The following is a 129679-nucleotide window of genomic DNA, read 5'->3' on the forward strand; positions in this document are numbered from 1 at the left end:
CTATGCACATAACTCATTCACAATACCAAGTGTTAGACCTCCCTCCATGAAGCACATGCACTGGCAGATAATCCAGCTCAGTTTACCTCTGCGTACCTGGCAGCACGCTACTGTGCAATGACCAAATATCAGAAGAGTTTGAGGTTAATTAGGATCAGATTAATCCATGCTGACTGCCTGTCTCTGTGTAAATAGGGCACTAGAGGTTAGAAAGTATTAAGTACCTTAAATGTCTACTTGCATAATGTAAAAAGCTATTGGAGATGCAGACTATGTGGTTAGAAGTGTTGGTGTAAAATCTTTTTAAAGTTAATCTTATCATTACAAAGCAAAAAAATCAATTTTAAAATTCCCAAGTAGAAACTTGTAATAATTATTTGAGTATGAATAACCATGCTTTGACACCATCCAGTGTATTGGGGCATCTGCAAAGAATGTTCTTAGTAAAGATTCGGAAATTACCCTGGGCTTGTTAAACTATATATCAATGTCTAAATTATTCTATCATTATTGCAATGAATACCTTACTGAGAAGCTTCATCTTGGCTATTCTTGTCCTAATTTTTCATTATTATGGTTCCTATTTACCATACAAATAAAACAATGTAATAATCAGATAGCTTAGTATATACAATCCGTCTCTGGTACTGCCTGTGGAATGGGATTGTAATTTCTATATACATACCTTTGTTTAAAAACTAAGATGTAGGTCACTATATAACCAAGCTCATAAAAAGCTGCAATGATTGTTTCTTGTTTGCATATTTTCTTTTAGAGAATAGTTTTATACATACGTATGTGCAAATTCTATAACAAGTCCCTAATGATAAAAGGTATATTTTACTTATGTGTTGCTATGTAATTCTTTAGTGGATAGCAAGTTAAGGATTGTACAGAACTTGTGTTTTCCTTTTGATTTAAAATGTAATAATTTTAAAATTTGAAGAGATTTTGCAATTGATTAAACAAGCTAAATAGTAATATAAAACTTTGAAAAACTATATAGAATTTTAGATATAAGAAAACTCTGAGTTAAACTCTGATTCTCATGGAAAACTTTGAACATTTAGAAACATCTCTGCCAATACCATTATATTGTACATCTTTTCTTCTTTTTTTTATTCCTAATACAATTATATAATTATTAGGGACATTTATATAATAACAGGATATTAGTTCCTTAGGAGTTTGTCTCCTCTTGAGGCTTATTCCGCATTTAAAGTTGTAAGCTTCTTTTTGTGACATCACTTTGGTCACTGTGGCAATGACTGTGATGTCACCAACAAAGGATTATGACTTCAAGTGGGGTCTAAGCTTCAGGAACAGATCAGCTCCTAAAGAATAAAGACCCTGCTTTGACGTAAACTGACCTAGTAATAAAAGAAGAAAGAAGAGCCTTGCCCACCCTCTCCCCTAAACTGCACAAAATATGACACCAGCAGGATTGTTATTAAATAGACCATTATTCAAAGCTTTTCCATGAGGTGTCAGCTGATCCTTAAAGGCCCTTTTTCTGTTCCCACTGAAAACAATGAACGTTTTGCCATTGACTTCACTGGCAGCAGGATTGGGTCATAAGCAGTGACTAAGAGTGGAGATGCAAAGTTTGAATCTGGATCCAAACTTGTCCCCAAGGGCTGTGTGGCTCAAAAGTTTGGGCTTTAGGACGATGGGTGCTGTATAGGAACCTGCATAGAGAAGAGATGAGAAAGTGCTGAAAATGGCTGCCATTTGGTGACTTTATGACTCAGGTCTGAATTGTCCTGGAGTTTAAGGGTGTTTGGGCCCCTTTCTATTCAATTATACAACTTTGTTAAGTTTTTGTAGAGATTTTTTTTTCCTACAAAGGTTTGCTCATACCATAATATATTCATTTTTCATCTCTGTCCAGCCCAATCTTACATTACAAGCAAGGCTTATGGGTCAATACTACAGTATTCAATAGTACAGCACAGTGCCCTCGCGGCCAGATTGTAGCTTTTCAACTACAGCCCACACTGGAGGGGATACAGAAGAATGACAAGCAAGCAACTGCTGTGCAGTGCTTACTCTGCTATTCTTTCTACACACGCCACTCCACCACACACTACACTGCGCATCTGTTCAACTCTGATTCTACTGTACAGTTTCTGAAACTGTCGTTTCCAATACCAATCATCCTGTATAAATGTGTTACTTCCAAACATGTCAGAAAATTGGCGCCATCCACTTTTCTGTTTTATTCTCTAGGCTGGATTGATGTATGGCGACGGATGCTGTTTCCATCGCATTTCCCCCCTTCATTCACTCTGGAAGTTCATATCTCAGTTTCCTCTACTATACGGCACTCATCTTCTTAGCCAAATCCTCCTTCTACAAGGCTATATACATAAAGTGTGGGGTCAAGCATAGCAAAAAATAATCCTGGTGCTATTACGGTTTTATTTATTTATTGCTTTAAATTAACAAACTACACACTAATATCCATCCACCCATATGTTTGATTAGAAATGAGACATATAGGTGAAAATATGGAGTAAATATTAGAGGTGGGCGTATGAGTTCAGATAAAATAAGAATGGACCTGGATCTTCTGTCAGAACACAACCCAAATATTTTTTAAGATTAAAAAAATATTTTAAAACAGTTAAATACTCTGTGGTTCTTGGTTTGAATAGGAACTGGAAGTATCATCAAAAAAAATTAGGAAGGCTATTCCAGTGCTAATCAGATGCATTAGTCACATGGGGCAGTCTGCTGACCTGAGATTCCATCCCAAGTTTAGTGTGGTATACTGAAGAAGTGCTGATATGGTCATTTAGATAAACACTCAGACTTCAGAAGGATTCTCTGAGCTAAAATGGATGTCTGAAGGTTTTGAGATTCACCTGTCAGCAATAAAGAGTATCTAAACTACTCGGTCCATATGTTCTTCTGGGAGAACAATGTGCTGCCACAGATAGACCCCAATTTTGTGGTTCCTGTTTATTGGTTTCAGACACTATTGTCCTCCATACCCATTACACATCACAGTGACTCTCTTCCCATGGATGTATTTCACATGTGCAGACGAACACCGAAATGGTTGATCTGCAAAGAGGAAAATGGCACTTGACAAACTAGGAAGTTGACATTACATCTGAGATGCAGCCACCTCTGAACTGAGGAGACACTGGGAATGTTTCAGTAATGAGACGGGACATTTTTATCATGGGCAGAACTTTACTCTGATAAAGGGGCCCATTGTATCTTCAGAGTCCATAGAGACCAGACAAGCCTTCAGTTTTCAAGATCTCTGTAACACACTACATGGAAGAAAAATATCCAAGAAGTCTTCTCTGAGACCCTTCCTATCCCACAAGCAAAGGAAGACAGGAGTCAGAAGATTCTGGAAGTGAATTGCTGGCTAGGTAAGCGGTGCAGGGTGCAGGGCTTTGGTTTTGTGGAACTTTGGTCCACCTTCTATGGGGAGAGGGGACTGTATAGTATGCATAGCCTGCACTTCAGTAGAAGGGGACAGACTGGCTAGAGAAGTCAGGGGGGGGTTAAACTAGTAGCAAAAAGGGAGGTTAAAAAGAGGAAAGATATGACCTAACAGATAAAGAGAAATTTATCCCAAATCTAAATTATACTGGTAGCTTAGGTACAAGTGATCATGACTTGATCACGTTTATCATGTACAAGCAGAATAAAGTCAGACCAGTAATATAAATAGTTGGTGCTTTAATAGGGTCAATTTCACAAAACTGAAAACAATTTATGAACCAAATCAGCTGTGAGGAAGAATTTATTCAGCAAAATATGAATGATAATTGGGAATCGCTTAAGAACACCTTACTAGATGCCCCAAAAGACACAATCCCACAACTGAGGAAGAAAGCTGTGCTGGTTAAAAAAAACAATATGCTTTAGAGGGGACATGAAGGCAGCTGTAAAAAAAATTAAAAAATAATATATAACAAATGGAAGAAAGGGGAAGTTGATAGTAATGAATGTAAATCAGAAGTTAGGAATTGTAGAAAATTGATAAGAGAAGCCAAGGTACACAAGGAGACCTCTAAGGTCAGCAGAGATAAAGACAATAACAAGGAGTTTTAAAAATATATTAGGAACAAAAAGAATCCCGACAAGGTATTGGTGCATTGTTAGATGGAAAAAGGCAGAAGTATTCAATAAATATTTCTGTTCTTCTTTTTGGCGAGGGGGGGGGGAGAACAGATGCAGTAGTCTCATCATATGGTGATGATAACACTGTTTCTATTCCACTTCTATCTCTGAGGATGTTACACAGAAACTACTAAAGTTAGACATTTTTAAATCAACAAGTCCAGATAACTTGCATCCAGGAGTTTTAAAAGAGCTAGCTGAGGAGCTCACTATATTGTTAATGTTGATTGAATAAGTCTTGGAGCACTGGGGAAGTTCCAGAAGACTAGAAGAAAGCTAATGTTGTGCCAATTTTTAAAAAAGGTAAATGGGATGACCCAGATAATTATAGACCTGTCAGCCTGAGATCAATCCTGGGCAAGATAATGGAGCAGCTGATATAGGGCTCGATTAATTAAGAGCTAAAGAAGGCTAATGTAATTTAATGCAAATCAACATGAATTTATGGAAAATAGATCTTGTTAAACTAACTTGGGTTTTTTTTATGAGGTTACCAGTTTGGTTGATAAAGGTAATAGCATATATGTAATATACTTAGACTTCTATAAGGCGAATGACTTGGTACTGCACAACGTTTTGATTAAAAAACTAGAATGATATAAAATTAACATGGCACACATCAACTTGATTAAAAATACGTTAACTGATAGGTCTCAAAATGTGACTGTAAACAGGGAATCATCATTAAGGGGGTCTGTTTCCAGTGGGGTCCCTCAGGGATCGGTTCTTCGCTCTATGCTATTGACATCTTTATCAATGATCTGGAACAAAACAAATTATTACTGGCAAAGTTTGCAGATGACACAAAAATGGGGGAGGGGAATGGTAAATAATGAAGAGGACAGGTCACTGATTCAGAGCGATCTAGATCACTTGGTAAACAGGGCACAAGCAAACAATATGCATTTTAATACAGCTAAATGTAAGTGCATACATTTGGAAACAAAGAATGTCGACCATACTGACAGGATAGGGGACTCTATCATGGGAAGCAGTGACTCTGAAAAAGATTTGGGTGTGTGTTTGGATAATCAGCTGAATGTGAGTATCAAAAGAGCTAATGCAACCCTGGTATTGAAATTTAGAATCATAGAATATCAGGGTTGGAAGGGACCTCAGGAGGTCATCTAGTCCAACCCCCTGCTCAAAGCAGGACCAATCCCCAATACCCTCTTTAATTGAAGTACTATTGATTTACAGGTATCTAGTTAAATGAAAATAACGGTAAAGGGCTAACTATGCCTTTAAGGAACAGTACCAGGTTGGAGAGCAGTGCAAACCTTGTCTGCCCAAGATGGGGCACTAGGGGGTGTTCTGTCTCAGAGATGCAGAATGTTCCTGCAGTGCCCTAGGTGCACAGGGGACGTACTCCCGCTATGACGTCTGTTTAGGTGGTGCAGCCTACTCCTTTGAGTGCGCCAGTCCCACTTCCCAGACAAGTGAACAGGAGGTTATGGTCATGACTCCCCCACGTTCCCAGCCATCCTCCACCCTATGCTCCCAGAGGAATAGGAATGGAGCAGTTTCTGAGCTCCCTGTGTGCAGGAACTAAAATTCTACTTCATACTTACCTAGCTGTGCAAAGGCCAGACGTCCCTGCTCCTCCATCTGTACACCCACAGAAGGGCCAAGCAGAATCTGGCCCAAAGTGCTACAACCCTGATGTAATGTGATCGTGTGTGCCAGCAGTTCAGTTTTCTAGGCATGGAATACTTTCCTAAGCTCCCTGAATGGAAAAGTCCTACAGAATTTAATAATAATGGATCAACTTTGCAGAGTTTGAGTTGTTTTTGTTTGAAACCATTATATATAATTTAATGGGGGAGTGTGTCCCTGTTACAGAATTATGTAGATTGGTTAAAAACAACCCTATAGACGCTATTCATGTTGTATTACATGTGATTGGTTTTTACAGTAGTTTGTCCACAAGCCTATTACATTTTATAGGACTTTTCCATAAGACTTATCATTTGAAGAATCAGATTTTGCTCTCACATTCTTTCCCAAAAAGGGGGGAATAGAGGGGGAGATGGCAGTAGAAACTTTTTGGATACTGTGAGCATAAATATGAGTAGACACCCCCACACACACCAATACTATGGAATCACCCAGTTCCTGTGTTTTCTGGTGCCATAATCTCCTTTGCTGCTTTAGAGGTTTCACAGGATATTTTAACATACGTATTGGGGGTGTGTTTCCTGAGGAATGTTCCCTGGAACACAGCAGAGGAGGAATATTTGGGCAGGGAAGGGGGAAAGAAAGCTATCTTTGGCTAAGTTTAACTCCTCTAGAGAGAGAGAGAGAGAGAGAGAGAGAGAGAGAGGCAGAAGGCCAATGCCTGTTCTTGGTTGTGACAGTTTAACTCCATGGTTTACAGACTCATCCTAGAACAGAGGGAGATGACAGTGGAGAGAAGCTCTGATAAAGGAGAGGGAACCATAGAAAGCTCTGAAGAGAAAAACATAATTGAGAGCTGTTGGTTTCAGCTTTTTCTCTCTCAAGCCTTCCCTAGGCCAAATTCTGCTCTCACTTCCATTAATGTAAATCAGGTATTAACTCTGAATTTCATCTGAAGTCAATGGTAGTACTTTGGATTTACACTGATATAAATGAGAACAGAATCTGGCCCGGAGAAGGCGTGGAAGAGGAAAATGTTGAGACCAACAGCTCTGAATTAGGCTTTTCTCCTCTGAGCTCGCTCCGTGCCTTTCCAGGCTTACCTCAGCTGCCAGTCCATTCGGTCTCTGTATTCTCTCTGCTCTTGGACAACTCTCCTCCCTTACTTTGTGACACTACCAGGAAGGGTACCAATTAATGCCAGTTGTGATAGGTTTTGTGGTGTGTCTCTATCCACAATGGTGTCTTTACAGGACATTGAATTGTCATCTGCTGGCAACACAATGGAGAAAAACTGATGACCTGATGGTGAAAGACTCTGCAGTGTATTACCAGTCCCTTGAGCCTTCCATCGGCAGTTTTTGTCTGACTCTTCCCTCAGATTTCTTCTCTGGCTGGTGGTGGTGATGGTGGAGAGAGTGGTGCCACAAGGTGCTGCCTTTTACCTTCCCTGGCCCTGTGTCACAGTGATCTTACCCCTCCAATGAAGAGAGATGGACTTAGCTCCCACCAAAGCCTTTCAGTGCTGCTCCATCAGGTGGCCAGATTTGTTCCCTGGAGAATGTTGTAACTCATGGCATTCTCTCACCTCCAGGGGCTCAGCACAGAACCACAGAAACCAGACACAGATAGCCCCTATTAGATCATCCAGTCCAGCCCCATGACAATGCAGGATTGTTCCAGCCTACTTCCCATGTTTTGTCCAAGCTACTCCTAAGAGTTCCAGATGTTGGGGCATTCCTTGGGAGACTATTCCACAGTCTAATGCATCTCAGCATTAGGAAGTATTTCCTGATAGTCAGGCTTATTTTTTTCCTTTCTACAGATCAGTGCAATACCCCTTCCTTATATCCCACTGTCCTACACTAAATAATTCCTCCCTCCTTGGTACCTTCTCCATAATTGAACAATAATAATTGCCAACTAATTTCCATAATACCTTGGGGTGCACATCCAAATTAACCGATGTATATGTGTTCTTATTGCCCTAGTATTTCCCTATCTGCTCCTTAGCGATAGTTATTTATAGGTTCTATCCTAATTGTCCAAATATCTTTACTGTATTTTTTTTGTATTTTTGGGTTGTCCCTCATTTCATCCCTCTCCTCAATCACTAATGAATGTACTTCTCCCCCCCGCCCATTAGATTTATAAAAGCTCATCTTATTTCCCATAATTACTGTGACTGGCTTAATTTTCTTGATGCCACTATCTTTCCCTGCAAGTCAGAGTCCTCCAGTTTGGTTGCTTCCCCGCTTTTTCAATACTAATATAGGGTTTTAGAAAATCACAGATGTCTCAGCACCACATGTGATGCCACATCAGCCAGTATGATTTTTTTCTTCTATTCTTCTTTTCCAGAGAACTTGTAGTCTGTTGTACCTTAATCATAATGGCCCTGATTCTCCACTGCCACACGCCTTCCATAGCTATTTAGCCCTGTGCAACGTGGGTGTAAAACACTACCAAATCAGAATAGTAGCATTTGGCACCAATTTTGCAAAGGTGTAAATGAATATACAAGGTGCAAAGCAATCCAGAATCAGGCCCAGTGTCTTTTACCATTCCCCAACTGGTGGATTTTAATACCTTCTTTGATTGCACCTTACTCATTGCTTCCACAATGCCCACAGCCCAAGCTGAGCCTTAGGTAAAGTCCTGGGCTTTACCCTTTCAGGGTATGTCTACACTGGAATAAAGGTCAGCTGACTCAGGCTCATGGGGCTCAGGCTGCAGGGCTAAAAATTGCTGTGTAGACGTTTGGGCTCGGGCCAGCCACGAGTGTTTAATTGCTGTGTAGACTTACCCTAAGATTGATCCTCCACAATATAGTATTGCAAAGCCACAGTCCACCAGGTGGGGCCAGATAAATTTTCCTGTGATTCCCATCCAGGTGTATGTATTCTAATAATAGTAGCATCAACGTATTAGGTGGGTTCAGGCTCGAGAAAGTTTACATCAGAATTTGGCGGTATATCACTTATCTGCTGTGTATAGGCAGTTTGTGTTAGTCAATTCTGAATATTTAATGGGGGAATTTATGCCACTAGAGCAGGTGATGGTAAATATTATATTGTGCTTGTCAATGCTTAGTGATAGATTAGCTATGAAAGAAATGGGCACAAAAAGGTTAATATTTTATAAGTGAAATAAAATATCTCTAGCATTTCCTACCCCTTTCCCTAAGCCTTGATGTGCAAAGAGTCTGTTAGGACCGGGCATAGATGCACTGGGATGCACTGGAGAGCCTTTAACCTCGCAGAGTACATCTACGTGGGGATAAAGACCCACAGCACAGCCCTTGCTGGCCCAGGTCAGCGGACTCGGGCTCACAAGACTTGGGCTGAGGGCCTAAACATTAACGTGCAGATGCTTGGGCTCGGATCCCAAGCTCTGGTGCCCTCCATCCTCTCAGGGTCCCAGAGCACAGGCTCCAGCCTGAGCCCAAATGTCTACACAGCAATTTTTCAGCCCCGGAGCCCAAGCCCTGTGAGCCCAACTCAGCTGTCCCGGGCCAGCCACGGGCTTTTTATTCCCGTGTAGACATACACCCAGTAACCAATCCAAATCGAGATGTACAGTAGTCAGAGGTCCAAGAATTAAGGCCTTCATTCAGCAAAGCATTTAAGCAGGTGCTTAACTTTAAGCATGGGAATAATATCATTGAAATCAATAGGACAACTCATGTGTTTAGAATTAGGCATGTTCTTAATGCTTAGCAAAACTGGAGCTTAAATGACCATAAATACTCATATTCTTGCTCTTCTTTACTATCCCGCCATGAAACTGAGCATTTCAAACTGTCAAGCCAGCACCTTCCCCTAGCACTAAATTCACCTTCATTTTAAAAACAACAAAAAGAGTGGAGTAGCATAATGACAGGTGAAGAGAGATGCAGGCTATGTCTACACTTGAAATGCTACAGTTGCAGTTCTCCTTCACTGTAGGTAATCCACATAGACAGAAGAATTCTTCCATCCACCTAGTGATGTCTACAGCAGGGCTTAGGTCAATTTAACTACATCTCTGAGGGGTGTGGATTTTTCATACTCCTGAGAAATGTATCAATGCCAATGTAATTTTTCAGTGTAGACCACCCTTTAGTCTGATTTCCAGTTTGGGCACTAGTTCAAGTTACCCTTCAATCCTTACATGATAAGAAGAATACAATTACAGATTAATGTAATAATATGCATCTCGGCATTTCTGATATCTCCCAATATAAATTTTCAATAGGGTTGCCAGGCTTCCTACCTGGCTCTGCGTGGCTCCCCAGAAGCAGTGACATCTCCCTGCTGCTCCTAGGCAGAGGAACAGCCACGGGGGCTCAGTGCGCTGCCCCCGCCCTGAGCACTGGCTCTGCAACTCCCATTGGCTGGGAACTACAGACAATGGGAGCTGTGGGGGTGGTTCCTGCAGGCCGAGGCAGCGTGCAGAGCCGCTGGCTGCGTCTCCGCCTAGGAGCAGCAGGGACATGTCGCCTCTTACGGTGAGCCGCCTGAGGTGAGCGCCGCCTGGATCTGGCACCCTGCATCCCCTCCCACGCCCTAACCCCCTGCCCTGAGCCCCCTCCTGCACCCAAACTCCCTCCCAGAGCCTGTGCCCCGCAACCCTCCCGCACCCCAACCCCCTCCCGCACTCAAACTCCCTCCCTCCATTGGTAAGTATAACTCTTAGTTAATCGGAATTTTTCACTAACTGGCACCCCCCATTTCCCCCAACATGCCAGATAAAGCTTTTCCTGTACCTTTTTGTTCCTTGCCTTGGATTTGCTGATCAGTGACATGCCTCTTTGCCTGGCTCTACCTAGAGTCTGTAGCCTACAGGAATTTGGACAGAGTGGTACAGACATCGCCGATAGAGACTGCGATCACTGACTATTCCTTTAAATGCAGTCTCATGACTTAGACCTTACTCCACCACATATTAAAGAAGGGGACAGAAGTACATACAGAGCTCCAGCTCAGCCGCACAGGACACAGCAAGGCAATTAAATACAGCTAACTGTGAGTAAACATAAGGAGTTAGAGGTGGTCTCTAGAGCAAAGGGCACAGAAAGAGATTTGTGTAAAATCCTAAACTGAAGCCGGAGTAACTTTTTAAAAAATACACATTTGTATCAAATATTCAGAATCTAAAATGGTGTGTAGAAAACGACTGTCTCATTTCAGCAATTTGGAGGGTCGATTTATTTATTGCTTTTTAGGAAACGTTCTAAGTAGTTTTAATCTCATACTACCTCAGACCTGATTAAAAAGATGATTTCCCCCCCCCATAAAAATCCAAAGCGGTGACTTTGTCAGCGATCATAGAGGTCTTTTGCAAACACAACCCCGTTTGCAGGGGAGGTATTCTATCCTGGTATTTGGGAGGGATGCCTTGGCTGCAGCCTTTTGCACGCTAAGGTCAAAATTCTCAAGCCTGGTACTCAGTACCACCGCTCCCAATGGAAGTCCACGGCTGCTATGGATGTCCAGCACCTTTGAAAATTGATCACTTTTATTTAGGTACCTAACGATGGATGTAGCAGCCGATGGATAGAGCCTGTAAGCACTCAAGGGTCAAAATTGTAGCTTAATAAATATTAAGGAATCAAAATCAGAATTGAACAGGTAGTTAATACGCTGGAAAGCTGCTTTTTACACCACGGAGTATGAATCATTTTTTTGTGGGTGCATATCTGGGTCACGTGTATTGTAATGGTCAACCATCAAATGAGAGTTGCTATACTGGCTGTGGTCTTGAAGACTGTACATTGTTAGCTGGTGAAAGCACATCAGTGTCCAAAGATATTTTCCTTATGCATGACATCAATTGGACTGTGCCTTGGTAGTTTTTTTACCAGTATTTGTTTCCATGGTAAGTCTCAGCTTAATGAGCATGTAAAGCAATAGTTCACACGTCATCCCTCCCTATCATTTTCTGACTGTTCGTATTGTTAATTACAGGTGTAATTATCCGGGGGAGATATTCCATAGTGTGCCTTCATGTTGCCCCTTGTCTTCACTGTGCTCGTTCTGTACTCTTGCTTCTTAACCAGTGGAAGCTGTGACCTCTATGATGAGCTAAAGGAGTTGAAAACTGAATTTGACATCAATCTCTACCAGCGATTAGCAGAACCAGAGAACAGAACTAACTTGATAGTTGCACCAGCAAGTGTGTCCATTTCTTTGGGGCTATTGCAGTTTGGAGCTCAAGGAAACACCTTTATGCAGCTGGAAAATGCTCTTGGATACAACATCCACGGTAATTTGCTCTTTGACAAATTATTTTTTAGCAATAACTGCTTTGCATTATATCATAAATTCACACTACAGCTTCCTTGACTAATGAGAAAGCAATTGCACAATCAAGCTAAACTTCTTTCTAATTAACAAGATCTGTAAGAGTTCATACTGCATTGTTTTTTTCCATATTTGACTGAATTGTAGGAACTGTTCAACCAGCTGATATGTATGTATTCTTCCTACTTCTTTCTGAGCAGTGCTCACTCTTTCTACTGCATTTTAAAACAACTACATTAAAAAAATGAAGATCTGGAAGGAACATGTAACTCCAGCTAAACTAATGTTGGATTCTCAGGATTTTCTTTCCATTTTAACCAAAGATTAATCCTACCATCTGACAATATATCCATAGCTATTTTTCATGATCTGCACACTGGTTATAGAAAACAGGTGACTGTCTCATCTTCAAAATTTGTAGCTTATACATACTGTGCCAGCTTTAGAGCGATCAGTATTCTTAAGCATGACATTTATTTTCATCACATGAAGGCAAAAGTTAAAATGTATAGAGATTGCTATGTTGTGTTCTGTAACCTTACTTAGTCATTATTGCCTTTCTGTAAAGTATTGGTATTCAAAAATAACCATTCCAGCTCAATCCAGCTATTATATACAGAAAAAAACCTATATGTGCTATATATTTTCTCTGCCTCTCACACACAGTATCTACAGCACAAATACCCTATCAAACAAAGGTATTACTTGCAATGATGCCATTTTGCTACAATTCAATCAAGTCGTTTTTAACCAATACTCATTTATGTAAGAATTGTACCTTGCTGTTTGCCATACATCTTGCCTCTTAGGGACTTAATTATTGAGAGAGCTTTAGAAAATGGACTAGATAATGAAATTAAGGCAATAGTCCCATCCATATAAAAAGTGACAAATAGCACTAAAGAGGTTTTCCACTGATTGGTGAAACCTATTACTTATTTCAATGCTTTTCTTCCTTCCTTCCTTCCGTGCTGTGGATAAAGTTAACAAAACGGCATATCCCTGAGGAAAGGCTGGCATTAGTTTTAGTTGTATACATCACAAACCACATAGGTTTCTGACTTCAGGTAAACTTACTTGTGTTTAATGTGAAAATAAATCAGAATGGCAACTATGACCAATCTGCAGCAACAATGAACTTCCAGAAAGAAAGAAAGAAAGAAAGAAAGAAAGAAAGAAAGAAAACCTGTTTCCCCAAATGGCATGTTTGGCTAAATGCAGCAGAAATAGATCAAATAAACGTTTTCCTTGAGATGAGTAAAACCAACTCACTGACATACATAGCAGATAGAAAACTGCATTCCTCTATTATACTTTGGTGCGAACATTTTTGTAGCTCTGCCTTTAACTATAATGAGGGATGTGGTACAAAAATGCACCAATCTGGCAAAAACTACCTCGATAGCCATCAGTATCCATTGAAAGTTCAATCACTCTTTAGGGAGAATCAGCTTTCCCTGGCTTTAATAACCTCTTTTAATGTTCTGCAGCTTTTCTAATATCTGTTCTAGCACAGGCTGTTTGAGCAAAATAATGTCTAAAGATTTGTCTGTCTGAATAATAAATATCAAATAAAATATTTGAAAGCAGTTTTGAACTAGCCTCCAAGTAAAAATTCAGAACTTTGGTTAGCTAAGATTGTTGTTGTTACTAAGGTTACAAGCTGAGGATACTGCATCTCATATAACATCTGCTTCTTATTTTACCATCTTTGAGTTCTTACATCCACATCGGAGCTTGCCAAACACTAATATACTAATGCAAAACACATGAGAAAGGCACTTTACACCTAAAAAATATCTGATTCTTCTTGACATCAGTTCAAGGAGTTCAATATTTTCCCCTTAAAGAGTAACAGAGCTAAGTTTTAACACTAAGCTGTATTAGTCTTCATGCAGGTTATTAAAGGGACACCATTAGGTTAAAAATCATTTAGTGGATTCTCGGGTGGTGTAAACTGGCCAATTTGGAATTTGGCCCCATATACTTAAAATGTCCTCACTGAGAGGCAGAAGGATCCTGTTCATAGGACATAGGTTTGGCAATCAGGAGAATTAGGTTCTATTCCTGATTCTGCTATTAACAAGTGGCAAGTCACTTCAGCTGTCTATGCCTGTGTTTCTCCTCCCACCCTTTGTCATGTCCAATTAGACTGAAGCTCTTTGAGACAGGGATTGCTTATTATGTGTTTGTAGTTGTGCCTAACACAATGGGGCCCTTATTTCCATTGGGTCTCTAGGCACTGCTATACCACAATGAAATAAAATAATAATAATAAACCCCACCTCTGCTTATTAAAATGGGAAGAATATTTTGAAAAATCTACTTTGCTTTTCCCCATTTATGCTGTTTGTTTCCTGTTTGGATTTCTCCCCCTTTGAAAAGTGGTAAAGAAGCTAGTAATGTTCATTTTTGTTTGTAGTTAATTCAAGCCAATCACTGTCCCAGGTTCTCCTGCACTAGCCAAGTGCTGCTGTGTTTAAGTTGCAAACACTTCAGGGGGATGTTAATCCATTTACAAAATAAAAACCTGTTTCAATTAGAATTTGTTAACAGAGAATTTCATTGACACATTTCTAGTGGTTTTAGATTCTGTAATAATAAATTTAAGCAAAATCTCTGTATAAAGTCAAATTGGACATGCCAGTGGCCTGCTAAGTGTATTTTAGGTTTATGCAAGTTGATTTTGTGTGTTAAGCTCAAGGGGGAGCTTGTCTCCCAGGATCTCTCCTTTTCTTTATATGGGGTAGGCTGGGTATCACCACTTCTGCAGCATCCTTCTCCTCTACCCGACTCCACAGAGGACACTCCACAGGGTCTTGGGCTGTTGTATAGGGCAGGAGAAGGTTGGGCACATCATCGCCCGCCCTTAACTCCATGGAGAAATCAGTGCAGCTCAAGGCTCCCCTCCCTGTTGCAGTGGACACCCTCCCACTTTCAGAAGGGATTCTGGAAACAGCTGCTGGCAGAGGAAGTGTTGGCACCATGTCTCCATTTGAGGGGAGAGCAGGAGGTCCCGGAGCCAATGTAGAGGCAAAGGGCTTCTTTAAGGACAGTGCTGTGCTTCCAGCACAGTCCCAAAATCTGAGATTCAAGGGCATCAATCATGTGTGTGCGTCCTCTCAACAGAATGATTTAGGGAAAATTCCAGAAGGGGAAGCTCCAGAGTTTTCCCTCCCCCAACATTCCTCTTACAGATAAAATGAAGCTTAGTGGATTGTATTTTAATGCTTCTAATAACACCCTTGTTCTTATAGATTTTAGATGAATTTAGATGCAAAGTAGTATTGTATTTTAAGACTTCAAAAACTTTATGGTGACCAAACCAAAACCAAGAATGTATAAAAGAAGGGTTACTTATTGAAAACTGTTGTTCTTCGAGAGTTGCCTCTATGCCTTCATATTTATCTAGTGCCTCTAGTGTCGAGCTCCAGAACTGTACAATAAAGCCATGTCCACAGGTGGTGCAGTAGCACTCTCCTATTAGAATGACATCATAGGCTCCATCTTTGAAAGGAAGTGCACCTCCCCGACAACCTTAGTTCCTTCTCCCTAGCCTGGGGAGTCCTGAAATATGAAGAATGCTGAGACAAATGGGAGAGTGGGTTGGTAGTGTGACTGCACAGAGGCAACTCTTAAAGAACAGCAGTTACTAACTTTCTTCTTTGAGAGCCTTTGTGAATTCCCACGAATGGGAGCTTAGCAAGTGGTGCCACCATCAGAGAACAGCGGGCAAGGAGTTCTAGGAAAAAGCAGACTGCAACACTGCCTTACCACACAAGCATTGCCGCGCGATACCAAGTCCAACGACTAGGGCTTAGTGAAAGTGTGTCAGAACTACATGTAGCTGCTTTGTAAATCTCTACAATAGGAACCTAGCTCAGAAAAGCTACAGAGGCAACTGTGGCCCTAGTCAAGTGTACTGGTTTTCTGGTGAAGAAGTAACAACGTCCAATACGTCTCTTAATCAAGTGGGAAAGAGCTTGTTACTAATAGGCTCCCCCTTATACCTCTCCCCAAAGGCAACAAATAATCTGTTTGATCTTCCAGGGGGCTTAGTCCCACCCCGGTAATAATAGAGATAGATGCAAAAAGAGACGTGTGCTGTTAGATGTTAAAAGATGTTTATACTTAAGTATAAACAGGACTCCCCTGGCTGAGCATGACATTTTGATTAAAAGCCTACAACAATATAAAATGAACATGGCACATATTAAATGGATTAAAACCTGGCTAACTGCTAGGTCTCAAAATGTAAATGTAAACAGGGAATCATCACTGAGCAGATGTGTTACCATTGGGGGCCCCACAGAGATTGGTTCTTGGCCCTACACTATTTGATATTTTTATCAATGATGTGGAAGAAAACAAAGTTTGAATTGATAAAGTTTGCAATGACACAAAAATTGTGGGAGGACAGATCACTGGTACAGAGCAATCTGGCTTTGCTTGTGTCCATCTTACCAAGCAAACAATGTAAGTTTTAATATGGCTAAATGTAAATGCATCTATCTAGGAACAAAGACTGTGAGTTGTGCTTACCAGGTGGGGGACTCCATCCTGGAAAGCAGTGACTATAAATACATCAGAGGAATAAATACCATGGGGAGAGAGGAGTTATTTAAGTTATGCAGCAATGTTGACACAAGAATAAATGGATATAACAAGTTTAGGATTGAAATTAGACAATGATTTCAAAATACCAGAGGAGTGAAGTTCTGCAACAGCCTTCCAAGGGGAGCAGTGGGGACAAAAAACCTAACTAGCTTCAAGACTGAGCTTGATACGTTTATGGAGAGGATGGTACGATGAGACTGCCCACAATGGCATGTAATCTGTGACTGCTATTAGCAAATATCTCCAGTGGCTGGCGATGGGACACTAGATGCGGAGGGCTCCGAGCTACTTCAAAGAATTCTTTCCCAGGTGTCTGGCTGGTGGGTCTTGTCCACATGCTCAGGGTCTGATTGTCATATTTGAGGTCCAGTAGGAATTTTCCCCCAGGTCAGAATGGGAGAGACCCAGTGAAGTTTTTGCCTTCCTCTGCCGCATGGGGCACAGGTCACTTGCAAGTTTAAACTAGAGTAAATGGTGGATTCTCTGTAACTTGAAATCTTTAAATCATGATTTGAGGACTTCAGTAACTCAGCCACAGGTTATGGGTCTATCACAGGAGTGGGTAGGTGAGGTTCTGTGGCCTGCAATGTGCAGGAGGTCAGATTAGATAACCATGGTCCCTTCTGGCCTTAAAGTCTATGAGACTGAAAAAGAATTGTGGGTTGTGCTGGATAAACCACTGAACATGAGCTCCCAGTGCAAAGCTGTGGCCAAAAGGGCTGATGGAGGAACGAACAATAAAAAGAGAGTTCTGTTTAGGTCTCTGGCAGCAGAGAAGGAACTGAGATGGATGGGGGATGCCCTATCTTATATAGATGGAGCCAAAGATGTCATGTTAGCACAAGCACTACTGTATTTCCCCACCTCTCCTCCCACAAGTGGCTACAGCTGTGTTATACAGTTTGGCAGCTCAACTCTCACAGCAGAAGACATAAATGGGGATATACAGCGGCCCCCAAAGAAGAAGAGTATTTTTTTAAAACAAGAGCAAATAGAATGTGATGTAAGGTCAACTACTTAGTGCAGCCACAATATAGCAATTTCCAAGGTAATGTCTATCATACAGCTGTAAGTAGTAACACTACAGAGCTTGGGTTAAATACACAGAGAGGCTTTTTTTCCCTCCGAATTTAATCAGTGTTTTGAATTCTCTTCAACTTCCTATGAAAAAGATGGGCAGTTACCTGAACAGCCAGGGCACCTGCACGTACACCTAGATTAGATCTGTAGTTACAGTGATTCTCGCTCACATGCACAGAGTGAAAATAATAGCCAAATTTAACATTAGGAAGAAATTTTTCCACCAGGGCATATTGGAAGGTACCTCTTAGGCTTTCTTCACTTTCCTCTGGAGCAGCGAGCAGGGTTCATCCCTTAGAATTAAGTGATCATGGCCACACAGTCATTTTCCTGTGATTGCAGTGAGGGAGGAGCTAACATTGGTGGACCTTTGTTCTTTCTATTAATGTCATCTGTGTTTTGCTACAGAAAGCTCTCGGTATGTACAACGTACTGCAGAGTATCCCTAGGCAATAGTCTCCGCCTCACTAATAGTTTCACATACTTGAATTTTGAATTACTTTACATTGTTGTAGCATCCAGAGGGCCCAATCAGCATTGACACCCTATTATGTTAACAGCTGTTGCAATCACATAGGAAGAAATGGTCCATTGCTATTTGTTAAGTGCTGACAATTTTCTCGGCAATGAATGATCATTAACACTTTATTTTTGCTATTTTAAGTTCAACATGAGAATTACAGCATGGAATTTTTCTCCGGTCTGGCAGATCCAAAAGTGCAGGACTTCTTACATACCGGGTACGAAGAAGTGACCAACTCTAGCCAAGGCCCTGTGGTTCAGCTGGCATGTGCCCTATTTGTGCAAGCTGGAGTTCACCTGTCTCCTGACTTCATTGAACATACTGCACTCTGGGCAAACAGCAGCCTGCAAAAAATCAACTTCAGTGAGCCTAACAGCACTGCTGCACAGATAAATGAATGGGTTACCGGTAACACTGAAGGTAAAATAACTAATAGAGATGATTATGTAGGACCCAACTGTACTAATAAAAACTGTACAGATACCAGCAGTTAGCACTCTACATACCAAATGTAGTAATGTTTAGTCTATGCTTTCTACAGAAAGGCATAGTTTAGCAGTCTTGAACACAAGACTGGGAACCAGGAATGTCTGTGCTCTAATCACAACTCTGATATTGCCTCACCGCATAACCTTGGGCAAGACTGCAGTAAGTCTAGGTACCTAAGTAAAGGATTATGGGATCAAGCCCTTAACCAGTCTGCCTTAGTCCCTTGCTTTGTAAAATGGGGCTAATATCATCAACCTCGCAGGGATGTTCTAAGAATAATTAGCTAGAGCCAAATTCTCCCAGCTATCACTGAGTGTAGTATTCACCACAATGAATACTTCCAGTAAACTCAGTAGTAGGTGTTTTGTAGTATTGACCCATTAGTTTGTACAGTGAAAATAGAAGATGAAATTAGCTAACTTTATTCCTTTACATGACCAGGAAGTTTAATGAAACGAAATCCAATCTTAATGAAAAATTGACTGTAAGCCATTAGAATCACTGGGCCAAATTAATCACTGGTTCATGCCACTGATTTTGCACAAGTTATACTAGGAATGGATTTAGCTATCAACTTGATTAGCAGATAACTAATGTGATTTTAAACATGCATGTTGAAGTTGATACTAGTTGCTCTTGAAAAGTCTCCTCTATCTTCCTCAACAGAACTATAATAGGACTTTATGATAGAAATTGATTGCTCAAGGAAACATTGTTGACAATGTCAGCTCGCACTTTGATAAAATTTTCCTATATTTTTTGACACTGCCAATGGCTTTCATAGTAGGGAGGTGAATAAAATGGCATGATCAGTTAGAAAACTTCACACTAGAGCCCTTATTTCATGGCAACGAGGACACAACCATGCCTTAGGCCTCTTTTCTATCATTGACACTACCAGAGTCTCTGGGCATAATTTCACGTTCAACTTATTGCACATAGATTTAGCCACACTTTTTTCATTACTGCTAGACGCAGTTATGCAGTCATTTAAGACTAAAAATTTACCCTTCTTAGAGATTTTAAGGTCAGAAGGGACCATCATGACCATCTAGTCTGACCTCCTGCACATTGCAGGCCACACAACCTCACCCACCCACTTCTGTAATAGATCCCTAACCTCTGGCTGAATTACTGAAGTCCTCAAATCTTGACTTAAAGATTTCAAGTTACAGAGACTCCAACATTTATTCTAGTTCAAACCAGCAAGTGACCCAGGCCCCAAGCTGCAGACAGAGGTGAAAAACCTCCTAAGTCTCTGCCAAGAAAAAGTAAGGGATACACTAATTTTCTGAGCTCAAATATGAACAAAAGTATGAAACGGATGTCAGCCTGACCCTATTTGTTGCAGGTAGAATGCTCTCCTCTGTGACTTGGCCACTTGTGTAGCACATCAGGACAAAAGGATTCAGAAGAGTTTGAAAAAAATAATCTGATAATTTGGTCCTATGTATAATGTCACTTAAAAAATGAGAGAGAGAGATATGCAGGATTAGTGTGTGTGTGTGTGTGTGTGTGTGTGTGTGTGTGTGTGTGTGTGTGTGTGTGTGTATATATATATAAAATTCTTCTCCTTTTCTTATGCAGGTGGAGAAGCAGACTGCATACATCTGGATACAGTTGGTTCACCACTTACTCAGATGGCTGTGGTGAGCACCATGTACTTCAAAAGCATGTGGCAAAAGAAATTCTCTTTCGCAGATACTCAGTCCTTGCCTTTTACCACTGCGGAGGGCGTCACCCTGAAAGTGCCCACAATGTACCACACGGCTGAAGTCAATTATGGTAACTACTTTTCATGCCATGTCTGACAGATGAAACAATATTGTAAACTACATACATTTTTAATTTATTTACTTCCAGCACTGCCTGCAATGTGCTAGGTGCTGCACAAACATGGAGGAAAGCGCTTTGGAAAAACACCAAAATATAATAGCTCAGAAATAGACCTTTTCTCTGACATATAAAACCTGTGAGTGTATTATGCTTCTATCCAAACTTCTCCTGAGATAGATACTGTAGTTTAATGATGATTGAAGACGAAAGTAGGAGCCAGTAATGCCCTACAGTATCATAGGCTTGAACATGAGATCTTGTTTTAGGTCTCAAACCTGCCCTCGCTGAAGTAAATGGCAAAACTCCGCTGACTTCAGTGGGAGCAGGATTGGACTCTCATTGAGAGATGGAATGTTGAGCAGAACACTGGGATTTTTCCCTGCTCAATCTGAAAAGTGTGGGATCTCTTCGCCTGGAGAGCCATTTGAGGATGACAGAAAGGACAGTTGATATTTTAACATCTCCTGGACAGAAAAGTGTTATTAACAGTGCAGCACCCTCTCTCGTGCATATTGCAAAGGCTACACTGGGTCGGAATCTAAATCCTACTGCTGTACTGGAACCCATGATTTTCAGAACTAATGAGCACTACCAACTAAACCTTACTGACATTTTGTAATGATATGCAGCCAATTACTTATATAAACATTATGGTTACACCCCAGTATTTGTGAGACTGCAAATAGAACGAATAAACAGGAGTACTTGTGGCACCTTAGAGACTAACAAATTAGGTGCCACAAGTACTCCTGTTCTTTTTGCGGATACAGACTAACACGGCTGCTACTCTGAAATCTGTCAAAATAGAACGAATGATCATTGAGTCAAAAAAAACCAAACACCTCTACTCTTAAAGCACCAGCTGCTATATTTAATGCCTTCTCTGTGCTGACCACTGCAGGAGTTGTTCTTGGACATACCATTATTCCATTGGAACACTGGCTCCTTAAAGGAGGTTTAGCAGGGCTGTGATATTGTACTGCAAAAAGTTTTATATGCATGTATGTGACACAGTCAGCAACTAGTTAATATTAATGACACCTACATTAATAGATGCTGTACCCTGTTCCCTAAGCAATTATTCATTTGAAGGTCCATTAAGTTGTATCCTTTTTTGTGGTTATAGGTTTAAAGATTTTTGTCTGAATTTGACAGGTTTTAAAAGCTTTGTAGTTCAATAAAGCTGTGTGCTTCTTGAAAGCAGCTTAACCTGTGCTATTGATTTGGGTGTATGGATGAGCGCATTGAGAAGTACTTTGCCCAATGAGTCAAACAGGAGCTGCTTTTTCTTTTCTAGTGTAGTTCTGCTGAAAGGTGCTACATTGAAAGAGCTGGAGAATGAAGTCATCTATTTATTCAAAAACCGCTGTCATAAGACCAGTCACATTGTAAACTCACGCACTCTCACCAAAGTTCCTCAGCCCTGACCCAAAGGGAGTATCATTAGGGTGAGAAGACAGCTCAATCACCATGCTCCACTGGACTGGCTACCGAGAGAGCTATTTGTATTAGCAAATGTGCGATGTGGTCACTTGTCTGCTCGGAAGTGGATTGAGACCATTAACTCAGTTCACGTGAGCCAGTGATCTTCATTTATTAACAACCTGGTCTGTATTCAAGCCACTGACTTAGTGGTGAAAGGCTCTGTATCCTCGTACTAGTTCCTCGAGCCACCTAGTTCCTCAGAACTGCTTTTTCCCCTTGAGTGATGCCAAGGATTATGTTTTCAAACCCGCAGGTCAGTTCCACACCGCATCGCTGGAGCGGTTCGGTGTAGCCGAGTTGCCTTATCTGGGGGAGACAGTCAGCATGTTTGTGGTGCTTCCCAGTGATAGGAGGACATCTCTGTCCCAGATTGAGTCACACCTCTCAGCTAAAATCATTACTGTTTGGGCCAACAGCTTAAAGAGAATGAAGATGGATATTTTTCTACCTAGGTAAGTGACACTCTCCTTCTCAAGGGCCTGGCCATCCTCTAACCGTATCTTTTATTGTCAGAGTTGTGTTGTGTACATTATTATAGGCATAACCAATGATATAAAGGACATCTGTCCATTTAGTAGGACACTTTCAACTCCAGTCTCCTGATCACATGATCAGCACAGCAAAGCACCCTTTAGCCAGGAGAGGTGGGCTCGGGAATGCCAAATACTATACGTATCTTATAGACCAGGTATTCTCAAACTTCATTGCACCTCGACCCCCTTCTGACAACAAAAATTACTACATGACCCCAGGAGGGGGGACCAAAGCCTGAGTCCTGCCACCCTGGGGTTTATTTGGGGTACAATAACGCTTTAAAAATATACAAAGGGAAGAAAATTATTTGTGCCCATTCTTGCTTTTTTGCTTCATAAAGAAAACTTTAAGAAAAATTGTCTAAATATTTAAAAGTATTTTACTATGTGTTTTTAATATTAGAAATATTAAATGGCGCTCCAGCAACTATCACCAATCACTGCATTTCTTCTATGTACAGGGCAAGTTCACACTCTCAATCACTCCAGCCCTTCACTATTGCCAGAATTTGCACGTGACCCCAACAGTATTTTTCAAACAAATAGAACGTTAGGATGTGCCATCTGGGTGCAAAAGAGGGAGGGCATTTCCTGGATGTACTTAGCACATCAATCAGCACAGAAAAGCTTTATTACATACCTCCAGAAATACATTCCCCATGCTAATGAAACACCAAAAAATGTTTTGTGCATTAATGTTCTTTTTCCAAGCTAATGTTTTGCAGATGCATTCCTACCTACAACCAAATGTATTACAATTTTTAAAAAAAGAAAGCACAAATGGGGGCAAATGCAAAGTTCATGTATATATTTAAATGAAATCTACTGTGTTAATTTTAGATTCAGAATTCAAAGTCACTTTGACTTAAAAATGGTTTTACCTGCCTTGGGAATTACAGACATGTTTGATCCAACTGAGGCTGATTTTAAAGGTATTTCAGGTAAGATTATTCCCTATATAGGAAATGATCACTCCGTGTATAGATTTATTGTAGATGTTTATATGATATTTGTTTGACTGATTCAAGAGAACTGATCCTTCTGTATTAATTAATTAATTACTTCTGACTCCATGAACATTAAAAACAATCCAGATTCCATTGAGCTACTGTAGAATTGAAATTTATTTCAAACTACTGCATTTTAGGTTAAGCAAAATCTGGTGGTGGGGAAAATTTTTTTTAGAGATTAAAGCCAGTGAGACAGAACATTGCTGGAATGTGTTTGCTTAGGTGCCGGCTGAAGTCTACAAGGATCGCTGCAGATCAAGCACTTATTACTGGTTCTAAATAGCCATGCCACAGTCAAGTGACATTGGTGTAACAACAACAGGCCTCTCTATTCTGCGTCCTGATGTCACTCACGCAAACAACCTTTACGCATGCCTGTAATCTCGCTTTGTTTCTGTCCTGCAAGCCAACAATCAACATAATACCCAGCCCACAATATCCCAAGACCACATGTTGTTAAGATAGAAACTAACTACCATGTCTCAAAAAACCTGATCTTATTCTACTCACTGGAAAGTTTTATCCTGATTGAATATTAAAAGACTCCATAACTGTCCATGTGCTTTGACTGACATATATCACTTCCAGCAAGGTAAACAATTCCAATTTGGGCACTTGCATTCAAAGACTCTTAAATGGAGATTTTATGGTGAGACTCTCAGCCTTCTAATATGATTCTGGTCAGTGTGTGATTGTCATGAAATGGAGGCATAGCCACAAGAACATCTTCTGATACAGTGGAAACTGCTTTAGAGGAAGTTCCTGGTTGAAGTTTGCTTCCATGGGACAAAGCTCATGGCACAGATTTTGTTTTTTACCTCCTATTAAATTTGAGCATGTGTTCATTATAATGTGATCATTAATTGCATAGAATGCCTTGTTAATTAGAAATGAGGTGTTAATATGCTGACTAAAGTTCACTGACGGTTCACATTATAAATATGTATAAGAGCTATTTAGTTAGGATGAGTGCTTAAGGAGGATGAACTACAATGGACCAAGGCATACTGGGGACCTTCTATTGTACTGTTTATAACTTACTCCCATTGTGCTTTTTGATTAAGAAAAATGTGAGTGGCACTTTTTCTCAAATTTTCCCTGTTATATTATTTAAGGGTGTCTTTATTTTCCCTGTCTCCTCCCGCCCGGTATAATTCTGAGTTGACCCGCAGGATTAGGCACAAAGGAGAAAAGCAGTGCAATTGACTTTTACCCACAATAATAAATATGGAATGGGGAAGCTACTGTTCTGATAGAAACAGAACTATCCTCAGCACTCTAAGTGTCACTTTTCTCAGAGCTCTATTTTGTTTTACCAGTGATTCTTCCTGCTCAACATGTTTTTGTGGGAGTTTCTTTGGATTGCTTAGTTGACCCAGCATTAGTTCATTGTTCCCAACACACTCGGTAGTTGCCATTCATACCAAGAAATCTTACGGACTACTAGAATTAGTGAAAGATTAAACCACTGGTTGGTCACTTACCAATAGAATTCAGCATTTAATTCAGTGTTATTAATCACGTTTATTACAGTAGTGCCTAAGGACTGACCAAGAATGGGGCCCTGTTGTGCCAGATGCTGTATAAACACTGAGTAGCAGTATCCATGCCCTGAAGACCTTACAGTCTAACTGGACAAGATAGACACAGTGTGGGGGAGTGGGTAGAATACACAAGCAGAGTGAACAATGTGATTGTAGCAAAGGGCACTTAGTTCCACCGTTTTGTGGTGGGGAGGGGGAAGAGGGTTAGTTAGGAAAGGAGAAGCTAAGTGGAAAGAAAAGTGAAGGGGACAGGTCAGGAGAGAAGGGAGTAAGAGGGGCAGGTATGACGTGAGGGATGGGTAGGAGGAGGGTTAGAGCAAACAGCCAATGAGCACTGGGCAGAGAAAGTCCAGTCAAACCTGTAGAAAGTTTGGTCAATGTCTGAAGGTCCCTGCAGTGGCTGTTCCTGCTCCTGCCAGCTGGAATCTCTGGATGGTTCCTCTCTGAAGTTTTACCCAAGTGTTGTCTACATGGTGGGTACATGATGATGAAAGAACAGGAAGGAAGCAAACAAAGACTGTATGCTATCTTATCCCTTAAACCTTGTCCCATGCTTATAAGCTGCGTTGCAGTGCAGTTCCTCTCTAGGAAGACAGTGGGCCTGATTCCCATTGCCTTACACATATGCAAAATGATTATTCAGAGAATAGCAGCCAGATTCAGATCTGTTATATCAGTATAACTCTGTAAAAACTCTGTTCATTACACATCTCTGGAGTTACTCCAGATTTACACACTGACATAACAGATCAGGATTTAGCCCAATAACTTTTTAAAACAAAATTCTTAAAATAGATGACCAGACAATAGTGGGTTGGTTGCATCTTTCAACTAATTCTAGTGTCAAAAGGTTCTTGGCGTGAATGATACAAGAAAGGTTAAGTGACTTGTTCAAGGTCAGACAGCAAACCATTGGCAGACAGGGGGACAGAAATCAGTCTCCTATTCTTACTAGCCTTCGGATGTTGTTCTCCATAAAGTAGGCAGATAACTTTTAGACTAGGTTCTCCTCCGTAGTTGTTCATGGCTGCTACTAAAGTGAAAAAAAAAAATTCTTTAGCAATCATGACAATGACATTTCCCTGCAGATGTTCTCTTAATTGTTGTAGAGCTGTGACATTTTTTGGCTTTATTTGGTTTTAAATCAATTTTGATGTGCTCATTTATACATGGTAAAATAGCTTGATGTAGATGATACCACAACACTTAATTGCAGCACAGCCCTAACCAGACCTAGAATTTTATGTGGAACCCTATGGTCATGTGGTACTTGACCTATATTTAAGTTATATAGTTATTTAATCTTTTTATAGCTATTGCACTTTCAGGTTGACAACCACAAATGTTTAGAACTGTCCAATCAGTGAGTTGTCTGTGGAGATACAGGCTTTATCAGCTGTTAAGCGTTTGTAATACTGGTGAGGCTGCTGAAAAACACTATATGGATCAGTTCACCTTTAATAACATTCACAGATTGTAAACCCAGAAGGGACCATTAGATTATCTAGTCTAATCTTCTGTATATCACAGGCCATATAAATTCACTTCATTACTCTGGCACTGAGCCAATAACTTGTCTGAGTATGAAGAATATGTTTCAAACCGTAACAAATACAGTAGAACCTCAGAGTTCTGAACACCAGAGTTACAAACTGAGCAGTCAACCACACACATTATTTGGAAACGGAAGTACACAATCAGGCAGCAGCAAAGACAAAATAATAATAATAATAATAATAATAATAATTAAAAAAGCATGTACAGTACAGTACTGTGTTAAACGTAAACTACTACAAAAATAAAGGGAAAGCAGCATTTTTCTTCTGCATAGTAAAGTTTCAAAGCCGTATTAAGTCAATGTTCAGCTGTAAACTTTTGAAAGAACGTTTCTTTACCATCATATCAGAGTGATGAACAACCTCCTTTCCCAAAGCATTTGTAACTCTGAGGTTCTACTGTAGATAATTTATATTGGTAGTAGTGTTCTATAGAAGAACTTCAAACCATATCTCAAAAAGCTGGGAAAACATTATTATTGCTGTTTCACATATGGGGAAAATGGGGGCATGAAGAAAGTCAAGTGACTTGTCTAAGGTCACACAGCAAGCCAGTGATAGGCAGGGGAACAGAACCCAGATGTTATGCTTCTGTGTCCTGTTCTTGCTAACCACTATCCCACTGCCTCCCAAACGACAAGTGGTTACTTTACTTAGTATTTATATTAGCAAAATATTATTAATTGATTAATTCCTAACCCCCCTTTGTAAGATAAGTCATACTATCCCCATTGTACAGATGGGGAGACAGAGGCACAGGCCCACAAAGTGACTTGCCCAATGCTACACGGTGTCAGAGTCAGGATTAGAAGTCACACTTTTCCAATGCCCAAGCCCATGCTCATTCCTCCAGACCACCTCCCTACAACACATTTACACTGTAAACAGACAAGCAGAGTAAATCAAATCTCACCAAGCAGACAAGTTTCTCTCCCCACCATCTTTTTGAAGAAAATGTATTTTAACATCATGGAGGAAAGAGATCGGTGGAAGACATCTGTGACAAAAGGAAAGGTTAGAATCATAGAATATCAGGGTTGGAAGGGACCTCAGGAGGTCATCTAGTCCAACCCCCTGCTCAAAGCAGGACCAATCCCCAGACAGATTTTTGCCCCAAATCCCTAAATGGCCCCCTCAAGGATTGAACTCACAACCCCGGGTGACCCAGGCTAGATTGTAGTCAGCAGGTTATTACTTTACATTATTGCAGCAAAGTACCTGGAAAACTAACCAGTCCATAAAAACTGGACTAATTTTACAAAGTAATTGAACTTTTTTTTTTTTAGTTAATGCCATTTTGTAAATAGTTTACAATAATTAAAATTAAATGAGAGAAAAGGTTAAAGGAGAGATTGCAGTGTTTACAACCAGCATTTGTTTTTGGTAGAAATAAGTGCCATTTGTTGGAAATATTCTGATGTGTGCTGCTGTTTGTCTAGCAGTGTTAGAAACAATACCTGCAATTAGTAACTCCACAAACTGATCGCATTGTGAACAGTGCTGGTAAAAGTGTATTAAGAATTCTAACTGCAGTCATTCTGTAAATTCTGAATGTCCTAAGAAGTCACCAATGAACTACACAGGTTAAAGGGTTTTGACAGCAGTGGAGATGTGTTTATTTTGATCATTATTGATCATTATTCCGAAATTGTCTTTGAAAATTCTATTTACAGACATTTTTGGTTAAGATAAAATGCATTATCTGTTCTCTTTAATATCCAATACATCCTATCAGAGCTAGGCAAGAGGAATTAACTAACTGGTCTAAATTCATCTCTGAATTTAATAATTCAAACAAAAACTGTCCTACCTACCCTGGATTAAATGTCTGGTATCTACAGGATTTTAGGAGTTCCGATACTATGAGAATGAGAAGCAGTATAAGAGAAAAGCTAAGATAGAAGTGGCTCAATTTTTTTTCAACTGGGTTGTGTTGATTTTACAATGACAAACAAATAACTATTAATACTTACTTTTGGTTGGTTTGTTAGAGCAAGGCGGGCTTTACATTTCAGAAGCTATTCATAAAGCAAAGATTGAAGTGACAGAAGAAGGTACGAAAGCATCAGGAGCTACAGGTAAATCAGACATACAAACTTCAGTAATGTTTTGCATCTGAGCCATATCATAGCAGCAACAAATATTATAATTAAAGGCCCTGATTTAACAAGGAATTTACACGTGCTTAAATCCATCCCTATTCAGCCAGGCACACAAGAATGTGCTTTATTGAAGCCCCATTAACTCCAAAGTTAAACATACCTCTATGTGCTTTGATGAAGAAAAGAAATGTTTAAGAAACCATTTCCATTCTACCTCCTATTTTCAGTTGCTCATAACTTTCTTAAAACATTTTCCTTTTCAAGTTTAGTCTCAGAACATGGGATAGTCCGAGAAAAACCCAAACACCTATTTTTCAGATTAGCAAGCGTTGAACTACCAGGACCCCAAAACATCTTTTTTTTATTCAAACCTTCTATTATGCTCAAGTAACTTTATTGAAAGGCAATTGACAGGCGTCATTTGCTGTGGGGCAAGGAGCATCGTTACTGCCTCCTCCACCCCTATTTTTAATAGGTCAATATATTCCATTATGTCTTCTATTCCCCTCCTTCCCCCCAACTTTGCAGGATATAATATAATCATGTATAATGTTCTATGTGCTGACACAACATTGTCACTCTCTCCCAATTTTTCTGAGATGATGCCCCTGGCAACTGACCTTTCACGCTTGGCTTACAGAGCCAGTGTTTTGAGGAAAGCACTACAATAATGTTAAAGTTAAGGACGCGAAGTAAGTGATTCTAAGTTGATCTAAGATACGTCTACTTCAGCTATGCTATTCTCGTAGCTGAAGTTGCATATCTTAGATCGATCCCCCACCCCCCCCCCCAGTGTAGACCAGGCCCCTGTATCTAGTGCTAAGCATTGCTCAACCACACTTAAGGATCTGGCTCAATATGTCTGTGGTAGCATTATTTTGATGCTAGTGTCCATATGCACACTATATAATTAACTTTGCTGTGGAGACAAAGGTTGAGTTCCTTGACTTAAATTCTCATCCTTATTGGTAAACTAACATACCTGTAATGTTTCCAATAAAATCCCCTACAGAAGATAGAAGTCATCCTATAATGTTTACATATCAAAGACTAAATATAACTGCAATCAGCAGACATATCACCCGGTCCTAGTCCCACTGAAGTCAATGACAGAAGTTCCATTAATTTCAGCAGGAGCAGGCCCACTAAAAAGAACTGCTTTTCAGAAATAGAGGTGGTGTTCAGGAAGGGCTGGAAGAGTAAGAAGGTAATCTGTCATAGAATCATAGAAATATAGGGCTGGAGGGACCTCAAGAAGTCATCAAATTCACCCCCCTGCACTGTGGCACAATCAATTATACTTACACCATCCCTTGACAGGCATTTGTCCAGCTGGTTTTTAAAACCTCCAATGATGGCGAGTCCATAACCTTCTTTGGAAGCGTATTCCAGAGTTTAACTGCCCTTAAAGTTAGAGTATTTCCTAATATCTAACCTAAATCTCCTTGACTGCTGATTAAGTCCATTACTTTTTATCCTACCTTCAGTGAATATGGATAACTGTTCATTGTTCTCTTAACAGCCCTTAACATACTTGAAGATTTATCAGGTTCACCCTCAGTCTTCTTTTCTCAAGACTACAGGTGCCCCCCCCCCTTTTTAAACTTTTCTTCATAAGTCACATTTTCTAAACCTTTCACCATTTTTGCTGCTCTTCTCTACACTCTGCCATTTGTCCACATATATCCTCATGTGGTGTGTAGAATGGGACGCAGTACTCCAGCTGAGGCCTCACCAGTGCCAATTACTTCTTGTGTCTTACTTACAACACTAGTTAATACACACCAGAATATTAGTCTTTTCTGCAGCTGCATCACATGGCTGACTCTCATCCAATTTGTCATGAATTATAACCCTCAGATCTTTTTCAGCAGTACTATCACCTACCCAATTATTCCCCATGTTGTAGTTGTGCATTTGATTTTTCAAATGTGGAGGCAGCAGAGAGCAAACAGGCCAGTACCAGAATATTTGTAAACTTAGCACTGCACATATTCAGGGTAATGCCATCTGCTTTCCTCTACTCTACTGTCCCAAATGTGGTCAGCTTGATAGAAAAGAACAATGGCAAAAACACTATCACACTGTCTTCTACCTGGTTAACTTTCTCTTTAGCCACCAAGGTGTTCTCTTCTCTTACTCCTGTACTCCATTGCTAGAGCAGTCATGGCTGGTTTTAACATGTTTATAGCTATATGCAATTGTACAAGATCTGGTTACTTAAAACCGTGGAACATCTAGTCATACATTTTATTGCAAAGAAAAATTTGGAAATAATTAGATTGTGGGAGAAAGAAGGAAATCATTCTAATCAAACTAGATTTGTAAACTATTTTTAATATATATCTTGGATTAAAATTATTTTTGGCAAATGGTTTTATCCTAAAAAGCCTACAAATGTGTTAATTTTTAGTCAGTGTATTAGTTACACTACCTAGCTACCTAGAAACGCATTTGGGCAATTATTAGGGCTGTCAAGCGATTAAAAAAATTGATTGCGATTAATCAGGCTGTTAAACAATAATAGAATACCATTTATTTAAATATTTTTGGATGTTTTCTATATTTTCAAATATATTTCAATTACAACACAGAATACAAAGTTTACAGTGCTCACTTTATATTTTTATTACAAATATTTGCACTGTAAAAAAAACAAAAGAAATAGTATTTTTCAACTCCTCCATTACTGTAGTCCAATCTCTTTATCATGAAAGTTGAACGAACGAATGTAGAATTATGTAAAAAAAACTGCATTCAAAAATAAAATATAAAACTTTAGAGCAGGGGTGGGCAAACTTTTTGGCCCGAGGGTCACATCTGGGTATGGAAGTTGTATGGCAAACCATGAATGCTCACAAAATTGGGGGTTGGGGTGCGGGAGGGGAAGAGAACTCTGGCTGGGGATGCAGGCTCTGGGGTGGGGCCAGAAATGAGGAGTTCAGGGTGCAGAAGGGGGCTCTGGGGTGGGACAGGGGGTTGAGATGGGGGGGTGCAGGCTCCAGCTGGGGGTGCAGGAGGGTGCTCTGGGCTGGGACCAAGGGGTTAGGAGGGCGGGAGGGGGATCAGAGCTGGAGCAGGGGATTGGGGGGAAGAAGGGGTTCAGAGGTGCAGGCTCCGGGTGGCGCTTACCTCAAGCAGCTCCAGGAAGCAGCGGCATGTCCCCCCCCCCTCTGGCTCCTAAACAGAGGCTCGGCCAGGCAGCTCTGCACGCTGCCCCGCCCACATGTGCCACCCCTGCAACTCCCATTGGCTGTAGTTCCCAGCCAATGGGAGTTGTGGGGCAGTGCTTGGGGCAGGGGCATGCCCCTGCTTCCAGGAGCCATGCAGAGTCATGGCATGTGTGGAGCAGGCAAGCCCCCAACCCTGCTCCCTGGCTGGAGTGCCGGAGCAGGGCAAGCCTCCAACCCTGCTCGCCAGCGGGAGCTCGAGGGCCGGATTAAAATGTCTGAAGGGCCGGATACAGCCCCCGGGCCATTGTTTGCCCACCCCTGCTTTAGAGCCTACAAGTCCACTCAGTCCTATTTCTTGGTCAGCCAATCACTCAGACAAAGTTGGTTACAATTTGCAGGAGATAATGCTGCCTGCTTCTTGTTTACAATGTCACTTGAAAGTGAGAACAAGCATTCGCATGGCACTATTGTAGCCAGCGTTGCAAGATATTTACGTGCTAGATGCGCTAAAAATTCCTATGTCCCTTCATGCTTCAACACCATTCCAGAGGACATGCGTCCATGATGATGATGGGTTCTGCTCAATAATGATCCAAAGCAGAGCGGACCAACGCATGTTCGTTTTCATCATCTCAGTCAGATGCCACCAGCAGAAGGTTGATTTTTTTCTTTTTTGGTGTTTTGGGTTCTGTAGTTTCCGCATCTGAATGTTGCTCTTTTAAGACTTCTGAAAACATTCCCCACACCTCGTCCCTCTCAGATTCTGGACGGCACTTCAGATTCTTAAACCTTGGGTCGAGTGCTATAGCTATTTTTAGAAATCTCACATTAGTACCTTCTTTGCGTTTTGTCAAATCTGCAGTGAAAGTGTTCTGGGTCATTATCCGAGACTGCTATAACATGAAATATATGTCAGAATGTGGGTAAAACAGAACAGGAGATATACAATTCTCCCCCAAGTTCAGTCACAAATTTAATTAATGCATTATTTTTTTTAAACAAGCATCAGAATGGTGGCTGAAGCATGAAGGGGCATATGAATATTTAGAGTATCTGGAACGTAAATACCTTGCAATGCCCACTACCAAAGTGCCATGCAGACGCCTGTTCTCACTTTCAGGTGACGTAAAAAGAAGCAGGCAGCAGCATCTCCCATAAATGTAAACAAATTTGTTTTTCTTAGCAATTGGTTGAACAAGAAGTAGGACCTGAGTGGAGTTGTAGGCTCTAAAGTTTTACATTGTTCTGTTTTTGAGTGCAGTTATGTAACAAAGTTACACTTTCATGATACAGATATTGCACTATAGTACTTGTATGAGGTGAATTGAAAAATACTGTTTCATTTTTACAGGGAAAATATTTGTAATAAAAATACTATAAAGTGAGTACTGTATACTGTATTCTGTGTTGTAATAGAAATCAATATATTTGAAAGTGTAGAAAAACATCCAAAATATTTAATAAATTTCAATTGGCATTCTATTGTTTAACAGTGCGATTAATCACAATTAATTTTTTTGAGTTAATCACGTGAGTTAACTGCAATTGACAGCCCTAGCAATATTTAAACAGGGTTTTTATTTTTATAACTTTAAAAATGTAAGTTAAATAGATAGTAAGAAAATAACTGCAGAGAGGAAGCAGTCTTATAGTTCAGACACTGCACTGGGATTCAGGAGATTAGGGTTCAATTCAGGAGTCTGCCATAAGCTTCCGGTGTGATCTCAGGCTGATCACTTCATCTCTCTGTGCCTGTTTTTCCAATCTGCAAAAGGGGGATAATTTGTGTCATTTGTCAACTTACTGTAAACTCTGTCTCTATGCATAGATGGTTATGAACAGGGCAAGTGGTGCAGTCGTGTCTTGACCAGGCATTAGTACTATCAATGAAAAAAATATCAGTGGTGAGTCTTAAAACTCAAAGGCAAGCAAGCGTAATTACTCAGTGAGCAGACAGCACTGCATTACCTATGTAATTCATCCTTGCAAATTTACTTGCTCGTTCACTTGGGGAGATTTTTTTCTGCTGGGTTAAACAAACATTACATTTATTTTTATCACAGTAAGGGCAGATGAATAATTTGGTGGTTAGGGTAGTAAAAATCTGAGTGTTTTAGGAGGGTGCTCTGTCGAAGCGAAGGCAAAACTGAAACTGACACGTGAATGTTTTCTCTCTCTTGCATTGCAGCTATGGTGCTATTAAAAAGATCTCGAACTCCTATTTTCAAAGCAGACAGACCTTTTATCTTTTTCCTAAGGCATGCCAATACAGGTACGCATAATTCATTTATTCAGTAGAGGAGTCACTCACCTAATAGTAAAAAAATCTTACTAGTGTTTCCCATAAATAAATAAGGAGCTATTCTCTAAAATGACTTCAATTTCCATAAAACTCCTTAAAAAATATAATCTGTAGAATAAATTTTCAACTACAAACAGTGGAAGCAGAAAAACTGACAATCATGGGAATTCAGTTAGACTTTTCTTTGGCATAAATTTAGTGCCCAAAGGCACTCTGATGGCCCTGGGGACTAACATCCATTTATCTGAAGAATGGAAAGGTAAAGCACATGCAGGGGCAATGCAAGTTTCTCCTCCCCTGTCCTGCCCCTATGCCTCAAATCTAAGCATCTCCTTATTTGGAGAGGCATGGAGCCTAATCTGTCCTGTCACGGCTTGGTCTCTTGCCGAGACAAGCAAGAAAGTTGCTACTTGTAAGTATTAAAAGTGGCTTTACTAAGCAAATTGAACAAAAAAATTAAAACTTACTATACTCAACTATGCACTTAATAGGATGAAAATTAGACTGTAAAATAAAAATTTAGAGAAATCAAGTGGAGCAAGAAAGAAAACACCAAACAGCATTCTAATCAGAATAGCATCAGAAACATTCATAGCATAGCAAATCACATTTTTTTCCTTCTATTTATCATCAAAAAAGTGTAAAAATATACAATTGCTTTTGGTAGAAGTCGGTCTTTGGGGAGGGGAAAAGAATAAATAAAGCTACTATTAAAAATACTGATGTTTAATGTTTGGCTTATTTGAGGGGCAGCAAGCTCCAAACTCCTACCACCTGCAAGTTAACAATAGGTCTCACTACAGAACAAAAGCCCAGGAACTCTCCCCCCAATACTTATATTCTGCAATGTGCTAGGCACTTTCCAAATACTGTGGAAAACATAGCCTCTGTCCCAAGTATGATACAATTAAGAGCATCACTTTTCTCTCTGAAATTCAACTTCAGAACGTCTCTGTCTAGAGAAAAAAGACAAGCTGATAAACTGAAATGGGATGATATCTTAAGTGATTTAAAGCATAGGTTAATTACTGAATCTAATGAGGCAGTAAGCCAATGGGCCAAATTCATCTCTGCTGTAACTCTAGTACATATACAGAGGAATGAATTTGACCCATTACTACTTGGTCAAGTTCAAAGCCATTTTCATTTTGGCCAACATTTAGGCCAAAGGCTAGGAAGATAAGATAAGGAAGCTCCTTGTTCAGCTGCCAACCCTTTAATAAGCAACTGAATCTAATGTGCAAAATTAACAAGTTAACCTGGCCCTTAACTGATTTCACAGACTTTTAAAAATGCAACAGTTACTGCAATTGGACCCACAAAACCAGTATTTGCATGTATGTGACCGTCTGACAGTTAACCTACCAGTTGCATGTACAAATTAGGTACACAATTACATGTATTTACTTTTTGAAAGTTAGGCCATAATTGATTGTGTGTGCAATTTTAATGAAGTGTTTATTTTAATTCACAGGCTCAGTGCTTTTTATAGGAAGAGTTACAAATCCCTCAGAATAAGTGTGTCCAATGCACCCTCCCCTTATTCCTTCTGCAGCCATCTTTCCTTCAATGAAATTGAGGCACACTGCATATTTATTAAAAACTGGATACTTAAAATTATTTTGCAAAAAAATCCACAAGGAAGAGCGGATAAATGTTAACCAAATAACTTTGTAAATAAAATGTATTACTTTTGCATTTTGTGTAGAGTGCTTTTATTTTGTAGCTGTATAAAAGCATCTTTTACTGTTTTTAAAAAATGGTTGGCATCACAAGGTAACAGGAAACTGGCTAAAACCAACAGAATGTATTACAGTTATTTGTGTTCTTTGCTCACAAGACTGAGTCAGCTGAGAGGAGGCAATACCAACCCACCACAAAGCTTTACATTATCTGCTATTTTTCAAGTGGTGGTTTATTTTCTGCTCCTGAAACTGAAGTTTTAAACAAAAAATTAAAAACTGAATTAGGTTCCAGAATCAGTTACATTACCAAGCTGAAGTGGTGAGGTAAACAAGCAGCCTGAAGTGCAGCCATAAGAAATAATCCAGCTGAGAGACAGTCTGTTAAGGAATTGGCACCAGGACAGCAGAGTACAAGCCCACTGGGGACTCTGACTATGGACTTGGGTTGCTAATCTGAGCCACCATGTCTACACTGCTGTTGTCACCCGGTCTAACTAAATTAAAGCTAACAGCACAGGTAGGCATACCCGTGCTACACTCACACCTTCACTTGCAGTAAACATAGCCTGAGTGTGTCTACTCACCTAAACAAGTGTATCAGTACCACCACATACACTACTTCCAATGCAGACTTTACATTAAAAAAAAAAAAATCTTTTACTTTACAGTGCAGGGCCTGGGAAGGGAGAGAGGGTTAGGCACACAAGCAGCCTCGTTAAGGAGCAAGGGATGAGGTTGGCGTAATTGGAAAGATTGTTAAATCTCAAAGAAAACTTAAATAATCCCACATTTTGCCATTTTTCTGGTGTGCATACCGTACATAAGATCTGTGATGCTGTTCAGTAAAAATAAGACTTAGAATACATGATGCTATGCCAACTTATCACCATAACAATGCAGTCAAATAGCAGCTTTCTTAGTTTCTTTTCGTAATTTATATCTTATTCTGAGAACCAAAGAATCAGCATTTCCAATGAGGCTTAAAATTGTAGTTGGTTTCTCAAAACTGACAATAAAACTGCGTAGATCTAAAAAGGGGAGGAGAGAAATGAGCCACTTCAATGAAAACCGTACTCATTCCTAACCACCAAAGATTAAAATAGAGGGTATTTTTTATTGATGGAATAACAAAAGTGCTTTTCTTAAATATTTTTCAAAATACATTTGTACAACTTACAATAATATATCCAAAATAACTGTATATACAAAACATTACCTTGTTTAATGTATGTGCTTTTTTTGAAAATTACAAAGCAACTTTTTTTTTTCTTTTTTTTTTTTTGGCAAAGTTCAACCTTAACAGAGATGATAGTTTTGAAGGTTGGGTTAAGAAAATAGAACCTGAGGGAAAGTGACATTTAAGTCAATGACAAGCAAGAAATTCTCTATTTTTAGTTTGTTAAATAAAAATGCTTTTAGTGATATTTTTCACATTACAAAAATAACAGAAATGAAGAAAAAGATTACGTATACTTTTTCCATCATACTAGAGAGCAGCTTTTAGTCTTTCAGATAGGGGACTTGAGCCAAGAGTGCATGTCAAAAATGAATGCAGGTAATACAGCCGTGCCCTACTGTGGCTTTTCTATGTGTAAAACATCTCTTAGCTGCTGTTGATATGGTTGACTTGGTTAGATCTGCGATGGATTTCTTCCAGAAAACCCTCAAGCTGTTCTATCAGCATTCGTTTTTTAAACCTGAACGGAAAAGGAAGTATAAAAATAATGCTGTTAATATTAAACTGACAGTTTAAAGAAATGGAGTTTTTAAAACCAGACTTAACTCTCAAAACTTTTCACTATCCACTGCATACATCAGAGGTTCACTGTATATGCACTGTTGTCTGTGGAAGTTCTGGCAAGCTAGTGTCATAGCACAATTATTTATTCTGATCCTCTTTTCTGGAGGATTGATAATTCCCATTGGCTACTGCCAGCTCCAGGGCAGCAGAGTTAAGGTTGTGCTGGCATGCACATTAATTCTATATTCCCTGGTTTCAGAAGTTACAGTTTTGCTGAACTCTGTTTTCTAGAAGGGCACAAGATACTCTTGAGATAATGCTCAGACTCCCTACCACTGCTCCAACATTCCCTCCATCATACCCATTGTTCTGATCTCAGCTCCTCACGTCCTACTGCTTTGAAACCCATCCCCCTATTGCCCTTTCCCCTCCTCCCCAACACAGCAACTTCACCCTTCTCCATGCCCCTGGCCCTAGGGAAGTGGGAAGGTAGTGTGTCTGAGAAGTGCCCATATCAGCTGTAAGCAGGGAGAGAGAGAGAGAGGAAAGAAACAAGCCCTGTGGATCTGGGCCTAGTGTGTGGGGAATGGGCTCTACACATCCATCTGCAGCATAGGAAGCTCAGAGAGATGTGAAGTGGCCCATTCATCTCAATGAGATGTTCTCAGCTGAATGAGAACACGCCATGGAGAAAGCTCTGTGGCATATAAACTGTTCTATTCACCTCAATAGGTATTTCCTTCCCCCCTTCTCAGTGACAGTGCTGTGAGTTTGTGATATGCACCAAGCATACCTATTCTCAACTCCTCGCCTTGGTCTCAGCAGTATGTGCTTGGTGCATGTTCCAAGCATGCCTATTCTCAAGCTTCCCATCCAGAGGGGCAGCCACACCATGCACTACCCACCCGCCAATTCTGACACCGACACCAACACACACACACACACGGAGGGAAAGGAATTTAGACCCCTCAGAGAGTCAAGGCTCCCATGTTCCTGGGTTTGACATGAGGGGCAGGGAGAGAAGCTCAGATCCCCTCAGAGGGGCAGCCCGACTCTTCAGCAAAGAAGAGTTCTTCCAACACTGTTGAAACACTTCAGCAACTGATTCTTAGCAGTAAGACAATAACTTAATATAACAATCAATTTAAGACAATTATATGTTTAAGTCTCACTTTAGAGAAAATTTTCAGTTTGTATTCTGGTCACTTTCCAGACCACCAGGGTAAGTTAAATGAAGAGAGAAGCTGCTAACAGAAAGAAATCTCATTTTGTTGCACAGCTTCTCCGGATGAAATTGAAACCACAGGGAAACCACTGGATGAGGCTTTAAAGGAATATTCCTACCAGAACCCATGTTGGGGTGGGTGATCTCCAGTAAATTTATTAGCATGCATGTAGATTATTTTGTTTTAATGTTTTCTCTATAGTGCTTTTATTTTAAGAATAAAATATGCTTGCTTAGAACTGTGAGATAGCTTAACTGTGGACAGTTACACTATTAGTGTCTGAAGAGAAAGCAAGCAGGTCTGTTTAGAAAGTCTGTGTTGCTGGGAATAATAGTGAAGGCAGGGAACTGTTCAGACTGAAGATACCCGTCGAAAGGGAGAGAGATGTTTCTACACCAGAAAGGCAATGGGTAGGGAGCCGTAAGCCTGAGCATGGGTGCCCTTGCTGAACCACTAAGGGGCATCAGGTGCAGTTGCCCTGACCTGTGACTTTTCAGCTTGGAAAAGAGACAACTAGGGGGGAGATGATAGAGGTCTATAAAATCATAACTGGTGTAGAGAAAGTAAACAAGAAAGTGTTATTTACTCCTTCTCATAACACAAGAACTAGGGGTCACCACATGAAATTAATAGGCAGCAGGTTTAAAACAAAAGGAAGCATTTCTTCACACAATGCACAACCTATAGCACGCTTTGCCAGAGGATGTTGTTCAGTCCAAGACTATCATGGTTCAAAAAAAGAACAAGATAAGTTAATGGAGGACAGGTCCATCAACAGCTATTAGCCTGGATGGGCAGGTGTGACACAGGGTCAGAAAGCGTTAAGTAACTTGCAGGCTAAATGACCCTAATTCAACCTTCAAAGATATATTAGAGATGTATATAAATGGTAATTAGGGTTATTCCTTATAAATAGCTAATATAGCTTTGTTAGATACACTAGAGCTTTGAAATGTAAACATGCATAGTTAAAGAATGAGAGGTAATACTAATTGTATATGTTTACTTATATCTTGTTAGATGTTAGACAGGAACCATCTGTTTACATGGTTGTTCCTGTATCTGTTAATTCAAAGATCAAAAGGGAATACACCTCTACCCCAATATAACACGACCCGATATAACACGAATTCAGATAGAACGCGGTAAAGCAGCGCTCTGGGGGGGCGGGGCTGTGCGCTCCGACGGATCAGCGCATCAGCGTGTCTGGCTCCGACATGCTGCTCTGAGCGGTGTGCTAAGGGTGCCGTGCCGGGGCCGAGGGATTGGATAAGGGGCAGAGGGTCTCAAGGGGTGGTCAGGGGGACAGGGAGCGGGGGGAGCCACAGCCCGAGGAGGGGAGCTGCAGTGCAGGGGAATGTCACACGGGCTCCAGCTGGTGCCGAGAAGTTGGGGAAGACTGGTTCATGCGGGGAAGTTGCGGATCCAGGGCAGGGAGAGGTGCCCATCCTAGATGGCGCCGTGCAGGTGCCCCTGTCCCGGCGCTGGAGGACTCGGCACACAGTGGGCCCAGATGGCAGCAGCGGCCGGCGGGCTCTACGGGTCCATAGCATGCCGCACTACCTGCCCGCAGTCAGGGGTTCCATGCGCCCCGGCGAGCAGCTGGCTGCGGCGTCCTCACCGGAGATGGGCTGCGCGGGGCTCTGCGGAGGAGGAGAGATGGGCTGAGCGCGGGCACGCATGGCAGGAGCCGCCCGCCGATGGCTCACCCTCCCCCGGCACCGCGTGGGCACGAGGCGGGGACCAGGCGCACGCAGGCACCTCAAGCGAGGCTGCCTGCCATGCTCCCCCTCGTGGGCTCAGCCGTCGCGCTGGGCTGGGCGCGCTCCACGGACAGGGCAGCAGCCACCGGGCCAGTTCCCCCTGTCCCACCCCCGCAGAGCTCACCCAAGCTGACGTGGTCGAGCAGGTGTGAGTGCTTCCATGTGCCAGCTCCCCGGGTCCTAGCGGCCATCCCGCTGCGGCCCATGGCTCAGCATGGGAGTCCTGGGGGTGATTAGGGAAGGGGAAGAGGGGGAGGGGGTTCTGTGGAGTCAGTCAGGGGGCAGGAAGTAGGTGGGGGTTGGATAGGGGGCGAGTCTATTTGCTGACTATTAATAACAGAGATGCTCGAGGCCAAAGCAAGTTCAATATAATGCGCTTTCACCTATAACGCGGTAAGATTTTTTGGCTCCCGAGGACTGCGTTATATTGGGGTAGAGGTGTATTAACATTTAGATGAAACATGGGTGTGATAATGTCATTGTCTATATTTCACTTTGAAATGTGTAGTGAATTTTCTATGAACTGCTTAATGAATAATTACCCTGTGATTCCTGATTCCCGGTGATGCTTAGGAAAGAGAAGATTACTTCAAAAGTCTACTGTTCACCCAAGGACTGCATGCTGACAACAGGTTGCAAAAAATCTCTATAAAAACTCTTGGAACCTGATCCTTTCATCTCCAATGTGCTTGTGCTTATGCTTTGTCAGGAGAAGCTTGAGCCACAAGACTGAGGTCTCTGATTTCATTTTGGATCACCCTGGTATTGAACATTGGACTGAACCTATGGACTAATTCTGAAAACTCTGCAACTCTACAGCTCATCTCTATTATGAGACTGACCTAAGAACTATATTCATATCTGTACGTATAATGATCTTTTAACCAGTACTCAACCCTCTCTTTTTAAATAAATTTTAGTTTAGTTAATAAGAATTGGCTGTAAGCATATATTTGGGTAAGATCTGAAATATTAATTAAGTTGGTGGGTAATAACGAGGAGTCCTTGTGGCACCTTAGAGACTAACACATTTATTTGGGCATAAGCTTTCGTGGGCTAGAACCCACTTCATCAGTTCTAGCCCACGAAAGCTTATGCCCAAATAAATGTGTTAGTCTCTAAGGTGCCACAAGGACGACTCGTTTTTGCTGATACAGACTAACATGGCTACCACTCTGAAACTTGATGGATAATGTGTCCGATCCTTTGGGAGTGGTAGAACTTTTTCATATGAACAAGGTTTTTAATAATCCTCATCATATTTGACGTGGCTGTCTGGGAGGAAGCCCTAAGGCTGGGTTGCTTTAAGGGAATTGTGTTATTGGCTTCTGGGTAACCAGTAAGGCATTATAGAAGCTGTTTTATTACTAGCTTGGTGGATTTAAGTATTAGAATAACCACCAGTTTCGGGAATTGTTTGCCCCAGTCTTTGCAATTTGCCCTAATTGAGGGATCTCAGTGTGGCTCCCCTGGGACCCCGATGACATACAGGGTTAAAAAAAGAACTAGATAAGTTCATGGAGGACAGGTCCATCAATAGCTATTAGCCAGGATGGGCAGGGATGCAGAACCATACTCTGAAGTGTCCCTAACCTCTGTTGCCAGAAGCTGGGAATGGATGACAGGGCACGGGATCACTTGATGGTTACCTGTTTTGTTCATTCCCTCTGAAGCACCTGGCACTAGCTACTGTCAGAAGACAGGATACTGGGCTGGATGGACCTTTGGTCTGACCCAGTATGGCCATTCTTATGTTCTTATAATCACTAATGGGAAGTAGCGAGCAGTGAATCACAAAGCAGAAAGGAAAGGATAAGCAGAGTTTTAAATATTACATTAGAATAATAGCAAGGAATGGAAATTCCCACCCTCCATATAAAGGAAGTATCCAGTAGCACCTCCCTCCCAAAGGATGTCTCTTCAAAGGTATGGAAATTTACTTTGCAAATCTTCCTCAGATGAGGCTCAAAACACTTTTTTCTTCCAAATATACCTCAGGACTTCTGTGAATAGTTTTCCAGATGCCTAGCATGCCAACTGGTGCAGGATTTCAATACCTTGCCTGCAGCAACTTTGAGGCCCTAAGGCTTTAGCATTTTGAATACAATGAGATGAACAGGGTACAAGTGGTTTGTGTACTCCATATTCTTGAGACGCATCTTTAGAGCCCTTGGAATACCCATTTATGCCACAACCCTCCAAAGGAGGTCTAAGAGTTAGAACAAAACAATGGGAGAACTATAGGCTTGTCTTCACTATGGGGAAATCGACACTGCTGTAATCAATGCAGCAGGGATCGATTTAGCAGGTCTAGCGAAGACCCGCTGAATCAATGGCAGAGCGCTCTCTGGTCAACCCCAGTACTCCAGCTCTCTGAGAAAAGTAAGGGAAGTCAACCGGAGAGTCTCCTGTCGACCCAGCGCAGTGACGACACCTGGGTAAGTCGACCTAAGCTACGTTGACTCCAGCTACATTATTCACGTAGCTGGAGTAGCGTAACTTAGGTTGACAATCAGTATGTCCCAGGAACTGCGGAAAGAGGAACTCCCCTTAAACAGAAAGGTGTCTGGAGCTATAAGAATAACCTTTTCCTCATGTCAACCATGATGGAGTTCTTGTATAGAAGAGAGGCCAGAGCCCCGTTGTGCTGGGCCCTGTGCAAACAAAGCAGCAGTCCCTGCCCTCCAGTGCTTTGTTCCCTCTTGCACCAGAAATCTAAGTTTGACCAGATCAATGAATGAAATTTTCCTGTGTTCTGTCTAGATACCAAAATGTATTAAGAAGCTAATGGAGAATCCATACTACACTACATTTCTCTTCCAATAGCCAGGTAGTTAAATGTAGCTGTTCCTAGTCCAGACAAAGGAGTCCATGATTCAAGAGGAGGTCTAGTCCTTACTACATGTGCAGTTCCTTGGTACCTTGCAAGTCTAAAGTACCTTCTGGGCTAGCAGAGGAAGAGGATTTCAATTCTCCCCTTTCCTGTGGCCTTTATGTTAACTGTCTTGAAAGGCAACATTCTTCTCTGTCCAGGACATTATTTCCACTGGCCTGGAGAAGTTTGTCCTTTGATTACTTCCTGGTTTTGAAAGCGATATAAACATTCATACCTCAATCATGAGCCAACCTCCAATGGGAAGCAACAGACTTCTCCAGTAACCACAATAAATTGCCTGCTACATGGTTTTCTTGTACCTTCTTCTGAAGTGGCACTGGCCGCTGTCATACAGGACATTGGTCCAGTCCTGTATGGCCACATTTAGGGCAGGGGTTGGTTCAAACACACCACTCAGAGCTATAAAAGGGAGCTAAAAAGGATGTATACTCTAAAATTTTGGAAAATGTATCTTTCAAGTATGCTCCCTACCTGATAGGCTTGCTTCCACAGTGAGTGTTCAAGGGTCTAGAGTGAAAATTGGGTTGACTTTCAGCATGTTTGTACTTACTTGCCCACAAAGGGACATTCAGATGTGGTCTGAGAATGACATTTAATTTCGCATTGTATCAGATGTGCAGTTCCTTGTCCTCTAAAGGAAATTCTGCAGGCACATTTTGGATAACCTATTAAGGGGCTGAAGCCAATGCGTGGCACCAGAAACCCTAGCCTTTGGAGATAACTAGCTATGGATGACCACTGCCAGGAAGTGACTGATATAATAATCTACAACCTGTGCCTTCCTGTGACTTCTAACAGTCATTTCTTAAGACTCTGGATGCAGAGGGTGGATCAGAAGGAAGGGTCTTGGTACAGGAATTGTGAATTCTCGTACACACATGCTCTTTGTCATGCTGAGGATTTTGTTAGTTTGGAGATATTCTATCAATCTATCCTTGGGAAAAAACGGTTACCTACCTTTTCGTAACTGTTGTTCTTCGAGATGTGTTGTTCACGTCCATTCCACATTAGGTGTGCGCGCGCGTCGGAAACTTTTCCCTTAGCTGTACCCGTCGGGGCCCCCACCTGAGTGGCGCCACTGCGCCGTGCATATATACCCCCGCTGGCCCGACCCCCTCCAGTTCCTTCTTGCCGGCGACTCCGACAGAGGGGTAGGAGGGCGGATGGTGGAATGGACATGAACACCACATCTCGAACAACAACAGTTACAAAAAGGTAGGTAACCGTTTTTTCTTCTTCGAGTGCTTGTTCACGTCCATTCCACATTAGGTGAATCACAAGCTTACCTTAGGAGGAGGGTAGGAGTCACGGAACAATTGATTGGAGGACCGCCCAGCCAACCGCCGTGTCCTCTCGGGCCTGCTGGTTGACCGCGTAGTGGGTCGTAAAAGTATGCACCGACGACCAGGGGGCTGCTCTGCAGATCTCCTGGATCGGGACCTGTGCCAGGAAAGCCGCTGAAGCTGCTTGCGCCCTGGTCGAGTGGGCTGTGACCTTCAGGGCCAGAACACCTGCGAGGTCATAACACGCCTGAATGCAGTCTGTAATCCAGGAGGAGATTTGCTGCGCCAACGCCGGGTGGCCTCTCATCCTTTCCGCCACGGCCACGAACAGCTGCGTGGATTTACGAAAGGGCTTGGTGCGCTCTAAGTAGAACGCCAACGCTCGACGGACATCCAGGGTGTGCAGGCTGCGGTGACTCAGGTCCGCATGGGGCTTGGGAAAGAACACCGGCAGACAAATGTCCTGGCCCAGATGGAATTGTGAGACAACCTTTGGGAGGAACTTGGGGTGTGGACGGCGCTGCACCTTGTCTTTATGAAACACCGTATATGGTGGCTCCGAGGTGAGTGCCCTCAGCTCAGATACCCTTCTGGCCGAGGTGATGGCCACCAGGAATGCCACCTTCCAGGAAAGGTGGAGGAGGGAGCAGGAAGCAAGGGGCTCGAACGGGGGCCCCATGAGTTTAGAAAGGACTAAGTTGAGATTCCATGCAGGGACTGGGGGGCGTGAGTAAGGGAACACCCCCTCCAGCCCCTTAAAGAACTGCCCCACCATTGGGTGGGAAAACACCGAGCCCCCTGAAAACCCCAGGTGGAAGGCGGAGATGGCCGCCAGATGCACCCTGATCGAGGACGGGGCCAGCCCCTGCTGCTTGAGGTGCAGTAGGTACTCTAGAATGGTAGGCACTGGAGCCTGGTGTGGCTGAACCTGTTGAGGCCCACACCAGCACGAGAACCTCTTCCACTTGGCCAGGTAAGTCGTCCTGATAGAGGGCTTCCTACTACCAAGTAGAACCTGCTGCACAGGGAGGGAGCACTGGCTCTCCAAAGCGTTCAGCCACAGAGCTTCCACGCCATTAGATGCAGTGATTGAAGGTCGGGGTGGAGGAGCCGCCCTTCGTCCTGCATGAGGTGGTCCCGGAGTAGGGGCAGGATTACCGGGGCTTCCACTGACAGCTCCAGGAGCGTGGTGAACCAGTGCTGGCGGGGCCAGGCCAGGGCGATAAGGATGACCGCCGCCCCGTCCCTGCGCACCTTGAGCAGGACCTTGTGCACCAGAGGAAGCGGGGAGGGAAGGCATATTTCAATTCCCCTCCCCACGGGATCATGAAAGCATCTGTTACTGAGCCCGGGCTGCGGCCCTGGAACGAGCAGAACTGTGGGCACTGGGTGTTGCCCCGGTGGCAAACAGGTCTACCCGGGGAAACCCCCACTTGCGGAAGAGCGAATACACATCTGCTCTGAGCATCCACTTGTGCATGCGGTATGACCTGCTGAGGTGGTCCGCCAGTTCGTTCCGCACCCCCAGGAGATGCAACGCCTCGAGATGAATGGTGTGGGCTATGCAAAAGTCCCAGAGGAGGAGAGCCTCGTGGCAGAGCGGCGAGGAACGGGCTCCGCCCTGCTTGTTTATGTAAAACATGGCGGTCGTATTGTCCGTCAGAACTGTCACACTATGACCACTCAAAGTGGTATGAAAGGTCTGGCAGGCTAAACGAACCGCCCTGAGCTCCCTCACATTGATATGGAGCGACTGCTCTGCTCCCGACCACAAGCCCTGAGTCTTGAGGTCCCCTAGGTGAGCACCCCATCCGAGGTCTGATGCATCCATCACAAGCGTCAGGTCCAGCTGTTGTGCAGCAAAGGGGATGCCTTCGCAAACCACAGTCTGGGACAGCCACCACCGCAGGGGTCTAATACGTCCCTCAGGGCAGTCACTACCAAGTCCAGGGGGTCCCTGCCTGGGCAGTATACACGGGCGAGCCAAGCCTGCAGCGTTCTGAGTTTCAGTCTGGCATGCTTGACCACATGCGTGCATGCTGCCATATGGCCCAGCAGCCTCAGGCAGCATCTGGCCGTTGTAGTGGGAAACTGGCACAGGGAGTTCACTGCTTGCTGGATGGCCAGGAATCGTGATACTGGGAAGCTCGCCTTTGCCTGTACCGCATCTAGGACCGCCCCTATGAATTCCACTCTCTGTGTTGGAATGAGGGTGGACTTAGGGATGTTGACCAGGAACCCCAGCGTGCGGAATAGTCTCAGGGCCACTTGCACGTGGCACCGAACCTCCTCTTCGGACTGGCCTGCCAGGAGCCAGTTGTCGAGGTACGGGTAAACTCGGACCCTCTGCCTCCGTAGGAAGGCCGCCACTACCGCCATGCATTTTGTGAACACCCGTAGGGCCGCAGCTAGGCCAAACGGGAGAACCGTGAACTGGTAATGTTCTTGGTTCACAGTGAAGCGCAGGAATTGGCGATGCGCCGGGTGGATGGCGATATGGAAGTACTCGTCCTTCATGTCGAGGGCAGTTTACCAGTCCCCCGGATCCAGGGAAGGGATGATGGTGCCCAGAGAGGCCATGTGGAACCAGGCTTTGACCAGGAATTTGTTGAGCCCACACAGGTCCAGAATGGGTTGAAGGCCTCCTTTGGCCTTGGGAATGAGGAAGTAGCGGGAATAGAACCCTTTCCCTCTTAGGTCCTTCGGTACCAACTCTACTGCCCCCGCCTCTAGGAGCGTGCGAACCTCCTCTTCCAGGAGGTGCTCGTGAGAAGGGTCCCTGAAGAGGGACGGGAAAGAGGGGTGGGGGGTAGGCAGGGAGGAGAACTGCAGCATGTAACCGCCTTGGACTGTGCGTAACACCCAACGGTCCGACGTAATGCTGGACCACGCACGGGAGAAACGGAACAGGCGATTCAGGAAACAAGGGGATGGATCCGGTGATTGGTCTGGTACGCTGTCCTCGAGTGCACCTTCAAAAGCCTGGTTTAGGGCCGGGCTGAGACTTATGCTGGCCTTGGCTCTGGCCCGGCCTACTGGAGCTATTATTACTACTACCCCACCTCCTGTTATCCCCATTTTGCCTGCGGTAGGGCTCCTGCCTAGGACGAGGTTGGTAGTGACGCTGAGGAGGCGGCTGTGGCTTGAAGGGCTTTCTTTGGGTCGCCGGGGTGTGCATACCCATCGACTTGAGTGTGGCCCTCGAGTCCTTCAGACTATGCAGCTTTGCGTCCGTCTGGTCCAAAACGAGCCCGGACCCCTCGAAGGGGAGGTCCTGGAGAGAGTTCTGGACCTCAGGTGGCAGACCTGAGTCCCGTAGCCACGCCGAGCGTTGCATGACCATGCCAGACGCGATTGTCCTGGCTGCCGCATCCGCCGCATCCAAGGACACCTGGAAAGAGGTCTTTGCTACGGCCTTGCCTTCGTCCACCAGGGCCGTAAACTCCTGTTGGGAACCCTGCGGGAAGTTATCCTTAAACTTCCCCACTGCCATTCAGAGTTGAAGTTATGTCTGTTGAGGATGGCCTGTTGGTTAGCAATCCTCAACTGGAGGCCCCCTGAGGAATACACCTTCCTGCCAAAAGGTCCAGGCGCTTCGCTTCCTTGGCCTTAAGGGCCAGGGCCTGCTGCCCATGGCGCTCTCTCTTGTTTACCACCAAGACTATCAGGGAACATGGGCTTGGGTGGCAAAACAAGAAGTTGTACCCCTTTGACGGGGCGAAGTACTTGCGTTCCACACCTTTGGCGCTGGAGGCCGGGGTCTGCCATATAGTCTTACAGTACCACTGTATGGTCTTAATGAGCAGAAGCACTATTCTGGATGGATCCTCTGGGCTCAGGATGTCCACCATGGGGTCCTCCTGCTCAACTGTCTCCTCGGCCTGTAACCCCAAGTTATGAGCAACCTTACGCAGCAGCTCTTGGTGGGCTCTGTGTTCTATTGGCGGTGGTCCTAATACCGCTGTGCCTGCCACCGCTTCATCTGGGGATGACGAGGAGGTCAGCAGCTGCTCCGCTTCGTCCTGCTGGTCCCCTTGGTCCCCCTCCCCCGAAGGAGGGGCTTCCAGCTCGGGCCTGGACAGCTGACCCTGGGATGCCACCAGACTCGGTGCCAGTTTCTCCGGTCTTTCGCTCGGCGACGGTGCAGGTGGTCTGGACGCCGTAGCTTCCTGCACGGAGGAGTGTCGGTGCAGGCACCGAGACCGGTGCACCGAGTAGCTGGCTCTGGAAGGAGCCCCTTGCCGCTGGTGGTAGGCCCAAGGGGTCCAGAAGAGCCAGTGTCCCAGCAGTCCCCACTGGGGTTGCCACCCAGCCTGGTATTCTCTGCTGTCCGGTGCGGGTAACTGTATCGGCCCAAGTCGCGGCCAGACTCCGGCGACGCCGAGCGCGAAGGCCACGGGGGTGCTGTCGACCTGTGCTGGCGGGAGGCAGACGAGCAGCTTCTTGCCGATCGGGACCAGGACCAGTGTCGGTGCTCCCGAGACCTGGACCGGTGACTTCTAGAAGCCTTCGGCAATGGTCAGCTTGCCTTCTCCTGGCGCCGGTCTCTGGAGGGTGCCGGAGAGCATCGGGTCCCTTGCGCTAACCCTGTGCGCTGACTCGTCTCCGGTAACGAGGCTTCCTTCTGTGTCAGGGGTAACAGAGTCCACAGACTCGACGCTCGACCGGGACCAATGCTGGGAGGGTGTCCTCGAACGGTACACCATTGCCAGCTTTCCCCTCGACGGCACTGCGGGCCCGGGTGCCGGAGGCTTCTCCCTGAGCGGGTGGGGGCTCACCACCGACAACCCGATGAGATCCTTCGCCGCCTCAAAGGTGTCAGGCATGGAGGGCTGATCTATTACTCCCTTGAGCCTGTCGTCTTCACTGAGTTCACTTAGGGTTGGACTCAGTGGGACTTGTGGCACCAGTGCCATCGGTGCCGGCACAATGTCCATCCCGCTCTTTCCGGTGCCCGGGCCCTTAGATGGCACCGGTTTCCTTTGTGGGGAATGTTCACACTCTTCTTTTGGTTTGGCCTTGGGCCACACCGGGAAGGATGAGCGGTGCCGTGGCCGACGGCTTGCGGTGCTTATCCGGCACCGGGTCTCGACGACTCCGGGCCACTCCGCAACGAGGAGGCTGGAGCCGGCGTCGGGCGCTCCGGGCCCAATGGCTGCAGCGCTGCCTTCATCAACAACTGCTTCAAGCCAAAGTCTCTCTCTTTCTTTGTTCTAGGCTTAAACGCCTTGCAATTCTTACACCTCTCTGTTTGGTGTGCTTCCGCCAGGCAACGTAGACAGGCGTCGTGGGGATCACTAACCGGCATGGGCTTGCGGCACGTGGCACAAGCCTTAAACCGCTGGGCCTGCGACATGCCCCGCTGCCCGGGGTGGGTGCTGGAAGCCTCCAAGCACCTAATCTATTAAGTGTCCACAACAATTGAATGCTAACGAACTGATAGCAGCTAAGTACTCTAAAGCTAAGGGATTGCTTCTCATACGAGAGCAAGAGTTTGTTCCAACGTCGCCACGGACGGTAAGAAGGAACTGGAGGGGGTCGGGCCAGCTGGGGGTATATATGCATGGCGCAGTGGCGCCGCTCAGCGGGGACCCGCCGGGTACCACTAAGGGAAAAGTTTCCGACTTTCGTGCACACAGCGCACGCACCTAATGTGGAATGGACATGAAAAAGCATTCGAAGAACTTCTCCTTCAGAATTTTTGCTCTGCTGGGGAAATAGTCCTTTCCTGGACAGTGTTTGTGTTGATAGCAACAAACATATTGCTATGCTGGCTTTGAAGTGAGGGTTGAGGCTTCTCTGCATTCCCAGCAACTAATTCCTCTTTTTCTCCAAACAGCTGCTCACCTGCAAGTATCTGTTTAGGATGACTGATTGCTATTCACATGTGTCACAGCTTCCTTGTAACTACCACATTAGAAACCAGTGCGCTTCTCACAACATCACATCGGGGTTTGACCAAGACAAAACCAGAGATGTTTCACTCCAGGCAAAAATAATACCCCTAGATGATGTAGCATTTGCATGCCACCTAGTAGGCTTCCCTTACTAAAATATCTGAACATTTTTTGGTCTGAATGGATATAGCTGAGAGTTTGAAATTATTGTTCAGTGTCTTTTGGAAGAAAGTCCCCTTCTGAAGGCATGACTGTAACTGGTAGAGCTACTTCTGCACCAAGCTTTGGAAATTTCTTTTTACACAGTTTAGTTTAACATTTGGATTTAATCAGAAGTCCTCATTCAGATTTTAAGATGTCCCAAAAGAGGCTTCCATGGGAAACTGTGCATCTAATAATGCATGAAATGGAATATATTTTATTAATGAGTTCCTTGCAAGCAACTGGCATCCTGTCCTGCAAAGTCCTGCAGGCTTTTTGTTTTTTGGTGCGGGTGGTGTTTGATGGCACATGTGTAGTATTTGCTCATGTTGTTTACAGAGGGAGGTAGCATGCTATTCATCCTGGCCTGAGGATCACTCCGAGGAAGGGTATTGGTACAAATACCTTAATTTAATTGTGGAAGTAACTTGTTAGAGGTCCCTAGAAGCCTGAAAGGTTGCCTGCTTGCTTCTCCACTCTGGCTAGTACCCAAGGAGCAACCTAATAAATTTGGGGCTTTGTTCAGTAAATCAGGAGTTGTTTTGAACACTGGAGGAGATTTCTCATTTACAGCTTCATGGAGAGTGGAATCCTCATATGGCTCTGGTCTGGTCAGTCAGCCTGAAATGTCCCTTACACTTTAATGTGGAGCCAGCCTGTGAAACAGGGGAGGAGTAGAGAGAGACCCATTCCTGCCTCTTAGACTCTGAGCCTCTGTTCCTGGCTGATGAGCAGAAGGCACAACTCCCATTCTGCTGATGCCTGAAATCCAAGCCCCTTTTCCTGGCAGAGCAAGGGGCCCTGGGCTGAAAGCCGAACAGGTACAATTTCCATTACACTGCAGCCTCAGGGAGGGCTTCACAGGCACAGCAGTAACAGGCTTCTCTACATGCTTCTGAGTGGGGGAGGGCTAGTGAGCTGAATATGAGCATTGAGAAATCTTCTGTGAGAAAAGCCCCCAAAAACACTCCTTCAGGGCAAGGAAAAGGAGAAGGGGTCTAGCCCTGATTTTCATCCCACTTGTTCAATACTAACTGCTGCCTTGCAAAGGTAATACACCTCTACCCTGATATAACACGACCCGATATAGCACGAATTCGGATATAACGCGGTAAAGCAGTGCTCGGGGAGGGCCGGGCTGCGCACTCCGGTGGATCAAAGCAAGTTCGATATAACACGGTTTCACCTATAACATGGTAAGATTTTTTGGCTCCCGAGGACAGCGTTATATCGAGGTAGAGGTGTATCTGCTTTTGCCTTTTTGGGACCCAGAGATCTAAGGTTTGTGAGACTTACTCCACAGCATCATAAAAATCTTCTGGTTCACAGTGGGAGGAAGGGGAGCTGTGCAGAAGCTCTGTCAGGAAGCTCTGGACCCACTTCAGTATCTAGGGAGACTGTGGATCCTTTCAGGGGTTTGTACCCACTGACCTGGGATTGTTGCAGGATTTGCCCCTTCAGGGAGCCAAAGTGTGTCCTTAGACTCCCTCAAAAAAATGCTCAGGAGTTCCTGAACAGGCTTTTCTGCACTGGATTCATGGCTCCTCAGGGCAGAGGAGAGGACCAGGCATGCTGGTCCAACTCTGAACCCTGTGCCCTAGCACTGCTAGGATCACGTGGCTGTGAACAGGCAGGGCATAATTCACCCTCTATAGAGCCTGTAAATGCTGCCTCAGATCGAGAACACTGCTTAGATTTAGCCCAGTGTTGGCCGGATAGCTCTGCCATACATAGGGGGAGGAGGGGTGCGGGACGGAAAGAGGAGTCCCAGAGAGGAGATGCTGCATTGGCAGAACCAGGTGATTGAAACTACCAGGCTGCCAAAACACAGATCCAGGGGAGGAGGAAAATGAAGATAGAGTATAGACATTACTGCACAAAAATGAAGGAATAAAATAGTCAAGAGACGCTGAACTGCCAGTCTGTTACACCATCAAAGGCAGAAAAACTGGTGTCCTGAACTAAAGGGCAGGGCTTGTTGCTGAAGGCTCCAGCAACACTGACCACTGCCTCCGAATTCTGTTGATTAGGAGCGTTAACCCAACTAGTGATGAATGAGGAGAGAAACTATGCAACGTCTTGAAGACACTAATTCTGAATGGACAACTCATCAAGCCCAACTAAGGGCTGCAAGAGATCCCAACACCAACAGAATTGGCATAATTTCACTGTGTTGGGAAAGTAAGAAAGCAAACACTATGCATAGGCCTCCATACACCTTACAAGCTGGAGCACACCTCTGAAGGGGGATTTGAGAATGGGTGGCATTGCATATGAGTGGCATAGCAAGGCATGGAGGCTAGAGGGGCTATGCAGGTGCTCCATGAACTGTTCCCATGGTTATAGAGACAGACACCCTATCTATAATATGCACAAGGACCAAGATTTTGCCCACTACCCACTAAATCTATCTAACCTCTGACTAAGGAAGTGTGGATTTAGCTCCTTCTGGAGAAAGTCAACATGAGGAGTAGGAGGACATCTTTCTGGAGCAAGATGAATGATGCTCCCATATCAAAGTATATAAGGCCAGATCCTGAGCATCCAGTTTATGTTGAGTTTTTGTTATCTGACAATCTGGCCCACAGTCTTTGTAATACAGTGTCTCTCAACCTTTCCAGACTACTGTACCCCTTTCAGGAGTCTGATTTGTCTTGCATATCCCCAAGTTACACCTCACTTAAAAACTACGTACTTGCTTACACAGACATAAAAATACAAAAGTGTCACAACACACTGTTATTGAAAAATTGCTGACTTTCTCACTTCTACCATATAATTATAAATTAAATCTATTGGAATATTAATATTGTACTTACATTTCAGTATATAGTATATAGAGCAGTGTAAACAAGTCATTGTCTGTATGAAATTTTAGTTTGTACTGACTTCGCTAATGTTTCTTATGTAGCCTGTTGTAAAACTAGGCAAATATCTAGATGCACTGATGAAGGCCCCTGACTGAGAACCACTGGTATAATACACAACTCTTTGAAATGGGAAGCACACTCAAATTCATCCTTCAGCAGTGCAATGCTCCACATTGTGGAATAGGACTGATTCTCCCCCATTTTACACCATTCTTGTCTACGTAGGGTTTATCTACAGAGACTTACTGCTCAGCAAGCCGGGATATAAATCTACAATGCACCACGTTGCCACACGGTAACTGGCTGTGTGGACACTGATACTGTATACCAGAGGTGGGCAAACTATGGCCCGCGGGACCGTCCTGCCTGGCCCTTGAGCTCCCGGCCAAGGAGGCTAGCCCCTGGCCCCAACCCTGCTGTCCCCCCTCCCTCACAGCCATGCTGCCGCGCGGGCAGCACTCTGGGCGGCGGAGCAGCGTGCTCCTGCCGAGCAGAGTGGCAGCATGTCTAGCTCTGGGTGGGCAGCATGGTAAGGGGGTCGGGGGGTTGGATAAGGGGCGGGGAGTCCTGAGGGGCAGTCAGGGGACAGGGGGTGGTTGGATGGGGCAGAGGTTCGGGGGGGGGGGCAGTCAGGGGATGGGGAACAGGGGCGGTTGGATAAGTATGGGAGTCCCAGGGGGCCTGTCAGGGGGTGGGGGTGTGGATAGGGGTCCTGGGGGGGGCGGTTAGGGGACAAGGAGCAGGGAGGGCTGGATGGTTCTGAGGTTCTGAGGGGGGCAGTCAGGGAGCGGGAAGTAGGAGGGGGCGGAGAGAGGGTGGGGGCCAGGCAGTTTGGGGAGGCACAGCCTTCCCTACCCAGCCCTCCATACAGTTTTGCAACCCCATATACTGTATACTATGGAACTTTTTCGAACAGCGGTAGGTCAAAGCACACTACAGAAATTTTAGTGTGCAAGTAGCAGGGTCCACATGGCCAGTTAGCATGCAGCAAGCTAGTGCACTAGACAGACACCCCAGCTTGCTAGATTTATGTGAATTTATCTATTTCCTGCTTTTAACACCTTCAGTCATCATTTCCAAGACATTCAATTGAAAAGCAGCAGCAAAGAGCTGAGTTTGTAGAAGTACAAGGGCTTGGGGGGGAAAAAAGCAAGAACTACATAGATCATGATGAACTAGAACAGAACAGATTTCCTCCCAGGGCCTTTTGTCTGTAATTTGAAGCATTTGTGTGGTTAATTTTTAGGATAAGTTAATCAAAATGTGAACGATACTTACAAATGTGTGAGTCTCAAGCAGATATATATAGTAGCTATGGACATACCTCTGACTACATACAGTACATTAGTATAATTTTACAAGATTTGTAGGTAGCTACATACCTTGAGGCTTCTTTAATAACATTCTGTAAAAATATCAGTCGTGTTTGTAAACTGCCTTGTACATGCTTCAGTAAAAAGAAGATTCTTTCATATTCTTAAAAAATAAAGTTAAAAAGTTCATTAGAAGAAACCTACACAGATGTATCTGTTGCAACACCCTGCTTTATGAGCATAATTGCAAGCTTCATTCAGCTTTTGTACAGCTTAAGAAATAGTGCTGTATTTGTATTAAGTAGGCAAGTAAACATATAGGTTACCTACCTGTAACTGAAGGTTCTTCAAAATGTGTAGTCCCTATCTGCATTCCACATGTACGATGATACACGTGCCTGAATCCGGAATTTTTTTTGCGAACAGCGTCCATTGGCCTGCACATGTGCCATAGCTCTCCTCCTGCTCTGAACAGAGAGCATAAAATGTGGTGCAGGCAGACACCTCTCCAGTTTCCCATTTTTACCACAGTTCAAACAATCCGCTGCAGAGGGGACGGAGGACGGGAAGTGAATACAGACCGGGACCACACATCTCAAAGAACTCCCGTTACAGGTAAGTAACCTCCATTTCTTCTTTGAGTGATAGTCCCTATGTGTTCTCCACACAAGGGTGATTAACAAGCAGTAGTCAGATGGGGGTTGGGGCGAGGATGCAGCAGTGATAGCTGACTGTAGTACTACTGTCCTCACAGCTATAACTGCAGTTGACAACTGGACCAGAGCATAATATCTCATTAAGGTATGCAAAGAGCTCCACACAGCTGCCCTAGATATCCCTAGGAGGGGTACGTCTCTCAGTGACGCAGCCGAAGTAGCTTGCCCTCTAGTGGACACAGGTGCCTGAACTAGGGGTGCTGCTGCACCCCCGGCTTGAAGTGGTTTCCATCATATACAGGGTTTATAGTTTGGTTCAATGGCTCTCAGTACCCCCACTATATAAATTGTTCTAGCACCCCTGCTAGCGGAATGAGCACTCACACCCCCTCCAAAGGGGGATATGAGCTAGTTGGTAACAAAGGGTAATATAAACAACCCAAGATCCATTTTGAAACTCTCTGCACCAATATAGCTTGATCCCTTAATCGCTCTGCTATGGAAACAAATAGTTTAGGTGTTTTTCCAACATCCTTTTTTCTTTGAAGATAAAAGCCCAAAACCCTTCAGACATCTAGAGAATGCAGCTGTCTCTCTTCATCTGAGGCATGCAATTTTGGAAAAAATACTGGTAAGTGGATTTCCTGGCTCATGTGAAACTTGGAAACTACTTTAGGAACAAATCTAGAGTGGAGTTATGAGATCTTTTCTTTAAACACGGAAGTATGTGGTGGGTCTGCCACAGTGCTCCCAGTTCACCGACCCTTCTGGCTGACGTTATGGCTATAGAAAGGCCACCTTCATGGACAGATGGGCCATTGCACATGTGGCTAGAAGCTCAAAAGGACCGGGGGGGAGGGGGAGAGAAGTTAGTGAGCGACGATAAAACAAAATTGAGGTCCATTGAGGTACGAACTTCACCAATGGTGGAAAGGATCCGAGAATCCCCTTTAGAAATCTAGCTGTGACAATCTTCGGTAGAACTTTTGGTATCAATGGGATGGGACAGATGGATGAGGATGACCCCAATGACCCTACCATGACACCAATAGGGCATCTCCCATCAAGCCTTTACCCAGGGCTGCTCTGGAGCAGTACCAAGGAAGTTTCCTGTTCTCCCGTGAGGCAAAAAGATCCCAGGCCAGTGTTCCCCACTGGGCAAAGTTATCATCAAGAACCAATGTGAATCTCCCATTCGTGATTTGTGGAAAAATGTCTATTCAGGCAGTCTGCTATGGAGTTTTGCATGACTGGTAAATATGCTGCTGGCAGGGTTATGCTATGATTGATGGACCAACTACAGAGGGCGACTGCCTCTCTCTGCACAGAGAGGGACAAATCTTGCTTCCCCCCTGCTTGTTTATATAAAAATACTGTCGTCACATTGTCCGACACTGTTTGCACGTCTGGATTGGATGAGTGGGAGGAAGGTATCACAGACTTGATGGACCACCTGGAGTTCTAGAAAATTGATATGCATTCTGGACTTTTGTAGGGTCCATGTCTTGTGCCATATGATAGCCCACATGATCACCCCAATTCAAGAGGGTAGCATCCGTAATGATGGTTGCCTTGGGAGTCAGATTGAGGAAAGGAATCCCCACACAAATGTTCTCCGGTGTTGTTCACAAGATGAGTGTCTAAAACTATGGGCAGAATTGTCACATTACCATTTATGTTGCCCTTCTCTACTGAGTACACGGAGAGAAGCCAGGCCTGTTGGCAGTGAAGCAGAAGCCTGGAGAACAGCGTCAAGTGTGCGCATGAGGCCACATGGCAGAGTAGGGAAAGGCAAGTTCTGATGAATGTCCTGGGTCTGATAGCGAACCTAAGAACAGCCATACTGAGTCAGATCAATGGTCCATCCAGCCCACTATCCTGTCTTCCAACAGTGGCCAATGCCAGATGCTTCAGAGGGAATGAACAGAACAGAGCAATTATCAAATGATCCATCCTGTCGTCCAGTCCCAGCACCTAGCAGTAAGAAGCTTATGGACACCCAGAACATAGGATTGCATCCCTACCTATCTTGGCTAATAGCCATTAATGAACCTATCCTCCAAGAACTCATCTAATTCTTTTTTGAACCCTGTTATAGTTTGGGCCTTCACCTGGCATCTCATCTCCTGGCAACAATCCCACGGATTGACTGAGTGCTGTGTGAAGAAGTACTTCCTTTTCTTTGTCTGAAACTTGCTGCATATTAATTTCATTGGGAGACATTTATTTCTTTTGTTATGTGAAGGTATAAATAACACTTCTGTATTCACTTTCTCCACACAATTCATGATTTTATAGACTTCTATCATATCCCCCCAATCCTCTCTTTTCCTAGCTGGATAGTCCCAAATCTTTTTAATCTCTCCTCATACGGAAGCTGTTCCATAGTCTTAATCATTTTTGTTGCCCTTCTCTGTACCTTTTCAATTTCTAATACATCTTTTCTGAGATGAGGCAACAGTATTCAAGGTGTGGATTTATATAGTAGTAGTATGCTGTTTATTATCTTATCTATCCCTTTCCTAATAGTTCCTAACATGGTTAGTTTTTTTGACTGCTGCTGCACATTAAGCAGATATTTTCAGAGAACTATCCACAATGACTCCGAGATCTCTTTCTTGAGTCGTAAAAGCCAATTTAGATACCATCATTTTGTATATATAGTTGGAATTGTGTTTTTCAATGTGCATTACTTTGCATTCATCAACACTGAATTTCATTTGCCATTACCCAGTCACCAAGGTTTGTGAGATCCCTTAACTCGTCAGTCTGCCTTGGACTCAACTATTTTGAGTAATTTTGTATCGTTTGCAAATTTTGCCACCTCATTATTTACCCCCTTTTCCAGATCATTTATGGATATGCTGAACAGCACTGGTCCCAATACAGATCCTTAGGCAAGAGTGCTATTTACACCACTCTCCATTCTGAAAACTAACCATTTATTCCTATGCTTTGTTTCCTGTCTTTGAACTAATTACTGATCCATGAGAGGACTTTCCCTCTCATCTTAGGACTGATAAATTTGTTTAAGAGCCTTTAAAAGGCTTTCTAAAAGTCCAAGTCCACTATATTCACTGGATCACGCTAATCCACGTTTGTCGACCCCCTCAAAGAATTCAAATAGATTGGTGAGGTATGATTTCCCTTTACAAAATCTGTGTTGACTCTTCACCAACAAATGGTGCTCTTCTATGTGTCTGATAATACTGTTCTTTACTATAGTTTCAACCAATTTTCCTGGTACTAGAAGTTAGGCTTTCTGGCCTGTAATTGCCAGGATGCCTCTGTAGCCTTTGTTAAAAATTGGCATCATATTAGCTATCCTCCAGTCATTTGATACAGAAGCTGATTTAAGTGATAGGTTACATACCCAGTTAATAAGTCTGAAATTTCATATTTGAGTTCCATTAGACCTCTTGGGTGAATACTATCTGGTCTTGGTGACTTATTACTTATTACTGTTTTTATTTATCAATTTGTTCCAAAACCACCTCTACTGACAACTCAATCTGGGACAGGTTCCTAAGATTTATCATCTAAAAAGAATGGCTCAGGTGTGGACATTTCCATCATTCTCTGCAGTGAAGACAATACAAAGTATTCATTTAGGTTCTTTTCAATGGTCTTGTTTTCCTTGAGTGCTCCTTTAGCACCTCAACTGACTGACCTTATATATGAAAGTGCTCATGGCATGAAACCTCTTGAGGTAGATATGCTCTTGCTGTGATCAAGTCCAATCTCTCCACTATAAAATTGATTAACCTTGTGGGGATCAACAGATCTTCTGTGATTGACGCAGACACCCAGGGAAGGCAGAAGACTGAACAGAACCACTGGACTTCCTCATAGGAACTGTCCATCAGAAGCCAGTCGTCAACATAAGGGATGACTGTAAATCTCTCTCTTCTCATCCACGTTACCACTACTGAAAAAAAAACATTTGTAAAGATGTTAGGTGTTGCAGCTAGACCAAAGGGGAGGACTCTGAATTAGTAATGTTCTTGACCAAAGAGGAATCTCCTGTGGGCGGGTGGATGTCTACGTGCAAATATGTGTCTCACGTCAAGAGCCATGAACCATGTGTCCTCCTCTAACAAGGGAAATACTGATGCCAAGGATATCGTGTCGAATTTTAGTTTTTGAATGAACTTGTTCAGTTGTCTCAAATTAAGAACTGACCTCCATCCCCTAACCTTGCTGGGGAATAAAGGAGTAAGGGGAATAGAATCCCTTCCTTTGAGGTTGAGGTGGAACCCTATCTATGGCTCCCCTGAGGGCAAGGAAATTTGCCTCTTGTCATAGAATCTCCTTGTGAGAGTGGTCCTTGAAAAGGGTCTGTGGGTAGGAGGTATCAGAAGCTCAATCAGATAACCACCCTGAATAATCGTTAATACCCATTTGTCTGTAGTTATGACCCTCCAGTTTTTTGGCAAACTGGGTAAGGCGGCCTCTGAATATCAGAGGAAGGGAATGAAGCAGCATCAATAAAGGCACATGGGTCCTGTCAAAAGAAATTCTTCACTAGGTGATTAGAGTATAACATGGCCGTAGATGCTGCAGAGGCTAGGCTCCTAGGTATATAAACTTTCAGTCTCTTGTGTGATGGCTCCTGGTGTTGGTGGTAAAATAGCTGAGGAGGCGGCCTTGCCCCATACCCATGTCTATAGTGTTTTCTCTTAGGGGCAGGAGTATAAATGCTCAGCAAGTGAAGAGTTATCCTTGAGTCTTTGAGGGAGTGGAGAGACTCATCTGCCTTCTCGTGGAATAGGTGGATAGTACTGAAGGGGAGATCTTGGATGGTACTCTGCACCTCTCTACGGAAACCAGAGGATTGTAACCACAAGTCTCTCCTCATAACACATCTGTAAGCCATTCCCCTAGATGCAATATTTACTGCACCCACCACAGCTTGGAGGAAAGCTTTGGCCACCAATCTGCCCCCATTCACTAAGGCCTAGAATTAGGCACCCCTCAGCGAGCTTGTCCTTAAATTCCAAAAAATTATAATTAGTAAAAATCATATTTGGACAAGAGGGCCTGATCATCTGAGATCCTGAACTGGAGGGAGGTGTAAGAGAAGACCTTTCTCCCTAGAAGGTTGAGTCACTTGTGTCCCTTTTCAGAGGGAGTAGCCTTTGGGTGCTGTTGCTTGGGCTGCTCTGTAGCTGCCTAAACCACCGAAGAGTTTAGCAGTGGGTGAGAGAACAAAAACTCCCCCAGGGATGGAACGAAGTAGTGCTTCTCAGCGCTGTTAAAGGTGGGAGCACAAGAAGCAGGAGTGTGCCAACTATCTGTGCTTGTTCCATGATGGCTTTGTTTATGAAGAGGGTCACTCAACTGGGACAGGAAGGCTGCAGAATGTTTAGAAAAATATGCTGAGGCTCCAGGACTTCCTGAAGCTGAATTTATAGCTCTGCAGACACCCTGGGCATGAGCTCTTGATATTATTTCAGGTCATCTGGCAGAGACGGAGAAAATGGAGTAAACGCCTCATCCAGTGAAGACAACAAGGTTTCTCCCAAAACCGTATGATCCTCCTCAGTCTCCCCTTCCAAATATTCCAACAGGGCCAGTTGTGGGTGTCTAGGTGATGACAAATAGGACTCCTGCACCAATCCTGGGTGTCTAGGGTAGGGATCCCACACTCTTCACAGTAGGATGGATCAACTGGCAGAGGAGGACCCTATGGCATAGGTTATCACACGTTTCTTGGCCAATTGTCTGAGGTTGGAATCCTGATCTTGTGTGTCTCCTGTCTAGTGCCACCTCCACCCAATGCTGCACAGACTCCTGTGGAGACTCAAATTCATCCAAAGAAAAAGCCTGATTCCTTATCTTGTGCAGAACAGTACCAATGGCTGTGCCTCAAGGCTGCCAGGTGGGATGGGAGAACAACTCTGCCTCATTGGGATAGGCTCTTCCTCTGGAGTATCAACGTCCCAGAATAGAGATGGAACCAATAGGAGGGATGAATGAGATACAGAAGAGCAAAGATGTCCTCCGGGAGACGTAGAGAAGAGCCCATTGGCAGAGCTGTCAGAACTGGAGCTTCCCTGGCCACTGTGGCAGTCGGCTCCCTCTGGGGCCACATTGCTACTGGTATTGCATCAGCTATAGAAATGGAAGGGAGCACCAGAAGCTGTTCATCCCGAGCCTTCACCATCAGACCCGATATTTGAACCATCAGATCCATATCTTTATATCCTTCCTTCTCCTGTTGAGATTTACTCAGGCCTAAATTCTTAGCACCCACCTGCACCAGCTCTCCTGACTGACTGGATTGGGGAGGGATCCTTTCTCTTCAGGGAAGTTTTCGACAAAGATGGCACGTCCTTATATCTATGATAGTGCCCTTTGCTGTCATGTGAAGCCTTCTCCTAAGACTTGATGGTCTTAGCCTCCATTCCTGAGCTTGTGCTTGAAGGGGCGCTGTCTACTTGGTGAGATGAGGTATGGGGAGGTCCCCAGCCTGCATGTGACTGGGTCTTCTCACCTTCTCCATGAGATATTTTCTGAATTTCAATTCCTGACTCTCATGAGTTCGGGGTGGGGTGGGGTGGGGGAAAGCGGCCACTGCTGCACTTGGCAGAAATATGAGCCTCACCCAGGCAGCAGAGGCAACGTTGTTGTTAGTTGCTCACCAAAAAAGAATGAGCGCAGGAAACGGTTTTTGAACCCTGGAACCATGGACATTCTCAGGGTGAAAAAGTCACCGGGTGGAGAAGAAAATGGGGAAAAAAACCCACCATCTAACTATACTATATAGACTATTTAAACTAACTATACACAATACCTTACAGCAATGACACAGTAAAAAAAAAGGAGCTGAGAACACCAAAGATTCTGACTCTGACCTTGCGGCAGTAAGAAAGAACTGGAAAGGTGTTGGCCCACACCACCTTTTATGCCCTCGCTTCAGTGCACGAGGAGTGCTATGGCGCATGTAGAGACCAATGGACACTGCTTGTAAAAAAAATTCCAGACTAAAGCTCATGGTGCACATGCTTATCCCACGTGTGGAATACACATAGGGACCATCACTCGAAGAAAAATTAAAAGTTATTTGTCAACTTTAATGTAAAAAACAAATGTACTAAATCTAGGCTACTGTCAAAGTAGGTAAGTACAAAATCTGAAGAATATAAACAGATGGATTTAATCCTATTCCACCCACGCATTCAGGAAAGTATGAAAGAAAACAGATTTTCAAACTTTCTAAAGAGGCCTTATAAACTTTGAATTAAAAGGATTTCCTCTCTACTACACATAGGGTTTCTCTTCTCTTATTTTTACTTCTGCTAGTAATCACAGATATCTATTACAATTCTTGCATGACTCAGTATCTTACAAAATACAATGATGTAATCTAAATATTTTAATCGAGTCTAGTTGTCTCTCCAATCATCTGGATACAAAAAGATAGTAGTTTGCGGTTCTTATACTTACTTCTTCCCGGCTTTCTAATCTCCTTCATAATTTGTGCTTTTAGTTCTATATTAACCTCTCTCGCACTTCTGGAATGTATCACTTTTTTCCCTTTGTTGGGCGAAGATGCTGGCAAGTTTTCTTGAGAACTTCGCTCTTTACCACCCGACTCTTCATTTTTCATAAATTCATCGATGTTAAGGTTATTAGTTCCTAAATGTTCATGGCCTAGATCCTCTGAATGAGTTGTTGGTCCATCCAATGAATTGAATGGAGAAGGGGACACTGAAAAGTCAGAATCCATAGCATTTGGAAAAACATCTGATGAAAGTGGGTCTGCAACATGATTCTCAATCGCATCATCCGCTGCAATCTCGTTATTGGTTTCTGAAGCTGAAAAATAAAGACTATGAAGAGGAACAAACTGGCAAGCATGCATTAAAAAACATCAAAATCATACATGATTTGGTACTGGGTAATCTAGACTTGTGCAATCATGTTGCAGCAGGTAGGTTTAGAGGAAGGTAAGAGATACTTCTGCAACATCGGGGAGTCAGAAGATGATGTTGCTGGTGGCACAGAACACCCTGGAATGTCCATTGAGGGGTGGTGGTCTATCAATACAGGGAAGCATTCTTTATAAGGAAAAGGGAAGAGTTACACAGACTAGCAACAAAGCAAGAAGTCAAATGAACAGAAGATAAAGGGTGTTTCTGTGAGGAATTACTTACCTGGTCCCATTAAGATTAATGGAAAAAATTCACTTCAGTGCAGAAGGGCTGGCTCAAGGCCCTATGCAACACACAGGCCCACATTAAAGGAATAAAGTTCACTCTTCACTGGAGTGAAGCTCACCAGATAAGCTTGTGTGTTGCAATGTTTTGGAGTGACTCAGATCAAAGAGATTGTACTCACTAATATATCAGAGATCAGTGAGACCCACTTAAAGGGATATACCGGCCTTGCTCTTTTACTTTATTCACTGTATTAAAAGAGAAGAGGGGAAACAAACTCTTTGTACTGGGAAGGTTCCTAAATTTTGTTATAAGAAAGTATATCCCAGTACTTCTGACTATATATGTGATTCAATTGTAATTTGCCCTGGTGTCAATTCCCACGGAAGAGTAAATATCCAGAGGATTGTTAACTACATGCTTATTTGTAATATTGTCCTACCTCCGAGAAGTGAGGAAATTACTGCAAACATCCAAATTAAAATGCAATTTGTTCTGTATTTTACCAACGAACTGGAAAAGCAGACAATCAACAAATACGACAAGTCTACAAATATGAAACCCTCCCCTATTCTGCCCCCTCATATATTTGCTGGGAGGGTAATACTATAAATTTCACTGATGTTTATTTTACTTACTATAAAGTTACAATCAATTTATGTATCACTAAATCCTAAAATATACGTATGTGAAACAATTAAAGGGCATAGAACAAGTACCTTTGTCTACATTGTATAATACTTTCCCTTGTACATATCAAGGTAGTTTTAGTATTAGAAAGTGGTGTTTCAATGGCAGATAGCTAAATTTCAGAAATCTTTATATTGCTTTGAAATTACAAAAGAATGGCAGAGGTTTGTCACCTCTGAGGTGCCAAATACGCAAAGTAATTGGATAATTAAGGCTGAACATTTACATACTGACGTTTTGGCACTGGATATTCAAATACACGAATTTGAGAAATCTACAGCATGCTTACTTTTTTGATGACCAACTAAAACATTCTTTTGTATAAAGAGTGAAGAGAATTATCTGAAGAGGAACCAAATGAAGGCAACAGGAAAAATTAACTGAAATAGAGTTACACTTACTTTTGTGAATAGGAATAGGTTTAACAAGATCTGGCTGTGCTTGTGTTACAGGTGTAGGTGGCCCTTTTCCTCCAATGTGATTGTTCATGACAGGAGGAGTCTGTGGCCGGCCTCTGAGAAGGGGTGACATACACCGACGTCTTTTAGGAATCCCTTGCATATTTGGTTCTCCGGGTCGTTTGTGTTTATTTTGAGGCCCTGATACAAATTCATCTGCCTCATCTATCATCATTCCCTGTAACAAATAAATCTGGTTTTTAAAAAAGCTCTCTTAAATTTGTGTTATCTTGCACAGCAAGTTTAACAAAAAACATATCCAACAATTTCCTGACTTTTGTCAGATATAAGACAATCCAATCAGGAAAATATACCACCTTGTCTTGGCTTCTCTCAAATGCCAATTAAAAAAGACCTGGGCAAATGATTTACTCTGGTAGAGATTAGGACTGATGTGTTGAAGACCACTCTATAAACAATATCCCAAGTAAGAAAGCTGACTATGGTTATACAATTTGCCTGTAAAACATGACCTCTAAACCGGAGTCAGAGGCGAGGTAATTTTTAGTCAGTTAAATATTCACCTATCTTGGTAGTTCACTGAAGTCAAGTCAAAGGCCTAGATTTGTGAGGGATTGAGAATCCATGTCCTTGGGCTAGTGGAAAACTAGAGAAGCCATCAAGTTAATGCAAGCTTTTTGCTAAGGAAGGGTTTAATAAAAAGGGGCAGGGGGGGGAGAAAGGGTAAAGTGTTGGCAATTTCACAACATATGAATATTTCATACTAAAAAATGCAGAGGTTTCATAAGTGATTGCTAATCAAGTCTGCCCCTCCATGAAAAAATAGGTGGCCTAAAAAGAGTTGAGTAAATTTCCTAAGAAATATAGTGGCCTTCTTTTCCTATGCACTTGGATGGCTTCTAGTTAGCAACACATACAAATGCCGTAACACTAGTATTACACAAAATGAGTATTAGAGAGAAATTACCTTCTTGTCCAATTTAAATGGATTACCAAATGTATGTAGCCTTCGGGGTTGATCAGGGTCAAGCTCTCGAAGAGGAGATGGTATCTGTTTTAGGTACTCCTGATAATTTCCCATTTGTGCTATTGGTACACTGTGAACTTGATCTATTGGAATTGAAGATAGTTTTTATCAAAAGACTACGCCTATAGAAACAGTATGACACTGTTTGTTTTGTCAGGATTTAATTCTGGCTGCATTTCACACATCCAGTTTTCATATTATCTCACCTTTTTGATCAGGATATAGCAACATAGAAGTATATAGAAATAGATGCTCAAAACCCATCTTCCTCTCTACCAACATAATAATTAAAGTATTTCATATACTACTTCACATACTGTGGAAGGCTTGCCTGGGGTTGAAAAAAATCAATGTATGTAATATGTGTATTGATCATCTCACCCTAGAAATGAGTAATAGCCTCCTGAGTACAGTTTTTGTTTTTCCAACATGATACACAATTCGTTTTGGATAGGATGGGTGGAGGGAAAGGAATGGAGACCATCTGAATGCATTAATTGTAAAATGCACTGAGGCTACTATTACACTGATGTATGAAATTATGTAATTTTCCACCTTACATGCTACTCTGAACTATGATTACACAAAAAGCCCCTTCCTATCTGCCAAAAACATGAAGACATTTTATTAATTAGAAGTAAAACACCAACAACTTGAGAAATGTCCTTTCTAATATTGTCAGCAAGGTACAAGATGCTTGTAATCTTGTACACACTGAAAACAAAATTCAGCATTTTCTTAAGAGTCCTTGTGATTCAGGTCCTCAATGTGTTCTTGACCGCACAACATGTCAAAATTCACCCATCGATCCTTTGCTCAGCAAGGAGGTAGGTTGGGTAGCAGATTACACTAGAATTAATGCCAGTTGTAATACGGACACCTCTCCAGGAACTGGACACAACTTTTTTAATAGTCATTGGATGGTAGTGACATTCTATCACTACTTAGGCCAGACTAATATTCGTAATCTAGAAATGTTGTTAGAAGTCCTATTTTTTCTTGTCTTTTTTCCTTTTTCTCTGTCTATTCTTATTTCATTCTTTCCATTATTGTCTTCTACAGGTGCCACAATGTAATGAAGCACTTTAACTGCAGAGTACTCAGAGTACTTCTCCTCTTGAGCTCTACTACTACTGTCATTTATGGCTAGCACAGGTTATTGTATTGCCTGCTGAAAGTCACCACACAGGGAAAAAACTGAATTAGCATGGAGACAACTACTCTCTCACCAAGAGAGGTGCTCCTTTCAGGTCAAGGGTGAGGCAAGTTGGCAGGATGTGAGGGGGAAGCTTCCTCTGCCAATGCCAATTATGTACTTATTATATGGACAGAGGACTTCAGTGTCCAGGACTGTCCAGAAGATATTTGTCCTTTGATATACCCACAAAGCTGGAAAAAAGTGAAACAAAAACAAACAGAATCAAAAGCTGAAGAAAACAAGACTGTTCTTAAGACAAGGACAGTCAAAGAAATTAAATGGAAGATATAAGTTTTGTCTTCCATGAGCCACTGGAACATGTCTAACTTATAATAAAGATGTGGTGGGAAAGCCCAAGGAAAGCCACTGGGGTTCGTGTGCAATAGCAGCAATCTTAGAATAAGGTTATTTCAGAAAGAAAACCTCCCAACTAAGCATCTATTGAAGAAGGCTCAACTTTACTCCATTCAGCACACTATACAAAGTTATGATAATAGTACTAACTACTATACATATTAAGATATGCAAACAATAAACAAAGTAATCTAACCTTCATCTTGTCCTTTGAGAAACTTGCGAGTTATCTTCATAAGATTAGACCTCATTCTTGTTAAGTGATCCAAAAGATTCCTTCTGGGTATATCATAAGCATTTCTAAAGGTCTGAGGTTTCAATTCCTACAGTTGCAGCAATATAATAAAGCTTTGATTAATACTACATATGAAATAACATCTAATACTTCAATAGAAGTGTATTGAAAATAACAACATTACACATAATGGTGCTTACCTTATTCAGCAAAGCTATTTGGAACCCAGCATACTCCTTCATATTGAGGTCTAGAAGTCTATGAGGAATTTCCCCAGTAATCCCCTGTAGCAGTTGTTGAAAATCGTTCCTATGTGCCATAGACAGGTTGTGTGATCTGCTTCTGACCTTAATTCCAGTCTCTTGCGCTACCTTTTTGCCTACAGAGCCAATGACTCTATCGGACTCTATTTTGGCCTTAATTTGAAATAAATAAATAAATAAAATTGACAATATACTCTTAAAAGGATTAGTCAGAATATTAAATTAATTCCTAATTCTTACCTAGAAGATTCGGCAATGTGCTAATACACTATAAAAAAAATATAATGTGGATGAGTGTTTAAGGTGGTTTGCTGAATGTACTACTACAATTCTAAATCATTAGAATATGGTAAACAGTTTTTGTGTCTAGCTTTTTCATGTATTTCTAGGGTGCCCATTATCATAGTATCTAAGCACCAATATGCATGCAATGCTTTTATTTTCATAAAAATGCCTTGATTACGATTATTGGAAAACTGTGCCAGAATTTCTGCATGTGCTCATAGATTTCACTTTTCTCTGTGAAAAAAGCTGAAGTCTTATGAGAATTTTCACAAAGTAACTTATCTCATTTAACTGTATTTATTATGGACTCATATGATGGTATCAATTTCTTTTTTAAAAAAAAGTCAATAGAAGATAGGAAAAGAACCTGAGATTAAAGGAAGAGACAGTTCAACTCCAACAAAATAAGGGAACACACAGCAATCTTTTGATTCTTCCTCCATTTGGCAGACAATCCACCACAGCCAGTAATTTTTCACCTGCCAAGCATGTCCCAAAATCAAATGTACTCTAAAATGCATCACTAGTAGTTTGGTAGAATACAGTTGAACAATAAGCCCAAAATCACTTGAGAACTTCTGACTGTCATACAATGTTTATTCAGAGGTTGCACTTGAGAAGTTCCTTCCACACTGAAAGTTCAAATGTTATTTCCCATTTTAAGAACAGAATTCTCTTAAACTGGTAGAATCTTTCAAAAGGAAAGAAAGATTTTAAGGAGGATTACTGTATACTCCAATGTAGGTATAACATACTGTAGAACAATGTATTTTATGTATTTTGAGCCAAAAATGTATAAATATACAGATTTATAGATTATGCAGATTTTTGAGCAAAATGACCACACAATTTGGTAAGATTCATCACAGATTTCCACAGGCTATAGCTAGGAGTTTAAAAAAATAAGATTTATATTGAGGGCTTTTAAACTTTATGAAATTTTAACATACAAAGTCATTAATATTTGCATCTCTACATCCTTTTGTGTCAAAGCTACTCAATTTTGTGATTATCCAAAAAAAGTTGGAGACACACAACAAAACAGTAAGTGATAATGGGAAATCAATGGTTTTTACCTGCTAGAGCAGGAGACTAGCCAGGAGATATGGGTTCTACTCCCCACCATTGCCAGTGGCTTGGGGTGTAACCTTGTCCATTCTGTGCCAGTTTCCTCATTTGTAAGCAAGCACTTCAATAGGGATGAAAGGCACTGTTTACTATGTTTTATATTTAGCTAATGCCTTTCATCTTTCATGGATCCTGAAGCACTTCAAAAACTATGGGCCAAATAGGAAAGAAGGCTACATTTTGGCCCAATTACATATAGGCACAAATCCCTAATCACATGCAAGGTGATTTTTAGCATAGAGCAGAAAGGACTGTGCCTTTTTAACCACAAATATATTCAAGTTGGCACATATGAAAATGCTGCTTGCATACTATATACGTTGAGTATCAGAGGGGTAGCCGTGTTAGTCTGAATCTGTAAAAAGCAACAGAGGGTCCTGTGGCACCTTTAAGACTAACAGAAGTATTGGAGCATAAGCTTTCGTGGGTGAATGCCCACTTCATCAGACGCAAGTAATGGAAATTTCCAGAGGCAGGTATAAATCAGTATGGAGATAACGAGGTTAGTTCAATCAGGGAGGGTGAGGTGCTCTGCTAGCAGTTGAGGTGTGAACACCAAGGGAGGAGAAACTGCTTCTGTAGGTGGATAGCCATTCACAGTCTTTGTTTAATCCTGATCTGATGGTGTCAAATTTGCAAATGAACTGGAGCTCAGCAGTTTCTCTTTGGAGTCTGGTCCTGAAGTTTTTTTTGCTGTAAGATGGCTACCTTTACATCTGCTATTGTGTGGCCAGGGAGGTTGAAGTGTTCTCCTACAGGTTTTTGTATATTGCCATTCCTGATATCTGACTTGTGTCCATTTATCCTCTTGCGTAGTGACTGTCCAGTTTGGCCAATGTATATAGCAGAGGGGCATTGCTGGCACGTGATGGCATATATAACATTGGTTGACGTGCAGGTGAATGAGCCGGTGATGTTGTAGCTGATCTGGTTAGGTCCTGTGATGGTGTTGCTGGCGTAGATATGTGGGCAGAGTTGGCATCGAGGTTTGTTGCATGGGTTGGTCCCTGAGTTAGAGTTGTTATGGTGCGGTGCGTGGTTGCTGATGAGAATATGCTTAAGGTTGGCGGGTTGTCTGTGGGCGAGGACTGGCCTGCCTCCCAAGGTCTGTGAAAGTAACCAAATTCTACAGGCCACTTTCCTCAGATCCCACTGAGGAATACACTAAGAAACTGCACCATCTACTCAGGACACTCCCTACACTAACACAGGAACAAATCAACATAGCCTTAGAGCCCCGACCGGGGTTATTCTATCCATTACCCAAGATCCACAAACCTGGAAATCCTGGACGCCCCATCATCTCGGGCATTGGCACTCTCACTGAAGGACTGTCTGGATATGTGGACTCCCTTCTCAGAACCTACACCACCAGCACTCCCAGCTATCTCTGTGACACCACTGATTTCCTGAGAAAACTACAATGCATTGGTGACCTCCCAGAAAACACCATCCTAGCCACCATGGACGCAGAAGCTCTCTACATAAACATCCCACACACAGATGGAATACAAGCTGTCAGGAACAGTATCCCTGATGATGACACAGCACAACTTGTTGCTGAGCTCTGTGACTTTATCCTCACGCACAATTATTTCAAATTTGGTGACAATATATACCTCCAGACCAGTGGCACCGCCATGGGCACCCGCATGGCCCCACAATATGCCAACATTTTTATGGCTTACCTGGAACAACGCTTCCTCAGCTCTCGTCCACTCACACCCCTTCTCTACCTACGATACATTGATGACATCTTCATATGGACCCATGGGAAGGAGACCCTGGAAGAATTCCACCATGATTTCAACAGCTTCCACCCCACCATCAACCTCAGCCTGGACCAATCTACATGAGAGGTCCACTTCCTAGACACCACAGTACAAATAAGCAATGGCCACGTTACCACCACCCTATACCGAAAACCCACCGACCGCTACGCCTACCTTCATGCCTCCAGCTTCCACCCCGGACACACCACACGATCCATCGTCTACAGCCAAGCGCTGAGGTACAACTGCATCTGCTCCAACCCCTCAGACAGAGACCAACACCTACAAGATCTTCACCAAGCATTCTCAAAACTACGATACCCACACAAGGAAATAAAGAAACAAATCAACAGAGCCAGACGTGTACCCAGAAGCCTCCTGCTACAAGACAGGCCCAAAAAAGAAACCAACAGAACTCCACTGGCCATCACCTACAGTCGTCAGTTTAAACCTCTCCACCGCATCATCAGTGATCTACAACCCATCCTGGACAATGATCCCTCACTTTCACAGACCTTGGGAGGCAGGCCAGTCCTCGCCCACAGACAACCCGCCAACCGTAAGCATATTCTCACCAGCAACCATGCACCGCACCATAACAACTCTAACTCAGGAACCAACCCATGCAACAAACCTCGATGCCAACTCTGCCCACATATCTACACCAGCAACACCATCACAGGACCTAACCAGATCAGCTACAACATCACCGGCTCATTCACCTGCACGTCCACAAATGTTATATATGCCATCACGTGCCAACAATGCCCCTCTGCTATGTACATTGGCCAAACTGGACAGTCACTACGCAAGAGGATAAATGGACACAAGTCAGATATCAGGAATGGCAATGTACAAAAACCTGTAGGAGAACACTTCAACCTCCCTGGCCACACAATAGCAGATATAAAGGTAGCCATCTTACAGCAAAAAAAACTTCAGGACCAGACTCCAAAGAGAAACTGCTGAGCTCCAGTTCATTTGCAAATATGACACCATCAGATCAGGATTAAACAAAGACTGTGAATGGCTATCCACCTACAGAAGCAGTTTCTCCTCCCTTGGTGTTCACACCTCAACTGCTAGCAGAGCACCTCACCCTCCCTGATTGAACTAACCTCATTATCTCCATACTGATTTATACCTGCCTCTGGAAATTTCCATTACTTGCGTCTGATGAAGTGGGCATTCACCCAAGAAAGCTTATGCTCCAATACTTTTGTTAGTCTTAAAGGTGCCACAGGACCCTCTGTTGCTATATACGTTGAGTTATCCAATCAGCCACATTTCAGTATGTATGTACAGTTTAGCCTATAAACAAAGTTTTCAACTAATTCAAAGAACGGAAGATGTACCAACGGTAATCACATGTAGGAATTCAGATAACTTGAGGTTTCTTGCCCCTTTACTATGAGAACCAATATGGTTCACTGATATTTTCAAGTTAGTCTGATACTAGAGTAAGTGTTTTTCATTTTTAGTTTTCATTTTTTACTGTTCTTTTGCATCAACATTACCTGTTGACTCAACTTTTTGAGGTATGCAATGACACTGTAACTAAGTCCATATTCCACACCATCTGCTATAAGGTTAGGCGCTCCCATCATTCTCACAGCTTTCTTCAAAGGCTGAAACAAGTAATATATACACTTACATATGTATATCCTTGTATATTTGTATCCTTAAGTTTGTAGCAAGAATTTAAAGAACATGATTGCTTAATGCATTCATTTCAAAGTGAATTTGTAACCCTTTAAGGCAACATAACATCCTTTTCCTTTAAATATTGCAACATTAATGCGGAATTATTAAATATTAGTGGAGATATAGTTCAAGCAGTAGTTATACCTGACCAAGTTTTTATAACATTACAGTCAAAGGGAAAAGTCAAGACATTAATGTAAATTTTAGGAAATTACTCTTCCGGGGCATACATGATGCCATAAATGTGAAATCCTAGATTTGTACACATTAACCTTTTATTATGTTCAGAACATCCTAATTGCTTTATAAAATATAATCCAAAAGAAGACAGTTAACAGAACAAGCTAATAACTGAAGATACAAGTTTACCATAAATTATAGGATACAGCAGACATTTTAAAACACACATACAATAAATCATCTTACCCCTAGATAGTAAGGAGGCATTGTCTTCAAATAGCTTTCAAATGACTGCCGCCATTTTAAGGTTGGCTTTGCCTTGTGTACTTTGAATAAGTCATCTAAGAAATTATACAAACAGAGATAAAGTTAAATGAGAGGTGCATTTCTAAATGTAAGGCATCATTCACCACACATTTTCTAAGAACATTTCTTCTAAAGGTTCGTCCTACTACACTAAGGCTTAACCAGAGCTAATTACTATTGGATGCAATCCATGAGGTGCGTAAGGAAGGCAGAATCTTGCAATTTGTTATTTATAAAATCTAACTCGTTATCAGATCCATGGGAGTAGGAAAAGAAGGGCTTTGTAGCAGCAGCAGGGGGGGAAAAGTGGCAGCCACAGCATGTTAGAAGGGGAGTAAAATATCTGTGAACAATAAACACTCATTTTTAGAAATCAACAGGATTATACTCAGATTCAGGAATGGTAGTAATTTTTTGCTAAGTGAATCATGAATATAGTAGATACCAGAAAAATTAAAAGTTCTCTTTTCAGTAGGAATATTACATTCTTAATGTTTTGGATTTGCTTAGGCTTATGATTATTAACAGCAGCATTAACAACACAAAAAAATATAACTAGGCTGAAGCAATTTTCCGCCTACCACATCAGAAGGATTTGAGAAAGCTGTATTTACCTAAGAGGGGAAGGAGGACTGGATAATTGTAAGGCATCACAAACAGGTTCACACAATTCAGTGCTGTACTGGCTTTCAAGTAACCAAAAGGATGGCCAAGTTCACTATATTTTGCACTATTGCTCACATACACCTGCAATAAGAAGAGTTCATGTAATTCATGTTGTACATAAACAGTTTTAAAGTGTGAGTTATAAGTTAAAGGTGTGATGTCAGTAAGTTTATAGTAAATCAACGCATGTAATTAGAATTTCAGTCCAAGTTATTTACAGAATACCATTTCTCAGATAAATGTCCTTTAGTTAGTACATATTCAACTTGCCTGCCAGCAGGTCTGAGGAGATTTCCTTTCCAGAATAAACTGGGTCAGCGGTGAAGGTTCTAACTCATATTTATCAAAAGGTAGTTTGTCAATGACCATTGGTTCACAGTCAGTGCAGGAGAACTTCACTACAGGGTGAGATGTGCGAGGTGGCTAAACAGAAACATTCAGTTGTTAAGTGTGGGTCTGCACCAACAAATACAAGATCTAGCCATACTAAATCTTATTCTGAAACAATATAAAAGTGTTTTGGAAAATTGCACCTTAGTATCTGTTAATGTGTCTCTGAAATAAAGAAATAGGAACACTAACTTAATATTTCATCTTATTGAACCTTGAACAGCTGTTGGGTTTAGGTAGGTAGTAAATACTATCTTAATATAGAGTGTAAGTATATTTAGAAAGTAAAAGCCAAGTACTTTAACTGCTAAATCAACAGGTCAGGCAAGGACAATGATTTGCAAATGGAGTAATTATCCTACTCTATTTAAGGTCTTTATTTATGACTGGGAAGAAAATGAAATCACTACTGATAAAGTTTGCAGATAACACAAAAATTGGGGGAGTGGTAAACAATGAAGAGGTCAGGTCACTGATTCAGAGCATTCTAGGTCACTTGGTAAACTGGGCACAAGCAAACAATACGAATTTTAATACAGCTAAATGTAAATGTAGACATTTGGGAACAAAGACTAGCCCATGCTTACAGGACGGGGGAAATCTATCCTGGGAAGTAGTGACTATGAGAAAGATTTGGGGACAGGGATGGAGTGTGGGGGATAATCAGCTGAACATGAGCTCCCAGTGTGATGCAGTGGCCAAAAGAGCTAATGAAATCCTGGGATGCATGAACAGGGGAATCTTGAGTAGGAGTAGAGGTTATTTGGCACTGGTGCAACCACTGCTGGAATACTATGTCCAGTTCCAGTGCCCACAATACAAGAAGGATGTTGATAAATTGGAGAAGGTTCAGAGCATAGCCATGAGAATGATAAGAGGATTAGAAAACATGTCCTACAGCAGTGGTCTCCAACCTTTTTACGCGCAAGATCACGTTTTGAATTAACCATCAACCCAGGATCTACCCCACCCGTTCCCCAAGGCCCCGCCCCACTTACCCCTCCCCCGCCCGCTGGGGAGCTGCCAGGGGGATGCCCCCTCCCCCACCTGCTGGGGAGCTGCCAGGTATCCCCCACTGCCTGTGGGGATTGGGGAGCTGCGAGGGGACCCCTGCCACTTCAAGCGGCAGGGGGACCCCGCAACTCCCAGCCGCCACAAGAGGTGGGGGTACCCTGAAGCTCCCAGCCGCTGCGGGCTGAAGTCATGGAGGTCTGCGGTACATGACCTTCGTGATCAAATCATAGCCTTAGTTATGTTCCTATGATTATATTGTTATTTTGACAAATAAAACATGTAGAATTTTAAAATATTGTGTACATAATTTTAATTTTTTTGGCACAGAATTTCCACACAAATAAATAAGGGTACTTCCTGAAGCAATACCACTGAAGTTGCTTATGCTCTTGTAGAGCAAGCCCTCACCCTATGAGGGAAAGGAAGATGCAACTACTGGTAAAGCAGGATATAGGCCGAGATCCTCAGAGATCCTCTGCGAGGAAACAGCTTGACCTCAGACTCGTTCTGCTATAGCGAGAAACTATATAGGTGATTTTCTACTTTGTTTTGTCCTTTTCAGGTAGAAGGCGAGAGTATGTCATACACATCAAGGGAGTGAGGTCTCCCTTCTTCAGATGCATGCTGTTTTGGAAAAAACAAAGTATTGATTGGTTCATGTGAAACTCCGAAACTACTCTGGAAGTGAATTTCAGACATAGTTCTAAAGAGACTGTCCTTATGGAATACAGCATATGGTGGACCCCACCATTAGGGTTCCTAGCTCACCTACCCTTCCGGCTGAGGTGGTGGCCACAAGGAAATCAACGTTCACTAATAAGTGACACATGTAACATGTAGATAATGGTTCGGAGGGAGGCTTTGGGAGTGCTGAAAGTACAAGATACAAGTCCCCATGAGGAACACGTTTCCTTTATTGGCAGAAAAGTTCTGATAAGTCCCTTTAAGAATGTGGTAGTCAGCAGGTGAGTGAAAATTGAACAACCATCTGATAGTGGATGGCACACACTGACTGCTGCCAGATGAACTTGTACAGAGCTTTGGGAAAGCCCAGCTGTTTTGAGAGAGAAAAGCTAGTCCAAAATGAGGGATATATCCACTGACTCTGGAGGGATAGCTCAGTGGTTTGAGCATTAGCCTACTAAACCCAGGGTTGTGAGTTCAACCCTTGAAGGGGCCATTTAGGGATCTGGGACAAAACTTGGGGATTGGTCCTGCTTTGAGCAGGGGGTTGGACTAGATGACCTCCTGAGGTCCCTTCCAACCCTGATATTCTATGATTCTATGTACCCAGATGGAAAAATGTTTCCACTTGGCTGAATAGCATTTCCTAGTGGAAACCTTTCTGCTATTATTAAGGATCGTTTGTACAGCTTGAGAGCAGTAATGTTCTAATGTTGATTCCCATCCAAAAGCTAAGAGATTAGAAAAGCACTTCAGGGTTGGGATGTTTGATCTTGCCCTCCTCCTGCGTCAAGAGATCAGGAAAGGATTGGATGGTGATCAGAGAATCAGATGACAGTTGTAGGAGTTTTGGAAACCAAAACTGTCTGGACCAATCAGGGACTATAAGGATGTCACTTGCCGTGTCCTAAAGAATTTTCTGCAGGACCCGAGGAAGGAGTGCTTAGGGAGGAAAGGCATAGCTGAGACAGTCTGATTAGGGAAGAAGGAAAGCATTACCCTGAGAGTGTAGTCCTAGCGCTCCTGTGGAGCAGTATGTGCTACATCTCTCATTTGTTTGAGAAGGAAATAGATCCCGGTTGGGGGTCCCTCATTGAGCAAAGATGCTGTTTACTAGCGAATCATGCAATTCCCACTTGCGATCGATGGCAAAATGCCTGCTGAGGGTGTCTTCCAACACATTTTGAATTCATGGAAGATAAGCTGCCAACATGATGATTCAATTCTTGAAACACCAATTCCACAGGATGACTGCTTCTACACACAGGTAAAATATGGTTGTCATGTAATCTGACATTGAGACATGGCAGGACCAGACGAACTGTAGAAAATCCTCTCAAGTTACTCAGACTGCCTGGAGTTCCAGAACGTTGATGTGCATCCCGGTTTCTCAGGAGGGGGCATCTACACATACCTGACAGGGATCCTTCCACCAGATCAGGGAAGACATTACTCTGGAAGGAATTGTTATCATGGTGTTCATGCTGTGTTTGGTTGATGAATACACTGTCTGGAGCCAGACCTGAAGGGAACATAGGTGGAGTCTGGTGAATGGAGTAGCATAAGTACATGAAGCCATGTGCCTCAGGAGGGAAAGACAAGTTTTAACTGGAGCTTGAGGACCGAGTATAGCCTGATCTACTCGGTCGCTCATAGTTAGAAACTTGTCCCAAGGAAAGCAAGTTTGTGGCAGCCTCATAAATGGTTTGCAGCTCTCAAACTCCTGTCAAAAATATCTTTTCACTGGGGGATGGGATTGAAATGTCATAGACATGCGGAGTGCAGAGAAACTAGTGTTCTGTACCTTGTGTCTCTTACAAGGAAGGTCATAAGATCACTGATGATACAACTATTGAGGAGCCAGTCTAGGTTTGAAAGGCTGCCTGTGATATTTCCTTTTTGGGGCAGGTGTATATGTTCCTAAGGTGCAGCATGTGGCCCTGGAGTCCTTTAAAGCATGTATGGACTGATCTGTCTCTTCACTGAAAAAATAGGTCTCAGAGGGTAAATCTTCCACAATGATTTGGACCTCACTGGGAAATCCTGAAGTGTGCAACCATAACTCTCAATGCATCAATCTAGATGACATGTCTGCTGCATCAATCACTGACAGAAGTGTGGTTCTGGTCACCTGTTTAAACACTTCTATAAGAGCCTGGAAGTGATCTCTGTCCTGCTGTAGTAGCTGGTCTACAAAATCTGTGCATTTGAGATAGCTGTACTTAGCCAACAGCACTTGATGGTTCACTTTACAAAACTGAAGGCTAGTAGATGTGAAAACCTTCCTTCCCTACAGGTCTAGATGTTTAGCCTCCTTGTTAGGAGTGGGTTTAAAATGTTGCTGTCTAGATCTCTCCTTGACCTTCATGGCCCTCATGACCAGAGCATTTGGTGCAGAGTGGGTAAAAAGAAATTCAGCTCCCTTAGCTGGAAGAAAATAATACCTCTATGCCCTCTTGGGAGTAGTAGGGTATGTGGTTGATGTCTGCCACGCTGCTCTAGCACGTTCCAGAATAGCTTTAACAACTGGAGCTGGTGGTTTGTAAGATATCCTGGAGTTTGTATTGAGGGTCCTGGGCCTCCTCTAGGGAGATCTGGAGTTCTTCTGCCACCCTTTGCTGTGAATCTGTTTATGATTGTTCTGAGGGGACAGAGATGCCGGGATGACTGCTTCACTGGGCGATGAAGAAGGCAATTGTTGTTACAGATGGAACTGTTTGATATTCCTCCTCTTCCATGGGGTCTCAGGAGGAGTCTCTGACTGTTCCCTTAGATGGGAATGGTGAGGTGATTTCCTGGCAGAATGCATGGGCTCTCTATATCTGACACACAGGTCCCAGGTTCCCCAGTATGGCCAGCACGTTGGTTCAGGAGGCAGTTGTGGGGGTCTCAAAGGCATGGGGTATCAACGGTCCTGAGGCAAATGTCGAGGCAGAGGTTGGAACCAGAAGGCTCTGGGTCCCCTGTCTCGACTAACGTTTCTTGGAGGAGATGATGGCTCTTCTAGAGGTTTGAATTTTGCTGAGGAAGAGAAAAAAAGGGTCTGGATCCAACAGCAGAATCGACAATTTTGGCGGAAGAAAAGCAGCGCTAACTGATAGAAGAGGAGATAGGCTTCTATCAAAAGTACATCCCCTGGTGGAGTCAGGAGAGAAGGTCCCAATGATGGGGGAAACAGACTCAGAAAGAGCAAAGATATCCTCCAGTGTAGTACAAATCTGATCTCTCTGGAGTACGAGGAGTCCAATCCATTTATGCTGTCAAGGTTGGAGGAGGGAGGCTCCGTGTGGCCGGTGTGCGATAAAGTGATGGTTCCTTAAGTGGTAGAAGCTGATCATGCTGGAACCAATGGATCCTGTCTTTTTGCTTGGATGGTACCAGTGGAGAGGGTGTGATTGGTACGGAGTCCAATATTGATAAAGCCATGTATTTATGAGCTTTAGAGTCATGGCCCTGGGACTCAGAATGTACAAAGTCTTTAGGGTTTGAACAAGCAGATTTGCTTGATTTAGGCAAAGTTGCATTGGACGTCTTCGAAGCAGAATTAGAGGGTGCTCTTATGCTTGTCCAAGTGTTGTGTCTCCTGACAAGATGCTGAAGGGGGGAAATCTGTGGGTATGGATTGCCCTGCATCAGTCAGACCTTCTGGCAGGAAGTGCGCCCTGTGTCAATTCAGGCGGACGTTCAGGGGTGTCCGACGCCAGCTTTGTGGCCTTCTCCATGAGGTCTTTTCTAGGTCAGAATTCCCTCATGTCATGCCTATGGCTAGGGAAAGAGTGGCAGGTAATACACCTAGCTGCGACGTGTGCCTCCCCAAGACACTATAGACAGAGCTGGTCATTGTTGCTGACGAAGACAGAATGGGGGTAGGACACAGAGTTTGAAGTCCCAAGTTCTTCCCAATAATCACAAGGGAGTATGAGGATAGAGAAGGTCCCCAAGTTGGGAAATCTAACCACAAAACTGCTAAAAACTATAGAACTATTTAAAACTTACTATCAGGAACTATATACAAAAGGCACCAAGGCTAACTTTGAAAAATTTACAGATTGAAGGAATCAAAGGAAAGCCCCAGACACTGGAGGTCCTGACCAGGCCATGCGTCAGCAAGAAAGAACCTGATAGGCAGTCGGTTAAGACATACCATGCATATGTTATGTGAGATTGGTCAAAGCACTTTTATTTAACAGACCCATTCTTGTCAGTAAAATATTAGTCTGTGTCCAAACATGTCAAGCAATCCATATTTTCAACTTAGTTTTAAAAACCCAGATTAGATCAGATTATCTAATTAAACAAACTGTGTGTAGTTCAATACAGTCACAAAATCATCCGAACTCTATTGTCCCAAGTAAGTAAGTTTTTATTTAAAAAAAAAAAGGGGGGGGGGGAGGAGGGGAAGGTAATTTGGTTGAAGGGAGACACCAAGTTTTAAAATATCTGTAAGGGAGCTGCACTACTAGAAAGTGTGGGAACCCCGGGCCTAGAGCGGTAATTCACAAAACTGTCTTAAACCCAGATTTAGGTGAATGAAGAAAGGCAGACAGATCCAGGGGTATGCCCATTGTGGAGCACCGGAGACAGGGAGTTCATTTGCAGGAGCTCTTCTCCCACTAAACAGTTCCGTAATACCCAAGTGCACAATGTTGGGGGGGGGGGGGGTATTTTATTTTATTTTAACAGCTGCAAGAGATTAATTTTTCTTTAGAATAGGCTGGCCTTCCATACAGCTCAGAAGGCTGTGTATGTCTTACTGGACTGGGCACAATGAGACAATGAATATACACAAACTAAATAAAAACTAAATTTAAGAATAAAATACTCCCACACACACTAATCTTCAATTTTCTATACTCAGTTGAAGCACTTCATGTTCTGTGCAAGCCAAATGCATAGAACACCTTTAAGTTTGTAAACTTTAATAAATCAGATGTAGGGCACAAAGACTAACAGTGAAGATCCTCTTATAAAGCAGGAAATAGCCCAAAATTACATCAGTTCAAATGTAATATTTTCAATCAACGTTGAATGTTATATTATACTACATTACAAATACAAATTGGCACGGGTACATCCTTTTATTCGTAATTAAATAGAGCACAAAGAAAACTAATGTATTGCCAGTGAAGACTTTTTACAATTTGAGGTAAAGTTTCTACTATTTGTGGTAGATTAGAAGCACTGCTACACTAAACAGGAGATATGGGCCAACTCTGCCACTTCTGCACTGAAAGAACACTGTTACCACGAGCTTCACCTTTTCCCAATTTAGGAGATATTTACATAGAGGTCCTCCCCCATCCCCTCACAAGCAATAGTGTCTTTTGGATGGTTAAATATGATAGTTTACAAGATAAAGAGATGAACCTGCATCAGTTCTAGGATCTTCGTTTGCATTCTAAATTGTGTCCTAAGGGAAAATTCTCAGTTTGAACTCTGTTGAAACTCCAGATACATTTAAGTAAGATGTTTTTATGTTCATAGCAATGTGCTCAGATGTTAGCAATAAAAGTCTTACAGGCAGTTTGTTTCTTAAAGAAGCAGATGTCTCTTATGCAATTATTCCACAATGAACATAGTATGTTAATTGCCATTCAGTATCTTATTCACAGCAGTTGAAACATCTGTGTCTGCTGCATTTCCTTTCAGACTTTAGCCTGAATTTCCTTTACAGTGCTTATATTTGAACCAGGTAGCCCAGGATTTAAAACCCATGAACAGGAAGCAGTTAAATGACTTCTCCCTCACTTCCACCTCACTTCAAGTACTTACCAATGTTGGAGAATTTTGATCTGGCCAAAAGGATTCTGGAACAGGCCAGTGGCCTATGGGAACTCCAGTTTTAGGGTTTGGTCTGACATAGATAAGTTTGTGACAGCTGTGCCAAGGGTGGGGTCCAAAAGACCTAGCTATATCCATCTGTCCATCTATACAAAAAACAAAATTACCTCCATAACTCTATATTTAATTATATAGTATTTCAAATTATTTAAACACTTTATATGGAGTGTGCAAGGATTTTTATACACCTTAAGAGGGATATCCTTAAAAGTATATTAGAAACCACAACAATAGTACATACCAGTGTCCAAGTAATTTTTAGCATTTCCAGCAGGAATGCTAACTAATTTAGAGTTGAGTAACACTGTTGAATGCTTACTGAATGAGAGTCTGAAAAAAAACAGTTCTTCTATTATGTGATGTACTTTCAGAACTCAATTGAAGTTTCCTTTCCTTATCACAAATACTAGATGAATCAAATATTTTCCTGGTGCATGAAGATTTAACACACATTAATCTAATATGAATGACAGCAATGAACTTTTAATATACAACATTTCAGGGTTAGAAAAAAGCTAGTATTTTCCATGAACATGTTCTAGAAGTAGGCAAGTTATTCATATTTAGAACAAAAAGGAGTAAAGCTACAGAAATTTAATCCACTCAAGAATGTGGCCATATTACTACATTAGAAAGGAACAATGGTGTCTAACACTGTAGTGCTTCTTCCAAATTAAACTATGTACACTTCTGGCAATTGTTAAATTTGAATACCAAGTGCAAATCTGATTGGTTAGAAAAGTATGTAGAATTTTTCTAATACCTTCAGTTGGTGAAGGATCTGGTCCAGATTTTTCAAAGTTTATTACTACTCCACTTTGCACTTTTTGAACCAGTGACTCAAGACACTGATTCAGCATTCTTGGAGAACACACACAATACGAGCGACCTAGGATGAAAGAAAAAGTCTCAAGAACAAGTCTACTACTTTATATTTCTCCCTTCAGCTTTGAAATTTTTTCAGACTAATCCATTTAAATAGAAGTCTAGCTATAATGCATTTAATTTAAGACATCTATCATCCTTTCCCAATGTAACAAGTATTCTAAAACTGACAATATACTGCATGTTTATTACATTCTCAAAATTGTATTGGCCATGCAAGCAGGTATTTTTGTTTATAAAGCAGTGGCCATTCAGATAACACCATATATCAACATCTACCACATTATGGTATTTGAGGCGCTGCAGTTATGTACCATTCTGAAGTACCCTGTATAAGGAAATAGAGTAGCACCTCAGATACTATGTTAGTGGATTATTGTTAGCAAATATTTTATTGGTAACTACTGTATAACCAACCACATAGTAATTAGAAAAATCAAAAAAGTATCAGCAAACTATACAATTACTTAAACAAGTTTTGTGTGTATAGAATAGATGTCTTCATAGATTGTTTGTCAATATAAGTAAGGATTGTGTTTGTCAATGTAAGGAAATGATCCAAATGACAAATAATGCCCTGCTGTGCTCTTTGTATCAATGTCTCAACGCCAAAAAAAGAGTACTTCTATTACATCCTGATGGGGAACCTGAGGTATTGCCCTAATACCATTAAATATTGCACTGAATCCTTTTAAAAGGTATAGCCAACTAGTATGATTTTATGTTCTGTTAAAATGCTCAAGATAGCAATGGAAAGAGACTTATAAGGTCATGCAGTCCACATCAATGCAGGATTGTCTCCTACACTAGATTTTAAGTCTGTTTTCCCACGGTGGCATCCTAAGTTCCCTGTAAGCTGCGCAGCCATGCAGCAGGCTATCAAGGGCCGTGCAGGTGGGGAGAGGTGCCCCTACCCTGGCCCAGCCGGAGCTGCCAAGAGAGGAGCCCCTCCCCGGGTCCGCCAGAGCTGCCAGGGAGAGGAGCCCCTCCCCCGGCCTGGGCCGGGCCAGGCCAGGCCCGGCCCAGCCCAGCCAAGCCAGAACTGCTGCTGCCAGGGAGAGGCCCCTCTCACCCAGCCCCAGGCTGCTGCAGCGAGAGAGGGCTGGGAGAGTCCTCTCTCCCCACCGCAGCCCTGGGGCAGCCTGCACCCCAAACTCCTCATCCCCGGCCCCACCACAGAGCCTTCGTCCCTACCCGGAGCCCTCACCCCCTGCACCCAACCCTTTGCCCCAGCCCTGAGCCCCCTCATCCCCTGCCCAATCCCAGAGCCCACTCCCCCAACCAGAGCCCCCATCCCCCCACTCCCCAAACCTCTGACCTAGCCCTGAGCCCCCTCCCATACTCCAATCCTCTCATCCCTGGCCCCACCTCAGAACCATCACCCCACCCCAACCCTCTGCCCCAGCCCTGAGCACCCTCCCACACTCTGAACCCCTCGGCCCCACCCCCACCACACATCACCTCCATATTGGTGCAGATAACAAAATTCATTCCACACATGGACGTAAAAAACACTGGTGAGTCCATAACTTCCCTTGGTAGACACTGCACAGCCTAATACATCTGTAAATGTTTTTCCTTCCATAATTTCATTTTATTACTCCTAGTTATACCTCTGTGTATCACTATGTATTCTCTCTTCTACTTTGGAGATTATGCCTAGCAAGTATTTTTAGACTTATGTCCCCTCTTAGTCAGCCCTTAGTCAAGCTGCTGACATTTAGCTCTTTTAATTCTTACTCATCAAGAAACTAGAAGGGCTAACTTATGATTTTTGCTGATCTAGTTATGGAGAAATATATAAACAAGTTACAAAGAAAACATGTCACTTCATTGAAGCAGCAAGACAGTCTATTAAATGATTTCATTAATGAAGTTCTGCATGCATCTTGGTAACAACTAAGAAACATACTTTGTTTTAACTTTATTTCCTTTAACATTTTAAGAAGTTCCTTGTTAACTTAAGGTCTCCATTGCATTCTTGGAATGTGAGCTCCCCCTTGTGGCACACTTCAACACCTTTTAAATGAATCAAAAAGCCTGTTTAATCCAGTGGTTGAGGCATCTGCTTTACATTCTGAAAAGTTGGGGATCACATCTGCTTGAAGTTTCTTTTACACCTTTAAATTCTTTCCTTTTCTCCCTCTTCTCCCACCCCAATTACTATCAAATGGATTTTTTTTTAAATACTTGGTGTGTGTTCATGGCACTCTATAGACAAGACAACTTCTGGACTGTACCAGAGAAGTTTACAATCTAAACGAGCTGATAATCATGAGCGATTACAAGAGAACACGAGACACAGTGGAGGAAAAGGGAAAGTGCAGACATTTGTCCAAAAATATTCTTAATTTAAGAAATATTTATAAGTGCTCAAAAGAAAACACATTCCATGGCCTTCAAATGCTGGCATGTCCCGTGCCAGCAAACTGAACACTATCTCACTATCGAGCAGGTTTCATGATTCTTAAGACTTCTGGCTGAGTGCCTAAAACACAAAGTATATTTTCCCCCTTCTGGTCAAAATTGCTGAAGAAAGCAAATGCACATCCTTTCAAGACTATTAAGATGAATTTATTTGTAATTTTAGTACTTATGTGTCTTAAGAGAGCTGTAATATGTAGCTCCGTTGTGCCCAGGGTTTTAAAAAGATTAAACAAAGGAGTCAGAAATTTTCAAATACTATCTAATACAACTGAGCTATATGCTAAAATCACTTTTCTGAAAGATCTACTTTGTCAAGTGAAGCTAAGGCACTCACCTCCTGTGACTTCACACATAGGTGTGATTGCTGAGTCATCAACGGGCACACCTGCTATCTGCTCTGATTCTGGAGTTGTGATGCCAGGCAAACGCAGAACTAAAGCAAATAGTCTCTGATCCCAGCGAAAAGGTTCCTTAGTCAATTCACTTCCAGGTAAAGGAGAATTGAGAGGTAAATGGAGCTGAAAAGAAAAATATTTAAATTTTCTTCACAAACCAGTGAATTCAGAATCAAGTAGCTACATGACTGCAATTTATTGTACAAGTCAACCAAATGGATATGTAACCCAGAGAAGCTTACAATATAACAAAGATCAGATATTTTATATATAAATAAATATGGGAGATCCATAATCCAGTCAGCACTGTACATAAACTCATTTCACAGCAATATGAAGTTCTGAAGTTGTACGTTTACTTTTAAGTCCTTTAAACTTGTTTTATTAAGAATTCCTGCAAGCAGAACTGCATTACTGCAATGTTCTTTCCACAGCAATATTAAGATCTCATTTGCCTAAAGCACACTAAATTGAAGTTTGTTTTTGGTAAGCACTGAAAGGATCCAGGCTCGTTTCAGAAAGTCTGTTTCTCTGCATTCATCTTCAAGATAAAATGCACCAATGAATGAAACTATCAACTAAGTGGAAGACCAGAATATTGGTGGGTATGATGATCCTGCAAAAGAAACATTTCAGTGCCATCGTTATCAAAATCTAGCACTAATGATAAATTAAATCTCTGTTACAAGCCTTCCAGCTTCCACAGCAGCTTAACTGAAGAGTAGTTCCTGCTTATCTTTATCCTTTGACAACTTCTGGGGTTCGTTTGGTGATTACACCATAAGAACTAAAAGTCAAAGACTTAACTTGATAAGAGTTCCAATTTTTATGACAATATCACCTTTAATGTAGCACACAACGAGCAATTTAAAGAAGTGATTGAAGCACTTCACCTTGGATATACTACAGACAGATTTTAACTTTTAGGTCCACCACGACATGGTGCAAGAAGAGAGAAAAAATAAGAAGATTAAAATTAATATTAATGTAAGATGACATCTCATGTTCACCCAAGGACATCAATGTCTAACAAGCATCCATACAGGGAAAAATGCCTTCCTACTGCATGCTGTTGACTCATAGCATCTGAAGAGAACTATGAAGAACTTTTAAGCTGCTAACAATGCCATCCAAGAATACACAGTACAACACGTCTTCCCCATTTTATTTTCATTGTCTGAACAAAGGACAAAGAAGAAGTTACTCACCTTGTGCAGGTAACAATGGTTCTTCAAGATGTTTCCCCCCATGGGTGCTCCACTGTAGGTATGCTTGCGTCCCTGTGCTGATGATGGGAGAACTTTTGCAGCAGTGTCCTTTGGGCCCGCACATGTGCTGTCTTTTCTCGTGCTGTGCCATGAGGCTAACCAGCGCATGCAGACTAACTCTCCCCAGTTCCTTCTCTACCGCAGAGTCAAAACAAGAACTTTGAATTAGAGGAAAGGAGGATGGGTTGTGGAGCACCCATAGGAACACAGGTCTCGAAGAATCATCATTACTGCACAAGGTGAGTCATTTCTTCTTCCAGTAGTGTCCCTATGGCTGTTCCCAAGCAGTATCCCTTCTGGAGGTCAGGACTTCAGAGTTGAGTCTGTTACAGATGACAACACCATGGAGCAGAAGACGGCTCAAAGGCAGAGTCCCCAGCGATGGCACAGTGTTCTGCGAAAGTGTGGACTGATGCTCATGTTGCCGCTCTCCAGATCTCGGAGATAATGACATCCTTGAAGGCAACAGATGAGGAGATTGACCTTGTTGAGTGTGTACGAATGGCATCTGGAGGGGTCATATGGCGGACTTGGTAACAGTCTGATACAGTTCGAGACCCACTTGGAAAGTCTTTGGGCTGATATTGCTGAGCCCTTGGAACTTTCCACTGTGCAGAGAAAGAGCCTAGGGGAGTTCCTGAAGGCCTTTGTCCTGTCCAGGTAGAAGGCCAGGGCTCTCCTGACATCCAGGTACACGATATAGCCTCCCTGTTGTCTTGGTGAGGCTTGGAGTAGAAGATTGGAAGGTGAATCAACTGATGTGAAAGTAGGAGGTTACCTTAGGGATGAATTTTGGATGCAGTCTGAGCATAACTTTAACCGGAAGAATACCATGTAGGGAGTATGCGCCATCTGAGCTACTATCTCTCCTATTCTCCTGGTCAAGATAATCACTACCAGGAAGGCCACTACCAGGATAGGTACCTTAGTGAACAGGTGTCCATAGTTTCGAAGGGGAGCCTAGTCAGTCCCTAAAGAACAAGATTCAGGTCCCATGTGGTGGCAGGAAGACGAAGTTGAGGGAATATGTTTACTATGCCCCCGAGGAACCTTTTTGTAGTTAGGTGTGACAGCACTGAGTACTCCTCTACAGGTTGGTGAAAGGCTTTAATAGCCGCTAGGTGGACCCTGAGAGAGCTTAGAGATAGTCTGTACCATTTTAGGGTTAAAAGCATAGTCTAGGATATGTAGAAGAATTGCAGATGCTGGGAAGATTTGTTGGGACGTGCACCAAATCTGAAACCTGGACCATTTCTGCAGGTAAGTGCATCATGTCTCTTGAACAGAAGCTTTCTAGGTGCTGGAACCAAACAGGAGCCATGCTTTGAGGCAGAGGATTCCCAGGTTGGGATGTAGGGTATGTCCTTTGCTCTGTGAGAGGAGGTGCGGAATAGCCGTGAGAGAGATCAGCAGACATGTTGCAAGCTGAGAGAGGTAAGGGTACCACATCTGTCTCAGCCAAATAGGAGCACTCAGAATGACATGAGCGCCATCCCTTTTTATTTTCAGCAGGACCTTTGACAGTGAGGGAAATGGAGAGAAGGTGTAGAAAAGGTCCCTGTCCCAGGGGAGGAGGAGAGCATCACCTAAGGAGTGTTATCCCATCCCCGGTCTGGAGCAGTAGCATGGACACTTCTTGTTCAGCTGAATGGCGAACAGATCTGTAGACAGTGTCCCCCATTGTCTGAATAGGTCATGAAGTACCTCTATATGGTGCATCTCCCACTCATGGTCGTGTGGGAATTTGCAACTGATACTGTCCGCTACTGAGTTTTGTGTACCTGGAGGTATTCTGCAGACAGTGTAATGTCGTGGGAGATTTCCAAATCTATACTCTCATAGCTTCTGTGCAAAGGAAGGGCGATCTGGCTCCCCTCTGCCAATTGATGTAGTACGTACAAGCAACGTTGTCTGTCAGGATCTGTGTGTGTGATCAGTAGAAGGAAATGGGTACAGGCATTCTGACCACTCTCAGCTTCAGGAGATTGATGTGGAAGGATATCTTCATGGGCGACCATTTGCCTTGTGGCCTGAGGCCATTTAGGTGCACGCCCCAACCTATGAGTGATGTCTTGGTGGCAAGGAGCAATGCCAGTGATGTTTTCAAGAAGGGGATCCCTTTGCAAACATTGGCTGGGTCCTTCCACCAGTTTAAGGAGTTTTTGATCCTGGTGGGTAGTGACAACCTGTCCTTGTTCGGTCTGTAAACAGAGCCAAACCATATTTGGAGGCATTGCATGTGAAGCCTGGCATGAGGTATCATCGCCGTGCCCCTGCCATATGTCTGAAGAGTTGGAGGCAAAGCCTGACCAGTATTTGTGGACTGCTTTGAATGGTGTCTATGAGTAAGACTAAGGATAGGAACTTGTGTTGAGGTAAGAGGGCTTTGGCCTCTAACATGTCAAGGTCAGCCCCTATGAATTCCAGATATTGCACTGGAGTGAGGGTTGACATCTTGGGTGTTGATCTGGTCTATAAACAAATGTATCGTAGTGTCGGTGACTTGGTGAGCTTCCCAGAGAGATCGGGCTCTGAGGAGACAATCATCCAGGTATGGATAAATCATTATCCCTTGAGTGCATAAATGAGTGGCCACCACTGAGAGAACCTTGGAAAATACTCTCAGGGCTAATGATAGACCAAAGGGAAGCAGTCTGTATTGGTAGTGGTCGTGTCCCAGAGTGAATCTGAGAAATTGTCTGTGAGCTGGTAGATCGAGATGTGAAAATAGATGTCCTAGCGGTTGAGGGCTGAAAACCAGTCTCTCTGTTCCAATGCTGGAATGATCGTCAATAAGGTGACCATCTTGAATTTTTGAGCCTTGACAAACTTGTTGAGAGCTCTGAAGTCTAGTATGGGTCTCCAACCTCCCTTTCTTTTGGGTATTAGGAAATAACGAGAGTAGAACCCCTTCCCTCATAGATGTTGAGGTACTAGTTCTATGGCTCCCAGCTGGAGGAAGCGACCTATCTTGTGTCATAGTAAACTCTCGTGAGAAGGGTCCCTGAAGAGGGATGAGGAAGAAGGTTGTGAGGGGGTCAGGAGGTAAAACTGAATGGAGTACCCAGTTCAGACAGTCTCATTGGTCTGATGTTATGCATTTCCAGGCACTGCGGAACACTGCCAATCAGCGGCCAAATGGGTGTGGAACAATGATCAGCTGTGTCAGTTGGGAGGAGTGGTCTAATGGTGCCTTGACCTGCCCATCAAAAGTGGTTTTTAGCTGTAGAGAGCTGGTATGAAGATTGTGGGCCAGATGTTTTCTGTTTAGGGAATTTCCCTTTCTTTATTTGCAGCTTATAGTGGAGCTGAGGTTGGTATTGAGACATGCATGGTCTATGCTTGGATTGGGGACTAAATAGTCTCTTTTGTCCCAGTGTATAGATACCCAGTGACAGGAGGGTAGCCTTGGAATCCTTCAGGATATAAAGGGAGGCGGCAGTTTTCTCAGCAAAGAGCTTCGTGCCCTCAAAACAGAAGGTCCTCAACCGTGGACTGCACCTCTTTTGGGAATCCCGACAAATGAAGCCAGGACACTCGTTGCATCACCTCAGTTGTAGAGATAGACCTAGCTGCCATGTCAAGGGCAGATTGCAGCAATGTCTTTGCCACTAATTGGCCCTCCTGGATAATGGCCCTGAATGAGCCATGATGTGCTTCTGGCATTTTTTCAATAAAGTCATTCAGCTTAGAGTAGTTTATGTAATCATACTTTGCCGTGAGGGACTGGTAGTTGGTGATACGAAATTGTAGAGTGGCTGAGGAGTATGCTTTTCTACTGAACAGATCAAAGCATTTCCAATCCATGTTGTAAGGAGAAGCCCTTGACTGGTGGTGTTGGCCGAGAGAGTTGACAGCATCCACAACGATGGAGTTGGGTGGTAATGGGAGAATAGGAAATCAGATTCCTTAGCAGGGACATATTTTTTTGTCCGCTCACTTACAGGTCGGGGCCACTGATGATGAGGTTTGCCACATGGTCTTTGCCAGGCCTAAAATGGCCTCATTAAATCAGGATGGCAATCTTTGAGGAGGCAGAATAGAGGATATCAAGGAGTTGATGGTGGGTATCCTTGATTTTCTCCAGTGGAATCTGGAGAGTGTCTGCCATCCTCTTTGCCAGTTGCTGAAAGAGATGAAAATCGTCCGCCAAAGATGGTGGAGAAGGCATGACCGCTTCATCTGGAGAGGAGGATATGATCCTCAGAGTCACTTCCTCGTTACTGGCTTCCTGTTCGTCTAAGTTGTAAGGTGGTTCTGAACTCCTGGATCATGTGGCAAAGGGAGTGTGCCACAAGCGTTCTCGGGCGAGGCTTGGAGCTCGAGAGGTATGTTGGCAGTATGCCGCCAAGGGTCCCAATATGGCCATTGGGGTGGCGGTGGAGCCCAGGGGTGGCCATACCAGAACGGGGTGGTGGGGCCATCTGTGGGTATATCCTTGAGCTCTGTTGATAGTGAGCCCCATATGGAGCTTGGGAGGAGTACTGCGACACTACTGCCTCAGGCTCGCTGTCTGAACCTTCACTAGAAAGCAGAGAGACATGGCATGGCAGCGGGGATATTTCCTGTGCTTGTAGAGGCTTGGTGCAGAGGTCTCGGTACCGAGAAGAGGGAATTCCGGTGCATCCAGAGGTCTCTTGAACGGCGGAGTTCTGTCTGTATCGATCATCCCGGCATCAGTGGCAGTGTCGGGGGGATGGGAATCTTGTTCACACTGGTTACTTTCTACACAGCAGGGGGGTTTGTTCCTGCAACCTCAATAAGGATTCTTTAAAATACAGCCAGCTCTCCTGGACTCCTTTCCCCCTCATGTTATTCTCCAAGGGAATCCTGCCCATCAGTTCCCTGAGGGAGTCAAAGTCTGCTTTTCTGAAGTCCAGGGTCCGTATTCTGCTGCTCTCCTTTCTTCCTTGTGTCAGGATCCTGAACTCTACCATCTCATGTTCACTGCCTCCCAGGTTCCCATCCACTTTTGCTTCTCCTACTAATTCTTCCTGGTTTGTGAGCAGCAGGTCTAGAAGAGCTCTGCCCCTAGTTGGTTCCTCCAGCACTTGCCCCAGGAAATTGTCCCCTACACTTTTCAAAAACTTCCTGGATTGTCTGTGCACCGCTGTATTGCTGTCCCAGCAGATATCAGGGTGATTGAAGTCTCCCATGAGAACCAGGGCCTGCGATCTAGTAACTTCTGCTAGTTGCCAGAAGAAAGCCTCATCCACCTCATCCCCCTGGTCTGTTGGTCTATAGCAGACTCCCATCATGACATCACCCTTGTTACTCACACTTCTAAACTTAATCCAGAGACTTTCCGGTTATGAGGAGAGGCTGAGGGAACTGGGATTGTTTGGTCTCCAGAAGAGAAGAATGAGGGGGGATTTAATAGCTGCTTTCAACTACCTGAAAGGGGGTTCCAAAGAGGATGGATCTAGACTGTTCTCAGTGGGAGCAGATGACAGAACAAGGAGTAATGGTCTCAAGTTGCAGTGGGGGAGGTTTAGGTTGGATATTAGGGAAAACTTTTTCACTAGGAGGGTGGTGAAGCACTGGAATGGGTTACCTAGGGAGGTGGTGGAATCTACTTCCTTAGAGGTTTTTAAGGTCAGGCTTGACAAAGCCCTGGCTGGGATGATTTAGTTGGGAATTGGTCCTGCTTTGAGCAGGGGTTTGGACTAGATGACCTCCAGAGGTCCCTTCCAACCCTAATATTCTATGATTCTGTGATCAAGCCACCGCTGGTGTTACAGATGCAGGCTCACATACCAGGATCATCTTTTTAGAGGAGTGCTTACTCCTGTCCTTTGGTGCCAATGACTCGGTGCCCATGCCCATTGGGTCCATGTGCCTGTCAGCAGTACTGGTTACTGTTGGTCTCTGTGAGCCATGGGTGCCAGTCTGAGATGGTCTCAGGGCTGAAGATACAGAACAAGATAGTGATTGCTTGTGGCTATCTTCGGACTCATGAAGGGGGCTTCCTGCTCTCTTAGAAGATTTGTGAGAGGGGTCTGCAGCCTGCTTCGACCAACAGCCCTGAGAACGTAGAAGGCTGTAGGGAAGACATGTCTACCAGGTGACTGGGGTTGGAGAGCTGCAGCCATGAAAACAGTCTTCTGGCAGAACTCTCTATTTTTGTGGGATCCTGGCCAGAGCTGTTGGCAAAGACCACACTTCTCTTGTATGTGGCCTCCCCCGAGGCAGTGAATGCATGGAGAGTGTTTATCTGCGATCTGGATTGCCTCTTTACAAGTAAGGCACTTCTTGAAGTCTGGCAAACAGAGCATAGGCTGTTGGTGGAAAGGGCACCTGACAGGGGAGAAAAGGTGGGAAGAAAAATAAAGTCTATTTTTAAGAAAGAGAGAGAGAAAGAGAAAAACTACAACTAGAATTATAACTAGGAGACTACGATGGATAAGTAGATTAAGATAAGTCTTAATGGACTGCTAATGGCTCCATCTCTAGCCAGGGTGGTTGAAAAGGAACTGAGGAAGGCTAGCCCACATGCGCTGGATAGTCTCGTGGCGTAGCACGAGGAGAGACAGCGCATGTGTGGGCCCAACGGACACTGTTACCGAAGTTCTCCGATCAGCAGCGCAGGGATGCAAGCACACTTACAGTGGAGCACCCATAAGGACTCTACTTTGAAGAACAACTTTCCAGGTGCAATCATTCTGAATATCCAATGTATTGGCACTCAGAACACTATTTACTACTCATTGAAATGGCAGTAGTGATTAACAGTGCTAAAGTTAAATAACTCCTAAAGTTATTCTGCAACCAGTAAGCCGAATGGCTAGTTAACTGAAAGGGGAGAGACTGATGCCCCAGCTTCTCAATGACACACTGTGGACCTCACAACAAGGTTATGTCTCTATTTGCGTTGAGTACCTCAAGAATGTTGTAATTTACAAAGAGCACGAAGACTTATGAAGACAAAGCAAGGAATTTTAAAGACACTAAACATAAAATTAATTGAAGGTGGTTTCAGAGGGAACTGACAGATTACATGCTGACAATATTACTGTCAATACCAGTGAAAATCTGGCTTAATCTAATTAACAAAGAACTGGAACCACACAAGAACAAAATCAAAAAATGATTCAGACATGTATCATGTTTCCATTACTTAACCAACATGCCCGATGACACGTACAAAGGTTATTGGTTAAGACCAGAACAGAAACTGAAATATGGTTGGTAGTCAGAAGCTTCTTCCTGCTCTTCTAGCTTTTAAAATTGAAAAATTCTACCCCAAAACTACGTATGCAAAGGAGGTTCTGATTGTGCAGGGGTGGCCAATCTGTGGCTCCGGAGCCACACGCGGCTCTTTAGAAGTTAATATGCGGCTCCCTGTATAGGCACCGACTCGGGGGCTGGAGCTACAGGCGCCAACTTTCCAATGTACTGGGGGGGTGCTCACTGCTCAACCCCTGGCTCTGCCACAGGCCCTGCCCCCACTCCACCCCTTCCCGCACCCTCCCCGAGTCTGCTATGCCATCGCTCTAAAGGTAGATATGACAGAGTGTAGGGCATAACTGATTAGTGGACTGAGAGCTCAGCTGTTTGTTTCTTGTGTTTTACTTGCAGAACTACAAGCATTTCCTGTAAGAACAATTTCAGCCACACTGCTGCTTATTGACTTAGAGTATCTTTGTCCAATAGCCCATTGGAATTAGAAACTTTTTTTAAAAAAAACACACATGGGCTCTGAAAGTATGGAATGGATACATAACCCTCAGTTTCACAATTTATACGGGAGAGAATAAGTAAATTCTCTCAATAGTCAAATTGATATTTGCCCTGTAAGTCTCCTTTTGCTGCTGCAAGTGGCTAGAGTAGATGATACGTGAACATTTTCCCAAACAGAACCCGTCACTTGAAATCAGTCAGAGGGCACCAAAGCCATGCATCCAGGTTATCGCTGTATATTTGGTATCTTCTACTGTATTCTTGTAATGAGAATAATAGACACCGATGCCCATTGGCAAATCATATTGAAAGGCAGGTAAGACAAAAAGTAGCCACATTTGCACTGCATGATCCAGAATCTTCTGGATTGGTATGGCCAGATTTGTTTAACCATAAGAAGCACTACAGTGCCATCCCTTGAGACTTCCATTATTAGACCAAGAACAGGATGGGAAAAATTATAGTGAGTGCACTGAGAGATTTCACAGTTGAGTGGTCTGGTAGCAGAAAAGAAGTTACTTATATCACCACTCTGAGTACAATCCTAAGGGAAGGACCTCATCCAGCTGAGTTTCTCCCAATAACTCCTGAAATATCAAAGCAGAACAATAGTATTCGGATAACAGTAGCAAACGTTGCAGGAGCAGCTTGTAATATGAGAAAACACCTTCCCTTCATCAATGGACAAGAAGTGGTAGCCCATCTGCATATATAACACAGTTCGTGTTCCAGCATGAAACCTGATTGGGAAAGGTCCGAGATCTCAGCAATGTACAGGAGTAGTTGAAAACCACTTTCAAGAACTATTTGGTTAGTTTGCTCAGGAAAGAAAGGTTGGATACTAGGTGGTAATTTGCTAGATCCAAAAGGTACACAGGTGGCTTTCCTGATTATTGGCTGTGGTTGCCCGTCCAGAGTCAGGCCTTAAAAGGTCGTGGCTCCTCAACAGCAGCTAGGCTGGGGTACTGCCCTCACTCAGAGGATGGTAGGAAAACAGAAATATGCAGACTGTTTAAAGTTAGTCTAGTAGTGATATTCAGACAAACTAATCACATCTGCATTGAAATAGACAGTTCAATTATAGAATGAACTGCCTACAGGATAGTGTCACTGTAGCCTTTGAAGAATTCTAAAAACATCTGGACTAACAGACTTGAGATTATTCCTGACTTCCCATAAGGACCCTGAAGTCAACTTCATAATCAGATGCATCAGGATGATCTCCAATGCAGGAATCAAAAATATCAATGTTTCTCTGGGAGGAAAGTTATGTGAGCACACTTGGAGTAGTACTAGACTATCTCATTATTCAAAAAGCACGGGGGGGGGAGGGGGGGGGGAGACAGACTAGTCCAAGACCAAAAAAGAAAACCCCAAACATCAAATACGCTAAAGCAGAAATTATCAAAATGAATTATAGACTACTTGCTAGTGGTCCACGGACAGGTGGCTTGGCACATTATGCAACCTTGTCCTTTCTCCTACCCTGCTCCTTATCAATTTAAGTGCATTAAAAGAAAGCTAAAAATATATTTCACACTTTCTTAATATCACTTTTCCATGAAAGCACTTTCTCTAATTGCCACAGGAATGTAATACCAGGAAAACAGGAGAAAGTCTGCACAATTACAATTCAGAAGGGAGGTGGTCTGTAAGATAATCTCTATATTAAAATGTGATGCACCATACAAAAATGTTTGAGAACCTGTTGCAAGGAAAAAAAAAAAAAAAATCAAGAAAAAAAACCCACCAGCACTGAAAGGGGCTCAGATATTAGCCTTTGCTTTTGAAAAGAGGGACCAGCTAACAATGTTTTTCTGTTTCAAGGCCTGTACGCATACGAAACCAGACCAGAACCATTGTATCAGTAAAGAACTCCTCACCATTCATCTAAGAAGAGGATCTGACAATAAAAGCAGTTGGGAATGGTTGCAACTTCATAAGCAGGGAAGCTCATGCCATCTGGTGATGAAACAGCTTATTGCCTCAGAGTTTTAGCTATGGTGACCCGTAAAGTTTATTGTGAGCATGGACCCAGTATTTTAATCTTAAATATTCTAAGGTATAGGTGTGGATTTAATTTGAAATTAACTCCTCTTTAGCCCACCTTTTTGTTTTAGATTGCTATGGGACATTCCAGAGTCCAGACAATAATTCTAAACAGACAGCTATAAAATCCAGAAGTAATCTTTTCTTCTTCTTCTGCACTTCACGTGTCCCAACCTGCTCTCTGGTTCATGGTTCCCGCCCTTGGAAGATCACTACGTTAAATCAATCAGGTCTATACAAATTATGTATGTTTACACATTTTCAAGATGTATATTCTTCAGTACAATAAAATTTATTCTGGTAAGCCCTTTAAAAAGTTATGTATACTCATTTGATAAGTGTGTCGAATTAATATCCCAATTACCTTCAACAGAACTGTGTTGCATGTCTCTGCCAGTGTTTTAAATCAGACTGTGAAACTGGCAAACTGAGTATTTTAGAAACTCTTCAAATCTGTTTAAAGATACTCCTTAAATATGCTCAAGTTTTTAGTGCTGAAAAGGCTTTCAAACCATTTCTAGCACAGTATGATTACATAAGAATGTCTCAAACTCAAGGAAACACTGTTTAAGTTTGTCTCATATGTACATTTGAACACGTTTAAATAACTGGTAATCCTAACATATCAGCCTTCTATCAAAAAGTCTGGTACAGTAGATAAACAGAGATTAGACCTTACCTCATCCTGTATCCCACTCGTGGTAGTTAATTTACTCCCATCAGTAACTGTTATAATTATTGCTGGCTCCAGAAAAAAAGGGTTTCTTCCCTAAAAGAAAGTGTAATTACATTAGAAATGCTACATTCAAATGTAAAAGGTTCTTGCTTAAACCCAGTGGTGCACCAATGGCCCAATCCACCACCCACTGAAGTCAAGGGAAATATTCCCACTGACTTCAGAGAGTGCTGGATTGGGGTCGTAGGTAGATGGTTTGGTTCCATGGCAATACTCTAGGCTATGAATAGGTTCCTCAACCTTTTTATACCTGCAATCCTAGAACAAATATATATGCTACATATACCTAAAATAGGCATTTACATTTATTGACTATACATTTCATAATGTCATATGTTAAAGTAACAAAAAATTGTTAGTCTTTTTGAGAATTTCATTAATTGCACATATGCAAATACTAAATGTTCAATAAATCCAACAGTGTAGCTGTTAACAAGTGGAACATTATCTTCATAACCAGAAGATCTTGTAACTCCCTCCTCTACTACCAATCAAAAATTAAGATTTTCAGAATACTATACAATCACAAGAAAACATCTTCACAACCTAAAGGTTGAGAACTAATATTCTAGAAACAGAATTTAGAACTGGGTGGTCCTAGTTATTTGGGTCACATTCCAACCAGTGTGATTTTCTCTCTCTTACGCATGCACACCCACGCACCTGTTTCATTAACTATTCAAGTCTTCATAAACACCGACAAGCTTTCTACATAAGCGCCATTTAAGATAGTGTCCAAAATTACAGAAAACATTTTGTGACCTTGTCTGTCAAAGTGGCTTGAAGGCCTCGGGATCCTGTTCAACTCATAATTAAGCCTTGACAATCAGACCACCTATGTTGCCACTGGCACTTCCCATTTCCACCACGAGACTGCCAGGAACCTTCCAGAGGAGGATCTAGCCAGTGTGTTCCATCCATGCATGCATCAATTCAGAGTGGGTTACTGTAATTCACTGTATCTGGGGGTGAAAATGGAATCCTGTGACAGCACCAGGAGCATCTCTCTCTGTTCTTTCTTCTGTCCAATGGTTTCCAGTCTGCTTCTGTTGACAGGTTTGAGAAATCTTTGGCTATGTCTACACTTAAAATGTAGCATTTTAAGTGAAAGCACTTACTGCAGCAACTGGAGAAGTTCTCTGATCGCTATACGTAATTTACCTCCCTGAGAGGCAGTAGCTAAGTTGACAAAAAATTCTTCTGGATTTTTCACACCCTTGAGAGACGAAGCTATGTTGAGAAAACTTTTCAATGCAGTTCTGACCTTTAAAAGCCATAACTGGGTCAGGATTCAGCTATATCAGACTACTTCTCCATCCATAATCCACCAAAACAGCTGTGCTCCTTTGGACAAAATAGTTTACAAAACTCAGGTCAAAGCGTTAGAGAAAGCACTCTTAGTCTAGGGATTTAGCTGTGCAGTGACATTCCAGGTATTAGACATTTCCATGACCTGACCATTCAGAGCATGCTGCAAGACCCTCCTCTTTGATAAATCTTTCCCACCATAACCAATATATAAAAAACCTCTGTTTTAGGATAGAAATGCAAAAGATTCCATGACACTGCTCTGGACCTCATCATTCAGACTTAGTTTTGTATTTTTACACAAAAATTTAAGAGCTACAGGTTAATCCTCAAGATATTTTTCCTAAATGTTTAACAGAGACTTACAAAATTTAATATTTTATTGCTACAGAGAACTTAAAACCTCAAGCACTGAAATTAAACAGTGAAGATCAATTTCTTCTGAGGGAGAAACTACATTATAAACCAATTTAACATTCATAAACTGTTTTAAGTAGATGTCTAAAGTACACATTCTTTTTATTCAGTTTGCCAAGATCATCCAGTCTTATTTTTAAGTTCTAAGCAACAGTTGTGGTATGCTATCCTGTCAACTAGTAGTTTATTACAACTGTGAAGCAAAAACTGAAAGCTAATTATGTTGCAGTTCATTTAATTTAAAACAGATTTCATTATTACAGGAGGAGCTCTGAATCACTAGTAAAAAGCATTTGTACTACAGCTGATGAAGGAACAATGTCAATTTATACAGCAAAGGGACAAAAATATCTTGACCTAATCAGTATCATAAAAGACATTAACAAGAAAGGGGTCAGTCTTTTTCATGACTATTTGTCCACCATGTTCCACATCTAAACTCTTCCAGATCAGCAATCCTGCGTGAATCATCATTCAAAGTATTAAAAGAAACAAAGAAAGTAGTGTAAGAGGAACAACCCAATTTTTCAAAACTTCCTATTTGGATGCTTTTATGTATCTCTAACGGACGAAGTATTTTCTCCCAGTCTTATACAAGCGTTGGTGCCCCTATACTCTAGTAAAATCCAGGCTTACTTGCAATTACTTTGGGCCTAAGCCTGAAGACATTCAGGCAAACTTCCCACTGATTTTTTTTTTTTTTTTTAAACTGATCGAGGAACCTTTCTTGCCTTTTAATTTCACAAACATTTTAGCTATAAGACAGCTGACTACGGAGGTACTTATTCAAGAACTGACGTTGTTATTACAGCTATTTACCTAAAAGAACAAAAATCTATTGTTCACTAGCAGAATATGTAAGAACAAATTATGCTTAAGGTTGCTGATCTTACACACCATTATAGAGATGACTAGAACAGTCACAACTGCCAAATCAGAATTCTACCTCCTTGTAATGGTGTTGGCACCCGCCTCTCACGAGCGCCCCCTTTCTCTGGCCGATGGTTCTCTCGGCTGGTCTTCAGCGACTCACCCTCCAGCTGAGCCATATACACTGTCCCCCCTTCCAAGGTATACAGTCCCGAGTTCTTATCATGGCCCTGGTATGGGGCCATAGCTCTTAGGCTTCTTCCCAGAGGCACTGCCTTCTTCAGACACCCAGCTGTGGCCCATCTCGGTACCCTCAGCTGGTGTCCTTTTTAGCAGCCCTCCCTGGGCTCATTCTGCAATCAGACCAGCAGAAACCATCTCGGTACTCGTCTGGTCTGGCCAAGTTCTGTGCTTAGTCTGCTCATAATGATCTTTTGATGGTCCTGCTGCTCTTCTATCCAGCCAGGCACTTGGTCTTTGGCAGCCTTCCCTGGACTCGGTTTGTCTGGTGAGCTCTGTGCAGTGAGCTGTCCTTGGTCCAGCTGTTCGTCTAGCCAGCCAGGCACCCAGTCCTCCCACATTGAGCTCCACACAGCAACTGATGGCTCTGCTCTGCTGCTTGCCTTTTATCTGGCCCTTCTGGCCCCTTATTGGTCGCGCCGGCAACCCCTCTGATTGGCTGCTCCTCTGCAGCCACTCTAGGCTGCCTGGAGGACTTTTCAGTGCTCTACTCTGGGACAAGGTGATGCAGGGCTGTGAGGCCTGCAGCAGGTGGCCTCCAGACCTAGTCCACCCAGCCACACTTCTGCAAGGGTTGATGACATTGAACTGGTCTACACTGATGCTCTATAATTTAGATGCTGGATATATTTCTTGGAAGTCAAAGACTGTAGATTAATGCAACAGCTGCACTTCAGTTGTCTAGGAGACCACAGAACGAGGCTAAAGATGAGCTGAGTTCAGGACCCCATGTACCTCATGCAACAGTTTGTAACATCATGAACACCTACAACACTCTGCCTTAAGGAATGATATCATTTACAATGGGTAAATATTGGGAAAAGATTTCTGCTCAAAATGTTTTTTTATTAAAATTTCTCTATTTTCTGACCAATTATAGATGTCATCAACTCTTGAAGGAAACAGGGCAATCCTGATTTACCAGACATGACTTTTCAGTTCATCTGTAAGAAGGTATGCAGGACAAGCAACTTTAAATCAAGTACTGTAAAAAAATATTTAACATAAGTTATCAGAAGTTGCGGGGGACTAAAAAGTTGCTTTTTCACGTAAATGGAAGGCTATACCAAGCTATTTATTCCACGGATGTCTCGGTAGAATTTTATTTACTTCTCTAGAAGTCTTTGTTTCCAATTTCAAAACAATCATTCAAATCCATTTTGTCACTGGCCTTTGTCCAATTGAGTATTAAAGTCCTACACAAAAATATACTTATCCCAAAAATACCAAATCCTTTAATAGACTTAAGATGATATTAAGATAAACTGTTATGACCATTGAAGGTGACTATGTATATCATATCTGTAGAGCTTTAAACATTAATTTGTTATATTTAATGCTGTACATAAGGCTGGCGAGAAGCAATGAACAGCAAATTCCAACTCAGCCTGCAGTAAACTGAGAAATTTACTTCATCATCATCTAAATAGGCTTGCTCACAGACAAGTTCCTTAAAGAAGGTGCATTATTGATGATTCTAGTTGATGAATTCAGAGTGGCAACTCACTCCTGTAGAGACTTCAATTGATTGTGTCAAATAGACAACTAATTAGCTCAGCTGGCATTTTTCAATAGCTTCCAATACTCAGTAGCTAATTCTTATCTTGCCGCAACTTCTTTGGAATAATTTTCTTCCTACTCTAGAGTCTTCTAGTAGGGGTGGAAAGAATACCCAAGATCGAGGAAGAAGCATCTGATGGCAGACTGACTCATTCTATTCCTTTAGCAGATATTATCCGGGAAGTGGAGAAGAAGTCTAAATTTCTCCCCTTCACTCACAACCTGCACCATCAAGCGCAGATGTGTACTGAAGTGAAAAGAAAAGGTAGTTGCTCCATTAGCTCAGCATCGCAAGTTTTAAAGAAAATTCTATTTGAAGTTGGCATAAATAACAGGGAAAACTTGAAATCTGTTAGACTAATATGAAATATACTGGGAAATGATGGCCTCAAACTCTTAGAATGAAAGTACCAGTAAAACAGTAACAAGTTAGTATCTTAATTACTGTTAACACGATATCCCAATACATCACACAAAATTATTTTTGAATAGTTAAAATGGCATTTTTTTTGGCCCACATCATGAGGCAATTAAATCATGATGTTAGTTACCACTTTACCAAATTGGGGTATGTAGTCCACTGATCCCAAGGTTCCTTGACCAAGCAGGGACTGGGAACTCTTTGCAGAGCTCTTAAATAACTCCCTCTAGCCATCCCAAGAAGCCACATCTAGCACACTTTGGTCAACATGACACCTTTTGAAAGGAACCCTGGATCACCTCTGAAAGACTACAATAAGAATAAAGTTACTGATAGAATGTCATGATTTTACAGTGTAACAAACCATTTCACCATTATGTGCAAATAAGTTTAGAGATCAATGAAAGCTGACCCAGATGCATCTATATAGATTCTGAGAGTTCAAAAAGTTTATTATAGGTAAAGCAAATGAAGGGTAAGACTCGCATGAAGTGAAAAAGAAACCTTGCATATTCCACTTTACAAGTGGATTAGGTTCTCAGTGTCTTAAGAATTAAAGGACAAAGTACCTAAACTCCACTATCAAATCCATCAGGAAGTCAAGAGTATCTATGCAGGAAGCCTAAAGCCATAGGACCTGGATTTTAACCTGAGGAGCCTGATATTAGACCAGAAAGGTAACTAGTCTATTAAGTATCAGAGGGGTAGCCGTGTTAGTCTGAATCTGTAAAAAGCAACAAAGGGTCCTGTGGCACCTTTAAGACTAACAGAAGTATTGGAGCATAAGCTTTCGTGGGTGAATGCCCACTTCATCAGACGTCTGATGAAGTGGGCATTCACCCACGAAAGCTTATGCTCCAATACTTCTGTTAGTCTTAAAGGTGCCACAGGACCCTCTGTTAGTCTATTAAACTAAAATACTTGTGGATGGAAAGGCCATTCTTCCAAGATCAGAAAATGATCCAATCTGATTTCTGCTTTTCAATCTGAGAAGTTTATCAGAAGACCTATGCAACAGAGATCTTATTGTACTGAGAACAACTTGATGGCTCTGGATGCCTCCATTCATTTCCACATACAACAGCTCCATCTGTCATACTTCATTGATAAAAAAAGGGCCAAGTAGATCCCTGTCAAGGTGCTAGCGCCATGTTCCTGACTTTGTTAGATCTCCTTCAGCCTCCTCTATTCCCTCAGAGACAAATTTCCCTAACTAACTAGGGTTTCCAAAAAATACCTCCCAGCTGGCCAGATTAGCTTCAAATTAGTGGAGGTCTACAGACTACCATTTTCACTGGCCCTGAAATTTGTGATCTATAATAGGGAAATCATTCATTTATATTTGCTTTCCTCTCTCTCACTGCCTGCTGTCAGCCAGTAGCTGAAGGAATAACGTTAGTTTCCCCCAACTGGTCTGGAATTTTCCTTTTAGCAGGAATAGAGAGACATTTATGCTGTATATCACAGTACCACCTAGGAATGCAATCAAGGGCCAGGAACCCACTGTGTTAGGCACCATGCAGACAAGTAACAAAGGGAACAGCCCCTGTTCCAAACAACTTGCACAATCTACAAGGTTCCAGGTAAGAAACAAAGGACTGATGATTGTAAACTGGCAAAATAACATATGACATTTGATAAAGCAAAGCAGAGTGTGAAATAACTAAAAGTTCAAAGTTGTAATAATTCTCAGTATAACAAGGAGTTATTGTCCTCTACTTTTTTTCACACATCAATCAAAATGTTTTAGATTATGTCTCTTTGATAGAAAGAGGGACTGAATGGTGGAATCAGAAGGTTCTGTAACAACGGAGTACAATTTGGGCAGTTAAGAGAATGCGAAAGTCTACCTGCAACAGCAAAACTCTGAGTAGAAAGAGCAGGACTTTGCACCAGTGAGGAAAAGGTGAACGGGACATGTGAAAAGAACATATGTGAAAGTGTGCTGAAGAAAAGAGGGTCAGGGACTCAGAGCAGAGAAAACCAGCCAACACAGGGGAGAAAGTAGCAAAGGAGTATTCTGGCAAAATCAGATTCTCTCTTACTCCACTGAATATTGACTGCTGTCTAATATCTTGGGTTTAAATATACAGAAACAAATCTACCTTCACTCTTTTCAATAAACACTTAAATTCATCCTCATATGACAATAACTCATTCTAGTGAGGGATAAAATGAGTTCAGGGGTCTGATACTACCACATACTGTAGTAAACTAATCGATTTTGGATCATCCATACCTAATTATTTAGCAAGAGAAGAAAGAGCTCCCTCCCTCTATAGACATCTTAAATCATCACCATCATCTGTAAATCCAAGTCAGCTGTACAATTTCCGCCAAGTATCTGGGTTGGAAGAGGCATGGTAGGGAAGAAACATGCACAAAGCTTTAGAAATGCCTAAGTCCAGAGCTTTGCAATAATATGGAGAATCTTCAACAGTGAAATAAAAGTAACAAGAACACACAGCAAGATTAATACAAGCACACTTTAAAATTGAAGGCACTCAGATTTGATTGAGGAAACTGGGGAATTATTACTTTACTTCGCAGATCTAAAATAAGCCTCAAAAACTTAATCTTGTAGCAGATGACAAAAATATTGGGCATAAAATACTCTACCTTCTTGGCTTTAAGGAACTGATTTGATCTCAGTATGAAAAAAATGAAATTCTTTTAGAAAAGTCCTCCAAGAGGTATCAATGAAAAGGGCTGTAGGCAGAAGCGGATAGAAAAGCCTCTGAGATTTAAAGAATCGGGGAGCAAAGAGTCCAGGTGGCTACCCCCATCTAACTAGGTTTACTGTTACCATCAACGTGGAATCTTTTCTTGTTTTTGCTGTGTGTCTCAACTGTCAAACCCACAGATGTGGTCTGATATCCCTCTGCTCATTATTGAGGGGATAGAGATGCTGAATATTTAAGACATCTTTTCTTCCAACTGTTTGCAGGCTGTCTGAGTCCGACAGGCATCAACAAGAAAAAAGTCTAAATAAAAATAATATCCCATCAATTAATAATCACGTTTCACTTCCTTGGTAATGTGTATTATGTTTACTAGTTCTTTAGTAATCTACAGTTTACCAGGAGAGAAGGGTAGACAGACAAATATCTAATGTAAAAGCAGTATTTACTTTTTGTTCAAGCCTTCATTTTGTATTAAACAAAAGTAGTACAAACCCAATTTTACTTCTGTCTAAGAGTCATCTTTAGGAAAATTCAGCTAAATTAAAAACAGAAAAATTATACTAGCAGGACATAACAGATGCATATTTAAGTGCAAAAATAAAAGGAAATGCAAAGTTAAGGTTCTCATAGGATTTGATAACATTAACCCTCCCACATTTGCAAATATTGCAATTACTAACTAGGCTACTGAATGCAAAGGTAAGTACTATTGTATCTACTATATGTGTAATTGGGTGAACTACTGTCTCCAATAACCTTTTTGTTTTATCTAACCTTACTGTATTAACTAATTTTGCATCTAATAATTCAAGTCGGGTATGAGCACAAAGCACACACTTAATACTTGTGACTTTCAAAACAAATTACATACTGTTCTGTAGAGCCACAAAGTTCACAAACTTCTGCACTCAAAACACTGATCAAAATAGTACAACGAGCCGAGTGACTGTTATTCTGATACACCAACAACTGTCTTACAAAATTTGTTTATATCTATCATTTCTTGGATCAGATCAATGCAGGGTCACCATCTACTAGTCTGAGTCTCAAATTTAACAGAAAACCATACAGAGAAGTTAAGATAATCCTTATGACTTTGATATTCTGTACTTCAGTCAAGTTACAGTAGTCTTTAATCAGTGACTCCTGTAAATATTGTAAATTAACAGGGACAAGCTCTCTTTTATAGCATTGATCCCCTAACAACAAAAATCATCATTTGAAGGTATAAGTAGTGAATCAGGTGACAATGTCTCTAAAACCTCTGTAATCAAATTAAAAATATATCATTACGATGACCATATATGATCCTATAATTTTGCTTTGTAATTGCATAGCTAGCCAGCAGAGGGAGCACAAGTTAATAAATATATCCCCAGAGCTGTGCTGACCATCATATAGTTAAACAAAGAACTAAATTAATCAAGGGCACATTTCGAATGTATACAGCACTTTTCATCCACAGATCTCAAAGCACATATGAGATAGGTAAGCATTTTTTAAACAATGCATTAACAGAAGTAGAAAGATTAAATGACTTTTCCAAGGTCAGAATGATGTAGTAGTAATCAGGCATAGAATGCTGGTCTCCTGAGTTTTAAGTCCCCTGTTCAATCCACTAGATCACAAGACAGTCATTCACAAATACTGTAGGAGCATTTGTCTTACTACCCTCACAAAATTCTCTTTAGGCTAATTACACATTCCACCTACATAAAATTTTTCCCACTTCTGTCAATGGCATAGAGTAAATTTTGCTTACTTGGATAGAGAATTACTGGGTGCTTCAGATGGCTGCCATCTTGTACCCTAGAGGTAGCTGCAGTACAGTAGTAGATTACATGATCTGTGTATATGCAGTTTGTACAGTCATTCGGTAGTGCAATTTAGAATCTTTGGACAATAAGGTGCTAGAACATAAATTAAAGTGAGTAAAAAGTGACACACAACATGAAATAGTCACCAAATGGTAATACATAGCAGAGCATACATACAACATGAGACTTCTGATAATCCCTGATCAAAACAAACTCAGACTCATAACTGAAATACACCATTCAGTTAGAGTAACAGCATTTTTTGCCTAGTTTTTATGCTTAGAAACAGACAGCTTCATGAAAAGGTTGCTATATTCACTACATAAAACATCTGACAACTTTTCAAAGAGAAACTCTAAAATGGTCAAAAAATGGAACAGCATCTCATGAAAAAAAGGCTCTTGCAAACCAGTGAAATCATGCTGAGACAAATGTCACAAGATTGAAAACTGAGCAACAGAGGGGAAGGAATTTGTATTTTCAATGGTCAAAACTTTGTTTTTAACAAAAATTTAACACCAATGGCTAGCAGTTGGGAGAGAGGAGCTACCTTAAAAATGTAGCAATACGCACAACCTCTACATCTAATGGGTGAAAGCTCGAAACATCTTCTGAGAACCTCTTTCCCCCCCCAAGAAGTCCTCCAGAAAAAACAGGAAAGCTCAAACATAACATTCCTAATTATATTTTTAAAACACCCAAAAGTTTCAAACATTCTTAATGTACCATAAAGCAGCAAAAAGGTCCCAACACGAGTTTTCCCTCTGCAGTTCACTTTTTAAAGTTACATTTTTCTAGCTTTGCCTGAGTTTGTAAATTTCTGAAACCAAATAGCCATACAGACACTTACCAGCACATCACATCTATCTTGAACTGTGCAACTGGCTGCTTAATGAAACATTTTACTGGGGGTGCTTGGTGCCACATTTTCAAAAGTTCATAATTTAAATTTTTTCTGAGCTCACAAGTCTAACTAAGAAGGTACTGCTTATTAAGACTGTTTAGCTACCAACTGTGAAACTTCAGCCTCTTTAGAACTGTTTAAAAAGATGGTCATTTTGTTTTACACAAACTAGAAAAATGGTTATTCTCTAATAACTCAACGAAGCCTGATGAGCTTCTGCTCAAACACAAAAGGGCCAAGCACAGAAGATTTAATACAAAAGGTACAACATTTTTCAGTGTATGTTAATATGCATGTATAGAGATGGGAGAAGAGGACTCAATCAAAATGGAAGCACACATCTCATTGAAAACCAATGGGACTTGCGATCCTAAGTCCTACAGACCCTTTTAAAAATCCCCGACACACAAAAAATCAAAATGGATCAGGGAGGTAAGTGAGAGGGAAATTATGTAAGAGCTAATTTAAGTGAATTCTAGCTAAAGGATTATATAAATTATTTTAACTTTTTGGACAGTAAAGTTTAAAGTGCTGTAAGTTCGACTACTTCCTTGATAAATGTCAAGAAATAATAAAATCCTTGAATCTTGAGTAATCTGTGATAATCGGACCCATTTTTAAAGGTATTTAGGCATCTGGTGGGATTTTCAAAAACACTGAGGTTCCTAAAATTCATTAATTTCAATGGATATTAGGCACCCAGATGATTTTGAAAACCCATAGGATGCCTAAATACCTTTAAAAAGCTTTCCCAATATCATATTGCAGGTCACTGTCAAGTAAAGGCAAGAGCATTGAGCTAAGTACACCTAGTGAAGATCAGGAAATAAGAATAATGATCAAACAAGTTTTGTTGTACTCATTTAGTATCACTTTTGATTGAAATCTAGAATTCTCAACAAAACTATTGCCAAGATGTTTAACATTGGGTTGCACTACAAAAAAATATTAAAAATTAAGTTTTTCAACTAAAAATCAAGAATGTCAGTTTAATTGAAATTATAGAGTGATAGCTACTGAGTATATCTAATTTGCTTAATTTTTTTTAATACAAAAGTAACGATTTGTGAGTAAATGTACTGTAAAAATGGCACTCTTGTATTCAGTTTAAAACTCATCATCCAGCTATGGTATTGATTCCTGCTTACTAAAATCCAAAAGAAAAAAGTATGCATAGCCAGTTGCAGATTAATAGAGAAGCCCACACACATATGCTAGTGTAATCACTTTGAAACTGGGATTCCCTGCCCCCAGGTCTTCTCAGTGGCCTAGTAAATGTACTTAAAGTTATTTAGAATCTAGGCATATTTCTATCTAGTTATATTTTTGATTATAACTGTTGTACAAAAAAAATAAAATTTGTCGTACTTAAATTTTGGGCCTAGATACACTGTTTAGAAAAAGGATATTAAGTAAAAATACCTATTACCTTTCCTCCCTCTTCCTTCCAAAATTAGCAGCTTTACCTTTAAAATCTATCCCAAGGAATTTGGATTCCCAAGCTGGTTTTAGTCATGTCTTCTAAAGACATCTGTAAAGAGCTTGATCCGAATCCAAAAACAATTGGCTTCACTGGGCTTTAGATCAGATCCTTAATTATTGCAGCCTTTTTGTTTTACTGGGTTAATAATTCTTTCCATACTTCGGGCACATTTTAAAAAATAATCATATGAAAGGGAGAAGGATTGGGTGAGAAGAGATATCCATATTCGGGTCTTAACAATTCCCCTTAAATTGTGCATTAAAATAAAAATTGGATCTCTCTCCTTTCATCTTGGTTAACATAACAGATTCCATTTAAAGTTTTTTGTTTTTTAAAGACATGCAAAGGAGTTAACTAATGTCACTAATAAAACACTAAATAAATAAAAATGAAACCAACAAATGTATTGCTAACCAACGCCATTAAGAAGAAGAGGTGGCAAGGTGCAGCGCTAAATACCGTATGATAGAGCCAACAATGTTGGTAAAATCAGTGAAAAAAATTGAGCTTCTGTGAGGAAAGATGGTCTTGTGGTTAGGCAGGGGACTGGGAGTTAGGAGACCAGGTTGTATTCCCAACGGGACCAAAGACTTCTGTGTGACCCTGAGTCGGAGTACTGAGAATTCAATTTGTCAATGTTTGTAAGGCAGTTTGAGATGCTTAAGTGGAGGAGCAAGAAAGATGCAAAACATCATGTCCTTGCTAGATTCCACACAAGTATGACTAGTTTCCAGCCAAGCACTCCAGCAGCAGTGCCAAAGAGAATTTGGCCAGGCATTGGACTAGAAAAGGAAATTGGATTAGAAAAGGAAAAAAGGATGCATGGATGGAAGTTACTGTATTTTGATTACTTAATATTTAGGCAGATTTTTAAGAAGAATATTAAAAACACCTCCATTACTGTCATAATTCTGTACATGCTTAATCGTGTCTGATTTTTTGTAATGTGTGTACTCCACTTGTGTAACAGTAACGTACTATTACAATGTAGTTACATAATGCTATCATTCATTGGAGACAAACAACAAAGTATACTAATGTTTATCAGCCACAGCCTTTTAGGAGGTGATGTTATCCACCATAAGGCTGATTTTGAGCAACTTTCTTCCAGGTCTTCCTTCTGGAACCTGAGCTACATGTAACATACTCATTACCCAAATGCTTTAGGTCTACTTCAAACCTATTAAAGAGCAGAGACTAGGAAGATGCTCCTATTTAGTACTCTAGCTCATTTAGACAGCAAATTTTGATTTACATGAAAAAAAAGGAGGTCAGTCACTTAGATTCACCTCAACTGTTACTGTTCTGGCTGAGTTCCACATAGCTCTTTGACTGCAAGGAATGGTTGTCCACATAATACACGGGAAACTCAAGATGACCCCTCTACAGGAGTGACCACACCAGACAGATTATATTAGTATGTTGCCTCTAGCAGTAGCCAGTAACTAATACAACAAAGAAAGGAAAATCCATAACAGATCAAGGCAATTGTGAGATACAGTAAATTGGAGATGACTGGGATGGACACAGGAAAAAACTTAACAGTTGTAAAGGCAATTATTTTATGCCCAGAATATTCAGTTTTATGACTCAGGTGAAAATGTAAGGTCTTGTCAACACCAAAAGGACATTTAAGGATGTCTTAGTTGTTAATTACAGCTAAACATGTTTTCAACCTGACTTGTATGTGTTTGGAACACATATATATTTGGAAACCATAGTACTAAGTGGGACAGAGTCTATACCACACTTTCTGGTAGCATAGCTGTTTAAGCAAGCCTCTGAAAACCATGTAATGGTGCTAGTTATCACCATGTTCAGAAGATGTTTGTCAAACATAGCTCTGCCAAATCCATGCTTGACAACCATTTTAGAACAACCATTGTAGCTAGAATAGTCATGGCTTGTAGCACGGATAGGACCAGAGTCTCACTACATACTGTTTTTCTTTTATGAAAGGTAAAATGCAATCAGGAAAGTCTTACCGTCTTGCTCCCAAACACAAGGGCTCAAGTTATTCTTGTTGATATTAATATCCATGCTACTAAATACTAGCGACTTTCCATTTATATGTAATAATAATTCAATTTAGGACACTAGTCCAGAGCTTGAGAGACCTGCTCCACCACAGACATCTTGTGTGACCTTGGGCAAGTCACTTTGTCTCTGCGCCTCAGTTCCCCATCTATAAAACAGGGATTATACTATTAACTACCCCACAGCAGTGTTGTGAGGATAAATATATTAAAGATTGTGAGGTGCTCAGATACAAGTTAGTTATGGGGGATATATACATACCTAGAGAGACAGAGATAGCTGTACAATAGTTTTTTTGTTTTGGGGGGTTTTTTTTTGTTTTTTTTTAAGGGTCTAGTGTAGTCAGGAGCCAAGGTCAGAGTACAAAACTCATTAAACGTTTCCCATCTAACTTGAATATAATGTTTTGACAGTGAAGAATCTACACGTCTACACACTTTTCAACTAGGGTGGGATATAGCAGAGGAAAATGACTTACACAGCTATGATAAGATTGTATGAAGTTAAGACTACTGATACGTATGTATCCTCTGAAAATACCACAGAGAAAATACACATGGTGACCAAAAATAATGGAACTGTCACTGGTGAAGTTACCTTTAAAATAAGAGATCTGTTGAGATATAGGAAAGATTTGCTCTAATTGCATTTAGAAAGGCCACCTTCTGTTCAACCCACCCCAAGAAAAATTGTGATACTTAAAATTAGAGGAAGACTGACCTACCCTTTGGAGAACTAAAATTAACTCCAGCACTCTCATGTCAATGCATATAGAATGTACAGCTTGATATGGTCCTGGATCACCGAATTAAAATAGCCAGGCATACCAAATGTTTCTCAGACTGCTAAATAACAGAACAATGGCTGAAAACAACTGAAAACATGCCCAGATAACACAAGGTCAAAAGGCAACAGTTTGAATTGGAAACATGTTCCTATAAAGGAAATTTGTACACAGCTGGGAATATTGTGTGAAATGAGACATATTGTACAATTTCTCTTCCTGCTAGTATTCAAACAAGTAGAATTTTGTGTAATGTATCTTTAACACAAGAGGGATAGAATGGGATGGAATGTTGGAATCACAAAGTTTCACAAGAGGTAACAGTGATAGTTTTAACTGTGGACAGGAGAGATCTGAAGTGTGTAATAGTAGCAGCTCCCCTTAAGGATACAGGAACATGGCTCAAAATCTAGTCACCACTTTAGATATTCATTCATTCAAGAGCAAAACAGGTCACTGAGTTGGGCCCTAAAACGAAGCATGCTTTCTTGCAATGGTCCCCCAGTGGTGTTTACTGCTAACAGATACTGTGGAACAAAAGAGGTATCCGGAAATCTAAACTACTCTAGGAAAGCAGTGGAGGGGATGGCATGCCTAGAGATCAGAATGTAACTCCTTATGCCAAAAATACATAATTGGAAGGCAAAATACTCAAGCTCCGTGCATACCACCCAATATGGAAATATGAAAAGGCAAAGATTCCACCTCACCCAAGCACTTTGCATCAATGCCTTTAACAGAAGCCTAGAGTAAGTTACTGATAGAAGGCTTTGGATGCGTTTACATTAACACTACTTTGTAGCCTGTTCCAATTTCATTTAATAGCAAGATATTGAAGGATGAAGAATCCTTCAGTGTACCTACTGCCATCAATTAACCTCCTTCTTGTTTTTGCAACTGTCAGGCCTTAAAAGTGTGGTGCTCCTGCTTCCTAATGGATGAAGTTCTCCCTAGACTGTGTTCCAGAGTTGCTCTGAGTAGATTTTTTTTTTTTTTTTTTTTTTTTTTTTTAAAAGAGATGGGGAGAGGAGAGAAAAGAAAATGCAGTTACTCTAGAGCAGTACAAGCTTCTACTGCCATCAAAGAGAAAAAAACTGCCTTTGCAGCAGTACAAGTCTGACAAGGCAGGAAATGTTAGTCTAAACTTGGGTTGCAAATCTGGATGTACTCTCAAAGCACAGGTCATTCTACTGCAATACTTTTCACCCTTGAATGCCAAGAGATTTATAGTTGAAGGATTTTGACTTTTTGTAAGCAAGGGATTGCAGAGAAGATAACTACATTCTCTACCCATGCCCAAAGTCAAGAGCTCCACGTCACATGATGCATAAGCCAGGAGCCCATTAAAGACACCTTCCATACCTTCAAACAGCCCAGCAGCTTTAACCATGTCAAAAAACTACAAACCTCTAATAAAAACCTCAATAACTACAATCTGCAATGTCAAACACTACTATTTAAGTGACTATTCAAAGAAAAGTCAAATCAAACTCAGCATGACAACTAGTGTAAAATGTAACATATGCAAATTAAGATGACATGATACAGTGAGGCATTCTTTACAACACCTCACTCAAAAGATGTTTAGATAAGATGGCATTATACACATATACAACCCCTTTTACCAAAGTGACCAAGGTTGTGACTTGAAGCTCAATTACCAAATATATTTATTAATTTATAAAAAGCAACAGAGGGTCCTGTGGCACCTTTAAGACTAACAGAAGTATTGGGAGCATAAGCTTTCGTGGGTAAGAACCTCACTTCTTCAGATGCAAGTGAAGAAGTGAGGTTCTTACCCACGAAAGCTTATGCTCCCAATACTTCTGTTAGTCTTAAAGGTGCCACAGGACCCTCTGTTGCTTTTTACAGATTCAGACTAACACGGCTACCCCTCTGATACTTATTAATTTATGTTACTCAGTGACACAGGTGTGAGGAGCCTCAGACTGAAGTGTATGACTATTCCAACAATTTGGACAAAATAAAGAAATCTTTCCACAAGCATAAATAAGATGCCTCTCTTACACAATTTGTGCTACAAATTAGTAACAGTTCACATATTTAAGCCAAAAAATACTGATCCTCTGCAGACCAATGTGAAGCAAGCTTTATTGTATAAACATTCCAATGATCAGAATAAATAAAAAATTTCTCTTGCATCTATAAATAGTTTTAATGAAAAATTAAGTAAAAAAATACTCGTGTAGCAATCAATCTAAAATGAGGTTACTTGAGAGAAGCTTGCAAATTGGATAAAATCTGGATAATTGGGTTGTTTTAAAAAAATCCCATTATCTGTACAAAACCCCTCAATGTACAGAATGATAAGACTCTTTACAGCCCTTGGCTTATTCCAAAATGGCTTGAGATAGCCTTCACGTATTTAAGATTCAAATTTGATTTTAGGTTATTTTCTGCTTCAAGGTTTCTTTCCCATGTATTTGTAAATACTCAAAATTAGAGCTGGCCAAAATTTTTCAGCAAAAACCAAAATTTTGAGAATTTGTTTTGATTTCACCAAATTGTTTGTGGGGGGGTGGAGTCGGGGGGTAGAGGGGATTTCCAAAAGATTCAAACATTTTGTTTTAACATTTTCAGAATGAAACATTTTGATTTTCTGGTTTGAAACCACTTTCTATTTAAAATTTCTCAACAATGTAATTAAAAAAAAAATCAAGTGTTTAATAATCAAGTGAAATAAAATGTTTCAATTTTGACAAAATATTTTGTTCAACTCAACACATTTTTGACTTTTTAAAATTGCAAACTAACAAAAAATGGCTATTTGCCCAGCTCCACCTGAAATGCACTGAACAAAATTAGGAAGATCTTTGCCAAGAGCAAGGATATTGGGTGGTACCTACAGTAATATTTTTCATGGGATTTATATTTTATTCCATGTAATATGTTATTCAGTGTGAAGAAGAATGAGTTTCTACTTTAGAGAAAGTCCACTTTGATTATAGGAAAATATTCTTTCAGAAATTTGTCATCTGGGCTGTCTTTTGTTACATTAAGTCTGCTTATCAAATTCAGTTCACATCTCATGGGTCAGTTTCACTGAATCAGCCGCATACTTTAGAAGCCTGACTAAAAGCCAGGTACATCTGTAGAGATACTCTGTTGCTGTCTGATAACAGAAGTTTCTATCCAAAACACTAGAGAAAATTTCACACTGGTGAAAATTTGAAGAGGATGTTATACAAAAAAAAGTTGTTAACTTGAAACACTATTGCCTTGGTACTTTGTGAAAATATTTGGTTAAACAAGCACATTTTCTCTTAGCATCCACTTCATACTGCACTGATTCTGCAGTAAGAGAGCGTGGTATTGACAGCCTCACCACAGAAATAACTGTTTGCAAGATAAAGTGCACTAGGCTGCATAGAATCAGTTTTAGTGACTTAAAACAGATCCATCAGATTAAATCTTGCAGCACTATTGTACTTTCCATTTACATGCATTAAATTTTACTATTTTGGTGTTGCATACCTTACAGCTTCAATAGTTTATGGTTTCATTATCAAATTCAACAGTTTGCAATTTGTCAGGATAGGTATTTAGATGGTCCACTCTACTTACGTTTCTGGTACGTTATTTAGGAAGTTACATACTTCTAATGTTTTCCATTTCAGTATTAACCACAACTTCAAACAACACTAGTAGTATTAACCCTATAACCAGTTACAGCAAGCTGCATTTAGTATTAGTGATATTTAACTTTGTCCATTAAGTTAGGTAGTCACAATTTATCTAGCAATCATGAAAAACTATAGTGACACCACTGTACTGCACGAGGTGATTGAGGAAAGTCTGCTAGTAAGAGGTCTAGCAATTCAGCCTAGTATAGACAATGGATAGAGAAGCTGATCAGAGAGAAAATGTTATAAAACAAGTCAATTGGGTAAGTGCTAGCAAAGTTACAAAAGTGATGTGATAGGCAGTAGATGTATAAAGTCAATGTATTAAGTCAATGTATTTAAATGGTTTCTCTATTGTACACATTCTCATTTAAGCTGTTTTTGTTACTGAAGCTTACCTAATAAAGATCCAGTTAGGTGCAGAGCACCAGTACCTTTTACTGGTAATATTAAAGGCTAACATTTTCTTTAAAAAATTCTTAAGTTCATCTATCAAAACCAGTCACAGAAAGTGAAATACATGAACAAAACTACTCCACTTTGTGAACACTGCTAAAGCCAAGCAAGGATAATATATAGCTTAACATCAAATGGAAAGAGTTACGCAAATTAAAGGGCCACAGCTAACTTAAAAAAAAAATTCACATTTCTGTCTGAAAACTTAACTGCAGTAGGTGCAAATTAACCCTTAGATTATTACTTACATTAGGAAAAATATTTTTCCTTTAGTCAGGCCAACTGTTCCCCTGTATAGTAAGATAGTTTCTCCTTTGTTAACAAGATCCTTAAAAAATTAGAGAGCATAAAAACCCTTGTAAAAACACTAACAGGGGTTTATAAATTCAGGATATGTTTAAAAGCTCCTCTATTAGAAACTGGAACTTTTAAAAAAAATTAGGTTAAGTGTCTCTTTAAGATTCAAATGTGAAATTATGTGATCTAACACATCTGTGCAAGTGGTAACTCAAACATTGTCATTATCTGTTCATGAGTTGGTAACAATGCAATGCAAAATACATATAGTGAATTGAGATATTTGTATTAAGGTCCAAACAGGTGATGCAAGGAAATATGCAGCAGTTTTTCTCAAGTTTAATTTGAGAACAAACATTCAGCCATCAGTCCAATCCAGGAAGTCTGCTGATGGTGAACTCTGGCCAACTTCAAAAGATGTCAGATATAACAAGTGGCCTAACCATTTAGATAAACAATTCAGAAGTTGGATGGTTTAACCAGATTGAATCTCAATAAGTTTGAGACATGTCTTGTCATTAGTATTTATAAAAGGAGCACATTTGTTCTACAGCTCAAGTACTAGAAACAACAGGAATCTGAACAAATATTTTAGAATCTTGCCAATCCAATGGCAGGAGTGGCAGATAACTTACTTAGTGGAAGAGAGCCTCATATAATTTCCCAAATGCTTCATTAAAAAATGTTTGAATTTATGCTTCATGCAAAATCTTCTCTAATACCTATTAGATCTTATTTATTTGTAAATCATCCTGTCTTCTGAACCCAAGAGTAGATCTAGCTACTCTATTTTAGACAGCTAAACTAGACTGGTTGAGATATTCAAGTAGTCTCATCAGTGTAAAAAATTTTTCCTAAGCATTTCATTTAAAAATTAGATGAGTAAGAGTATGCTACTATCTCCAGTATTTCAACAATTGAGTATTCTTACTTTTATCTTCCTGAATTATTCCCACGTCCTTTGCAACATGTACATTTTAATATGTTTATTTTCAGAAGAGCTGTTTAACAGTGGATCTTCCCATTGCTGATGTCAGTTGACAGGATGGCAATATGTATTGCTTATAAGCCAATGTGAACTTCAAGGACCAGTTCAGTCCCAGAAGTGAATTCCAGTGCAGTTAAGTAATCTGAAATTTTAGTCTAATTTATGAAAAAGTTCTAGTCTGATAGTGGTGTTACAATGGGAACTAGGGACTTCAGCAGCACAGGATCTAGCAGAACAAATCAATTTAACACAGTCACCTATTTTTGAAAAGGACACTGAAAAAAGTTCAGAAAAGATTGTTTAATCATGACAGTGAATATTTGCATGTACCAGAAGCCATTCTCTTCTGCTAAGTCTACCACACATGGAACAGTGTGAAGTATCTGATAAACTTTGTTTAGAAGTTATCAACTTATAATATCTAGAAGAGTAAGGGTGTTTCTGAGGTCAAAGAAATCTGGTCTGGAATCAAAGATCTAAGGACAAGACAGACCAGGCACAAATGAAAACAATGCAGATGCTCAAAAGACAACGAAAAGCACTTGTTCTTCATAGCATAACCAGCCAAGGAGAGTCATGGCATCAACTCAATTGCCCACTCGTTAAAAAAAAAAAAAAAAAAAAAAAAAAGACTAAGTGAGCATAGCTGACTCACCCAGGGCATGTAATGTTTTATGGATGAATATCACTGCTGTATTAATTATCGTCAATAACCATGGCAAAGGGTGGATATGGATTTTTTTTTCGCACCTGGGAGGGTAAGTTTCCATGAAAACTTTGTAAGGCTGACCTAACAAACCAGAATGAAGGAAAGCAGAAAAACAGGTGAATGCACGTAGGTGTATAAGAGGGCAACACATGGAAATAGACTAAAGATTGGCAGTGTGTGTTGAATTGGAACATTTCAAAGTTTCATTACTAGGACTGCATTTAAAAACGTGTTTAGGGTGACTTGGAAGTCTAGTGGCAGTGCAACACAGTGAAACATGAGAAATCTGAATTTTCCTCCTACACAAGCAGAACATGGTAACGCAGAGACAATATGCTCAGCCTCAGAGCATTTGGTTGAAGCAACTTATATCACTCTCTAGTGAAACAAGCAGCAACAGCCTTTCTTCCTCTCAGAGGGCATTACGTCACAGGAGAAAAAAGGGGAAATGTGAGGCTAACAGGGCAAACAAGTGCAAAATATACATTTAATATGTGTACCCAGTAGTAATGCTCTCCACTACTATGCAAAACAAAACTAGGGCTGGATTCATAGTCCCAGTCTCTTACTCTTCAGGCCAAGAGCAACTGAGAGTGTTTCCAGGTCATAAACTCAACCTGAGGGAGAATGGTAAAGAAGTGCCTCACTGTTCTACAGTGACCCATACTGTTGATTAAAAGGTAATGTTGACACACTCCAAAAGAAGTCCTGTTCAAATCCTTCTGAGTCAGAAGGATGGCAGCTCCAGTACAGGGTGTCAATGAAGCCAGAGCTTTAATATGAGGGAAAGAGATTGAATGATAAAAGATTTGACATATAAGATTAAACCTCTGCTCCATTTAGCCCAATAGTTTGGTCCCCACAGTGGCTAATAAGTGTACTTCAGAGAAAAGCTAAACCCTCAAAGTGCACCCAACTGATTGTGCACCGCTGTACATGGAAAAGAAAAAAAAATCTTCATGACCCCTGCATGCAATCGGCTAATGTGCTGAAATGTAAGGTTTCATTATCTCGATCATAATAAATATACCCAAAATTGACGTGTGAACTGAAAAAAAAAAAATCAATGCCTACATTTGTGTTTAAAAAAACTGAAGCCGTTTTACACTTATATAAAATAAAAACTGAATTAAAGCTGGGTACAAAACCACATCCTAGTAATGGGTTTCCCAATTGTCTAGGAACTGTTTATTTGTAAAGTAGCCCCCCTGTTATGTTTTATACTTCATATTTCATGAATCATTTGTGGTCTCTGAAAGGGTTTTCCCCCTGTTTATATTCAACCTACCTGCCCATAGTTGTCTATGCCAGTTACTAATCTATTTAAGTTTAATAAATCAAAAGCTGTCCTTAGAGACTGGCCAAGAGTCGTAAGTCCTTCAGCTTGAAGGTTTTTCAATTCATTCATAAAGGTTGCATGGTTTTCTTTCCAGCCAGCCTGTAAAGAGAAAGGCAAGAATGCTTATCCTTCAGATGTTAGCTGTGTACAAGGGGAGCCTTTTCTGTTACAGATTACAAAAATGGTGTCTTCCTCTCTTGCATGCATGTGGTTAAAAAATACCCCTCAAACTACCAACTCATCTTCCAAATAACTAAGAACCTCTTCTGTTCTAAAGGCTTCAAAGCCCAATCCCCCCCCCCCGCCCAAACCTTTACGCCCCCCTTGTCCCCCACCCAGCAGAATATCAGCGTTTGGTTCCACGGTCCAAAGAGTGAGCCTACAACTTACTGCGGGTCATTGGAATAACCAGAGCCTGGTCCACGGCAGCGGACGGGGCCGGTCAATGACCTACAGCAGGTTCCCTTCTGATGTGTCATGTGGAGGCTCCGGGTCTCCACGCACGACGAGGGGGAAGCGCCAGCCAAGGCTGCCCGGCCCGAAGCAGGTACCGCTCCTCGCCGCCCCTGGCAGCCGAACTCGCCTTGGAGTTGCTGTCACTTCTCCTAACTTGAATCAATATCCCCCACAGTCCACTGCTGCTCAGACACCGCACAGGAAAAATGTCGGCCATGTTGATGTCAGCGCCGCCGCCGCTGCCAGAGCCTGTGTGTGCCTGTGCGGGGCGAGCTGCGCTGCGCCGCCGGGAGCGCGGGGGAGGGGCGGGCAGCCCGGCCCGGGGGGAGGAGGGCGATTCACGGGGGTTACCTTGATCGCGTGGGGAGGCTCCTCGAAAGTGACCAGCATGTACCTGTCTCCTCTGCTGGCGGGGTCCCGGGCGCGGAGCTGCGGGCACAAAGCGCAGGGTTACCCGAGGGAGCCAGCAGCAGCGCCCCGCATGCGAGCCCCCGCCCGGCCGTCCCCAGCCCCGCGCCCCCGCCACCCGGGCGGCAGGGCGCCCCCACCCTCTCTCGCCGCTTGTCGCAGGCAGAGCCGGTACCTTCATGAAAGTCTCTACAGCGCCTTTGGCTATGTCCAGATAGGTGGTGCCCAGATGGGTGCGCTGGTTCATGGAGGCGGACGTGTCTATCAGGAAGAGTAAGATGGGCATAGTGCGGAGCAGCAGCGGGGCCGGCGGCTACATGGACGGGGGCGGGGGGCAGACACGGGGGACGGGCAGTAGGAGCTGTGAGTGCTCTGCACCGGGAGGAGCGCCTCCCCGCCACCCCCCTCCAGGGAGCTGCCCTGCTCGCCTTTGTGTGAGTGGCCCGCTCGAGCCCTGCACGGGCTGCTTTATGAGGAGAAGGCGGACAGGGCTGCCGCCGCTGGCCCCCCTGTTGATGTTACTCAGAAGTTTCAGGCGGAGCAGCCGCAATCCACCCACCCCAGCACGTTCTCTCTCTGACTGAGGCGCTTCCTCGCTCGCAGTCCGCTTTTAAGGCAGCCTGGGCAGGTCGGGCACCGCCCCTACAAGCACGTCCCCAAGCCACGTGACCGCTTCCCTGCCCCGCCATAGGACTTCCGACGACCCTTCATTAGCATATTTAAATTGTGGGGAAAGAGAAACGAGGCGGCTCTAGCCGTTAAGGGAAAGGCAGTTGATGAGCACGCGTTCTAGTGGTGCGCATGCGCGTTGCAGCCGGTACCCTGCCTCAGCGAGGGGGGGTTAACAATGACATAGTAGCCCCGGCTGCCCTGCACAGGGAAGGAAGCAACCCATAGGAAAATGCTCAGCGGGGCTGGCTGGGCACCGTGGGGGGAAGTGGGGGCCCAAGAGAAGGGAAGGGGGGGGGAGAGGGGACCCGCAGGACGGGCCGCGAGAAGGGGGGGGAGGGGGGCTCGCGGGACGGGCCGCGAGAAGGGGGTGGGGGGGGAAGAGGGGCCCCGCGGGACGGGCCGCGAGAAGGGGGGGGGGGGAAGAGGGGCCCCGCGGGACGGGCCGCGAGAAGGGGGGGGAGAGGGAGCTCGCGGGACGGCCTGCGAGAAGGGGGTGGGGGGGAAGAGGGGCCCCGCAGGACGGCCCGCGAGAAGGGGGTGGAGGGGAAGAGGGGCCCCGCAGGACGGGCCGCGAGGTTGGGGTGGGGGGAAGAGGGGCCCCGCAGGACGGGCCGCGAGAAGGGGGTGGGGCCCGCGGCTGTTTATAGTAAGGTAGTTCTCGGTCGTCAGGGAGGTCGGTACAGCAGCCCGGTACGGGACCGTATGCCCGGCTGAGGGGAGCTGAGGACCCAAGGATCGGCTCGGGAGTGACCTGCGGGGACGGGGCCCCAGTGAGAGGACAGAGGGAGCCGCTTGTCTGCGGGGAGGGGGCCAAGCGGGCGCTGGAGGCCCGGGAGGCAGCAGGGCCTGTCGCGAGGAGCCGCTCGCCTAGCGACGACCGGGGCGGTGACTGCGCGCTGGCCTAGCAGCTCGCTCGATCCGGTCCCCCCGCGACTCCCGAGTGAGTCACGGGGCGGCGCTTGCTGCTGTCTGCGAGCCGCTCCTGTTCCTGTAACGCAGGCGCCCAGAGAGTCTCCCTGGGGCTGCGGGAAGGCCTCGCTGGGATCCTTCCTGGCGGGGGCGGGCACAAGGGGTAGCCGGAACAGGGAGCGGGCGGGAGGCGTGCTCACGGGGGAGCTCCCGCTCGGCTTGAGCTACAGCGGAGGCTGGGGCCGACCGACCCCGCCCGCCCGCATCCATTCCAGGGTCTGCAGGGACTGGAGACGGGGGGTTGCATTCTACGTGAGGAGGAGACTGTCTCATGGGAGGGTCAAGGGCGGAGGCTTTGCGGGGCGACTCCCCCATTGGTGTGGGGGAGGCAATTGCCAGGCATGGAGTGTTGCGGCCATGTCGGGGGGGAGGAATTGGGACAGATGCTCTGTCTGAGGGCGGCGGGACGCAGTATTGCAGTCTCTGGAGGAATAGGCTGGGGCAGTTCTACTGTGTAAAGGGAGAAGGGACTCCCTCCCCCCCCTACTGGGCCTGAGCCCCGAACCCACCCAACCTCACCGGCCACCGCCAATTCCGAGAGCGAGCCGGGGAGACCTCACCCACCTACAAGGGGGAAGGGACCTTACCCCCTGAGCCCCAACCCCACCGGCCAGTTCCAATGCCGAGAATGAGCCAGGGAAACTTCACCCACCCGCAAGGGGGAAGGGACCTTTAAACCCCCTCCTACGGGACCTTACCCCCGGAGCCCTGAACCCACCCAACCTCACCGGCCACCGCCAACTCAGTGAGTGAGCCGGAGAGACCTCACCCACCCGCAAGGGGGAAGGGACCCATATCCCTTCCCCCCCCCCCCCCCCCCGAGCCCTGAACCAGCCCAACCCCACCGGCCACCGCCGATAACGAGAGTGAGCCGATGGGACCTCGCCCACCCGCAAGGGGAAAGGGGCCTATATACCCCCCCCCCCCCGATGGGCCTTATCCCTTGAGCCCTGAACCCACCCAACCTCACCGGCCACCGCCAATGCCAAGAGTGAGCCGGGGAGACCTCGCCCACCTGCAAGGGGGAAGGGACCTATTAAACCCCCCCCCCCCCCCGCTGGGCCTTTTTCCCTGAACCCCGAACCTACCCAACCTAACTGAATCCCACCACGTGAGGGTCGCCCCATCACCATTACCCAGCCCACCTACTTGTACCCATGACTATTTGTACCCCCTATGTGGATGATTGACCCTCACCGCTTACCAACTGTGTCTTGATCTCGCCCACCGCTTTACCCCCCCCCCATTGGAGACATCACAGTCTGTATGTATTATGTGTGCTGCCAACCCCGACATAACAACATCCCCCCCATACTCTGTATGTTCCCCCAATGATCGACAACTGACTCTTCAAATCTTTTGTACCGTTTATTTTTAAATATTCTCTAATAAAAATTTAAATCTTTCAGTGAGACAGGCTATACGTTCAGATTACCACACCTTGAGACAGCGTTGCATGCTTGGAGTGCTGTGGTTTTGACCTTAGAAGAATTGCACTTTTCTTCTGGTTGGCTCCAGGGTGCTAGAATTGGGGGTGCTGCATCCCTTGGCTTGAAGTAGTAATAACAACCAAACGCATGGTTTCTGCTTTCAGCACCCCCACTATAAAAATTGTTCCAGCTCCCCTAGTTGGATCTGAAATGTGATACTTAACTTGTCCAATAAAAACAAAACTGCCACCCCACAAATCACCCTACTCAAAGAACTTAAAAAACTAGCAAGATTTTGCTCCCATTTAGTTTAAAGAAGCCACGGCTGTGCTGTTTCTCAGGTTAGGTAGGGCCACAAGATCTGAGGCCAGGCCACAGAAGAAAAGATATGACACTTCCTTTAATTTAAAGTGGTGAGTTAAACTAGTGTGCATACCAGAAGTTTAAAGTAGAATCATAGGTCTGGAAGGGACCTCGAGAGGTCATCTAGTCCAGTCCCCTGCACTCATGGCAGGATTAAGTACTTGCAACCCAATCTGTTTTGTTTAGGGTTTTTAATGTATGAACAATTGTGAATAGTGCACAGGCAGAACCATCTCAATTATAAACTGCCAGGGGCTCAGACTGCATCTTACAGTTTGTCTAGATAATAGGTTGAGGTTAGGGGGTGCATTTTGGCTAACCCCAGTCTAACCTCTTCTCAATCTTTCCTCAGTCAGTGCTGAGGCAACCTAAACTTACTTCCAATAAATCATATAGTGCTGGGGCTGCTTCCAATCAATTAGTGCAGGGTTCCCACCAGTATGCTGGACCCCTCTGCTCCCATCTCTTTCTCCAGCAATTGGGCCTCTTGCTTTTCCTTTCTATTCCCCTACCCTTAAAGAAGTAGGAAATCAGAGGTTTCTTTTCTCTTCTCACTTGGGAACTTAGCAACAGCTCAGGGGCTGCTCTGTTCCCCACCTTTTTCTCTTCCTGTGAAAAATGTACCGGTTCTAGTTGATGTGCTCCCACCACTCCCAAAGAACTAGAAGCTTAGGAGTTGCTATGCTCCTTCCTTTCTTACCTCCAGAAAAGAAGCCAGGAGTTCCCAGCCTTATTCAGCTCACTTTCCCAGGCTCATTTCAAGGTAAAACATGGCTGCTTACAGTAACTGTGGTTCTTTGAGATGTTTTGTCATAGAATATCAGGGTTGGAAGGGACCTCAGGAGGTCATCTAGTCCAACCCCCTGCTCAAAGCAGGACCAATCCCCAACTAAATCATCCCAGCCAGGGCTTTGTCAAGCCTGACCTTAAAAACCTCCAAGGAAGGAGATTCCACCACCTCCCTAGGTAACCCATTCCAGTGCTTCACCACCCTCCTAGTAGGAAAAGCTTTCCTTACTATCCAACCTAAACCTCCCCCACTGCAACTTGAGATCATTACTCCTTGTTCTGTCATCTGCTACCACTGAGAACAGTCTAGATCCATCCTCTTTGGAACCCCCTTTCAGGTAGTTGAAAGCAGCTATCAAATCCCCCCTCATTCTTCTCTTCTGCAGACTAAACAATCCCAGTTCCCTCAGCCTCTCCTCATAAGTCATGTGCTCCAGCCCCCTAATCATTTTTGTTGCCCTCCGCTGGACTCTTTCCAATTTTTCCACATCCTTCTTTTGACTCATATCCAGCTTCTCGTCCACTGTAACCCCTAAGTCCTTTTCTGCAGAACTGCTGCCTAGCCTTTTGGTCCCTAGTCTGTAACAGTGCATGGGATTCTTCCGTCCTAAGTGCAGGACTCTGCATTTGTCCTTGTTGAACCTCATCAAATTTCTTTTGGCCCAATCCTGTAATTTGTCTAGGTCCCTCTGTATCCTATCCCTACCCTCCAGCTTATCTGCCACTCCTCCCAGTTTAGTGTCATCTGCAAACTTGCTGAGGGTGCAGTCCACGCCATCCTCCAGATCATTAATGAAGATATTGAACAAAACCGGCCCCAGGACCGATCCTTGGGGCACTCTGCTTGAAACCGGCTGCCAACTAGACATGGAGCCATTGATCAATACCCATTGAGCCCAATGATCTAGCTAGCTTTCTATCCACCTTATAGTCCATTTATCCAGGCCATACTTCTTTAATTTGCTGGCAAGAATACTGTGGGAGACCGTATCAAAACCTTTGCTAAAGTCAAGGAATAACACGTCCACTGCTTTCCCCTCATCCACAGAGCCAGTTATCTCATCATAGAAGGCAATTAGGTTAGTCAGGCATGACTTGCCCTTGTTGAATCCATGCTGACTGTTCCTGATCACTTTCTGCTCCTCTAAGTGCTTCAGAATTGATTCCTTAGGACCTGCTCCATGATTTTTCCAGGGACTGAGGTGAGGCTGACTAGCCTGTAGTTCCCTGGCTGATCCTCCTGCCGTTTTTTAAAGATGGGCACTACATTAGCCTTTTTCCAGTCATCCAGGACCTCCCTCGATCGCCATGAGTTTTCAAAGATAATGGCCAATGGCTCTTCAATCACATTCGCCAACTCCTTTAGCACCCTCGGATGCAGTGCATCCGGCCCCATGGACTTGTGCTTGTCCAGCTTTTCTAAATAGTCCTGAACCACTTCTTTCTCCACAGAGGGCTGGTCACCTCCTTCCCATACTATGCTGCCCAGTGCAGTAGTCTGGGAGCTGAACTTGTTCATGAAGACAGAGGCAAAAAAAGCATCGAGTACATTAGCTTTTTCCACATCTTCTGTCACTAGGTTGCCTCCCTGATTCAGTAAGGGGCCCACACTTTCCTTCACTTTCTTCTTGTTGCTAACATACCTGAAGAAACCCTTCTTGTTACTCTTAACATCTCGTGTTAGCTGCAACTCCAAGTGTAATTTGGCCTTCCTGATTTCACTCCTGCATGCCTGAGCAATATTTTTATACTCCTCCCTGGTCATTTGTCCAATCGTCCTTTTCTTGTAAGCTTCTTTTTTGTGTTTTAAGATCAGCAAGAATTTCACTGTTAAGCCATATTTACTATTCTTTCTACACATCGGGATGATTTGTTCCTGCAACCTCAATAAGGATTCTTTAAAATACAGCCAGCTCTCCTGGACTCCTTTCCCCCTCATGTTATTCTCCCAGAGAATCCTGCCCATCAACTCCCTGAAGGAGTCAAAGTCTGCTTTTCTGAAGTCCAGGGTCCGTATTCTGCTGCTCTCCTTTTTTCCTTGTGTCAGGATCCTGAACTCGACCATCTCATGTTCACTGCCTCCCAGGTTCCCATCCACTTTTGCTTCCCCTACGAATTCTTCCCTGTTTGTGAGCAGCAGGTCTAGAAGAGCTCTGCCCCTAGTTGGTTCCTGCAGCACTTGCCCCAGGAAATTGTCCCCTACACTTTCCAAAAACTTCCTGGATTGTCTGTGCACCGCTGTATTGCTCTCCCAGCAGATATCAGGGTGATTGAAGTCTCCCATGAGAACCAGGGCTTGTGATCTAGTAACTTCTGTCCACTTAGATCCTGCTATAGATGTATACACATCTCATGTGTAAGAGCAGTCTTTTGACCACCAGTATCGTGCATGTGTCCTGCACCATTACCCTGATCCCGCCTCTCCTGAAGATATAAATGAGTGGGTCCAACTGCCTCTTAGTTCCGTTGCCAGTATAGAATCCTAAATTTAAAGACTCCACAGTAGCAGCAAAGAACGGTGGGTCCTGGGATCCATATGGACAAAACGTCTTGTAAGGCAAATTAATTATTTTTTCTTTTAATTTTTCCCCACTTAAATCTCACTGTAGGTGATTGGCTAGCAGCTGTCTCCCTAAGGAGTTGGGTGCCACAGTAAGACTGTAGGCTTGCCCTACTAAATTGAGTATCAGAGCTAGTAACTGCAACTAGAAAGTAATGTTGAGTAAAAGTATGTACTGAATTCCAAGTGGCTGCCCTGCAAATTTCTGATAGAGGGATGTTCGTCAAACATCAAAAAGGTTGCTTGAGCCCTAGCTGCATATGCTTTAATCTGAGGAGCTAATTTATTTAGTTTCCAGGAGATCTAATACAACCTGATATGCATTTCTAGAGTCTGTGGGTCAAAATAGCTTGCCTTGTAGACCTGTCCCTAAACACTACAGGTGTTCAAGGTGACTTTTGGAAGGGTCTTGTTTTGTGAAGGTAGTTCTATGTAGGTAGTAAGAGAGTCTTTTCAACAAGTCAGGCATCTGGAGTTTTGCTTCTGCAGGAGTCAAAAGAAGTTTGGGAAAGAACATTAGGTGTATATACTGATTAGATGAAAGTCTGAGATCACTTTGAGTAAGAACTTTGAGTGAGTCTTAGAATCACCTTGTCTTCGTGAAATATAGCGTAAGAGAAACCTGCCATTATGCTTCAATCTCAGTCATTCTTAAGAGAAGCCAACAAAAATGTTTTCTTGATAGAAATAGAGTGTAAAGCAAGAGAGGGCCAACAGATCTAGTCTGACCTGTGTGTCACAGGCCACTAACCCAGCTACCCTTGTATTGAGCCCAATAGCCTGGATTAGACTGATTAGACTATACCCTTCAGGAGATTATTTTGTGCTACAGGCAGAAAACAGGACGGACTGAGGTGCACCAATGCTTGCAACCCCTGCAGTGGCAGGGAATTGATTTGGTGAGATGTACCCACATGATCCTAGCAAGTGACTGATGCTGCAGAGGAATGTGCAAAAAAGAAAAAAAAAGTCCCTGTCAATCTGATCTGGGAGAAAATTCCTTCTGAATCCCAAAAATGGCAATCCGTATGACCCTGAGGTCGTGTGAGATGATAAAAGGAGCATGGTGCTATAGACAAAAATTGGGTTTCTCTGAGGGCCAGGAGCATCAAATTGAGCGTAAGAGGGTTATATTTCTAGTGGAAATGTGGATCAGATACTTCAGAAATGTAAAAGATGTGGGTGCAAAAATACTGTGTGATCACAAATTGGATGGTGATGGGCATGTACTGCAGCAAAATATACCCTCCCTGAGCTGATTGAAAATCATCAGTGTTTCAAGAAAAATAAAATAATCCAGAATAACAGGAATAGATATCTCCAACGATTGAAGTTGTTGCTGAGCAGCCCCAAATGAAAGATCTTGCCATTTGGCTCTATCAATTAGCCTTGTAGAAGCCTTTCTGCTCTGAGTCAAAATATCTTGTACCTCTCTAGAATGACTCCTGTGTACTGCACTTAAGCAGCTAGCATCCATGCTGTCAGATGTGGGGGTGATGGGCCTGGGCATAGGCACCAACTCCATGGGTGCTCCAGGACTAGAGCTGCCACAGGAAAAAAAAATAGTGGGTGCTCAGCACCCACCGGCGGGCCCCTCCTCCTCCTTCCCTCCAGTGCCTCCGGCCAGTGGCAGGCCCCGCCAATCAACTCTTCTCCCTACCCCCAGTGCTTCCCACCCACAGCAATCATCCATTTGGTAGCATGCAGAAGGCGCTGGGGGGGAAGGGGGCAAAACGGGGTGGGGGCAGGGGTGGGCAACGCATGCCCCAGATGCCGGGGAGTGGAAGGGATGGGATCAGCCCCTTTGGGACACTGCACTGCAGCGTGGTGGACTGGCTGCTGCCTGAGAGCCTGGCGGGGGAGGCAGATTCCACTCCCAGCTCGGGTGCTGGGGACTGGAGGTGAGCGAGCCGGAGCTCCAACCCAGGCAAGTTTCTGGCTCACTCAGCTGTGATCCCCAGCAGCCAGGCTCTTTCAGGCAGTTGTTGGGTTGCAGAGCAGCGACCGGGAGAGGCTGGTGTTAGAAGTTGCTCCCTCCTGCTCCCCGCCTGGGTTCCCTCCCTCCAGAGAGAGTGGCAGAATGTGCCGAGGGAGGGACCAGGTGCAGTCGGAGGACAGAGTGTCCACCTGCAGGTAACGTGTGGCGGGGAGAGTGCAGTGGCCCTGGGCTGGGAGCAGGGGGTTGGGAGGCTGGCCAAGGGGGACATGTGACCTCCCCATTAGATCATGCCCCCGAGTATGGGGAGGCACCAGTTGTCTATGGGGTGCCCTCAGGGGAGAGGGCGGGAAGGGGTGGGTGTGGGGCCTGGGAGGAAGGGGTGGAGTGGGGGTGAGGCCTGGGATGGAGAGGGGGTTGAGCACCCCCTGGAAATCAGGAAGTCAATGCCTATGGGCCAGGTGTAAGATTACACCATGATTCTCAAACAATGTCCAGAAATGATGCCGGTGCTGACAGTATTAATGGGTCTTTGTCCTGTCAGATTTTTCT

General features: G+C 42.8%; 2 protein-coding genes across 2 annotated transcripts; one reads left to right on the forward strand and one right to left on the reverse strand.

The window, feature by feature from the left end:
• The first annotated feature begins 11750 nt into the window (after nucleotides 1-11750).
• Nucleotides 11751-34293, forward strand: SERPINE3 (serpin family E member 3). The gene is made up of 7 exons (XM_065397573.1): nucleotides 11751-12009; nucleotides 18454-18687; nucleotides 20344-20541; nucleotides 22331-22529; nucleotides 23451-23551; nucleotides 28712-28798; nucleotides 34184-34293. The coding sequence occupies exons 1-7, from the start codon at nucleotides 11751-11753 to the stop codon at nucleotides 34291-34293; spliced, it is 1188 nt and encodes a 395-aa protein (XP_065253645.1).
• A 2986-nt stretch (nucleotides 34294-37279) lies between these two features.
• Nucleotides 37280-120694, reverse strand: INTS6 (integrator complex subunit 6). The gene is made up of 18 exons (XM_065407322.1): nucleotides 120584-120694; nucleotides 120352-120429; nucleotides 119494-119643; nucleotides 97530-97619; nucleotides 85793-85976; nucleotides 82910-83035; nucleotides 82078-82232; nucleotides 74488-74640; nucleotides 74166-74298; nucleotides 73492-73586; nucleotides 72879-72989; nucleotides 68114-68329; nucleotides 67875-68001; nucleotides 66067-66209; nucleotides 65082-65316; nucleotides 63278-63649; nucleotides 55242-55335; nucleotides 37280-37679 (listed from the first exon to the last, which is right to left on the reverse strand). Exons 1-18 carry the CDS (start codon nucleotides 120692-120694, stop codon nucleotides 37586-37588), a joined length of 2667 nt encoding a protein of 888 aa, XP_065263394.1. The 3' UTR covers nucleotides 37280-37585.
• Nucleotides 120695-129679: the final 8985 nt, after the last annotated feature.

This window comes from Emys orbicularis, chromosome 1 (assembly GCF_028017835.1).
Source record: "Emys orbicularis isolate rEmyOrb1 chromosome 1, rEmyOrb1.hap1, whole genome shotgun sequence".
NCBI classification, from domain to species: domain Eukaryota; kingdom Metazoa; phylum Chordata; order Testudines; family Emydidae; genus Emys; species Emys orbicularis.

Excerpts from the sequence above, each read along its gene's own strand:
- SERPINE3 (XM_065397573.1), top strand. The coding sequence starts at position 11,751 with ATGTTGCCCCTTGTCTTCACTGTGCTCGTTCTGTACTCTTGCTTCTTA. Across the intron at positions 12,010-18,453 it reads TCTTGGATACAACATCCACG|ATCCAAAAGTGCAGGACTTC; the intron begins GTAATTTGCTCT and ends CCGGTCTGGCAG. Across the intron at positions 18,688-20,343 it reads GGTTACCGGTAACACTGAAG|GTGGAGAAGCAGACTGCATA; the intron begins GTAAAATAACTA and ends TTTCTTATGCAG.
- INTS6 (XM_065407322.1), bottom strand. The coding sequence starts at position 120,694 with ATGCCCATCTTACTCTTCCTGATAGACACGTCCGCCTCCATGAACCAG. Across the intron at positions 74,299-74,487 it reads CTCCTCAGACCTGCTGGCAG|GTGTATGTGAGCAATAGTGC; the intron begins GCAAGTTGAATA and ends TTCTTATTGCAG. Across the intron at positions 73,587-74,165 it reads AGTCCTCCTTCCCCTCTTAG|ATGACTTATTCAAAGTACAC; the intron begins GTAAATACAGCT and ends ATAATTTCTTAG.